Raw genomic sequence first — 121571 nt, 5'->3', positions numbered from 1 at the left:
CATCTATAAGAGCAAGATGAGGAAGTTTCTCCCTGTGTGCTCACCAACAATCTCTCATGCAAAATTAGTCATTCACTTCATGGTTGTTTGCGGGACATTCTTGTGCGCAAACTGGCTGCCGTGTTTGCCAATGAGTTCAAAGTCATAAATTTTCCTTTGAAGCACTTTGAGATGTTTCCTTAGTGTGATAAGGTGCTGTATCAAATGCAAGGGTTATTATAATTCAAACATTCAAATACTTCAGGTGTCTATCATTTTAATTAACATGATAAATGACAAACTTTTACGATCCTTAAAAAGATGTAATGGTATCCTCCAACACTGTCTCAGCTGGGGAAAATGTTTTTTAAGCAAATGTTTGCTCAACAAAAATTAAAAATAAATTAATTTTGTCCTTTATGTTTGCCATTGGTGGCTTTAATCATGTTTGTTTGTTGTTATTTGAAATGAACAAACTTATCTGAATTTAAACATCTGTCTATAAATTCACAATCACTACATCTGAAAATAATTCCCGATAAAGCAATTCAACACATTGTAACATGATAGGTACAATATCAAATGTAAGGATTATTTATTAAACAAATCAAAAATTGTCTGCTAACCTTCCCCCCAAACAACAAATGCCCCAGTCCTCTGCAGTTCTAACAAAAGTTTCTCTTATATATTTTTCAACATTAGTGGTTTTAAATATAATTCATTAAAAAAACATGAACTCAAGGACATCTTATCTTTCAGAGAGTCAATCGTATATAAATTCAACAAGATAAAGGAATCTGTTGTGACTTGGAACTACAATACTTCTAATACTTCTTTCTACAATTAAAAGGTTATTGCTGTCTACCCACTTGATAGCAGTCACAAAATGAACATGAAGTTAACAATGGAACAAGAAGTCTTGTGTGAGTTCTATATCCCTTGGTGAATATATCTTTGTGTGAAGAGAGTGGAAATCGAGTTATGACAAACCAGGGAATTGTACTACTATGGAAATTGAGAGTTTTTTTTTACAAAACAGCCCCAGGCAGTGATTTTCGGGATCCTCCTTTCCCACCAATTAAAATCCACTTCTGTAGCTGGAGCAAGAAACAGTAAGTACCTGTGTACAAAGTAAAGAGGTTTCCACTGGCAGAGGTGGGTGAGGAATTTGTGTGTGATTGTTGATCATTCACTGAAGGTTTGCAGTTAATGAGCCAGCCCTCTGTGGCGGTGTTGGTAGTCTGGTTCCTGAGCCGGCAGGTCCATAGTATTCCAGGGCACTGCTGAAGACAGCACAGTCAGCCTGAATCATCGGCAGGACCTGGAAGGGCAGACCAGTTACTCAGGTCAGGGAGTCATCCCACTCAGGTCCTGTTAACCCTACAAGCCAAAGTCCTAGCTGGAGAAACAACGGGAAAGCTTGTGGGACAGCAATATCAATGGCAAGCTATGCGGTTTTAGCTGGTTAGACTCCAGCAGTACTCCAATACACACTCTGAGGTCCCCAAGCTTTGTTTCTTGCCAACCTGCGCCTAATACTTTCCAGCATTACTTAAGCAGTATGCATCTCCCTGGGAAGAGAGTGCACAATCCATTCCAACAATCTATCTCTGGGATTTCCATGTTTTGGTGGGATGCATGGAAATCTCAGCTTGGTTTCGATACTCTTAAGCATGATGATGGGTTTCCACATGTGTCAGACACCCAGCTGACCCAAAAAATTGTAAAGCTATCTAATGCAAAGATTATTATGTTCTTAATGTGTGTATGTAACAATCGTGATATTATTTTCTGAGGAACTTTGACTTGGAATCATCAGGATTTGGAATCACATTGTCTAAGCTGACACTCCAATGCAGTGCTAAGGGTGTGTTGCATTGTCAGAGGTGCTGTCCTTCAGATAAGATGTTAAACCAAGTTCCAATCTGCCTGTTCAAAGTGGACGTTAAAGATTCCCGTGGCATTATTTGAAAAAAGAGTTTCTCCCGGTGTCCAGGCCAACAATCCACCAAATAAAAAACTTGGTTAATCATCGCATGGCTATTTATGGGACAACCCACGAAAGACACAGTCAATTCACTTTACAGTATATCCTGTGAAGCGTTTTGAGACGTCTCAGTGACGTGATAAGGCGCTATGTCACCTGCAAGGATTATTATTGTTTGTCTGGAGAGAGAATAGGTTGCTTTTACATCTCTCACTAAAGCTATATGCTAAGTGCATGTAATTATAGTCAAGGTAACTCGGATGAGATTTTAAAGGGTCATCTTCCTGCTGGTACCAGCTGCAGTAGCTGGGAGGAACTAGACTTGTGGATGTTTGTTAGCCCCACAGCATAAGGCTGTCTTTAGAATCCTTAGTTCAAAAAGCAACAATATTTAAATCAGCAGTGGAAATAAGGAGATCATTGCTGGAAGCAATAACAATGTGAAAAGAGATAGAACACGAGAACACAAGAGATATAGATAGTCTGAAAGCTGTTGAACACAGATAAAGTTTAAGGAGCCCACGAGAGATAACAAAGGAAGACAGTAAGAGGGAGAAAGAGCCCAGGGAAGAATAGTTAAATGCAGAAAGAATTCATACAGACAGAAGAAAGGGAGAAATGAGGAAGTAATACTCAGAAAGAGAGGGACTGAAACAAATTCCTGCAAACCAAGGACTAAGATTGAAATTATCGCCAGGATACAGTGATGCAACATGTTCCAGTGCATTGTGGTACATTACTGTCGTGCATAGGTCTGGGTCTGGATTGACTACATGGGAGGTTTCTAATTCTCATCTGACCTGCCAGGGAAATGTAAACTGAAAGCAAGGCCCTTCGTCACAAAGAGGGAAAAATGCACATCGTACTAATAACCCTTGCATTTCATATAGCACCTATAACGATTAGTTAGCACCTATCAAAAAGTTTCGTAGGAAATTTCGGTTAATTGCCAGCAATGCAGCATTGCATTGGAGTGTCAGACTATAAACTCAAAGTCCCAACATGGGGCTTGAACCTACAGCCTTCTGACCCAGAGGCAAGAGTGCTACCAACTGAGCCAGGCTGACACCTAGTGTCCAGTTAGAGTGTAACAGTGACAACCCCCATGAGCAGGTTTCCTGACCACTTTCTCAGGAGAAGAATCCAAGATGAAAAATAGCATTTGCATTTTTATGGCGTGAGGCTTGGGTGACAAGAGTGTACAATACATTATCTACAGAATGAAGAGACAAGCTTTCTTTCACTCTCAGGGCACCTTATGGGAACCTGAAGAAGTAAGTAAAAATAAGTCAATGAGAATGTCGCAGAGGTTAAAGAGATGGCGAAGCATAAATAATAAATGGAGATGAAAGGAACAGAAATAATACTAGAGAGAGGAGAGCAAAGTGTTAAAGACAACAACAACTTCAAAGCGAACAAGACAAAAGGCAGATTTATGAGAATATTCGTTTTATTTCTAAAGAGTAAAAAATATTCAGCGCTTGGATATTTTGGGTACCAACATGGCAAATCTATTGTCACTGAATGTATTGCAAACCCTCAACTGTCCAGCACTTTAGGATGTTCTCTTGAAGTGAAAGGCACTATAGAAATACAATTAGTGATTGTTATTTTTATATAACATAGAAAATGTTAGGAATGTGAGATTCAAGTATTTTTTAATCAAAGGTAGTGAATATGAATTATCTTAAATGTTCTGTTATGCAATTAATAAATTATACTTTTACACAACCTGGGTTTTGGTCTATTTTAGTAATATGATGGATGAGGTTGTGCTGAAAAACAAATCATTTCAAACTAGAGAAGCTGCTAACTAACCAGGCTCAGTTTCATGGCATTTTGGCCAAGATTTACTCTGAATCCAAACAAGAAAATACAGAACACATTGGAGAGGATGATTTCTACAAGGTGAGGGTAAGTCCACAGCACAGAGTGAAAATGAGAGAGCAAATTTGACCAACATTTGGGATCAGTGACAGGAAATGAAATACAGAAACATGTACAAAGGAAGGATCCAGCCCACTGCATAATTCAGCTGATATAGAGGATAGTTCCTGTCTGTTATTCAGGTCCCCCAAATAACCCAATTTCCAGGATTGGGTTTTCAGCTCTCCCACTGAGGGCCTCATTACAAACCCTCACAATCAGGGAATACTGACCATTCTTTTCACCAAAGCATTCAAACACAGATCCACTGCAATAAATAAACAGGCGAATACAATTGAAAATGCACAGTATCCCAATATATTATATGCAACTTGCTTTACTGTTTCTGATATATATTGGAGATGTACTACAAATAAAACAGGTTTTCATTTTGCTTCTATTTAATCAATAGGTGGGTTTATAAGATCCTAATTTTTCATATTTTTCTATTGCTGCCCCCAGCCCAAACATGAATTGGCTGTTTTATTTTATGCAAGTCAAAAACACCACTGCAACAATCCAAACGAACTGTCCATTATTTAATTGAGAATGGTAATGTTGTGGTTATATTGCGGATGGATCTTCAGAAGGAATGTTGTTAAGGTGCTGAATTGGTAAACAAATCAAGGTGCATAGTATTAATGGAAATTCTGTCAGTGAGTAGATCCAGCCCACAGTATAGAACTATGTAATTCTGCGCTGTATGTATCTGTAAGTCCCACTGTAATTTTCACTTTTAAGTTTCACCCACAAAATATACAATCAATTCATTTCACAGTACAGTATATTCTGTAAAGCACTTTGAGACGACTCAACAATATGACAAGGCACTATATGAAATGCAAGAAACCACTGTAAGCCCCACTCTATGTATTTTTGAGCCCCACTATATGAATCTACCTCACTGTGTGTATCTGTAAGCCCCACTGTATGTATATAACTCCCCACTATATGTATATAGAAGTCTCAGTGTATGTATCTAGAAGTCTCACTATATGTGTTTGCACGTCCCACTGTGTGTATCTGCAACTCCCTACAATATGAATATTTGTAAGTCCCATTGTATGTACCTGCAAATTAGCATGTGAAGTGAATTGTAGCATGGCACTTAGGTATCCACTAACTCAAGAAAGCACATTGGTTACGGAAATACATGGATCCAAACTTCAATATTCAAACATGGGTAGTTTTAAGTCTCTTGGAGAAACTTTGCACGTACCTAATTCAAGAACCTCACATTTGTCCAGTATTTCACAGACCATACAGCGGCAAACAGAATAAAAATTTTAAAAATATCCTTGCATTTGATAATAATAATAAATAATAATAATCCTTGCATGTGATATAGAGCCTTATCACATCTTTGAGACATCTCAAAGCGTTTCACAGAATATACTGTAAGGTGAATTCATTGTATATTTTGTGGGGGCTATATTTTGATATAGCACCTTATCAGGTCTTCGAGATGTCTGAAAGTGCTTCATAGAATATAGTGTAAAGTGAATTGACTGTATATTTTGTGGGCGAAACATAGCAGCCAATTCCGCATAACGGTTTTTCATTGCTTGTGGGACATTGCTGTGTGCAAATTGGCTGCCGTGTTTACCAACAAATACACAGTCATTACATTTTGCAGTAAAATCCTGTGAAACACTTTTGATAACATGATAAAGTGCTATATCAAATACAAGGATTATTATGAAGGTATGTGGGAAGTAGGCAGGCATTCTGGTCTATACCTGTTAAACATTCTCAGACACACACTCACACGAGTGTCAGAAATATGAAGAGGATAACGCTGAGATGGCTGGCAAACACAAACCTTTCAATTAGAAATGACTGTGCGAACTGGATGGGTGAGTGAAAAGGTAGACTATGGGCCCACGGCTTTACCTGACTTAACTTTATGCTGTTTCATGAACTCTCCTGAGACAGCTATGAGCTGTATAGATTTTGCTGTTACTTACTGACTCACCGACGTTTGTTTTTTATTTGTTTGCCTAGCTACAGCATTGACTTGATTCTTTGTCAGTGCTGGGAACACATCTCGACATGGCAATCACCTAAGTATCTCTAATTTTCAGTGTCTCAGCAGCTTTGGTGGTGGGGGTGGAGTGGGGGGAACCTGCTCATTTTAACCTGTTCTACTCTGCAGCTACTCCAGGGAAGTTGGAAAATCGAAGGGATTAGTCAAAACATCTAGATCCTATCTACATCCTAGTAGCCAGATGGCTAGTGTGATGTCTGTTGAGGATTAAGATCATGCCAATTGTTTGTCTCCAGCAAAGGCTTGTGCACGGTACATGGGAAAGCTTAAAAGGGTATAAAACAAAATGTAAATTATATGCAGCATAGCTCACCACCAAGAGCAATGATGTTATTGGTTATTGTATAATTTTTTCCCCCAAATTTTTCTCTTCAAAGAGGTTATTATGTGTTACCTTGCCCAAGTGGTTATTACTGGTGTGTGAGTCCTAACAGTGAGTCTGGAATGCCTATTCAATCATGGAGGAGCCTCAGAGCCAAGCCCGAAAGAGAAATATAAAACTGCAAAACAAGGATAGAAACCGAGAATCAGGTGAGTAATATACCAAGGGGAATGACTTCATTTCTTGTACCATGTTTCTCTTTAAAAACAGTCAATTTTACAAAGAGCTATGGTTAAACAGATTCACTTTGTAAAAGTTTCATTCTAATTAAGGTCTGCGGTGTATTGACGTTTTCAGCACAATAAGATCAGACCTTTTATACTAATCCTGATGAACGCTTGACATTTGGGCAGTGCCTTATAGATCATTGTCCTGCTTACACTGCAAGGGATAGTCTGGATAGTTTTGGTATTAAATCCACTTACCATGTATCTCCCTTTGAGGTCTGAGATCAAGGAAAAGGCTTTTAAAAGGTTCTTTATGCTATAATGTTTATCTTCATTTTTCCTTGTGGAGGACAAGGTTCGATTTGGATACAATAAATTGATAGGAATACTTCATTTTTAATGTTTGTGTTCAACTGCAACATTAAATTTATCAGATAATGCCTCAACATTATCTGGGGTCGGGGTGGCTCTGTTTCCATTAATCATTAATACTTCACTGCCAAATCTTCTTTAGAGGCCCAAAGAGACAAATGCCTAAGGAACTGTGAAGTTTACAACCAATTTTCCATACATATGTATAAAAAAATTGAGAAAATGTTTGTTTTATTCCAATATCAGATCCAGCTACAGCTGCATTCAGTCTAAGCCTTACAATACCTAATTTGCACTTTGCTAGATTAATGTGCAGATGAATCACTAACAGATCACAGTCTGAAAAGGTGAAAATTAACGTAAACCAAAGTTATACTCAAATTCGATTTGCCTTGATTATTCTACAGTTAGTAGAACAGAATTAAGCAGAAATTAACGTGCAAAATAATTACTTAATGGTTTTGTTACATTACATTTTAACTAAGTTGAGACTATAGTTATACCTGCAGGTTTAATATTCACCAATGAATTTTAGCTAGTTAAGGGCACAAAATCCCATGAAATCGACACAGATATATTACAATGGAACATCATTCTTGAATTGCATTTTTGGAGTAAGGTTTTGAAACCACACAAATGACAGTGTTTCAATTTTTCCTTCTCTTGAGGAGAAGACTTTTCATTGTCCACACGCCTCCATTGAGTTCTGGATTGGCCCTTGGATCATCTGGTGGATAATACACTGGGATTGCAGTTTTATTACACTGAGAGAGTTTCTTTTACAATTCTCTCACTATTTTGAGGAATCGGCTGGAAAGATTATATTGTTCTAAAAGATCTGAAGACACATTGAAAAGCCATAAGGCTTTTTTTTTATATGAATTCCACCACTTTCCTGGGTTTCCAGAAATGTTTGGTAAATTCTGTCACAGTCACTGTCCCTGGGTCTCCTGTTAAAAGTTTCCAGCTTCTTACTCTAATCGGAGTCTGGATTCCAGTGTCCCGGAGACAAATCCTTCCCTTTTCAAGCCCCGGGGGAAGTTTTTTGATAATAGATTAATAATAAAAATTATTTATTTTATGGACGAGAGCTTGCCTTGCCTTGACCAATGGCATCCCACATGTTGTAGCCATCAAGTTGGCTCCAGAGAGCCCTTAGCCAGTGATACCAGGGTAAGGCACCAATCAGTTGTGTATCAGAGCTTGGCTGATTTTCCTTTGTGTTTGAATGTGGACAAAGCTCAAACCTCTAATTCCACATTCCCAATATGCGCCCTTTCTTCTCCTGAAGGGTCAGTTACTGCTGTTGTTAAAGGGCTACCCACATTATCGGAGGAGTAGATCAACACAGTGTTGTAACAACCACGTGTCCGCAGAGCTGCAATTATATCCTTTACAGCATCATCCAAGCAGGTTACCATGGCTGCATATTTCCTCCTAGCGAGGTTGCTTAGTGAGTTGTATTTACTGATACATTCTTTAGGCATCTGAAGTGGGGTGTGAACAGCTTGAAAAGCCAGATAGATAAATATAGATTCTTTGGGATCATGGTTCGCTATTATCTGCCTGATTCTTTGGGTGTAGATGGAAGTGGAGTAGTTTCGACTGTCACTCCCAGGCCACCTTCTTTCAATCGTGAAGATCAAAACTGCAAACCTCCAATCCATTACAGTTGTGATATGTATAGTGATCCCAGTCAGGGAGCCGAAGAAAGAATTGATTTCCTTAGAAGATACGAAGACATTCTTTTTGGTGGAAGCCCAGGTGCCACATGTGAGTGCTGTAAGCAGCTTACAGCAGTTTCTGTGGAAGAGTGGCACAGACAGCCTAATGAACTGACGTGAGCCAATAATGGAGTTTTGAACTCTTGTATGAACCTGATAGCTGCAGACAGAACATACATAGGCTCAGACCAGTATATGACATGAACGTACCTGTGCAACCCTTCTCTTTATTTAATCCTCTCCAATTTTTTCTTTTCCTCTCCTGAGATCTGCTGGCCCCAGGCCCCAGGCCTGATCCACTTGACTAGTCTTAAAGTCTTTTTTATGCACAGTGAGTGTGACATCGCAGCTGAGCTCAAATCAGTTCTCACTTGTAATGAATGACCTCTTACTTTCCAGTAGGAGTGATGCAATTGTGGTCAAGAGCAGGAAACCGATCTGGTTCCCCTCGCCTCCACCCCCACTCCTTGTCCAGGGGTGCTGAAGATATTTGTACTTTTCCCATTACCACCTCCCCATTTTTCCCCTCTAAATTTCTCCCCTTTCCTCCAAGGCATTTTCCTCTCACTGGGGTGAACTTCAATGTGTGCTGGCCCCCCCCGCAAATGGCCAATACTTGCATGACTTATTAGCAAGCCATTTGATGATGGAGGTATGAGAGTTGTACAAAATTCTGCCCTTACTCAATGTATGCACATGAGGACCTTCCAGCAGTCATCTCTGGAGAGCAAATAAGAGCGTGAATCTTGATTGTTTTTTCCCTTCTTAACTCGGAGTTCATTTTACAGTCTCACTTATTGCTGGTTAATTGTCTACTTATCTAAGATCAACTAACTCGGTGCAAAGCAAGGTTTGGAAATGACCTTTGATGCATAGAGGGGTATTTTTATTTACTGGGCCATCAGTGGATCTGAGTACTTGTCTAGAATAATAGTAATAATAACCTTTACATTTGGTACAACGTCATTCACATTGGGAGGATGTCTCAAAGCGCTTCACAGGATTTACTGCAAAGTGTGGTGACCATGTATTTTATAGGCAAAAATGCGGCAGCTAATTTGTGCATAGCAATGTCTCACAAATTGCCATGAAGTGAATGAATAATTTTATTTGGGGATAAGAATTTCCTTGAATGAATGTGTTTACCATACAAATATAAATTTCTCCAAGCATAATACATTACACCTGCAAGATTTAGGTGCCTAGCCAATAATAAGTGCACATGTTTAAAATAGCAGACACATGGAAATTGACCCACAGCCTATGAGTTCAGGATATCAAATAAATGTGACGCTGAATTGCTCATAGGGATTGTTTGAACATCAGGATTAGGCTGGAGTTGCAGAACTCACTAGTATGTAATTTATACAGAATATATGAATGGATGTATTTTGATAACTTTCTACTAATTCTGTAGTTCTTACTGTTTCTGAGAACCCTACAGAATAACATTGACAATGGATTCCATTAGGATGTCGTTCTTGTCAGTCTTTTGCAAAACAATTTCTCATTAATTCCAAGAAGTTATACTAGTACTATATATAAAAACCTATTCAGGGAATAAGTAATGCTTTTAATTAAATTACAAAGTAGTAATTGAATAGATAGGTTCAGGGACCATCATAAATCTTGATGGTGAATCCAGAGCAGTGCCACAAGAAAATAGGCTATTATCTGTTTTAAGATCCGAGAAGGTATATTGAATCATGGACAGAACCCTACATTTAATATTTTACTGGCAATAATCCAGTGGTGGAGATTTTTTTGTAAGATAGTTCACTGACTAACACCTTAAAATGCTGGAATCATCAAATGTAAAGTATCATTGCTGAGTAGTCCAGTGATCCATCTACTTTGTTGAGCTCTCAATTGCATCTATGTTGCTGGGGGTGGAAGCTATGTGGAGCTCAATACACAATGGCATTCAGCTGCATGTCCTCTTCTGGAGGGGGGTAGGAGAGAGGAGGAAGAGACTGAATCAAATATATTCATGTTTTATAACATCTACTTATTAAACATAAATAATACTCTACGATAGTGGTTTATTCTCAATGATTTATTGGTGTGTCTTTCTCATCGTATGGCTCTCTCGCCTGCCTCTCTTTTTCTTCAGGTCTGTCCATCACTCATTCTCACACTTCTATTTAGCTTTCCAGACACTCCATTTCTAATGCATTTTTACAGAACAGGCTGTTGTGATAGAGTAATCCACTTATCCTGTAGATTATACTGTGTGCAGCAAAGACAGTCTCAACCATATGGCTTTATACTGACTGAGGAGGATACCATGCGTTGAATGAAAAATGTAAGCACTGATTCCCTGACTAGTTGAATTATAAATAAAACTTGACTATATTTTTAACATTTCTTAATTCTACAGATTCAGAACAATTATGTGTTTTGAATCACAAAGTTGAATGAAATACCCCAGTATCTATAATTTCTCACTTATTGGGAAGAGTGTTGTAAGTACTTCTAACTGGTGAAACAATTAATCTACTTGCATTAACAGCTTTATTAAAAGGTGATGTTTTAAAGCCTCCAACATTATTCGTATTCACAGAGGAGACTTTTTTTTAATTAGGAGCTCTCATACAAATCAGTGATTAGACAGTACAGTGTCTCTGTATGAATGGTTACACTGTTATTCAACTTGAGCACTGAAGAGGAAATAACCTATGTGATTTGTTTAGTATTATAAAGTCATATATTGGGAGGGAGGGGTGTCTTTAAATAAATAGAGGAGGAGTAAGTGAAACTCTAGTTTTGTCTTACCTACACGGCCCAGAAAGACCATTTGTTTCTTTTCTAGTGTAAAATGAGATCAGATTTCATGATCTTATTCATCAAACACTGGACCAACAGGTTTGCCATGTTAACCACAGCAACTCTAAAGCTATGTGTGTAAGCGTCTTCTGATTGTAACAATCATTATAGATAGTTATAGATAGTTAACATTGTTTTGCACTTTCTGAAGTGTGGTCCTTACCCTGTGGTCTGCACTGGGGGGGAATGGTTACATTAAAAAGGCCAAATGTGGTTGGTGGTAAGCTATTATAACATACATTATATTGGTCCCATAATTTACCAGCATCTAACCAATTGAAGATTAACCCTGAAGCAGAGACTTCACGATTGTTAATCCCCTTTTGTCATCGTGGAATGCACTGACAGCGGGAAGTGGAATCGAGAGGTTCTGTAGGTAATAAAATAGATTACAAGAAGGCACCAGTCAGTGATTAACAAAGTCCGGAACACTCCAAAAACATATTCTAGTTCTTACACAAATCTGCTTCATAGACTACAGTGTCATTTTTGCCCAGTTTAAAGTGATGTACTGTATAAACAGAGCATAAAACTAAGCGTTTAGATAACAATTTCACTAGTGTTTCTCTCTAGTTGTTTACAATGCCATCACTGTGCTCCAGTCTCCCAACTATTCATTATTCATTATCTTAAAACATTCTCCTTCCAGTAGTTTGTTAGAATTAATGAGGTCTCTACCCAACACTTTAACAATTCCATGCGGTTTAACCTGTGCTGATTCTCCCTTGGCGGCTGCTGTATATACTGTGTGAGTTTTGAAAACTTTGAATAGAACGTTTCTAAACAATGGAAAAACATTCAATGGAAGTTTCAGTTTGGCGTTACAATGCTCAGCAGATATATTTTACCAAATAGTGAATCAGACATTGAAAGGCACAATTCAGGATACATAGTGATAATAATAGGATACATAGTAATACATTTTCAACAAACTTTTTAGATATTTATTATTATTATTGCTTTATTATCTAAACCATAACACTTACCAGTCAGTCATCAAATGACTTCTTGACAAAGTGCAAGTAGGCTGAATGCAATATTTCTTCCGTTTAACTCTTTGGGTAGTCAGTCTGTCCAAAGTTGGGGTTGGGTTTGAGAATCATTGTAACCTTCGACCAGGATGAAGATGATGTGAGGCTCATTTCCATCCTCTTCTAAAGATAGTAGTACAAAGATTATTCTTTAAATAATTTTATTTTTCCAGAGTTTTGAACCGATTTTTTTAAAAAAAGTAAAACAATAAGGAACAAACTCCTAATTTGTACTGCATCAGTACCCTGGCTAAATTATCAAGAGCATTGTGAAAATAGTCCCACAATTTCTGCTCAATTTTCAAACACTAGGTCTGATCATTCATTTCATGGCTGTTTGTGGGACATTGCTTTGCACAAATTGGTTACCATGTTTTGCCCCAAATAAACAATCGTTCCACTTCACAGTAAATCTTGTGAAAGTCTTTGGGATGTCTTCCCGACATGAAAGGCGCTATATCATATGCAAGGAATATTATTATTATCCCATTGTAAGGACTTTCATGCTACCCATCTTCAGTACGTCCATGCTGTCCCATTGTAAGTACAACCTTTCTAACCTGCTGCTTGTAAAGCCAGGATAACATCTGTCTGCTCTAATGCTAGCTCCAACTTTCATATCATAAAGTATCTAGATATTACTGCTACTCTATACAATGATATTTATTTAGCTAACTCTTGGAAAAAATATGGCAAGTGACCAAATAAAATAATTGTGAACATGTTGTTTTTGGCCAGACATCGGGGCGGGAATAGCTCGAGGACACACAGATGGTTCAATGTTATGGCAGTGAGCAATGGGTTTGGAAAGAGTATCAAGCTGAGAAAAGAAAACAAAACTCTGCAGTAGTTATACACTTTACTGTTATACACTGGAAGCATCCACCTTTATAGCACACAAGTTAATATCTAAAAAAACCCTGCCCTCTTCCACTTACTGTGCACATTTCTGACTCAATATTTTCCCACTTCATAACCTGAGACATTTGCTTCTATTTCAAGCAAAAAAAAAGACTAGAAAATGGTTATCTTTTATCCTTATCCCAATCCACCCACATACATGAGTACTATGACTGGATAGAAATGTGTGTGTTAGGAATAAATGTAGACAGTTCAAATGTTCCTCTCAACTATCAATGATTCTTTGATATATTCTTTGTGCAAAATGGTTAGCCTTCAAGCTCTGGACATGTGCCCTGTAAATTCCATACAATCACGTAGCAAGTCTGTGAACATGAACAACAAGTGTAGGTAAGGGTTGTAGGTAAACCAATGTTCGCCTGCAAGCAGATGACCTTGGAGCACCAATTTGAAGAGTCTGAGTGTCTCATCTCTGAGTGTGCCTCTCTCCTTGTGTAGAAGTGCCTCACTCCCACTCATTAGCTCCTCTGATGACTTGGCTGAGACGGGGACTTACCATTTGGAGCAAAATGTGCTGTCAATTATTTTTCCACTAAATTTAAATAATCTTTCAACGGTAGTGCTGAGGGCACCGCTGATAATCTAGTGGTTAACATCACCACCTGTTCCAGTACTAAGCCTTGCAGACCAGCAGAAGCTTGAGGATTTCAGGTCTGTGCTGAATTAACAGATCTTAGCTGGGCAGCAGCTGAGATGCTAAAATTAGGCCTCAAATGCCTTGGGGTTTGGGAGGCTAGTTTCCTGCAAATAATCGCTATCCAGCAAGCCCTGCTGAGAAGAATGCATGGGTGTGTGTGCGTGAGTGTTTGCGTGTGGAATCTGAGTGGGGTTAGGATTGAGCTCTAGGCTCACACACTTGGACTAGATAATGGTTGATACATAGAACCATATCCCCAACAAGGTGTTAACGCCTTCAGAAGGACACAGGATGGGAGGAAACTGGTGGACAAAAATACTCAAAGTTAAAAGAGAGTTAGAATAAATTGCATTTCTTTGATTTTTACTTCACGACACATAGGATTCACAGACAGGAATGTGGGTGCTGTGATTTTGGGAGGATGTGAATTTAAGCTGTGCAAGTTTGGTGCAGGGAAAGGGTTAGCTGAACATTATTTTCTAGGCTGGTTGTGGTTAGGAGAGGCGGAGGAGTAAGAGGAGGTGGAGAAGGAGGGCGGCTTGCTGGCATTTGCCAAGATGATGTACACAATAATCTGTTAATAACTTGCTCTAGATCTGTCATGTTCCATCAGAGTTTTATTATAAATTGTGTGCTTTCTTCCAGATCAAATTATTCCTGCAAGTTTGCTCTGTGTTTCTTTAAAGCATTCCATATGAGGTTTCTTTAATATGTTAATGAAACATTTTACCCAGTGGCATTAATAAAGGTGCAGGTACTAGAGCTAACTGAATAGATATTAGTATTTTGTAGATAAATGGTTGTATTCAGACCAGGGGCTTGAATTTCTTTTACAATTAAATATTGCTTTTGCTTGAATTCTCCCCTCCCCAATTTCTCCCTTTCTCCCCTGAAGGCATTGGCTTACAATGGTATGCAATTCCACAGGTATCGGCTGTCTTCCGTGTGAGTGGAGGCATTAAGCAGAGCTAGGAAGCACTGGCAATATGCAGAGCAGTGGGTAGATGGATTAAGCTGTGAGCAGAGGTAGCGAGTAATGGCAGTGGCAGTGAGCACTGTCAGTGTTCAGAGACAGTGAGTAGTGAGCAGAGACAATCAGTGGTAAGCAAGGTCAGAAAACAGAGACAGTGAGCAGAGGCACTGAGCAGAGCTAAATTAAGACTCAGCCACTGACGGTGGCACAAAAATGTGGAGAAAGTGTCAGCATTTCTGAGTTAGTTAGATGGAGGGATGAGCACAGGAGTGGGGTTGGGAGAAAATCAGAAAGATTGAAAGAAATCCTCAAGCAGAGAAGAGGCTCCCAGTAAGTTAAGAGTGAGAATGTAGGAGGGATATTGGGGGATGCTGAGAGATTCAGGATTCACTTGGTCTTTTCTCGATATACATAGTCAGCTTTGAAATCATACACAGTCATTACACTTTACGGTATATCCTGCAAATCACTTTGAGATGTCCCCCTGACATGAAAGCTGCTGTATCAAATCTGAGGATTGTAAGATTACTATTCAGTGCTGGTGTTCCTTGTGTTCCTTATTGCAAACTGGGAGCTTTCTTTTCCCCCAAAGTTAAATAAAATAATATTTTTCATATACAATTGCTTATATTACAAGCTTTCAAATTCATCTTATCCTTTGAGAGTAACCAAAAGTAAAAGGACATAAATAGTCTGCTACAGAGACAAAAAAAACTCTTTGCAAAGCCCCATTTCAGATTTCTGTCAAAATATTTCAATCTCCGGTGTATGATGCTTTGGATTACAATCACATGTATTTCACAGTCACAAGCTGGGATGCTATTTTAATTGTTCGGTGCTTATATTAGATTCAGCCATCCAACAGTCATTGTTCAGAAGCACATTGATTGAGTCAACAAAGCAAGCACATGTCCCACATACACTATATATATAGCATCAGGATTTATGCTAATAAAGTCTTGCTGCAGTGTGCAGCTTTTTTTTTGCACAATGCATGAAAACATAGACATTTTGAGCTCCTGCTACATCCTTTGACGTTGATTGCTTTGCTGTGTTGGTCAGTTTGGTACAATGTAAATGATGCCACCTAGTGGAGAAAGTGTCAGTAATTCTATGTCATTGCTCTGTGAGTTATTATAACAAGCAGGATGTGGGCAGGAGTGTGTCAAATGGATCCTCGCCTTCAGTCCGCATCTACCTGTAATGATATCTTCCAATGGAGGAAAGGATGGTGCTTGTTTAAAGCTTGTCTCATTTTGTATTCGGAGCTCTCGGTTTCTTATTCACGTTACACTGGGAACAAATACTATTTTAATAATAATATTCCTTCCATCTTGATATAGCTCCTTATCACGTCGTCAAGACGCCTCAAAGCGCTTCGCAGGATACACTGTAAAATGTGGTGACTGTGTGTTTTGTTTGAAAATTTGGCATTTTCCCGCAAACCCTCTCCCCCAATATTGTGTTTGTTCCTCTATTTTCATCCCTTTCTCTGCTGCAAGGATTGGGAGGCTGCTCCTGGGCACATAGGGGTTTAGGCGGGTGTTAAAAAAAGAAGCTGTAAGAAAGATAATTCTAGCCTAACAGCCTGGCTCGTAGACCTTTAAGTAGGTGAGACCTACTTTTATAGTGCGGCCAATCACTGTGCACCATTGTTTCTAAAACTTGTAAGAATTTTTTTTTGTCAGTGTGAGATATCAGCAGGCAATATTTTTCATTCATGTAATTCTATGTCATTTCTCTCTTCAACCATTGGAAGCTGAGCGTTCTGCCACCATGCTGAATCGTGCAGCTCAGTGGTTAGAGCACTCGCCTTGCAAGTGAGAGACCTGGGTTTGATTCCCAGCAGCGCGAAATGTTGGGCAAGTTTCCTTATCTCCACAGGCCTCTGTTTACCTAACAGTAAGTAGGAACCCTGTTGTTTGGCGATTGGCAAATCGCTTTTCCGGGGGTAATAATTCCTTCAAAAAAAAAAATTGGTCACTTCAATCCACGACTGTTTGTGGGACACTACTGTGCACATTTCGCCCACAAAATATACAGTTGATTCACTTTACAGAATATCCTGTGAAGCGCTTTGAGACAGCTCGAAGACATGATAAGACGCTATATCAAATGCAAGGATTATTATTATGCCGCTAAAAGTTTTCTTCAAAACCTCTTTGCCTTGCTACCTCAACCTTGTTTTCAAAAATCAATCAAATGTAATACCTTGTTGACAGTATCTAAATTCCCAAATCTGTGCTAATCACTTGGAAAGTTCTTTTACATAAAAGGCACAATGTATATCAAGTTGTTGTTGACATTCTTGTTGGATAAACTGGTTCCAGAGGTTAACAAATATGCAGAACCGTAACTTACACTATCGATGAACAGCAAAATATGGCTCTCAAGTTGCTTTCAAATCTGCTCAAAAATGCTCATCATCATTCGCTTCCTCTTATGTTATGTAATCTGAAATTAAGAGCATCCTCAGGAGAAAAGACTAATAGTTTGAGAATCCATGAATAGTGTACGGTTATGCTGCATTTCGCCCACAAATATACACTCAATTCACTTTACAGCATATTCTGTGAAGCTTTTGAGACGTCCAGAAGACATGAAAAGCGCTAAATCAAATGCAAGAATTATTATTTATTATTAATATTATACAAATCAAATAATCATTTCCAGATATTGATTTTTAGAAGCATTGTGTAATATTTCCATTTGCAGGTTTACAGACATATTCATATTCCAGACACAATCATATTCCAGGCTTCAGTTCTGGGGGGAAAAAAACTTCCTTTAATACTCAGCAGTAACATTGCAATTGGCTTGAGTTCAGTGAGCGGAAAGCCAACAATATATTCATCTATGTGTTTGAGAGGGTACAATGCACACATGAGGGAGAAGGGAATAAAGACATAATAGAGTGGAGTGGGAAGTTTGTGCGAAGGATAACCACTGGCACGGAATATTTGAACCAAATAACATGTTTCCTTCTTTCTAAGTAACTAATTAATGCAATAAGAAGATTTGTTCAAAAGTCTGCTTACACTTGCAGGAAACATTTAAACTGTTTTCAGTCGCTGAGGTGAGTTGCAGAAGGTTCTTCTTAAAAGAGCAAAGCCCATCTCCCTGGTGGCTCAGCAGGTTAATCCAGTAGCTGGTTCCTCTTCCCCTCCGTCTGCAACTTTTGCCTACAAATACAGACTCAATAGTCGCTTCACAGTACAGCTTTTGCTTTGAGACATTTTGACGACGTGATAAGGCACTAAATGCAAGGATTATTATTAATACAGTCTGTTTTAAAATGTTGCATTTTCGCCCCCAATGTTGTTTGAAAGACATTGTAGAGCATACAGAGTTTACAACAAAACTTGGTGGGAATTTCAGATGACTTGTAATGAGCTGCAAGGTGGTGGAGGCTGCTGAAACAATATATTTGGCTGCCACACATTGCAGACTACCACAGAACTATTTTGAAAGATCAAAGAGAAAAAGAAACAAACAATACGCAGAAAGAAACAAAAAGAGTCAAATTTGACAAAATTCGAACCATCGAGCAGATCCGAACTAAAACTAAACTAAATCCGAACTAAAAATCCGAACTTTCAGAAAACCATATTTCAGGTCATATATGCATCAGGGCACGAAATGTAAAGTAGAGAGACAGTTTAATATCACATTTGGCTGGTTCTGTCTATTACACAAGGCACCACAGAATAGTTACACAAATAACATTTCTGTGAAGGTACAGTATCATACCAGTAAAGCAGATTATCCTCTTATGGAATGTCTTAAAATGTCAGATAGATGGGAGGTATCTAATTATTAAAGTAACAAACCAAACATTCACACTCATTGCACTCACCTTTTGATGTTGCAAACACCTGCAGGCAAAACCAGCACCATCCAAAGTAGGCGGAAGCAGGAGGTGGAGAAAAAGTCCAGGCTTAGTGTAAATGATAAACATTTGCAGTCCCTTGTTATGGAATATAGATAAACTGTGCATAAGATTTTTTTTATTAGGAGTCCATAGATTCGCTCAAGGAAAAGCAGCACTACTGCTGGGTAACAGATTTAAACATTGAAAAGTATTACTGGGCTAGATACTACAGATTTGTAGATGAAGTGGTTTTAGAGTTTCTACTTGCTTATCCTGTACACTTTCAACTGGTCTGTTGTAATAATAATAAAATGAGCACTGTGCTCATTTTAGAAGCACTGAACTAAAGTGTAAAGTGAATACGCAAAGGAAAGGAAAGATTAAACCTGTTAGCATTTAATTTATTCTTTTCTCCTGAGTTTTTCTACTCCTCTCCCAAGAGGATCATACATGTGACCTACACAAGTGCTCTTATTTGTGAGACAGTCAGATACCACTGCAATATTGACAATTATGCTACTTTACGTGTCATGTATGCTAAAATGACAGGAAATACAATAAACTTCCCTCCGCCCACATAGGTTGAGTCACTGCATTACTCCATTAGCAAATTCAGAATATAACTCAGCAACACAGATAACTGGTAGATTCAAGAGGGAAACAGTGCTAGGAACCAATTTGTGAAAAAAATTGTAACATAATACATGTAGTCTTTAGAACAATAGCTTAATCTTCCCACCAGAAACCTTCCCCCTGAAGTATTAGAGTCACGCAGCTGGCATCTACATCAAAAGCAATGACAGCAACATTATTAGTAACCAGAGCATGAAAAAGATAACATTCCCAACGAAAATAGGTATTGGTCCAATTTGAAGTACCGTTGGATACATGATTTCACAAAGCATGAACCTAAAATGTTAATCTATCAAATAATCTCACGGAAACAAAAGAAATGTCATCCTTATCCTTTTGAGCTCCAGTCACAAATTGATGGGACCAAATAAGGTCCATAACTAAATAATAATAATAATAATCCTTGCATTTGATATAGCGCTTTTAACATCTTCTAGATGTCTCAAAGCGCTTCACAGAATATACTCTAAAGTGAATTGACTGTCTATTTGTGGGCGAAACATGGTAGCCAATCGCAGACAGTAGTGACCCACAAACAGTCATGGTTTGAAGTGGCTAATTTTATTATTGTTTTTTTTCTTGAGGGATTATTATCTGGCATGTGGAGTAAGGAAACTTGCCCAAGGTTTCACCCTGCCAGGAATCAAACTCAGGTCTCTCGCTTGCGAGGCGAGTGCTCTAACCACTGAGCTGCAGGACTCCATAACATCACCTTAATGTATGTTGCATTTTACAGCCAGAATGCTACATTGCTCAAAAATGTTTTTTTTCCTCAAAGTTACATCATATGTGTTCTATAAATAGAATTCATGTCAGAGACTGACAACTGCTGTGATGAATTAGACAGCATAAATTAGGCAGGTGATGGTTTACTTTCTGTGGACCATTAGATTCTAATGTGTATCATTTATAAATATTAGTTCTTGGGTGAACTATATTTTATAATAATAATAATCCTTGCATTTGATATAGCGCTATTCACATCTTCTAGACGTCTCAAAGCGCTTCACAGAATATACTGTAAAGTCATTTGACTGTGTAGCAGCCAATTGCACACAGCAGTGTCCCACAAACTGTCATGGATTGAGTGACCAAATTATTATTAGTGTGACCTCAGGAGCAGTGTGATAACACTACTTTGATACCACTTTTTTGTGACATTATTTTCAGTCATCCCAAGGGATCAGCTCCATTACCAGGTGGCACTAATGTTGTTCTTCTGCAGTCACACAGAAGCCCACAGTTAAGCTGGCCCTCCAGCACATTGCTGGGGAAGCACTGCAATGTCAGAGATGTCGTCCTTTAGTTGAGATGTTAATAATAATTCTTGCATTTGATACAGCATCTTAACATATCTTCGAGATGTCTCAAAGCACTTTGTAGATTATACTGTAAAGTGAGTTGACTGTATATTTTTGTGGGCGAAACGCAACAGCCAATTGCGCACAGTAGTGTCCCACAAACATTCATACATTGAGTGACCATATTTTTTTAAAAAGAACAGATTATTACCCTCAGAAAAGTGATCTGCCAATCAACTAACAACCGGGTTCCTACTTACTGCTAGGTAAACAGAGATGTGTGGAGTAAGGAAACTTGCCCAATGTTTTGTCCTTCCTGGGAATTGAACCCAGGTCTTCTCGTTTGCGAAGCAACTGCTCTAACCACTGAGCTACAGAACTCCACAAACGGAGGTCTTGTTCAATTAAAAAAAGAGAAGCAGTTTCTCCCAGTGTCCTGCCAATAATCCTCCAGATAAAATCAGGGATTCACTTCAAGGTGGTTGTGGGACATTGCCATGCACAATTTGGTTATCGCCTACAATGCAGACAGCAACGACCCACAAACATCCATGACATGAATGAACAGTTTTATTTTGGAAATTGTTTTCCTGGATATCAGGAGAAACTGCCTTCTCTTTTCAAATACTGCCACATTTGAACAGGCAGAAAGAACCTCGGTTTTACATCTCATCTTCCGTACAGCACGGAAACAGGCCGTTCAGCCATACCAGTGTTTATACTCTCCATGAAATTCCTACCATACTCTTCTATTGCCTGTCCCTCATGTTAAGGTCTAGATTCTTCTTGAATGTATCAACATTATTTCTCATTTGGCCTTTTATAGCATCGTGTCTGAAAGAACTCCATAATTTGTTACTGTCATGTCTATATTTGTAGAAAAGCCAGTGTAAGGCTGAGATTCCAAACTTATCTCAATATTTATTAAATCACTGACTTCATACATATGACCTCCACAAGTGCTGTTATATGTGAGCCATATAACAGCACTCAAGCACTCAACATATAGCAGCACCCTGTTTGTGCCTGTACTCTGTGTGAGCCCCAATTGAACCACAGGAGTGGCAGAAAAAGATTTGTCACAAATCATAGAATCATAGAAAGTTATAACACCAGGCCATTCAGACCATCACTTCTGCCTCTTTCACCATCTGCTCTAATCCCATTTTCCTGCTTATTTCCCCCATACCTTTTCATATTCTTTTTGAAACATTCAGTTAAGTCACACAATTTGGCACTGGATGAACCTCATGGTTGTTCCTTGTTGTCCACTTCCTTCCCAAGATATTCAAATGTCTCATTATCATATTATAAATCTTTGGATGGAATCCCAGAAATGAACATCATGACCTGACTATTCAAATTCATGAAGAGTAATGAGCTGTGTATATGCAACCTTAGAATAGTAGGCCAAGCTTTGCCAGCTTTTGGGATCTTATCATGGGCCATTACAATAATTCGGACGTAAAGTGGACAGAAATTACATCCACAATCGAGGGGTAGAAATACAAGCAGCGAGGTAATCAGTGTGTTTCCTAACACAATAGGGTCAAAACTATGGCATTTTCTAACAGATTGCTTGATAAGGTCTCTGAGTCTTCGTCCACTAACTGGAGTTAATAATAATAATAAACCTTGCATTTAGTATAAAGCCTTATCATGTCTGAAGGATGTCTCTGAGTACTTCAAAGGATTTACTGTGAAATGGAGTGACTTTGTAACTGTAGGCAAATGTGGCAGCACAATTGAGCACAGCAATATCCCACAAATAACCATGAAAAGAATTATCAATTTTATTCAGGGGATTGTTGGCCAAGTCAATGGGACACTGCTGTGCCCAATTGGCTGCCGCATTTTACCCACAAAATAGTCAATTCACTTTACAGCATATTCTGTGAAGCGCTTTGAGACGTCTAGAAGACGGGAAAAGCGCGATATAACAATCCTTGCATTTGATATAGCGCTTTTATATATATATATATAATATATATTTTATATTACAGCAATATCCCGACGTGAAAAGCGCTATATCAAATGCAAGGATTATTATTATTATTATTATTATTATTATTAATGGCAAGCCTCTGGTGTTTTAGGCTGGTTGGACTCCCAGCAGTTACCCTCAGCGCACGGTCTGGGGATTCTCCTCCCGCCCCCCCGACATCCAAGCCGCCCTGGGGAAGCGCTCGGGGACGCCGGCCCTCGTGAGGGGCGCTGTGTAAATGCAAATTGTCGTCGTCGTCTCCGGGATTGCCGTGTGTAGGTGGGAGGCGCGGAAACGTCCGCTTGGTTTGGATGCTGCTGAGCCTGGTGATGTCTCCTGCCCCCCCACCCCCCACACTCTCTCTCTCTCTCTCCATGTGTCTCAGTCTGACACGTGCTCTCCCCCCCACTCCTCTCCCCCCACTCTCTCTCTCTCTCTCTGTCTGACACGTGCTCTCCCCCCCCACTCCCCTCCCCCCCACTCTCTCTCTCTCTCTCTCTCTCAGTCTGACACGTGCTCTCCCCCCCACTCCTCTCCCCCCACACTCTCTCTCTCTGTGTCTGTCTGACATGTGCTCTCCCCCCCACTCCCCTCCCCCCACTCCTCTCTCTCTTCTGACACGTGCTCTCCCCCCACTCCCTCCCCCCACTCTCTCTCTCTCTGTCTGACATGTGCTCTCCCCCCACTCCCCTCCCCCCACTCCCCCTCTCTGTATCTGTCTGACACGTGCTCTCCCCCCCACTCCTCTCCCCCCACTCTCTCTCTCTCTGTCTGACACGTGCTCTCCCCCCCACTCCCCTCCCCCCACACTCTCTCTCTCTCTCTGTGTGTCTCAGTCTGACACGTGCTCTCCCCCCCACTCCCCTCCCCCCACTCCCCCTCTCTGTATCTGTCTGACACGTGCTCTCCCCCCACTCCTCTCCTCTCCCCCCACTCTCTCTCTCTCTGTCTGACACGTGCTCTCCCCCCCACTCCCCTCCCCCCACACTCTCTCTCTCTCTCTGTGTGTCTCAGTCTGACACGTGCTCTCCCCCTCCCCCATTCCCCTCCCCCCCCTCTCCCTCTCTCTCTCTGACACGTGCTCTCCCCCTCCCCCCCACTCCCCCACCACCATCTTTTTTTGTGTGTGTGTGTGTGTGCGCGCGCCGGTCGCCGTGACGCAGTCACGGGCGCGCCGCGCAGGCGCAGGGGCCGCGAGCGCGAGCGCCGAGCGATCGACAAGATGGAGGAGGCGCGGGTGGTTCCGAGCGACATCTACCCGCAGGTTTACAGCTTCCTCCTGGAGAACAAGCTGCAGAAAGCGGCCAAGGAGTTCCTCAAGCAAACCAGCGTGGTGAGGGGAGGGGAGGGGAGCGGCGCGGGGGAAACCCGGGGGCCTGAAGCGTGTGTGAGAGAGGGAGAGAGGGAGAGAGACACACACACGTGTGGGCCGCGGCCACAGAGTGGTCTCCGCGCCCCGCGTGTGGCCTCACTCCCCTCCCCCCCTCCCCCCGCGGGGACCGCGTGGAGCTGCTTTTGTAAAACACCCGCCACTCCGCTGCTCGTTGCCGAAAGCCGCCCCTCGCCGCCGCGTGAAGGGCGCTGCATTGTACTTGTTATATGTATTATATATGTTTTATATATAGATAGATAGACAGATATGTGCGTGTGTGTGCGTGTGTGTGTATATGGTTTAGCGTCGCCTGCAACAAAACCGTCACTTTCTCAGCAAATTCCTTTATCAGTACATTTCTTTTGTCAGTAAATTCCTGATTCGAGAAGGTCTTCCGGGGGGCGAGAGGCGCATTAGGTGCCCAATATTATTTTACGTCTCTCTCTCTCTCTCTCTCCCTCCCTCTCTCTCTCTCTCTCCCCCCCCTCTCTCTCTCTCTCTCTCTGGGTTGTGTTTGAATTATGTAGCCACCATTTCCGTATAAACGGTGTAAAACTGTAGAAGATCTACTTCTATATATGTGTTTGTGAACACGTGCTTTTTGGTCCAGGCCCAGGTGGCCTTCTGTGCAGCAACTTCCTATGGTACGAAAAAGTTTCTGGTTCCACCCTCGTGCATTTCGACCGCGCAGACTGGAGATTTTCATGTGGGGTTTACAGGTTTCAGTCGTCAAGAATGTCTCTGTAATGCTCTTTGAAATGCTATGGTATTTTTGCACGTTTGGTATTTCTATCATATATAAATTGATGGGAAAAATAAATTCTGAGAGATCTATGAGATAAAGTGGCAATCGTAAGCAGCTTATTGTCTATTAAATAATCTGACTTCTGTGATTTTGATTTTTTAAAATTACTGCTGCAAGTAAATTTACAATGTGTGGTGAACAATTTAATTGCCTAGAAGTCTGATTAGTTTTAAATATTTTACAATGGTGACTAACTTCAATAGTTTAATTATTGCTTATATTTTTTCCCTACTTCCCACCAGTTGCCTACTGCATAAATACCTATATAATGTTACAATGCTTCAATGAATCTCTTCACTGTGATTGAGTATTGATCACAGTATTTGAGGGCAAAGGGAGTGGGGTGGGAGGATGGTGATCGAAGGCATGGTCAAAGAGGAAGGTCTTGAGATGGACCTTGAAGGAGGCAAGGGATGGAGCAAGGCAAAGGAATTCAGGGATGGAGTTCCAGACGGTGGGGGCAGAAAGACTGGAAGGTCAGACTGAAGATGCTGGGGCAGGCAAAATCGGGTCACAGCAGGCCAGGGCCTGCCGAGCGGAGAGAGCAGGCATTGGTAAGGTTTTTGTAGGTAGCAGAGCTAGGGAGGAGCAAGACCGTGGGGAGCTTTAAAAGTGAGGATGAAGATTTTAAACTCAATCCTCTGGAGATTTTGGAGCCAATGAAGCCAGGCAAGGATGGGGGTGATCGACTCACAGAACTTTGAGCAGGAGATGCCATGAGCTGCATAGTTCTAAATAACCTGCAGCTTGTGGAGGGAATAGTTGAGAAGTCAGGTGAGCAGGGATTAAGCCTGAACATGAAACCATGGATGAGGGGAAAGGCAGTAACGGAGGTAAGGGAAGGCAGAACTGGTCATGGCACAGATGTGTAAATGTCATGAAGTATTAGCCACTTCTATTTAAAACAACTTTGCATTAACTTAAAATACAAACATACTAGTTTGTAATTCTACTGTACTAGATTAATTTATCTGAACTGTTGATTTAGTCAGTTGGATACCACAATAGGAGCTCAGTAAGTTGCTGAGGCGATGAATGTTAGCAGACAACTAGTCTCGTGTCTAGTTTGTTCATTAAATCTTTTCAGGTGTTCAACTGCGTCGTTTGTGAATATGGCAGTCATCTGTACTGAGATGTTAAGTTAGATATCTTGAAATTTAATATCTGTTTACATAAGATTAACTACTTTGTTTTATCTCTTTGTGTGTCAAGATGTTTTTACATCAGAGACTTGGTGATGAGATCAATTCACTATAGAGTTGAGCTATTAATTCAGAGTGGCAAGGAAATCTGCTTAAATTGGCAATATCCTTACAACTTTAATAATAAACTTTGCATTTTAAATAGCACTTTTCACGTCTTCTAGACATCTCAAAGTGCTTCACAAAATATACTGTAAAGTAGATTGACTGCATATTTTGTGGGGGGAAACATAGCAGCCAATTGCGCACAGCAGAGTCCCACAAACAGTCGTGGATTGAAGTGACCAATTTATTATTGATTTTTTTTCTTCAAGGATTATTATCAGGCTTGTGGAGTAAGGAAACTTGTCCCAAAGTTACACCCTGCCAGGAATCGAACCCGGGTCTCTCGCTTGCAAAGCAAGTGCTCTAACCACTGAACTTTGAAAATGCTAGTGGCAACTCCATTGCTCATTTTAGGCCTCTTTTCTATTTTCCTTTCTCTCCTCTCCCCACCCAATTATTTTGTTTACCCTCCTAAAATAATGCTTTGACACATGCACAATTCAAATAGGTATTTTGAAGGTGGAAGGTGGAAATTTTGGTGTTTCCAATACAACCTCATATACATGACTGCTTCAGCTGATGTCTAGTATAAGTTTGATTGTAATAGCAAATGCACTAAAGCGAGTTACTGAGGCAAAATCAGGAATAACATGGGATTTCTGGTCTGGAAATGAGAATTATAGTGATTTATTACCTAAGTGATTTAGTTTCCATAAAAATGACCATCCTAGATTTTCTTTTAGTAAATGTTGATTTTGGCAAAGACTTCCATTACTTACGAATTCAGTAATTGTACTTCACAGAATTTTTTTTAAAAATTTGAATTTAAAATGTTCATTAAGTGAAACCTTTCTTGTTTCTTTTTGCAGAAAGCCCCAGATCCTAAATCACCATCTCTTGTGGATTTCTATGATTTTTGGGTGAAGTAAGTTGTAAATTATAGATTCTGTATGGTTGCATCATTTAATTTATTATAACAAACGCAGAACACAATCTCTTTTTCTCTTGTGGGGTGCAGATCTACAGCAATTGGGTACCTCCAGTAACCCAAGTGGTCACTGTTCATATGTGTCTGAGCCTTGACAGGCTTCTTGACTGTAGGGGGAGTCACAGTAGAGGGGCCTGCCCTCTATCCAATTGTCACTCACGAGTAGAGGGTACTATAGAGGAACCGGGAACAGAACCCTGATTTCTCCTCCCCCTAACCCTGGGAAGACTGGGGCCAAGTTAGCCTCCACAGGCAGCCCTGGCTGACCCCAGCACAGATCAGGATTTGATTCAGCGAGCTCCTGCTTCATAAGCTGCACCATGAGGGGTGCCCCAATATGTATAGTGTTAACAGGAATATTCAGTTGTAAAGTTAGCAACAACGTTTAAAGCAGATTTTGTCTTTGAATTATCACAGATCACCTGAAGCATCAAATAAAAGGAAACAAGAGCTCAATGGTCCGCCTGCAAAAAAAGTGAAGAAAGAGGAGTCGTCCAGTAGCTCTGACAGCTCTGATGAAGAAGAGACACCAAAGAAACCTGGTATGTAAATGGTCTTTTCTGAAACTAAATAATATTGCGATCTTTAAAGTTTGTGATTTTTCTAAAGTGAATTCAGGTATTTGCTTTGACATTTACTTTGCAGTTGGTGGGGTATGGTGTATTTCAGTTGCGAGGAGGAAAGAGAAGCAGATGAGTTAGGACCAGCTATCGTGCCTCATTTTAATGCATTTGGTATTTAAAGTGAAGAAACTGAAGGCGAAAATGATGGAATAAAAACCTACAAATGCTAAAATGGCAGTGGGGGAGACAGGGAGCAGACTAAATACACACAATGGATTGATCGGTTTAAAAGAGAAAGATGAGTGTAAGTTGTAATGGTGGGGTGTGGGGTTGGTCTACACCTTTGGCACTATCTTTCTCTGAGATGCTGATAGTTTTATCAATTGCACTAAACTATGTGAGATGATTCCAAAATTGCTTCTTCCATCGTGTGCTGTCACTGCTCGTGAACAGAGTTCCATTGTGGCTGATGGCTGATCAACATTTATTAATTTTTCAGTGAGCAAGCCGGCATGTACTCCTAAAGTCACTAAAGCCGTGACTAAGAAAATTGCTGTAAAGAAGAAAAGCAGCAGCGATGACTCAAGTTCTTCGGATTTTGAAGAAGAGAAGAAACCTCCACAGGTAATTTTACAACTAGAACATCAAATTTGAAACCTATGTGTCTGGATTAATAGATTCTGAATCTTCTGTACTGTCAGTACATCTTGATCACTCACTTTTGATTCATTAAACAGTAAAGCTTCCAGTAAATCCTGTAGTCCTGTAGCTCAGTGGTTAGAGCACTCGCTTTGCAAGCAAGACGCCTGGGTTCAATTCCAGGCAGGGTGAAACCTTGGGCAAGTTTCCTTACTCCACACGCCTAATAATAATCCCTCCAAAACAATAATAAATTGGTCATTTTCAATCTACGACTGTTTGTCGGACATTCCTGTGCGCAATTGGCTGCCGCGTTCGCCCACAAATATATACATTCAATTCACTTTACAGTGTGTTCTGTGAAGCGCTTTGGGACGTCCTCCCGACGTGAAAAGGGCTATATCAAATGCAAGGATTATTATTATTATTATCATGTTTTTCTTAACTTGAACATTTTTGTACACCTTGTAACTTTTTTTGAGGTAAGCAAAGATTTGGCGCAGAGAACTATAGAATTTGCCAGATGGACTGAAGTGATTCTTAACCACAGTATCAAACCTTTTTTTTACCTTTCCTGTAGAAGAACAAAGGTGCAAAAACACCGGTTTCTGCAAAAACACCGGTTTCTGCAAAAACACCGGTTTCTGCAAAATCGACGGTTTCTGCAAAATCGACGGTTTCTGCAAAATCGACGGTTTCTGCAAAATCGACGGTTTCTGCAAAATCAACGGTTTCTGCAAAAACAACGGTTTCTGCAACAAAACCACTTCCAGTCACCAAGCCAGCTGTGCGAAAGAAGGATGAGAGTTCCAGTAGTGAAGATTCAGACAGCTCTGAGGATGAGAAGCCAGCTCCAAAAGTTGCTGCAAAAGCTACTGTAAAATCAGGTAAAAAACAAATCGTTGGAGAGGTAGGGGGATACTTCCAGGACACTGGTCAGTTCTAGCTGTAAATATCTCAGGAAGATTTCACAAAACAATTTGCATTATATAGCACCTTTCATCTCAAGAGGATGTAACAAAGTACTTAATGGTGCTGGATGGGCACCTGAGTTGAGTTTCAAGCGATGGAAGTGGGGAGGGGTCAGACATGCCTTGAAAGTAGGGAGCGAGGTTGCAGGAAGTCACAGAGATAGGGTGAGGTGAAATTGAATTCCCCTGATGTTGCTTGGAATGTTCTTGGCCGTTCTTCACGTGAGTGCAGTTATTTATACGAGTGTACGGTGTAGGTGTGTGAGTGCATTTTTGTGTCAGTTCTACATCGGTTGCTGTGTGAATGCTGTAACTTCAGTGTAACATTTTAAGGTCATACAGCTGTATCAAATGGGACAGACAATCATGTGACTTGTGTTACATGAATTTGAGGTTTATGTGAATATTTGATGACTGCCTCGTTGTGTTAACAGTTGCGAATAAATGAAGATTATTTTAGCTTATAGGTGGTATAATAACAATCTTATTAGTGTCTTACAATATTTTAGTCCAATTCCTATTTATTTATTTGCTCAGTTCCTCCAAAAGCTGCCACTCAAAAGAAGAAAGAGAGCAGCAGTGATGATTCCAGCGATGACTCCAGTGATTCAGACTCTGCAAAGAAGCCGCCTGTCCAGGTGAACAGTGCTGGTCTTGTTCAGCAGTATGGTATTGCTGTTCCTTCCCTGCACTTATTTGATTTTGGATTAAATGTTATTGTTGACATTTTGGATTGTAAGGCACAAACTGGAAGTCTGCCAGAATATGATTTCAGCACAGTCCCAGTCACTACTGAGTTAATCTCAGTTGGACATACCAGTAGGTGTGCTACAATGGGACTCAGAACTCTGGGCTACAGAGGGAAGAAAGTGTGCAGCTCCTGCTCCTAATTGCTATCAAGTGATTCCAACCCCCGACTCAAAAGTGCAAATGTGTGGTCTTTGGGTGATGAGAATATTGGATTCAGCGTTGTCTCTTTCCTCACCCCAACCCATTGCCAAGTGTTGATAGCTGCTGTCTGGCTCACTGAATCACCCTCACAGAATTGCCATTAATGAATAGAATTCCTACATGATTTTTTAAACAAAATATGGCTTTTAGGTGCTTAAAAACTAATGTATGTAAAGCTTAAGGTTGTCCACAGAATACATGCTGCATTCTAAAAGTAAGCCAACCTCATCTTAAATGGGATTTAAGATTCCAAAAGTACAAGTAAGTTTGATACAAGTGATTATTTAAAAAATCTGGAGTGTCTTCCCAACATGAAAGGCACTATATAAATGTTAAATAATTTCTCTGTTCTATAGAAACTAACTCTTGGTAAAGCTCCAACTGCACAATCCCTGGCTGCTGGAAAAGCTGTGACTCCAGCCAAAGCAAAAGCAGCAGTGGCCAGTAAGAAAGAAAGTTCAAGCAGCGAAGAGTCCGAGAGTTCAGAAGATGAGAAACCTGCTCCGAAAAGCAAATCAAAATCAGGTGAGGACCAACCTTCCAGGGCTACTGTCAGTTTAAGATTAGAACATAGACTGCTTGAAATGTCTGGGGCGTACTAACAAGAGTTGGTGGTGTAAATTGGCTTCTGTTTGTAGGTGTGAAACTGCACTTAAATCTGCAGAATGTAACGGTCTAAATAGAGTACAGAAATCCTCATCTGGTGTTGCTGCAGACACTGCATATTGCAAAAGTTTGGGCTGGAATGCCAGCCAAATCAGTGCCCGAGGGGGTGAAATTTGTACCATGTCTTCTCAACACACTAATACATCCAGGTGTTTCTCATTTTTGAACTTTGAATGTTGATGGTGTGTGTTAGTGTTTGAAAATAACCTGAAGATACCTGGTGTCTCTGCCCTGTCAGGTGCTTACAGTGCAGTACCTCCTCCCACGCAAGTGAAGAAAAAAGCAGCAGCAGCAGTCACAGTCAAGAAACCAGTAGCAGCTGCTGCTAAGAAGGAAAGCAGTGATTCGTCAGACAGCAGTTCAGACAGCAGTGATGATGAGGAGCCCAAGAAACCTGCCGGTGGGTGGTTAGATGAGTACAGCTTTACAGAATGACAGATTTAATGGTATCTGAGGTGTTGTGAAAGTAAGTACTTAATGGTAAATCCGTGATGCTTGTTGCTAGCCATCGTGCTGTAACTTAATTTTTAAATTATTACCTTTAGATGATAATAATAGTCCTTGCACTTGATACCATGCCTGATCATGTCTTCGAGACGTCTCAAAGCGCTTCACAGAAAATACTGTAAAGTGAATTGACTATTTGTGGGTGAATATTTTGTAGGTGCTAAGGAACTTCAGTGACTTGAGGTTTTCTGTCATACTATATAACTGCTGTTGTCTGTGGGGTTCCAGCTATCTTGACTATACTGTTTTTGTTTTCTGCAGTAAAAGTTGCACCAGTGAAACCTGCCAGTAAACCACCCACAAAACATGCCGCAGCTGCTCAGAATGCAGCAGGCAAGAAAGCCGATTCCAGCTCAGACAGCGAGTCAGGTGAGCGAGAAAGAAATTACTGTTCCAACGGGAAATTTAATGAGGGGAAATTTGTGCACTTAATACACTTCTGTTCAGTTGGGTCCAATTGGGTTGAGACGATTACCCCTTGAGGTTCCTTTTTCTTCCACACCACTTTACGCCCCCTCCCCCCCCAAAAAAACAAAGCCCCATCAAAATTAAATTCACAACAGCGAAGGCACAGAATGACAAACAACAACAACAACGGGATTAAATTTGTATAGCACTTTTCACATCGGGAGGATGTCCCAAGGAGCTGGACAGAGTACAGCATTTCAGACCCAAGCTGGGGTCGGGGGGAGGGAAGGGGGGTGGCCGATGGCATGGTCGAAGAGGAAAGTTTGAGGCGGGACTTGAAGGAGGCAGCGAGGCGGAGTGACTGGAGGATGGAATTCAGGAGGTTGGGGGCAGAGTGGCTTAAGGCTCTCCCGCCAATGGTGGGGCGGGGCCAGAGCTGGCTGAGCGGAGAGAATGGACGGGTTGGTAGGGGTAGGAGGTTGCATGTATGGAGGGCTTTGTATGTGAAGACCAGGATCTTAAACTGGATCCTCTGAAGGATAGGGAGCCAATGGAGTTGGGCGAGAGTGGGGGAGATGGGGTCATGGAGTTTGGTGCAGGAGAGGACATGGTGATTTTCTAGCCTGCAACTGGGCAACTTCATGTCTGCAAGTAATAAAGTAAGAGTGAGTGACTACAGCTTTACAAAACGCACAACATTGCAATGCTTCTCATCAGCTGACTTTACAGTATTCGCCATCCAGGACCATGAGAAACCTGATCGAATGTGCAGTTTATTTAACTAACTTAAAGTAATTTTACTTTGGACTTGCTTTTTAGGCTGCAGTTTAGGAGCTTTCCTTATGAGTTTGTTGTTAAAGCAATGGGAGCACTGAGCCTTGCAGATGAGAAGTTCATGGGTTGAATTCCTGTGCTGAATTAAGTGAACTCAGCCAAGCAGCAGTTTAAAAAGTAGAATGATTTAAGTTTACCTTGGTTCACCAGAATCTCCTTTTTATTTCTCTAAGTATTAGTTATTCACTATGCTTGAATCTTCTCAGCTGTGCTACAAGATAAGTGATGTTTCTTACCTGGTGTATATTGAAAACATCCACAAACTCAATTAGAGTACTTTTCAGTACTATTGCCAAAACATTGTGTAATATATAAAGGTTAATATAAATACAGAATGAATAAAGGTTGTATCAAGCAAACTTATTTTTTTGTATAGATTCCAGCTCTGAAGAGGAACAGCCTGCAAAGCCAGCAGTAAAATCAGTTAAATCCGTTCCAAAGGAGGAGTCCAGTTCATCTGATAGCTCAGGTAATGATTGAATGTAGTGTTTCCTATCAACCCTATAAAGTTCATAATAATAATATATAGCGTTTTGCATTTGATATAGCGCTTTTCACGTCGGGAGGACGTCCCAAAGCGCTTCACAGAACACACTGTAAAGTGAATTGACTGTATATTTGTGGGCGAACGCGGCAGCCAATTGCGCACAGCAATGTCCCACAAACAGTCGTAGATTGAAAATGACCAATTTTTATTATTGTTTTTGGTTTTTGGAGGGATTATTATTAGGCGTGTGGAGTAAGGAAACTTGCCTAAGGTTTCGCCCTGACCTGCCTGGAATTGAACTCAGGTCTCTCACTTGCAAAGCGAGTGCTCTAACCACTGAGCGACAGGACTCCACCTTAAACCAGCTTAAACCAGAGTGTTTATTATCTCTTGTGTTATTTAATGGTGTCTTTAACATTTATAGACTCTGAAAGCCCTAAAGAGAAAAAGGCAGCGATTGTGGCAAAACGAGTGGCTAAAGCTGCAGTGAAAGGAAAGAAAGCAGAGAGCAGCTCTGACTCTGATAGTTCCAGTGAGTCTGATGAAAAGACTAAGCCTTCTCCAGCTGTTAAACCACGTAAAGCAGCTACTACTGCACCTGCAAAACCAGCCGCAAAGCCAGGTGCTTCAGCAGCCAAAGCCAAGGCTGCTGCTGAAGAGAGCAGCTCAGATTCTGATAGCTCAAGCAGCGAGGAAGAGGCAAAGCCCACAGCAAAAGTGGTGAAACCAACTACTCCGGCCGCCAAAGCAAAATCTCTGGCCGTGGCCGCCAAAGCAAAATCTCAGGCCGCGGCCGCCAAAGCAAAATCTCCTGCCGTGGCCACCAAAGCTGCAGTAGCAAAACAAGCCGAAACTAGCAGTTCTGAAGATTCTTCAAGCGATGAAGAGCCCAAAGCAAAAACGACGGCCACCCGAATGAAAAAAGCAGCCACTCCAGCGAAGAAGGCCGCCACTCAATTAGGCGCAAAGCCTGCCACACAGAAAAGGGAAAGCAGCAGCTCAGACAGCTCGGACTCAGAAGAGGAGAAGCCAAAAGCAAAAGTAGGCACGACGAAAACAAAAGTAGGCGCGCCAAATGGTGTGAAAGCGTCTGCGAAAAAAGCAAAGGAGAGCAGTTCTGAAGACAGCTCCTCTGAGGAGGATGAGAAAAAAGCCACGCCAGCTGTAAACGGTGAGCTCTGCTGCATGTCGTGTCTCTGTCTCCAGAGTTAACGGCGGTTGTGCTTTTTGGTGTAGAAGTACTTGTTGACCCTTGTACCTAAATGGATGCAGCAGTTTTGGTCTGGGGACATGGTCTGATCTGCATCCCCCTACATGAGATGCCTTATTGGAGCACAGTCCACTTAAAATGTCGGTGTCCTGTGGACATGTACCTACCAGAAGTGGTCATCCCATTGTGGAACTGGTGATGACCCAAAAGCAGGACCAGCAGGCATTTTTTCACAGATGTTTTAGCACAAGATTTAATTTTGAATAGCATCCTCCTGTACTGTAGAATTCTGATTCTAGTATTCATACCTTCAGTTTGTACATCTTTATTTGTATAATTTAGTTGTACAATTGTTGTATGATTGTACCTATTTGTAATAACACTATCAAAGTTTACTATCAAATGTGGAAGTAGATTGTCTTTATAGCTAAATATCATCGTGACCCCATTATTTCAAATGATGTTCATCAACATCCTGCCAGCCCTCTAGTTCAGATTCAACTTTGCAATGTCTGACATGTGGTGTTTAACTCCAGGAACTGTGAATACCAAGAGGAAACAAGAAAGCTCCTCTTCGTCAGAAACTGAGGATGAAAAAGTTTGCTCAACACCAGCCAATCAGAATCTGGAACCAAAAACCCCAAACACATTTCCACAAGTTAAAAAGGTGGGACTGCTGAAAACCATTATTGAGTCATTATTGCTTGACAGTGTTAGAATTCTAGTTGTATCAGATTTTGAAGAACGGTAGTTTGAGCTATGAATGTTAAGATAATGCACAAACTTAATTCGCAAAACCTTTAATTCCTTAGATTTAAGCCATGAATAACTAAACTGTAATGTTTGATTCCTTTGCAGAAAAATAAATCAGCCAAGGTGACAACTGAATCCAAGGTAGTATTACTTTGATTATTAAATTCTCTCTTACTTCTTCTATTCAGAATTTGCATTTTGTTAATTTAGTGCTTAATATCTATAAAGCATGAAAAGGGCAAGGCAGGAGCAAACAACCTAATTTGTGCTAGATTTCTTACAAGTTCTGCTGCCACTTTAGTAAACTTGGGGTGGCAGGGGAGACTGCAGACAAGGATATTCTGAAGTTCAGATTGCAACATCAGGAAACTAGTCACTATCTCATAGACAGACTTTTGCTGTGCATTCCCAGCAGGGCCACAGGAACGTAAACATTAAATAACAGTGAGTGTTAGTATTCAAATGAAGATTTTAATTTTAGCTATTGCCCTTTCATGTAGAGTGTAGCTTTCTTATTGTCCTCTTTTTCCCTTGTGTATAAAGACCCCTCAACCTAATACTCCTTTCCGTAGAGTAAGAGAAGATGAAATTGAAATTGACCCGCGCCTTTCAAATAACTCATTTTCTGCAAAGGTAAGATTGAATTAAGTAATTCTCTCCATTTCAAAGCTGCTTTTGTTTTTATTGCCAATTGCCCAGCAAAGTCTTGTGTGAATTATTCTTCAATCTGTTGCACTTGTTTAAAATATTTTTAAGCAGGGTGACCTGAAATACACTGGGGGAGAAAGCTATAGACTGATGGGTGGTTTCATACTGTGATTGGTGGAATATTAAATAGCCTTTAATACAATGAGTTGTGTTTATTTCAACTGTTATTTAAAAAGTACCTCCCAAATCATTGGTGTGTCGTAGTTCTCGATGCTGAGCTATGAAAAACTTGGTGGTTGTGTACAGTTAGTTCATTGCCTCAGCTGGACAGGTAAAGCATGGATGAACCTGGACTTTGAACTTGAAATTTGATCTGACAAAGTGTTCCACTGAGTCTTAATTTCTGACGTGCAGTAACGTGTTTATATTTGATGTCTTTAGAGAACATATTAGAGCTGAGTTAATAAAATGCAATGCTTCTGACTTACTGTTAGTAAGCTAGTTCTGAAAGAGAACTAGCTCCAATTTTCATTGTGAGTAAAAGCATTGATGTTTTGTTATAGAAAGGAGCGCAAGGAGACTGGGGCGAAAAGGCCAATAACACCCTAAAGTTCACAAAAGGAAAATCCTTCAGACATGAAAAGACCAAGAAAAAGCGAGGCAGCTACTGTGGTGGCCAGATTGACATGGCTGTGAATTCAGTCAAATTTGACAGTGATTAAATAATTTCCATGCAATACTTAATTTAAGATAACATGTTTGGACTATGTAGTTTCAGTATTGTGCCCTTTTTTAAAAAAAGTAAATGGTTTAATCTTTTGAAACTGATTTGTTTCAGACGAAGCTTCAAAATCCTAATTTTAAACTGTTCTATTTTTTTGTTGAACTTTGTGCTTTCTGTATGAACAACTGGATTCAGCATTAATTTCAGAATATGGTATTTTAAACTGACTGTAGTTCCGTGTGAGTATTGGAATGATAATGTTTTGTTCAAATCGTTCATATAACAAGAAAATTATGGAAACTTTGTAAGTAACACCAGGTGTTGACATTCAATAAACCATGTCTTAAGCTAAAGTATTTTCAACTCTGTTGTTTACCTTGTGTGGTGATGATGATGATCCTTGCATTTGATACAGCGCCTTATCACATTGTGTGTGTGCACACATGAGCACACGTGAAACGTGGCAGCCAGTTGCACAGGGCAGTGTTCCACAAACCATGGCAGGGAGTGATTGTTATTGGGATGTGCACAAGGTACATTTCAGATACACTCCATCCTGTGTGCACCATCACAACTTAAACTAGTTAATTAAACTTGGAATTAAAGACTTGCCTTCAATTAGAACACATCCAGTCTCATCTGCCCATATAGCCTCCACTGGCTTCCCATCCCCGAGAGGATCGAATTCAAGATCCTCATCCTCACCTACAAGGCCATTCACGGCCTTGCTCCCTCCTACCTCTCTGACCTACTATCCCCCTACTTACCTGCACATACCCTCCGTTCCTCTGGCTCCGGTCTGCTCCACATCCCCCGCCCCAACCGCCCTACCATCGGTGGCCGGGCTTTCAGCCCCTAGGCTCTGGAACTCTAGCACCTTGGGACGTCCTCCCGACACGAAAGGCACTCTATAAATGAAATGTTGTAGTCAAGTATTCCATCAAAATATAGTATTTAGTTGAATCAAGGGCCTTTCCTGCTTCTGGTGAGCAGTTGAACTTGATAGCTATTAGTATATTATATGAGCCTCACTTGACGATGAAGCTAACATTTATCAGTTGACACATGAAACGTTCAACCTATACAATGTAGTTTCAACCAGAGTAAACCCAACACAAGTGTGAGGGTTACCTGCCATTGTTCCTCGCCAGTCCAGCATCCACTGTTTTAACTGGAACTCTAAATTCTCCCTTAATCGTACTTGTGCTTTTTTGTTATGTTGTGAATTCCAGTGGTTTACTTTCCCTCTCCCGTCCCGCACTCCCCCCACCAAAAAGTTGTAAAACGTTGTATTCTGTACACACTATTTGAAAATAGAAGGGGATTCCTCCCAGTGTACTGGCCAAAATACTGCTGCCCCTTCCTCCCCCCAAACACATGTCAGATCAAAAGGAATATTCATTTTGTGACTGTTTCAAAAATCGCAAAACATCCTTGAACCATCCATCAAGTAGACATGGGACTTTTTGTCTAATCTATTTTTCTAAAAATACAATTTCTGAAGGTTATCCTATTAGATCAGTTTCTACTGTTTTTTTACGTCTTGCGCAATAGCTGAAAACCAGACAATAACTAGAGCTTTACCAAAGATGGCAGCCATGAGATTTTACATGCCATCAGTCACCCCCTCCCTTCTCCCCCTTGACCCCAGCTCGAGTCTGAAATGCTGTACACTGTCCAGCACCTTGGGACGTCCTCCTGACGTGAAAGGCGCAATACAAATGTAATCTTGTTGTTGTTCGAGGACTTGCTTTGTGGACCGCATTCCATCGCCTGTGGACCGGCATCGCAGCATCCCTTGAACTGCACTGCAGCAGCTCGGAACCGTACCCCAGGACCCACAGCACTGTATCCCAGGTGAGTTGCCTCAGGAGAGGGAGACGATTGGGCAGGGAAAATGTTGAAAAAGTTTTTTCTGTCTTATTCCTCCTGTTCCAAATTACTTTAGTTATATTATAAAATTACTCCAAACATATAGTTCTTAGCCCAACTTCTAAAGTGAGACAAGTCCATCCTGACATTCCATAAGTCAGTCCATAATTATTTAATCATGCATACAGCCCCTCTAGGTGAGTTCCTAAACATTGCACCACTTTACACAGTTACTTTGGGAAATTGCTGCACCCAAATTGGCTGCTATGTTTGTTTGAAAGCGGACAGTCAACAAGATTACTAAATTCCACCTTACAGTATATCCTGTTAAGCGCTTTGGGATATCCTCCCAATGTGAAAAGTGCTACCTCAACTGTAAGGAATTATTATATATATTAGTGGCCAAGTACTCCAGTTTACACAGTCCTTCAACACCTCTATTGGGCACTCATATAAAAGGTTGGAGACCCCAGTTCCTCCCCACCGCAGACACAGGAGCCACTGTGGGTGGGACTGTTTTGCCGATGAGAATCTTACAGGTTCAGTCTCGCTGATCTCAGCTTTAGCCTAGCCCCTATTTGATGAAAGAATGAAACCGCAGGTTCAGTTGAAAACCAGTAGGACAGGTTTCCCTTCAGATGTGAAGAATCCGAAGATGCCAAAATTATTAATGAAGCTCCAGTGGGTGATTTGCTGAGATACAGGTTCATTGTTACTCAGCTAAGTGCTTGAAAGTAACCCAGAAACGTCTGCTGTAAAAGGGGTGGGGCCAACTGATCCTAAAGTTATGCTGGAATGTCCTTTGATAGTGTTTTTCCGGTATCAAAGGGCATTGGATTGGTTGTAACCTGGAGTTTAGGGCAGTCCAATCAGATAGGAAATGAGGTGTTACTCTAAGTACACACCCTCATGTTTAACAGGGCACAAGGTAGTACTGTAACCTGTGAGCACTTCAGATTCAACCAGCAACGACCAACTCACCTTCCCAACCTTCAGGTACGACCTTCACTGTAAGAAAGACAAAGAGTGGGAGTTAGCTTGTGTTGAGCTGATGTTCTTTCTTTTGGGTTTTAACTGTGTAGCGAAAGAGAAATGAAGTGCTAAGAAGTCAGAAATGGTGATTAGAAATGTTTGCAATTCAGTTAGTGTTTGCTAAACCAGTTGCTCTTGGTTCCCTGGGTGCTGCAGGCAGGGCCTCTAGAGAGTTGGTTTACTGATTAAGTGTTGCTTATAATCAGCCACCTGGTGCATGAAACAAAGCAGCTTTCCTTTCAGGTGAGTCGTGAGGTGCAAGTGAGCTTATTGAGAAAGCAAAAACTACGCTGTTTCGAATCGTATTCAATTTCTTGCTTAAATTCAGCCAGTGCAGCAAAATAATGTAAACTTTACATTCACTGTGGCAGGCTGAGGTATTGCTCAAGCAGAACTACTTGTGATACTGTACCGCCTGGTTTTGGTGATTCTATGAATATATAAAGCAGGGCTGAATAGGACCACTTACTAAACAAGTTACTGCACAGCAAATTGATCTTTAACTTCTATGTTTGAACTTCTATGAAAACGTAATATAGCAAAGGTGTATGTATAATTTAATAAATATCTTGAATTAAGGCCTTTATAATATCAACCACTTTTATAATTTTATACACTTCTATTAAGTCCCCTCTTAAATGTTTCTTCTCTAGTGGAAAAAATGGCCTAACCTATCTAGTCTATCCTGATAGCAATAACATGCCAGCCCTGGTATTAGCCTCGCACACCTACTCTTTCCATTGCTGCTACATCCTTCTTACAGTGTGGAGAACAAAACTAGACACAAAACTCCAAATGTGGTTCTGCATAAATTCCACATCTGACTTTCGGTTACTTCAATGTGAATGAGTTGAGCAAAGGAAACGTTTCTGCCCCAAACTTAAATTGGAAAAATATATTAAATCTAAGAACACATAGATCTCTGGAGGAGAGAATCAGACTTGTCCCTGGCACTGTTACAGTTCAAAGCTTGCCAGGACTCACAGGTGAAGAATAGTCAGTCATATTATTGAGGCAAGGTTCAGAACATATGGAACTGTACTTCAGCACGAGTTGATTTGCTATTTGCTATTTGCAAGGGCTGGAGAGAAATTGGGGAGTACAATTCATTGTTGTGCTGACAGCTACAGTATTTGCATTTACGCTACTGTGAGGAGGAGAAAGCAAACAAATACTGAATCTTTGAATGCAGAGCCTGTGAACTTTAGGAAAACGTTCATTCAAATTCATTCAAATGTTCATGTTCATTCTGTTCTTAAATAGCATTCCATGCCCTCTAGAATGACAAACACCATCCCCCACTCACCAAGGCTGCACTTTAACCTAATCTAATGCAGGAAGGCTAATACGCTGTTGATAAATTGAGTTTATTTTAAAGTTGGCCTATTTGCTGTGCAGTGAAAGGTGAAGTTCATTGACAGGAAGGGCGAATTTGAAGCTCCTAAAACTTATTGGGGCCTTTTGAAAGTCACCCTCATTATTTCATTATACTCTGCTATCACTAAATAGTTCACAAGAGATTCAGAATTTAATAACTCACATCAGCACTTGCATTTTGTTGGGTATTTTGTGACATTGAATCGCTATGCAAAACTATAGGAGGGTGTCTCAAAGTGCTTCACGGGTTAGATCTAATATTCTTCCTCTTACATGTAAGCGAGACCTGGGTTCGATTCCTGGCAGGGTGAAACCTTGGCAAGTTTCCTTACTCCACACGCCTGATAATAATCCCTCAAGAAAATAAAACAATAATAAATAGGTCCCTTCAAACCACGACTGTTTGTGGGACACTGCTGTGCGCAATTGGCTGCCGCATTTCGCCCACAAATATACAGCCAATTCACTTTACAGTATATTCTGTGAAGCGCTTTGAGACATCTAGAAGACGTGAAAAGCACTATATCAAATGCAAGGAGTATTATTATATTGTAAAGTTTGGTGACAGTCTGTTTTGCCGATGAACGCGGCAGCCATTTAGTGTACAGCAATGACTCATGAACAACCATTTGGGGGATTGTTGGCTAGGACACCGGGGGAAACTCTGTTCTCTTTTGGAATAATGCCATGAGGTCTTTAACATCCGCCTGAACAGGTAGATGGGACCTCAATTTAATGCAGGGTAGCAACAATGTAGCACACACTGACTCAGGTGAGAGGGCTACTAACTGAGCCTGGCTGACATTCTTGTTCCTTTTTTTAAAATACATTAATATTATTTACACCAGTGGAATTTAATGGTTATTCCTGCAACCAAATAACAAACAGACAGCACAGTGCATCAACCTCTGAAACATGTTATTCAGTCTTCAAAGCCAGATTAGATTCATCAACTAGATAATTGGCTATTGTGAGAACTGTTTAACATAGTATGATTTATTGAATGAATGCATAGTGCAATGGAGATCTGTATTCAAATGAATTACTAAAAATGTTCTATGGAACCTAGAACGGAAAAGGTTACTACTTTGATGGCAACTGAGAGTTGTGCTGGATGATAATAATAATAATCCTTGCATTTGATATAGCGCCTTGTCACATCTTCAAGATGTCTCAAAGTGCTTCACAGAATATATTGTAAAGTGAATTCACAACATATTTTATGGGCGAAAAGTGGCAGCCAATTGCGTATAGCAGTGTCCCCACAAACAGTCGTGGATTGAGTGACCAATTTATTAATATTATTTTTTTTGAAGGAATTATTACCCCTGGAAAAGCGATCCGCCAATCGACTAACAACTGGGTTCCTACTTACTGCTAGTTAAACAGAGGCGTGTGGAGTAAGGAAACTTGACCAACATTTCGTCCTGCTAGGAATTGGACCCAGGTCTCTCATGCTTGCAAGGCGAGTGCTCTAACCACTGAGCTACAATGGACATTTAATGATGATGGGATTGGGCTCAGCACTGTTACTCCTTGTGGTCAAGTAATCAGCTCAAACTAACCGTAAAGACCAATACACGCCAGCATTACACGAAGAACAACCACTTGGAAATGGTACTGGAGGGTAACTGGGGCGTTCAAACCATACACCCAGAAGATGGAAAGGGGAGAGTACTTGGACACTTTAATTAATTGTCCAGAATTTGTTTTTCAAAGGAAAATTGACGTTAAAATGTTTTACTGACGCATTCTATCTAACTGCAAGAATACTATCGAGAATGTCATTTGCTCGTTTGTTTCTTTTCAGAAATGAATCCATTATTCTTTGCCCTTCTACTCTTCACGTTGACTTTTGCCACCTTGAAATTTTCCATGGCTGCTAAAATGATGGTAATCCCCCCAAACATGTTTGAAAGCCATTTGTTCATATTTAAAACCCTGGCAAAGGCATTGCATGAACAGGGGCATGAGATGGTTATTGTGGTGTCAATTGGCAGAAAAATTGAGGAGTCACCATACTACAGAATTCAGCAGTACCCAGGACTATTTACCACACAAAGTGCGGATGACTTTCTTCAGGAGAAAATGAGGAATATCTTCGCGGGGAAGTTAACTTCGCTGGAACTCTTCACCATTTTGGACAGATACACTGCTAACTGTGACATCATGGTGAGAAATCAAGACTTGGCACATAGGCTGAAAGAAGAACAGTTTGATTTGTTGCTGGTTGACCCGAATGAAATGTGTGGCTTTGTCTACGCTCAAATCCTGGGTGTGAAGCACATCATGTTCTCCACTGGACTCTGGTTTCCAGCTGAGCTTGGGGCACCTTCGTCGCTCTCTTACGTTCCAGAGTTTAACTCCCTGATGACGGATCGGATGAATCTACTGGAGCGTGCTTGGAATGCTTTGATTTACACTGTCAGCAGAATAGGCACCAAATATGTTATCCTTCCCAAGTATGACGCGATTTTGAAGAAACATAGTAAAAACTCCAAATCCATGATGGAGCTAATCCAGGACACCAGCATGTTTCTTCTTGGTACTGATGTAGCTCTTGAGTTTCCGAGACCCAGTCTGCCCAACATCGCGTTTGTGGGAGGAGTCCTCACAAAAGCTGCAAATCCATTGCCGGAAGTAAGTTTTGTTTTTAATAGATGAACCTCCAAATAGCGAATAGAAAGCAAATGTAGAGTTACCAACAAATGTTGTTCAGTGCCACTTAAAACTTCATTCACTTCATGGCTACTTGTGGGCACGTTTCTGTACACAAATTAGCTGTTGCGTTTGCGTACAAACACATAGTCACTACACTCCACAGAAAATCCTGTGAAGCTCTTTGAGATGTTTTGACAATGAGATAAGGTGCTATATCAATTGCAAGGATTATTATTAAAAACATGTATTACCCAAGAGTGTCAGTAAGGAACAGAACTAAAAACTTTATAATATTAGAAAAGAGAATTGTGGTCCCTCTGGCCAATCTCAAAGAGGAAAATAATAAAAATACAAACTACACTATCCTATCGCACAAACCCCCCACTCAAAGTCTCCATCAAATAGTTCTATCTAATTCCCTTTGATTTTGCCTGCACAGTCTGCCTTCAATGTGCGGAGGCAGTCTATTGCACATAGCCACCACTTTCTGTGTAACATAATTAAATCTTGGCTGTCTGTTCACTTTTTCTTCTTCTGAGCTTGAATCTGGGGCCACTTGTTCCAGATTTTTGGACAATATTAAGCATGTTATTAGGATTCAGTTTATAGTTTTTAGTTTTGTTCCTTGTAAACGTCAATTAGATCACCTCTTTTTAAGTTGTGTACATTGTCCGCCACTGTAGTCCCTTCTCGTGGGTAGGTTGTTCTTATCTGAGGTAGGGAAGCCGAGTAAGATACACTTCTGTGTGAAGATGATTAAACAAAGCTTACACCTGAACCAAGGTTACACCATTTACTAATGATTCCAATAGCTTTACAACACTTTGTCATTTTAATGACTCATTGATTATTTATTTCACATGCTTCGTTGTGCAATAATTTAAAATGTGAGCAAATGTCTATCAACCTATCTATTAATTCCCAATCAAGGCCTTTATAATTTTGCATTTTTGCAATTTTCACGGTTACACCGAATTATATGGACTATTACAGGGTGGAAACGGGATGTACGGACCAATTAGTCAATGCTGGTGTTTATATTACACATGAGCCTTAACAGCTCCTAAACTCCTCTATTTCCTTCTCCCTGATTTATGCATCAAGTTTCCTCTTAAATACATTACTGCTTTCTTCTTCAACACCAGGTTCTGGCAGTGATTTCCACATTCTCACTTCCCTCTGTGTGAAGATGTTCCTCCTAAACTCCCTTTTTTAGCTATGCCTTAGTGACAACATTATTAGTATATAATAATAATATTACATAAACGTCTGTTTGTGGGACATTGCCATTTGCAATTAGGCTGCCGTGTTTCGCCCACAAAATATACAATCAATTCACTTCACAATATATTGTGTGAAGCACTTTGAGATATCTCGATGGCGTGAAAAGGAGCTAAATCAAATGCAAGGATTATTATTATTAGATTTCTGTAGCTGGTTCTGAGCAGCTAGTTTGCTGGTTCTACACTGTTCCTGAACAGAGAGCTTGGAGCAAATCTTTCTGACACTCACAGTTGTATAGAGATTCAAGTATTTCAGAGTGGCCCCCTTTCTATACAGCAGGTAAATTACAAATCACAGAAATATATTTCCGTGTTTTTGCTTTTAATTTGAATCAAATGATTGTTATTTATATCAGTTCAGTGACTCACTGGTGAGGTAAGTAGCGGTGGGTGGGAAGGTAACACAAATTCAAGGTACTACCCAGTTCACCTCTGCGGAGAGATGAGAAGCAATTTACAGAACTATGAAAATTTACCAGAACTCCATGCTCATTAAAGTGAAACCAAACTTAACAGTGATTCTCTACTAGTTTAATTATAAGACAACCATCCTCAATACTATAAATAGAATGTACTATATAGGGCAGGGAAGTATTGCAATTTCTTTTTAACTTTCCCTGTGATGTTAAGCCTTTTTCGCATGTGGTTAAAATGTACTGTCCTTAAAAGCATGACTCCATTTGTCTGGAAATCTTAAGAGAGCAATCTGGCAAAGATTCAATTTGTGCTTTGGTACGTGTGCAGATCTTTGTTCATGCAGAAAATGAGTAAGTAAAAGGAAGCTATTGTTTTATCTTGTCTTCCTCTCTGGACGTATACACTGTAAAATCAGTATGATCAGAAATTAAAGCCTAGTTGTTTGTTTGTGGTTGGAGGTTGCAGCCAGCTGCTTGATGTGAGACCTGTTGATATCTAGATGTCATCAAGCTGACTGTAGAGCAAGCGCAGATGCTGTAATCCTCTCGAGAGATGGTAATTGGCAAGACTTGGCTGTGCAGAATAATTCCCTTTGAAGAAGCCTCCCATGTCCTCAATGACTCTGGCTGTATATTCAGTGCAGGTTAGATTTCTGACGGACAAGTATCCTTTTTCTTAGCTTGTTTTGGCAATTTTTTGCAAAACAAAGCTGGAAAAGTATATAGTTTATTTTTAGTCAATCTCACTGGGTGGGGTATTTATCCAGTGAGCAAACCTGACTGGATACTGGCATGATAGGTAAAGGTATGAGTTTATTGTGACATTCACAGGAAAAATGTATGCCCAGGATTTGATAGAGTATTTGTACTGTAGTTCACAGTATCACTTTTTTAATAATGTAAAACATTATTAGTTGTGTCTATGGTTTGGCGTTGTGTGTATGGTCTGTTAGAGAAAAAGGCTCTATCTGAAGTTCTAGGGGGCTGTGAGCAACAGAGACCTTCAGCACATTTGAAACTAAATATATGACTGAATGGTCTCCTAGACATCCTCTGCTGACAAGTCTATGTGTATTTCACTGGCAGGCCAGCAGGAGCCTAATCCTGGTCATCTATTGAGATGAATGCATTAATTTTCCTGTTGGATGATAGATACATCGGTTGACTTGAGGAAAGGGAGGGTTCCTGTATTCAATCCCTAACCAAACTATCTTGTTACCATGCCTGCGCAGCACTTGATATACTATTTGTACTGTATCTCACAGTATCATATGGCAATTTAAAAAAATGGGCCCTTTGCATATACGTAATGTCTTGGCCTCTCCTGTGGAGTTTGCTCCTTTGCCGGTTTTGCTTACCTCCAGACATGGAAATTTTAGGTGAGGCAAGGCCACTGGTGCTTTATAGAATCAAGTAACAACATTTTGTGCATGTAAGTCTGTATGTAAGGACACCAATATTATTTGCCTGTTTGTTTTGAAGGATCTGGCTACCTGGGTGGAAAGTGCCCACAGTGGTGTGGCGGTGATATCCTTTGGTGCTGGAGTTAAACATCTTTCGGATGATTTAGCAGAAAAGCTAGCGGCAGCTTTTGCTCGCCTGCCTCAGAAAGTCCTTTGGAGGTAAGTATTCAGCCATTTTACTCAAACAAACTAAATTAAAATTCTGACTATCAAGTGTAAATGTGTCAATGTTGAAGGAAGAAATGTGTTGCCAAAGCAGCACAATGTGCACTAAGGAAGATAGCTCCATCCTGCTGTGAGGAGGACATTACCAGTGGTGTTGGGTTTTGGACATCAGTTGTCCATCCCCCCCTGTTGAACACTGGTAGACACGCAGCATGGGAACCCTTGGAAAGAAAAAAAATGATCCTAAAAAATTAATTGGACCCAGACACACACCTTGTGTTTTCCATGATGCTTTCGTTACTGTTTTACCTCCTCAAAGTTCAAAGCACTCATGTAATTTGGAGAGTAGGTGGTAATCATTAACTACATCAGTGAGAGATACTGCTTAGTTACATTCCCAATCTCAGCTGGGCCATCAGATGCCTCACCCAAAGTGAAGAGCCCAACTATATGCTACCAAATTAAGGCATCTCACACTAGGTAAATATTGTGAGAACTTTTAAAAGTAAGTACTTGTAAGTAGTTTACAAATCTACATTCAGTGCTGCCTCCCACAATTTCTTTCTATGTTCAATACATAGATTACATTGCATGTTGAACAACATCTTTTCTGTAATAGATGAAATAAGAAGAATGGCACCAAGGCTCCTGGCTGACATCAAACGTTTTCTTTTTATCCTTTCAACTCCCAGATATTTTGGAAAAAAACCAAGGTGCTTGGGAAACAACACAAAACTGATGGAGTGGATACCACAGAATGATTTATTAGGTATGTACCAACAACTTTGTAACCTTGATCCTGGATACATTCTTTCCTTTGGTAAATAATTATCAGCCAAATAAATGATCATACAGCGAGGAGATAAGACACACCACCTAAAATGCAGCATTATTTTGACAAAATTTAGGCTGAATTGCAAACAGCAGGGAATGATACCAAGTGAATTACAATACTGTTAAACTAAGGTATTTGGGTATTATTGTTAACAGTTATAAGTAATCTGTCAGATCAGTAATCTGACATGTTTTCACCTCCTGATTTCTACTTATGTCTTAATCATTACCTTCCCTCACTATGGCCACTGTATATGTAGCTCTGTGAACCAGTGACTGAAAGGTATCAATTTAAACTAATTAGCAAAGGGGGAGATGAGGAGGATTGTTGTTACACAAAACATTGTTTGGCTGTGGAATGCATTGCTAGGTGTGGTGATTGAGGTAGAATTAGTTTTCAAGAAGAAACTTAATAGATATCTACAAGAGAGTAATTTATATGGAAATGGGGAAAAGACAGACAAATAGGACTGATTACATTGTTCTTTCAATGAACCAACAAAGACATGATGGGTTGAATGGCCTTCTTCCCTGCTGTAAATTTCTATGGTTCTGGGTATTCTATCTGGGTACGCGGATGACACCCAACTCTACCTCTCTGCCTCCACCCTTGACTCCAGGACCACTGCTGTGCTGACAGAATGTCTGTCAGATATCAAGTCCTGGATGAGAGCTAACTTTCTTCAGTTGAACGTCAACAAGACCGAGGCTCTCCTGATTTGCTCCTGTCAGCGCCTCCTCACCTCAGGTGCTGATAGCATCACCATCCATGGTTGCACACTCCACCTTACTAAGCCAGTCCGGAACCTTGGAGTCTTGTTTGACTTTCAACTATCCTTTCTACCCCACATCTGCACCGTGACCTGCTCCGCCTTTCCCCACCTCCGCAACGTTGCCCGTCTCCGACACTGTCTCACACCTCAGGCCGCCAAAACCCTCATATATGCTTTCATTACATCGAGGCTCGACTATGCAAACTTATTGCTTGTTAGCTTCCCCAACTCCTCTCTCCACAGGCTGCAGATCATTCAGAACTCTGCAGCTTGTGTCCCCTCCTGCACTAGGATCCGCGACCCTATCACCCCCATCCTTATCCAACTCCACTGGCTTTCCATCACACAGAGAATACAGTTCAAGATCCTGGTCCTCACCTTCAAAGCCCTCCATGATCTTGCTCCCCCCTACATCTCCGACCTCCTAAATCCCTACCATCCTGTTCGCTCCCTCCGTTCAGCGGGCTCCGGCCTGCTTCACATCCCCCGCCTTGTTCGCCCCATTATTGGCGAGCGGGCCTTCCGCCACTCTGTACCCACCCTCTGGAACTCCATCCCGCAGTCCCTCCATCTCATCCCCTTCCTTGCCACCTTCAAGACCCACCTCTTCAACCATGCTTTCGATCTCCCTGTATGCCCGCCTGACCTCCACCCTGACCGCCCCAGCTCTGGTCCATAACTCTGTCTGTCCAGCGCCTTGGGACATCCTCCCGATGTGAAAGACGCTATACAAATGTAATTTTGTTGTTGTTGATGTACTAGACAGTCAATTTGTGCATGTGAGAGAGAGGAAGATTTTGATGAGTCAAATAGTTTTTTGTTTAATACTTTGTTACTAATAATCATTTGAGCCAATAGATTATATACATACTGTGTATATATCTGTGTATGTGTATATATCTATATACCAGTTTATTATATATACCTTATTAATAAGGTATGTGTGTATGTGTGTGTTTGTATATATATATATTTATGATATATACCTTATAACCTTCCCGATCAGATTATTTCAAATGGATTATTCAATCAGTGGATAGAATGAAATTACAATATATTTAGCGATTGTACTCTGTGTATTTTCAGTTTTTAATTTGTATTATCAGTTTAGCTCCCTCTATCTCAAGCAGGTTTATATTATTATTATGATTTTAGAATATGCTCTGGAGGGAAACTTTTGTTTTATTGCATTTAATTTTAAACCCGATGATTTATGCACTGTGGAATGCACTGCTTAGAGGACTTCATTTATTAGAGGATATAATCTATCATTTATTAGAGGATATAATCTATCAATCCTAAAATATGTTGTACATTAAATTTCCTTATTACGCATTGTAAAGGAAAAACATTTCAGGCACCAATTGGCTGATAATGCAGAGCTGAGCTTCCTCTCTGAAAACATTCCCTTTATTTAAGATGCAAACAGTGCAGAGTCTCTGGGCAATTAACAGTGCCTGTGAAAATGAATATTGCTATTAACGGCTGCGCAATGTTATAACTGATGTGCTTTACATATGGTAACAATTTGTTAAATGGGCAGGCTGTCCCAATTAACACAGGCTGTCCCGATTAGTGCTCATTAAATAAAATGAACAATTGTGTGTGGCCCACCTGCTGATTTGAGGCTGATGTGTGCACTTGTGTAAACTTGATCATTCAGCTCAATGTGTTGAATTGTTTTAGGTCACCCAAATGTAAAGGCATTTTTCAGCCATGGTGGGCTGAATGGCATCTTTGAATCCATTTATCACGGTGTCCCAGTGGTAGGCATTCCATTCTTTGGTGACCACTATGACATTATGACCAGAGTCCATGCGAAAGGAATGGGGATTTTTCTGTCTTGGAACAGCATGACAGAAGAGGATATTTACCAAGCCATGGTCAGAGTGACCACACATTCAAGGTAGGGCATGGACATTCGGCTTTCTATACGTTTGTACCACTGCGCTCAGTTTCATGGAACACAAATTCTTTATTTGCTTCTGTCCCTTAATCAGGGCTATAAGTCTGTAATTTGTGGACATGTTTTATAGTAACCAAAACACTTTAATTTTGGAGAAAGATACTTAATGATCCAGTNGGGGGGTGACAGCACCTTCACTGAGGTTCTGTGCAAACAGACAAATGTACCTATAATATGAAGAGATAGACAATATATAAATAAAAATAAGCATTGCATTTGATATAGCACCTTATCATGTCATTGAGACGTCTCAAAGTGCTTCACAGAATATATTGTAAAGTGAATTGAATGTATATTTTTGTGGGTCGAACATGGCAGCCAATTGTGCACAGCAGTGTCCCACAAATAGTCGTGGATTGAGTGACTAAATAATAATTATTATTTTTGATAGGATTATTATATAGCAACATGAGGGGTAGGGATGTTAATATTGATCTCTGGAGATTCACTAGATTAGTTTGGATGGTCCTTCAGCCCATTTGTTCTTTCCAGAATGCCCCACCTTACCATCTTCTTAGCACAGTATTAAACAATTTTTTTTAATGAATTCAGCTCCCTGGCTACAACCACCCTTCCTGGTGGCCTGCTCCAGTCATTAATTATCTTCTGGGTAAAGAAGTACTGTACTTCCTGGTGTCTGCCCTTTAGAATTCTAAACCTATGTCCTCTTCTCTTTCTTGGTACATCTGAAAATATTATTCCTTTTGTTCCTACATAATGAGTAGGAGTTGAGGTTCGTCAGCCATTAACAATTAAACACACTTGTACTATAAGATGCAAATACTCTTCTACGATATACGTGAAACGTTAAAGGAAGGAATAAAATAAGAATTATAACCATGTAGTCTGTATTTGTCACCAGGTACAAGAAACAGGCTTTGCATTTATCCAAACTGCACCGGGACCAACCGCTTCACCCTGTGAACCGCACCATTTACTGGATAGAGTATGTGCTCCGACACCACGGAGCGAATCATCTACGTCCTGCTCTGTATGACATTTCCTTCTATCAGTATTATCTGCTCGATGTGCTTGCTCTGGTCACACTTGGGGTAGCTTTAACTTGTTACTGTTCTTTAAAACTGGTAAGAAAGTTAAAGAGAAACATTTTACCACGTAAGGCTAAAAGCAGTCACAGTCGGAATGGTTTCAAAAATGGGAAGTTAGTATCAACCAACAAAAAACAGAAATAATGTATGGAATTGCACACAAACTGGTATTCAAATTAGTATTTTACAAGTACTGTAAAGAAAGAAACACTCTTAATGTTCATCTTGAACATTCACTGAGGTTCCAATATCCCACATATTCTTCTTTCTAGTTAGTTGTTGACTATTGCGTCCACCCAGCCCATTGTTAGTTACATCTCCATGTGTTTTTGTGAACTGTAAAAGTGAGAAACACAATATTATAGGAAAAACATACTTGGATTCCACATGTATTTATAAGGCAACTGAGAAACTCTAGACATTTTTGTTCTTCCCCCATTTATATATAGTCTTAAAATGAATAATGTGCTGCTACAGAAATTTGATACTCATTTTGCAAGGTAAACTCATTCAGCCTCTATGTAAATCAGCACTGATCAGCACATGGTAGTAATATATTTTGAATCGCTTTTGCTGTTATTACAACTATTGACATGATTATTGATCTCAGATTCATTGGAGCACCAGTGCTACAGCTGAAACAGCCATGTTAGCAAAGTTTAAAAAAAAATGTAAACCTGTTTCTATTACTTGAAATGCCTGGTTAAAGATTTGGTAGCCTTTGTCTAAAAGTATCTAATGTGAGTTTTTGAGCCTGATTGTTGGATCACTGATGTGAATGAATGTATGTAAATATTTTTATATAAAATTTGCCTTTAGTTTCCATTGTGTCTCTGATCCAATTACTGGTTCTAAAGCTGAGAAATATCTATTCACCTGACATGTAGGTGTAATTTTTCTCTTTGAGCGAGAGGAAATTGTACTTTTATGTGAGAGTTAAACAATGTATTGTTTAACTTGGAATTTAAGTGCCAAAATTGCAAGAATGACACCAACTACAGTATTTGGATGTGGATAAGTTGAACATGAATTATGGTTGCGTGGAATGCTAAGAATCAGCTCACACCTGAATAGAAGACTTGGGCAATGTAGTGAAATCCATTGTCACTAAACCATCATAACTCAGCAGCAATAGACTAGGCAGGAAGAGAAATGACTGAAACTGGGGAGGTGAAACTAATTGTTCTCTGTCAATGGGAAAAGTAAAGTAGGGCAGAAGTGTAGAGTTAGCCGAATGCAGCTGTATAGTATTAAAGAGCACTGCAGTTTTCCTCAGAGCTCTCTGTATCTATGAATTCTCATTGTGTATGTTGCAGAAAACAGTAATCAGAATGCAAAATACCCACAAGTTGTTTTTCAAAGATTGCCTTTATTTGCAGAAAAATACTCATACTGTAGTTACATGACAAGCATTTCCCAATTCACCCTTTAACACCCGTCTTCTTCTCTGTGACGTTTCTTGCAGCCAACTGTGGGCCAAAACCAAAATAAATGAAAATGTGTACATGCACGTTCCCAAAACGGTAACAATGCTGAATTATTTACTTGTCTATAGTGGAAATTTCAAATAACAATTTAAAATTCTAAATACAGCATTTGCTGCAGTAAAATAATCTAAAAGGTCCCCATTCAGCTGTTTAGTCTGCCCAGATCTTATCAGCAATAAATTACAATAGAACTCGTTAAGTCCATTTACCCACAATGAAACCATCAACCTCCACTGATCATCCTTAATAACTAACAGAGCACTTAAATGTATAAATATAATTTTAATGGGCAGTCTTGACTTTGGGAAATTTTTGACCATGTTTTCAAGCAACGCTTTTGACATTAAAACTTACTTTGACTGATGGAATTGTCATTAAATATATCCTTTTATCAGTTTCTTGTTGTATTTCCGTGGCACCCCTATATTGCATAACATCCTCTTTTAGAAAGTGCCCAGGTATACTCTGTATATCCAAACAAGCTCCAACAAACTCCACACACTTCTGTAGAATTCAAACATATCGCAAACTTCCATCAATCTAGTCAGTCAAAGAAAATTCAGTTGCTCAAGGCAAACCGTGCTCTTCCTGCTACGTGACTAATGGGATATGAAATTCACTATTGTCGAATATTAGAGGTCTTTTGGGTGGATCTGGATCCTTGTCAGCTTTGTGAAGTAGTTTGAAAAGGCCTGTTCCAATGTTCATAGGTATCCCCATGATGATGCACTCTGACACACCTTTAGAGACAAAGAGATGAATCTGTTACATAAAAAATATCCCTATAGGATTGAAATACTTCACAGCTTGGCTCACAAATATCACACCAGTTCCAATGGAAATTCATAGAACAAAGTTAGGATAAGTTTCAAGAATAGTACAATTGCACTCTATTTACCAACAATGAACCAATCAACCTCCACTGATAATCCTAGGAGAGCTAAAGTACACGCTGACATGGAGCCCTTGCAAAGGTTACGCAACAATTTTACAGCAACCAACATCTATCAACCAAGTATATACTCTGTTATCAGCATGAGGAGCAATTGCATTATGCACCCAATAAACTATCTGCTGATCTGATCAGACTTACCACAGACCGAGTCCTTTTGTCCAAAGTATGCTGCATCAAAGAGATGATCTGCAGTTTTCTCGAATGAGGCCAACATGAGAACACTTTCTTTCATTTTCGCCAAACCAAATCGGGTTATTCCCAACACTTCACCCTGCGGAGAAAAAGATCATACAATGAGAAGATTCCCCCCCTCATACTTGACAGAGAATGTTAAATATTAAGAACCTTAAATGGTGCATTCTTGAAAGGCTAAACAACATGCTTTTGGATGTTTTTTGGAGGTAGGATAATATCTCAAAGCATTTTAGCCACATGAATGAGGAAGTTAAGCATCTGCTTGAAACTGCTTTCAATGCTGTTATGAGCAATATGATTTGTGGGAAGTGGAGGGTGGTGGATAAAACAAGAATAGGCCACATGACTTTAGATGAATTTTATGCACTACATACTGATTGTATTCACCCTCCAAATGTGTGGCAACCTGCTCATGGGTTTAATCTGCGCAACATTTATTTGTAACAGATAGCTCGGACTGCTAAAGTACACACTGAGATGGATCCCTCTCAAAGGTTATGCAACAATTTTACAGATCTGAGAGCAGGCAGCTTACATCTATCAACCAAGGCAGGGATTCAAATCCATCACCTGGTTCATGGTCACTGCAAGGGTTTTACAGCCACTTTTTAACAAATCATTTGAGGTGAATGTTCACTGTTATGGACAATTGGTTTGTTATAACTGATTCTAACCTTGTAGGTCATCAGGTCTGATAAAAGCATAACATGTCTTCGGTCAATGCTCATGCCGTGGTTAACCATTGTGTACTGGATCTCATTGATGATGGTAGATCGAGCAGCTTCAATCCCCAATGTCTTTTCTACCTGTGGATAATTTCACAAACAAGTCATTAACACTAACTCATACTGATCAGGAGTTGATGTTTTATTCGGCCAACAAAAGGAAGTGTATGTCAATAAGACAGCGATATTTCAAAATGGAAAAAAAACAGGTACAAGAAAAAACATCTTATTCTATAAACTATTCACAACAAGAGCAGCTAACAATATCATCAAGCTGTAGGTTCCCACCCCTCATAGCATTAATGTTGAAAACTATTTAAAATTGCACATTAATGATGAAATCATTATATTTCATTCGTGAGAAAGTGGGGCAAGGTTTAATACATTATTATCTTAGCAAACTCTCTGCTGTTCAGTTGATACAATTGGAAGGCTATTTTGTTTCAATGCTGTAAAACATGTTTCACATCACATTCTCAGATCATTTTGATGCATCTTTCCTTAAGATTAAGGGAAAGTCCTCATAGGAACAAACATTTTTCTTGGTAACTTTTTCTTGATGCCCTGAGTTATTTCATGGAACAACGGGATATAAGTGTATTCCTGCAGTTCCTAGTTTATCGAACAATTTAGACACTGATTTGAGACCAGGTCCTTTCCCACTGGAAAGTAAATGGTGCTCAAGGAATGTTATCACTCAATCATCTTGTGGTAGTGAATTAAAGCAGCATTACCACAAGCTTCTATGAAGGGCATCATCTGCCTTCTCCTTAGGTATGTATGTGGAGTCCTGTAGCTCAGTGGTTAGAGCACTCGCTTTGCAAGTGAGAGACCTGAGTTCAATTCCAGGCAGAGGGCGAAACCTTGGGCAAGTTTCCTTACTGCACACAGAGCCTAATAATAATCTCTCCAAAACCAAAAACAAGAATTGGTCATTTTCAATCTACGACTGTTTGTGGGACATTGCTGTGCGCAATTGGCTGCTGCGTTCGCTCACAAATATACAGTCAATTCACTTTACAGTGTATTCTGTGAAGCGCTTTGGGACGTCCTCCTGACGTGAAAAGCGCTATATCAAATGCAAGGATTATTATTATTATTATATCAAATGCAAGGATTATTATTATTATGTGAGGGTAGAGGAAAAGAGTGGAGGAAAAAAGGAAGAAAAAGAGGACATATTTACAACATTTTAGACAGACAAGGGAAAAGCTGTTACCTCGTAAGTATTGTTTGAGGTTGTGCGTATTCCCTTCACGCCATGAGTTGCCATAACAGCACGCAAATTGTCACCTTCCACCAACAACTTGTATTTCTGCTTTCCACCTTGAGTGTCAATATGAATAACTGCTCTCGACACTTCTGGGATTCCTTGAACAACAATCTGAAAGATTTGACTCCGTTATACATATCGAAGCTAGGCTGACAGTGAAAAATATTTAGAGACAGACTGGGGGAGGGGGAAAGAGACCTGGAGAAGCTAGCCTATGTACAAACAGTCATTGTACATTATAAATCTCTTTCATTACTAAATTACAAAGAATAATCTGAGCTTGATCCAGAATATGTGAATTTCCTCTCTACTCCCGTAACCCTCATTGTATTTTATTTGCACAGTGTCATCCTGACAATTCAGTATTAAAGCTGCTCAAATATCAGAAGTTTTATTACTTTAATACTAAATTTAACTATGTCCTATGTAACTAAAACAACTTCAAGACAATTTTAAATGCATATTAATTAATTTGTCTCCAATCATTGATTCTCTTCCTTAACCATTCTATTTGTATCATTGTAACTTTGCTTTGATTTAAATTCTAATCAACTTTATTCTATCTTTACCTCACAGTCTATTTTGGAGATGGAATTCTCATTGGGCAAATTGGCTTCTGTATATGCTGAAAACCAGTTGCAAAGGGTAGTTTCTAAGCTGATCAAGACCCAGAAATCTAAAGATCAAAGAGATTGCTTAAATCATAATCACAAACATCTCTTTAATATGATTTGATACACCAAGTAGGAAGTTTGGTTATCTGTGGTTCTGGAGCTCTAATTGTACACATAAAAGACATATGGAAAGATGAAAAAAGACCCTCTCTCCCAATAGTTAAAACATGCAAATCTTTTTTTACTTACTTAGAAAAGTTTTTTTCCCCACTTTCTTAGAAAAACTAATTTAAAACTCTATTGAACCAATTTTTCCACCTGAAGGTGAAAGTGGTTCTGATTACACTGTAGTTAGATTAAATGCCTTCAAAGAGCTGTCTGCTGGCAAAACATATTGGAGTGCCAATCCATTATGACCAAGTAGCAACAGCAAATTGGCTTGTAACACGTATCAGAGGGCAATTTCCTGCTTATAGCTGGACAATTTGGAAGATGTGATGAGCAAAGTCTATATACTTTCCAAAATGGACATCGACTTATAAAATATTTTAATTCAGTTCGTGGTAAAGGTATGCTGCTTGGGGAAGGATAAAATACACAATAACACTAACATGCTAACAAAAATTGATATCAGGCATTCAGATACAGTATTTTCAGATTTAAGAAGGCTATTATTCAGATTTCCATCTAAAGCACTTTGTTGCAAATAGGAAACACAAAGTCTGTTAATGGAAAAACTCAGCCCTTTGAATTTCTTCAAGGATCCCCTACCTTAGGCAAGTCCTCTTTTAGATACTGGAGAACATAATACATTGAACTTTTACTGTTCTCTCGAGGTGTGACGCATACAACTGCTTCACCATGAACTGCAACATCTCCTGGCTTCACTCGTAGTTTTGATGTACAGATGGAGTATCTCACAGTCTCTGCATTTACCTAGAAATCAGAAAAGCATCAAAATACGAATTGGGGGGGAATTTTGGTGGGAAAAGACTAACACAAAACAATTGCTGACAGTTCACAACAACTAATTTTGAGATCAAGGTCTCAATAACCCAATCTTCAAGAGACTATTCACAACAGTCATTTTCAAACACAAAAAGAACCTTTATGGGATTGGGAGGGAAATCAAGATAACACATCTGATAGGATCTTCATTCTTTGAATCAAAGACTTCTTTCACTTAAGACTTGATCCAAGTCAATTCATGGCTTACCTCCAATCTTAGAAGTCTAATTCTTTCCAAGGAAAGCTTGATGAGAATGAAGCAGTCATCAGGCAGAAAAACTTCTTCAACATACTCTGAAATCTGAATCATATGGAAAAAATTCAATAGAAAAACAGCTTGCTTCAGTTATACAAATCAACTACATTGTTTATAATTTGCCTGCTGTCCCAATATTGATAAATATACAAAGCAATTATGTAAGTTGGGGGGGTGTTACATGTTTTTTTGATTCAGGACATAAAAGAGGAGTATTATGTTGTTTTTTTGACACAGGATGTAAGGGGGGGAGGTACGTGTTTTTTTGACTTGGAACGGAAGGGGGAGGTGTTACGTGTTATTTGATTCAAGACATAAGGGTGGAGGTGTTACGTTTTTTTTTGACTCAGGATGCAAGTGGAGGTTTTTAACGCGTTTTTTTGACTCAGGATGTAAGTGGGGCGTGTTATGTCCTTTTTTTGACTCAGGACAAAAGCAGGGGGTATTACGTGTTTTTTTGACTCAGGACGTAAGGGGGGGGGGGTGTTACGTGTTATTTTATGCAGGACATAAGGTGGGTGGGAGGGGGGGGGTGTTACGTGTTTTTTTGACTGAGAGCGAAAGAGGGGGGTATTACGTGTCAGGCATAAGGGGAAGGTGTTTGTGCTTTTTTGGCTCCTGACCTAAGGAGGTGGTGGGGTTGGCTCGGGATGTAAGGGGAGATGGTTCCGTTTTTTTGACTCAGGACATAAGTGGGGGGTGTTTTTTCGGCTTGGGACATAAGGGGTGGGTGTGCTACGTGGTTTGTGTTTTTTGAGTCAGGATGCAAGGGGGGATGTGGTGTTACGAGTTTTCTAGCCCCCTTTCCTCCCACTCCCACCGTTATGTGCCGAGTCAAAAAAACTCGTAACTCACCCCTACCTTACACCCGCTAAATCTGCAAATCTTCCTACAATTTGGGGCAAATATTTCCACATTTTTCTATTGGCCCAGGGCATGACTCAGTCAGTGGATGGACAGGTAAATCAGGATTTAATCAGAGCATTTTGCATTTTATGCAGAAAACAAAGTGAAATACCTCTCCAAGGAGGGTCTTTTCGATCCTTCCCTTTACCAGTCGGGCAAAGTCAGCATCATCATCTTGATCAAGATGTGCTGTAATTATTGGGGTGCTGCAAGCAAAGGGCATAATGAACACGTCAGTTACAGTGTTGGTCAACTCTTAAGGGTTCCAAACTTACTCCAGCACTCTCACTCCTTGATGCATGATGATGCATGATAAAAGCTGTGTAGCCAGACTTGTCTTGTTGGTCCTTTCCTACCCTCGCAAAGCTGAATGGTGTTTTGTTAGGATGAAAGGTACCGATTTAGTAGAAAACAGATAAAAGAAATAGAAATCTCTGCTCTATGCTCTTCTAGGAAGCAAGGGTTTTTTCTTCCTGGAGATGTGTAAGGTAATGACAGCTTTGAAGAATGTTTCGGTGCTTTTCCATAATTTGGGGAATAAAACAAGGGTGCAATTAGTTCCAAAGAAACACTTACTGCAATCAGATATGAGCAACAAAAGCCTAAGTTGGTTCACAGAAACAAATATTGTGATGACCACCACTCTTCTCTATCCCACACATTTTCACCTCATCTCATGTCTTCTTGGTAGGACCAAAAATAGCATCCAAAAATAGGAAAGCTCAAGTTGATAACTCGGATAGATTTTCCCCCAAACCATACCTGAATACATTAAAAGCAAAAGACACAAGCAGAAATGTAACTATATTTAGAAATTTTACCTTATAGATTTTGATGCATTAATAATTTCTTTTATCCTGGGTACACCAAGAGTAATGTTCATGGAGGCTACACCAGCAAAGTGGAACGTCTTCAAGGTCATCTGTGTGCCTGGTTCTCCTATACTCTGTGCACACAAAGCACCAACAGCAGAACCTGGCTCCATCTGGGCTCTGAATAAAGTGACACAAAATGCAGGAGATCAGCAAAACCACAAGATGACTGGACACTTAAGGTTTAGCTTATTTTTTCCTCCCGTTTCAACCAGGTCAGTCATTTGCAAGCACGCTGGGGTGGAAATGCAAAACCTGGAAATTTGCTGCGCACTGTGACCCCGTGTCAAACATGCATCTCTTCCACATCTATACAAAGCAAGTGTGATCATTACAGAAAGAATGGACCGCTGAAGGTTGATAATTACAGAATAAATACTGGAATTTGTTTACGTCAAGTGGGGAAAGTTTCATCCCACGCATTTTAATCTCACCTCATATATTTGTCTCTGCAGGTCTCGAGAAACTTTTCCACTTGGGTAGGAGTTATTCGATCCAGCTGATATAGCACTCGGGGCTACGGAAATAATTTGAAATTAATTAATGTTACCAAGTCCATTTATAATAACGGAATCCATTATGGAAATAGAGGATGATACATTGATCTCATTTTGTTAATGTCGAAAATAAACAACCTAATTTGAATGGAAGAAAAACACCCACTTCTAGAGGTGGTTAGATCATAAGGATCAAGCCTACCTAGGTGTACAAAAGCACTATAATGATATACTATAATAAAAATAAATGTATTAAATCGGTACCTCAGTAGTCCCATTGTCATTAATACCATATTTGTCTCTCATCTTCTTGATCTTTTCTGAAACAGCTTTCACAAAATTTCTGATTGCCTAAGGAAAATACAACAGTCAGATTCAGTATTGCTAACCTTTTCTGTATTAAATCAAATGATTAAGAAGTGATGCATTACTGAAATATATAAAACCATCACTCTCAAGATTTTGAATGCCTCAAATCAATTGCTTGGAAATTTATATTGATATTAACGCCAAAAGGATCTGCAGAAAATTGTGACGTTGTCTTCAACCACAGCATACAGTAACAAGACAAGATGGGTTCCCTCAGAATCTTTTCGTACTACAGTGAGCTTTGCATCAGTGCAATGTTTACTGCAGTCATTCTCATCTAAAAGTTTTTTTTTAAATCTACTTCTCTGTTATGCTTTGCTGCGGAAATGCACTTTGAACGGAGAGACTGTCCATGGTACTGTGTTTCCTGGTTGGTGCCAGCAATTCGATGGTATACAGAAAGGAATCTGCAAATTCTCTAGTGATCTGAGGGGAGTCGCAAGTAAATTTGCCAAAACTACTCTTAATTCATGCAACATAGCTCTTCATAGTTTCAACTATTTCTTTAGATAAAATAAACATTTATAGCAGCAGGTATATCAACATTGCTACAACAGTTTGAGGCAAACTTTCTATACAACACAGTGAAGTATTAAAGATACTTACACAGTCAAGTATCAAAGATACTTCACCATATCAACAACTCTTTAATAGCGTATTCAATGGATAGATTTTGAGGGTTAAGTTGGCAAGTACTTTTCAAGTCAGATTTAAAAGAATCCAGCATGCTAAGCCAATCTAACGAAAACTATAGATACAACTCTTCACACACTCGGTACTTCCATAGCAACATGCAAAAATAGAATTGGAGTTAGTTTTTAGAGGGATCTGCTTTCATAAACCATGCTCTACAACCCTTCTCTGAATCTGGGAAACACTGCAGTATAATGATGCGATTTGTGTCAAAGGCAGAACTGTGCATTGAAAACAGACATGTTCGCAACGTGACATCAGCACAATAAAGCAACAAAATGCTGTTTTCCCTTTCAGAGACTACAGTTAAAGAACACTAAATAAAATTTACAGTATGCCATAATGCACTTGGATTCTTAGGAGATATAAAAAAGGTTTAAAAAAAACTTCAAGAAAAGTAATTGTGAAGATTAGTGTTAGTGAGACAGTGCCACTCACTAACACTAAATATCACTCATATCAATTATGGCAGAATCAAAGAGAGTTAACAGTGCAAGTGGAGACTATTCAGCCCACGGTTTCTCTACTGATGCTACCTCCTCCAATGGAACGTACTGACCAAACCCTCTGCTTAGTCTCCTTACTTTAATATTTTTTCTCCTCAAATATTTAGCCAATTCCATCTTAAATGTGATTACTGACTTGCCTTCAACAGCATTTACATTAACAGCTATTTGTGATGAAAGCATTCCATATTCTAAAAATTCTTGGAAAAGAAATGCTTTCTTTCGTGTTAAAGTCCCAGCAAGAGAGAGAACGCCCTTCCACAGCCTTCTAGACTTGACAGCAGCAAAATAAACACTATCATCCATGCTATATTTTCATTTTGAAGTTGCAGATGATAGACAGTGAACAACAAACATACTCTACTCAAATCCAAGCCTTTGTTAACTAGTCATTTTTACATAAGGTATCACTTAACATTGTGAGTTACACAATTATTCAGAACAAAATAAAATTCCTAAATACTTCTACTTCTCTAACCATTTTCGCTTCTATATGTGACCTTCTTCAAAGCCAAAAAGCAATACGTCAATCAATCTAAGACAAATATTGTAATGCTTCCATCAATATCAAAGAGCATTTTACACATTCTGTTTTTTGACACCCAATTATCCAAACAGTTTCACCCAATCCAACATATCTCTCTCTTGTGGACAAAACGCAAAATACTGCAGATGCTGGAAATCTGAAACAAAAGCAGAAGTCGCTAGGAACACTCAGCAGGTCAGGCAGCATCTATGAAGAAAGGAAAGTGAGTCAACGTTCCGGGTCCGCGACCCTTCGTCAGAACTCCACAGGAGGGTTTCAGCTATAATTGCACAGCGTAATATTACCAATTCCTCAATATTATCTCCTGTGGAGCTTGGCTTCAAGTTATGTGAACTGATCAGTCATCTCTGGTGCAATCTGTATAATTAAACCTATAGTCCCTTTTTCTTTATGGAGAGAAGACATGACTAATGATCCTTCATTATGAAGTACTTTGCAATTCGTTTAAAAAAAGTGTCAGACCAAGACATTAACATGCAGTAAATAGTCAGTTTAGTGCCCCAATAGGGCAATCAAACAGCCCACACAGAACTTATCTATTGTTCCAATGTCCAAACACAGTTAACACAACTAATTTGAGTTAATATTTGCTCATTTCAGCTATAATTGCACAGCGTAATACTATCAATTCCTCAATATTATAATGAATCCTTTTTTCGACAGTTGTTAACTTGTTTTTTGGTCTGCAAGCAAATCTGCTTCATACGAAATTCTTAGGCATTCAATTTGGATTTGCAACATTACAGATGTATGTATGCCCAACACCAGAATAGGACAATAAACCTCTTGGTGTGTGACAACAAGAATGTCTGCCTGAATAACTACATATTGTGATCTGAAAGTTCTACCAAAATAGTGCGTGGTTAATAGAAAAATCAGCCACTGCATTAATAATGAGCACGCCTCTCTCCACAGGACAGAAATGCCCAACAGCCAATCTACACAAAGACCAAATGATTGGTAGCCATTACCTCACTGAAGTTCTCACAGCCTGTCCCAGTTAAAGTCTTCAGAGTTGGATTAAAGAAAGAGTGAATGAAAGCAAGAATGAGAAAGAATGGAAAAGTAAAGGAAAAATAAAGACCTCATTGTAATCTAAAACATAACGCGTGCCTTGATCTAAGATGGTAACTGGTGACATTGGGAATTCTACTGTTTAGCTGACCTGCAGGTACTCATCTTGGCAGCATAGAAAATCGTTTCTCTTCATCATGGCCTCGGCACTTAAAACCAAATCACTTTTACTCAGAGCTGGCTCCTTGCGGCATGGGAAAATGGCCTAGCAGAGAATAACAAAGGCAGCATATAAATTTTTGTATTTAAAAAAATAGCAAATAACACTTTTCCTGGGACAAAGGCATGCAGATTCAGACATATCCTATACAAATAGCGTACCTGGAGATTGCTAAACAATTATAATCACAGAATGCTGATAGCACAGTGCTGACATTTCCTCCTTCGCTGGAGCTAGTTACTAGGATAACAAGCTAGTTCTTTTGCTTCTCTCCCTCCTCGCCATGCTCAACATTTCTCCAAATGTTTCTCCAATTCCCTTTTGAATGCTGTTATTGACTCATCCTGAATTTCCATGTGTAAGGCATTATTTATTCAAATAACCCTCTGTATATATAAAACAAATCTAACCTGCCCGTTTTCTTCTGGTCTCAGTAGAAATTGTTTCTCCATTTTCTCCAATATTCATAATTTTGAAAACATCTTAAAAGATTTCCTCTAACTTTCTCTGTTCTAGTTAATATAATCCTAATTTGTCAAGTCTCATAACTGTAACATTCCTGTAATACCCAATACGAAAATGATCAACTAAAGATAATGATCATCGCAATGCATACAGAGCAAGTATTATTTAAGTACCATTAAGCGATGTGGCTTTCCAGAATTTTAGTCTGAAGGAGTCATCAATTCTGAGCTACCTTCAGGAAATTATTGCTATATATGGGCATGGATCCACACACAATCTGCTGCCAAGATATTCCATTTTTTCTAAAATAAAGTTGCAGATTCACTTATCAACTAAGCATTCTTGTGCTTTTAAGGAACTGTAAGGATGGGAGAACAGAGTCATTCACAATAAAACAGTAAAATTTTAAACACCTTCATCCGAAAAGCACATGCAAATGAGGAAAAATTGAGGGAGAGCAGATCTGTACAAGATTCTTCACAATTGAGCTTGTTGCCTAAGGGAACTGAAAGTATGCAGCACTTTATCACAACTTTAAGAAGAAATTCACATACTCGGATGTTATCCAGAACCCGCTTAAATTCTAAAGGTTCATCTTTGCCTTCCATGGCTGCTGGATCTAAGCCATCTCCCCCATAGATAAACTGGATGATGTCACCAGTTGAGCTGCGGACAGTTAAATCATATTGTGTACACAGATCCTCCAGCGATTTTACTAGACGTCTCTGGAAAAAGACAGAAGAAACAAAATTATCTCCAGAACACACTGCTGGCTGAGCAAGTGTGTTCTAAATGTTAAAGATTAATTTCCAAGCCCCGGGGTGCTAAATGTCCACAGACAGAATTTTTTTTTTTAACAATCCAAAAGGAGAAAGACTGCGTGAGAGGATCCAGATAGCTAGACGTAGACCTTAACCTTACAGGATCATGGTCCAAAACCAAAGACAACAGAAATCACAAGCTAAAGTATGACATTCGGTTTGCAAAACAGAAAACTGTTGTATCTATGAGCAGACGTTCACGTTATATTTTTATATACTGTAATCTTTAAGCATTTCTAGACCATATCTGGAAAATACATATTAAAATTGCAAACCATCCAATAGATTTAAGGAAAGTATACAACAAAAACAAAATTAAATTTGTATAGAGCCTTTCACGTTGGGAGGACGTCCCAAGATCCTGGACAGTCAGTGTTTTAGCACCTCCGACACATACCAATGCATCCTAGCTAGATCAACCTTTTAATAGCTAAAAACCTTCAGTCACAGTGTATATCTACACAACACAGACAAACAGAGACTGTGTGTTTATAAAGCTATTGAAGATATATCAGCAATCCAATAGAGAATCTGTTCATTTGTGAAAGGCTGAAGAACCTAGAGCTCAAGACTACAGGCTGTTTTTTCAAGCAGTGCAACCCCACGTCTCAGACCGCCGGGTGAGGGGGAAAGAATGACATTCTAGTTTTCAATTAATATATACAACTTTCCTAGCTTTATAGACGGCCATTATTCTGACCTAGCAACATCTTCTTTGTTCAACAGACTAATAATAATTATCCTTGCATTTGATATAGTTCCTTATCGTGTTGTTGAGATGTCTCAAAGCGCTTCACAGTATATATTGTAAAGTGGATTGACTGTGTATTTACAATTTATAAATTCAGAGAAGAAAGGCTACGAGTGTATCTGATCCTTGCTGCTGGCGACCCTGGAGCACTGGAGTATCAAGCAATGGCGAGAAGGAGACGATGCAAACAACAAAAAGTCTTCTCTACAATTCTGGATGGCAGCCAAGAGGCAACAGTCTGCTGAATTTCCCAATCAGTAGTATTATATGATTCAACCAGAAATGACTTTCTTGCGTAGCAGAGGTCATTTGGCTATTAGGGAGAGAGGGGGGAAGAGAGATAAAGAAGAAAAGAAAGAGAGGAAAAGAGAAAAAGATAGAAAGAAGCAAAGAAAGGAAGAAAGAGACAGTCAGTCAGTAAAGTGAGTAAGTAAAGGTAATTGCAGCAAACTAAGCCAGATTGTGTAGATGAAGGCACGGTCACCCAAGCTAAATTCAACAGAGACCCAGGAGTGCTTATCACCATGTCCAGGGTTTTATTGCAATTAAGATACCTTGGCATAAAAATACCACCAATGAATATGGAACAGCTGTTTCTAAAATGATGACTATAAAGGAAGATAGCATTGCTAAATCCTCTGATGCCACCTGCTGGGCTTTTCTTCATGCCCTACATGGAAGTGATCAAACTGAATAGACAATCGTGAAATTTGACCTGCAGGAATAAATCAATACTTCCAATATCACCTATTGATTGCTAGGTTTAAAACTTGTGGGAAATTCCACCATTACCTGCATGTATCCAGTTTCTGCTGTCTTTACAGCTGTATCGACCAAGCCCTCACGACCAGCCATGGTGTGAAAGATGAACTCAGTTGGAGTCAACCCAGAATAGAAACTGTCTGCGACAAAGCCCTTTGCTGCTGGGAGCTGCACAGAAGAAAATGAAAACAATTCAAGTTGGAACTTGCCAATTAACTTACAGAGCCAAACAATCAAATAATTTTCAACTTTGTTTAAGTTCTTTCAATGATTTGGCTGCTCACCTTGGAATGTTTTTTGAAATGGGGTAAAGATCTGTTCTCAAAACCATCAGGAACCCGGGATCCACTGATGGCCTGCTGTCCTACACAGGCAATCATCTGGGAGATGTTGATAAAGGAACCTGGCCAATGATTGGATTAGTGGGTTGGGAGTGACTAAAGAGGAAGCAATAGCACTTATTCTCAGTAACATTAAGTGGATATTAAAATAACTACAAATATACAAATGTTGTACAAATGTCCTGCACTGTCAGCCCTGAGGAAAGGCAAAATACTTTCCAACACGAAAAGGAGTAGGGAAGCAGACAAGTTTCACAATGCTTCACTCTCCAACTGCAGTTCATCAATAACAGAGACCCAAGAACATCCTCGTACCAGAGAATGTCACTGAAAAGAGTGAAAGGGCAGTTTTATGAATACCTATCCATGTATCTTTGCTGAACAACTTTATGAAAACCTATCCATGTACTAATATTTGAAACTACTCCCCCCCCCCATTACCTTTTGACCCACAGAGGGCCATCGTGAGAGGGCTGTTGCTCTTGTCCAGTTCCCTGAGGCACGCGCTGCCAGCATGGTCTCTAATTACAGATAGCTCTTTAAGGATCAAGGCCTGAAAGCAGTAAGAGCACCACATCAAACCTACACAAATTCCTTAATCTCCATGCAGACATATTTAGCTTTATTCAATTTACTGAAAGCGCCATAGTATTAAAAGCTAACAAAGGATGGAAGAATCTTTTTCAACCTAGAACTTATGATCACCGAAAGATTTGTTTTCCAGGGCAGCAAATACATTGTTTCAAAACATTTTTTGCAGTGCCAAAAACAGTCAGTCTGTCTTAAAACAAGAGGGACAAAACATTTAGCTTTAGGAGAAAGAAAAGGACAAGCATGGGTAGTAAGTTGGTATAAAACAGACAATATGATGATAATTATAAGAAATGCAAGTACATGATTTATTTGCCTTGAAACGGATAAACCAGCCCTTACCTCCAGTGTTTCCTCTGCTGTACATCCAGGCTGTTGCTGGAGTTTACCAGTTTTGAGTGCTTCAATGTATTCATCACACTTTTTATAGCCAGCATCCAATAGTTCTTGTTTGGCCTTCAGCAATCCCTGGCCTGGCGTTACGTCACCAATCCCAATGGAGAATCCTCGATTGGCTAGTTTTGATACATGGACAATTAAATCTTATAATAAGTCAACATAAAATGAACACCAATAGCCATTACTGTAAAAGCTCATCTTCTGGACATCTCAGCAATAGGGAAAAAAGGGCCAGGCTATTGATAGTGAGTTTCTACTGTACTATTTTATATAGAAAGTGATGCTTTGATATAACTTTCAATAGCGCAATGCAATATTTGATTGAAATATTATTAATTTAGACAAAAGCAGTTCATGACACAGTGGCTACTTGCTAATACATACAGAGGTAGACAGGAGCCAGTCGAGCCAGGCGTGACATTGCATCTGCAGCCGCCATCTGCCCCCAGTCTCTCAACAGGATATAGAAGATGTTGTTCTTGGAGCCGGAGCCCAGTGTTCCTTTATCCAAGCACCCACACATCAGCTCACTGTTCTGGATTACAACAACTGTAAGATGATAGAAATAATTTATTTGTGTGTGGGGGGGCTGGCGGGGTGTCATCAGTAAGTGCTGCTCGGTATACAAATGTACACTCTCAGTGCATTCTCTCATCTAAAACTTACACTAAAAAGTTCAACCCTGTTCCAGTCATTCATTTTAACTACTTTCTCCATCCGAGCATATAAAAAGAAATATTCTACATACCATGGAATTTCTACTCAAGACAAAATGAGATATGAAAATCTAAATACACATCAGTAAAATGTCATATTGATCATCTGTTAGAATTTCCTCCTTTATTTACTCATTAAGAAAATATCCATTTTTTTTTGCAGCTCCTACTTTTCCCGTGTGGAGGGATGACACAATGTGGAATTATCTGCCATTATAGAACACTGGTATGAAAATTCAGCGTACATGTACGGACATTTAGAAAAATGCAGAATGAGAATCTGTATTTTCAATGAAAAAATATCAAAAAGAATACTTTTCCTTCAGCAACATTTTTTTTCTATAGCTCGAGAAGTTTCAAGTCTTAAAACTTGCCTTTGTGTAGCTTGTTACCTGTCAAGCTTACACAAGACGGGCATTATATGGTCATGAGACTGCAAAAGGATTGCTGTTTTCCAATTAAAAAATGTCATTGTGTTCCAACATTTCAAACATTACTTTCAAGTAAGGGTATTACTTACAGGAGTCATTGTGGCACAGATCCTCTCCTTTCCCACAGTACTGCTTTCCCTTTGTGCGAAGGTTTGCATTAATAGGACACTCTTTGTTGGGTTTGAGAATGACGCTAAAAATCTGCTTTCCTGTCCACAGTGTGACAGGCTTTTAAAAAATACAGAGAAATTTCTGAGATTACTTTGTACATATCACTGCAGCACGGAAAATCAATTTGAAAGATCAGTCAATAAATATGAACAACTCAGTCCAAATCTGAAGACGTTTTAGAAATGACAACTATACATAATAAAATTTAAAGAATCAGGTTTGATCCCAAAATGATGCGAAAAGTACCAGATTCACATAATCCCCAAAAGGGGATGAATAACACAGTGAAACCACAAGTATGAATGAATTGTGTAGGACCATCTTAAGTGTGAGCAACCTCTTGAATAGTAAAGCATTCTGGTTCATCCAATAAGTATAATATCTACAATGATTAAAGGCATTTGTTCCAGCCCTACAAAGTGTGTGAGAGCACCGTTCTTACCTTTAAGATTGCAGGATGTGGAAGAGTAATTTTGAGTCTCTCATCTTCTCCTGAAAGAATGGACGCAACAATCTGACAAGTCTTTGCTCTGTCAAAGAAAGTGTCTTTCAGGGTAAGCAGATAGGCACCTGTGCAAAGAAAAACAAATATATCCAGTGAATGACATAACTTCCTAACAGAGAGACACATGGTTTTGTGGTAGATCTAATATAAAAATAGTCTACACTTTGCCTCTTGAATTTGAACGTGCTCACAGTAGAAAGTTCAAAATATTTTTCTCTTCAAACACATTCAAGTACAAGCACGTGTTCAAACTCAATCAAAGACCCACATGACCTTTGTGCACAGAATCTTCACGATTCCAGCAAATAATGTTTTCAAAGTTCAAATGTTAGTAGAAAGTGCTAATGTCTGCCTCACCTGTGAGAAAGTCCTGGATAGCAGCTATTAAGGGCTCCCCATTTCTAGGGGTTACCAAGTTGGCTTTTGTCTACAAAGGAAAAGGACAAAATGTATTAATTAAACAGCCATTTTAATATTAATTTATTTTGTATGTTCCCACTGTTCACCAGAATTCAGAGTTATTTTATCTCCCATTTCTTGAAGCGTCGGATTCCAAGTACTTATAAATGTTTAATTCTTCAAAATCGCTTTACAGATTCTAACATCTCATCAAATATAGGAAAATGGCATGGGAGCAAAAAGCTTACAAATTACCATTACACCAGGTACAATTATTAAACTGCTAACAATATTTCAATTGATTTTTTACACTACAAGTGAAGATGTGCTAACGTAGGCAAACAGCACTCACCCCCATCAGAACAAGTGCTTCAGCCTTGGCCTCCTCAGTTTGAGGAAGGTGAAGATTCATTTCATCACCATCAAAATCTGCATTGTATGGGGTGCAAACACATTCATTGAACCTGAATGTTCGGTGAGGTTTTACTTTGGCCTAAAATTTAATTAAAACAAACACAATCAAAGAGGTTCAAGTGGAATTCCTGATTTCCTCTCCCGCCCATCTCTATACTAGGCTTCTTTACAGTGTGTGGTCCCAATCAGCTGAACTGAATCTGGAGTCGGATGGAATTGTTCAGATGAGTATTCAGATTAGGACTGAGATAAGGAATATCAAGTCAGTTAGACCAATGCAATACAACAAACAAACAAACACACATTGCTGAAGTTATATTTAAATCACGTATATATTTCAATTAGGAAATTCTTAAATATGTTATTAAGCAACCAATTCAATGTTGCTGTCTGATGGATTTGAAAGACTACGTTCATCAGCTGGGACATATTGATAGTCAAAAGCAGGTAGAGAGTAAATTGATTTATTGCATTAAAGTCTGATGCAAAGTTTTCTCGATATATATTTTTATATATTGTATAATATAAAGTTTTATGCAATTCAAGCACCAGTTCTGGCCAGACTCCACTGGCTCCCCATCACCGAACGGATTGACTTCAAGATACTCACACTCCTGTTCAAATCCATTCACTCCCTGGTACCTCCCTACATCCTCAACCTCCTCACTCTCCAATCTGCCACCCGGTGCCTCCACTCTACTGGCATTGGCCTCCTGCTTGTCCTTCGCCCCCTCCGCTCCACCATTGAAGGTCGTGCTTTCAGCCACTACGTCCCGAAACTCTGTCACACTCTCCCTCAATCCCACCACGTTGCCCTCTCTTTCCCCTTTTTCAAGTCCCGCCTGAAAACCTTCCTTTTCTGCCGTGCTCACGGTCACCCAAACCCCACCATCGCACCCGCGCAGCTTGGAGTCAGGCTCCGCCACTGTTAAGCGCTCTGAGACACTACCCTGCATGGAGGGCGCTATATAAGTGTAAGTTGTTGTTTATGGAACACTTACTATATGTGCCATGATACTCAGTTTGTGTAAGGATGGCTGTCTGTTGAACAATACTATATCTCCATCAATCAGGTGCCGCTCCACAATGTCGCCATACTTCAGTTCCTGAGCCATCTTTTCCCTATTTCCGTATCTTAGAAACCTTAATTTTCAATAGGCAAAGAAATCAGTGCATGAATGTAAAAAATTACAACAAAGTAAACTACATACACACGTTCTCTTTTGAGAGTATTCTGCTACCAACTGTCTGCTGCATTTTGCCCACACTTTCTAGACACAAAGTCAATCCACTTTATAATATATTCTGTGAAGTGCTTTGAGATGTCTCAATGACGTGGTAAGGCGCTAAATTGAATTCAAGCATTATTATTATCATTATTACCAGGCCTCTTGTTAATGTTACTCTAAAAGTCGGTTAACTCTCATTCCTATTTCGCATCCTGTTGTAAAACATTGAACAGGGTTCTCTTGACGACAATGGAGAAGGATGTCTTGTTTATTACACCTGAGAATCCATTCCTTAGCACTCTGTGGTTGACCTGCATTGCACCATTGTTCCACTTTTCCTTCACAGAACTAAAGCTGAATAGAAAGTCAAAAGTACCCATTTCAACACTTGGCTCTAATCTCACCGGATGTATTTTGTGCCACAAATGAGTTAACAGTGATTCTTATTTTGAATAGGAAAGAAAGAAAATAGAGAAACGTCCATCTATTAAACAAAACTCAAATGGAATCAGGTACCTCTTCAGGTTTGTGTGTCGCTGTTGGATGAAATTGGCTCCTGGGTGCACTTCAGGCCCATTACGGACAAGTTTGCGCATAAAATCCAGGTTGGCTTTGGTAACCTGTGGCAATAATATTTAAGTAAATTCAGAGACAGGCACTTTCTAATAAAGTAATGGATGTCCTTAAAATGTAACTCACCCTCTCTGGGTATGTAAGGATCTTTCCCACATGGACCGGAACTGCAACTTCATCAATCCGTAGATTGGGGTCAGGAGAGATGACAGTTCTGCTGGAAAAGTCTACTCTTTTTCCAGACAGGTTTCCTCGAAATCGACCTATTAAAAAAAGGCTGCTTATAAAATTATGCATGCTTTTACAAAGCGCCCATAAGATGCATTTATTTTTTGCTTGTACTCAATGAACACCTTTTTGCAAAGATGGGAGAGAAGAACCAATGCAAGAGTTAGCAAGAAATTAGAAGTTTTTAAACTTCTGCTGCTGAGCAAGTAAAGTAAGTATCCAGAAAATTCACAAACTGATTGAAGTTCGATCCTCATAGACAAGACCAGTAATTTGAAAGATTCATTGCTAATTTCAGCTGCAAAGAAAATTTCTGAAAACCTGGACGGGTCTATTAAGATAGTCAAATCCCCACACAAAAAAATAAAAAAATAAACTATATAAAAAAACTGTTTTAAATTAAAAAAAAGGTTTTTAATCAAATAGGCTAACATAGAACAGTCAATCAAAAATTGTCCAAGAAACCTTAAAATTAAGTGGGCAGAAATTTACTCTGAAAGATGGAGCCTTTAAGAGGTTAATTGAACTTAACTATTAATTATAAATCCCTAATTGTCCACTGCCTTGTGATGTTCTTCGGACATGAAAGGCGCTACACAAATATAATTTGCCATAGTTGTAATTTCTACATGACTCACCCTGTTTTCCCTTTAACCTCTGTACAAAGCCCCTGGTCCACTTCTTGGGTGCCATGTTGAGAGGAATGCCAGAAAGCTCACTGTTGATGTAAAGTGCGCACTGTAATTGCAGGAAGTCCCAGTCCTCCATGATCATTTGAGTCTTTGCCCCAGACATTCTATGCTGAGAAAAAAAGGTTAATAATACAATTCTAAAACTCAAAACTGCTGACAGTCTTTGAAGGTATTTAATGTTTAAATAAGCCAATTATTTTTTAAAAAAAACGCTTCTCTTTATCCTTTCAAATTTTCTTTTGTATAGCTGAATCAAGATAAATTAATGTGACTGAATTTCATTTAGCAAACCACATCAAGTGGTTAAAATCAAGTACTTAAAAAAATTCAACACTCAAATCTTAAACACATTATCATTATTTGGGAACGTGAGTAACAATTTATTAGACTAGTAATACTGGTACTCTCTGCAGTGCCCATTTCATCTATACATAATACCAATTACCATACATGACATTGAAATAACACACAACATAGAAAGCGGCTTCAGAGAACGTAGCCCAACCTTTTTAATGACATCATTCAGGAAGATTATTTCAGTCAGTTTCATGGTCAGATCATCTTCGTTGGTCCCAGACTTTAGGTCGCTGACTACTGAAGGTCTGATACAGAGAGGAGGAACTAATAACCGCGTAAGGATCAGATCTGCAGGTTTCCCTGCGTCAAGGTTCATCAGAAGTAGGGGGACATCTTCCGAAGGAATTCTTTTAAATATGTTCAACACTATCAGAGGACTGAGATTTTCCTGAAAGAGAAATGGGTGACACTTTGTGTGAGACTTCAGTACTTTGCAATCAAAATTATTCTTAACAATGCATACTCAATAGAACAGACTACACCAGGCTTCCAAAACATATGTTAAGAGGGTGCTGATTCAAATAGGCACAAGATGAAAGATTCAAGTGCGCAACAGACACACAAAGAAACTGAAAACCATAAAATAAAATGTAAGCTTCATTATTGTTTATGAAATGTCAAATTAAGTTAATAATGGAAAACTTGTTAATTTCTAAGAAGTGATGACAGGGTCCATTATTAAGATTAGAATAATAAAACAGTTTAAAATTCTCTTGCATTCAGTTACACGACATGCCGGTTGGCAATGAACACTTTTGTTTTACTAAGTTCAAGGGCAGATTGGTTGCTAGGCTCCTCACAGGCTCTGTTTGAGCCACTGGCATTATTCAGTGAAAACAACAACTTGCACTTATATAGTACCCTCCATGCAGGGTAGTGTCTCAGAGCGCTTGTTGTTGAAAGCAAATGAAAGAAGTAAATAAGTCGACTCTGTTGAGAAAATGGGGATTGTATACTGAAGTATTGAATACGACCCTAACCTGGGCTCTTCCAAGCAATGCCTCCACTTCCTTGTTGTGTTCTATTGCTATATCAAAAGACTGCAGAAAATCTGACACCACAGGGTCCATCACTTTCTTATTCGTCTTGTATTTTTCATGAATAATCTTCAGCAAGCCACATTTTTTCACAGGACCTGTTGGAAATAAATGTGCCAACATTTTAAAACAGGTGACAAATCTCAGCTACAGGAGAAAGAACGTGAATTTTAATCGCACCTTATGTTGAAACATGTCAAAGCACTTCACAAGTAATTATTGCCGTGCAGTTTCTTCACAGAAAGCTCCTTCTTTCCCCAGTGAAGAACTCCTCCACATCGTTCATTCCATCTCCCTCCTCCCCCTATTTCTACGATCTCACCGACCTGGCCGTTCCCTTTGCAGAGCAAGCACCAGCTTGCTTTATGTTCCCCCCACCCACCTGCCCCACCATGGGCATTTTGCCCCGCTCTCTGGAGTTCCATTCCTGGAGTCCCTCTAACTGCCTTCCTACCCTCTTGCAAGCACATCAAGACCTAACTGTTTGACCACGCTTTCGCTCATCTTTTCCCCTCCCCATCCCACTTCTTTTGGCTCCGTCCCGCAGATGACAGCGTCAAGATGTTTCTCCAACATGAAAAATATGCTGTGTAAATGCTGTTTTGTGCCTGAAAGGGGAACATGAAATACTGCTTATGTGGCATGCGGATCTTTCTCAAATAAGGAATCCAGCCTAGGGCAGTAAAAAGGTTGGACCTCCCTGGTCTAGACTATGAATTGAAGTCCCAACATTTGGCTTTAACCTACAAGCTTCTGACCCGAGGTGAGAGGACAACTAACTGACACAGTGTGAGTTTCATCATTAGTCAATCACAGTTTCAGACTAGACAGGAATATTTTAATTCAGTTCTGGCATTGCAAATACTCATTTTCTGGGAATGTTCTATTTAAGATTCAATGCTTTATAACAATTAGACCATTTTTCTTGCAATAACAGAAGCAATAGTTTTAGATTTCCTACCATTAAATGTTCCACAGAACAGACAGATGGTTCGTTTCCTACATTTCTCAGAGATTTTCTTTTTCAGGCTTCGTTTCTGAAGGTAGGTTAAGCCAGGCCTTTTCAAAGCATCAAAAAACTGCTTCTTTTCCTCCTGGGACAACATGATGTGGGAACACGTTTTACAGATCATCTGGGGAAAAGGAACATTAGAATAAGAACACACAGTGAGATACAGGAGCAGTAATACATTTTGCAAGATTAGCAAACTTCAGGATACTAGTTGGGTAGTGTTGTTCACATTAATTTAGCATGGTTTCAAATTAAAATTGTTGGAATACCTATTAAAAGTGATAACTTTATGTGGCTTGATTACCCTGCATTCAGAGAAAGAATGTTTGGAAAGTTCTTAAAACTCCTCATTTTAATCAGCTTATTTTTAAACTGAAACTTTTGCTGGCATCAAAGTCTTGCTTGACTCTTCATGGCTAAGTATTAAGGAATATCATTTTTCACATGTGTTGGTGGCTTCCATAACTTGCTCCTCTTTACCTGTAAGATTCCAATAATGGCTTTAAAATAGCCAACATGGAAACAAGGCAGCTCCAAATCAATGTAACCATAATGTCCAATGCAGTCAGCCAGATTCTTCCCACATGTTTCACATGGACGATCTTTCTCACTGGTTCCCTGTTTGAACCAAAAGCAACAAAGTTCATCTTCAAAACAAAACTTAAAACTGTTTATTTATAAGCCATTAAATTGCAAAAATGTATTGGATTGTTTGCAGATTTTACAAAAATGATCTAACGTATATACAATATTTAGATGTTTGGGTAGAGCACAAAACAGAGATTGATCGCCTTGTTCCCTCAATGAAATCTTGATTATCCCGGTCATCCCTGGAAAAGCAGATAATAATAGTCTCCCTGATTCAGTGCTTGACTCTACATTAAGACCGAATTCCAAGTTAGACAGAACAAAAAGAATCTTGTTCCTAGCACAAACTTTACATGTTCTCCTAAAATATTGCATCACAGTGTTACCAGATTAAGCCGTATAGTTTGACTCTGTTGGCAAACTGCATTAATAAACAAAAATGATTAGTCAGTTGTTTTACCAAACAATAAGATAGCAAAGAATAAAGCTAGCAAGTATATAGAGTTATCCTATGTACAAGCAGCCATTTATTACGATGAGATTTTTTTGGGACTATGAACTTACCATGCGATGGTCCAATACACCAAAGGATAAAGGGGTATGACTATTATCCTGACTGTAGAGGTTCTTGCTTACTACTTGGATGTGTGCTTGCTGCCTCATCTGCTCTGCAGACTTCATCCCAAAACAGATGTGGCTTCTATAAGAAGAAACAAAACAGTGTGGCAGATTAGTTTGTCTGAAAAGTTGATAGCAGGCGTTAAAAAAAATAATGTGTTACAAGATCTACATGCCCTCAAGAAGTGTAAGCTAGAATTATATTTAAAAATGCTAGCATTATAATATTCTACTTGTTTGCTTGAAGGACATCAAAAACTTCATTAATAAGACTGTTTTCTTAGTTGATCTTGGTTAGATTCATAAGGCAAATATTAGTATTCCATTTTTTTTACACATCATTATTTGAACTGATTTAGTCACAATTCCAGATACTGTTTTTTATATCATTTGAACCTCTAGCAGATCTTAGATATGTTTTGGAAGCCTTGCACAAGAGTTCAGTGCAATGAACACAGGTTATTGTTTGGAATAGTCACTGGATGACCTGATCATACTCTTTTCTCCCCCACCTTTCTACTCAGCACTATTTGTCCTCTAGGATTCCACTATTTATTGCTGATCATTGGTAGCTTTTGTTGGCAGGCTATTTTACCATAGGGAGTAGAGGCAACATTAATAATGAAGCTTGATCCTCTCTTTACCTGACATTGACCTTCCATCAAAGGGCAGTGAATAATGATGAGGCGGTTGGAAACCCCTGTCTTAATTTCTCCTCTCTAACTTAGCAGAGTTGTGGCCAAATGTTAGTACCCCAATTGCTGCCCTGAATGAGATCCGCTAACCCAGGACACACAATTATTCAAACCAGCCTCACTCTCACCAGACAAACATAAAGGTATTGTGAAATGATGCATTTGGGTAAAATATTTTTAAGCTTGAACAGAACGGACGGACAATATATATGGAATACATATAAGCGCTCTGGGACGATGCCTGGTGTGGAGGGTGCTATATAAAGTGCAACTTGTTGTTGCTACATATTCACATTCAGATTGCACTACCAATTTGGCAACAGTTTCCTATGAATGATAAATATCCCAATCTCAATAGAAACAAAAATAAATTGCTGAATTGTTACAAAAACAAAAATATCAAACAGACTGTGATACTATCAAAACAATCTCCTTCTTAACAAGGAGCCATCTTAAAGCAAGGATGTTTTTCAGTTGTCAAATTAGTGAGAAAGCTGGATTATAAACAATGTGAACGTGTAGCCGAGCTGCGGGCAAGAAGATGGTGGCAATGCTCTCAGGCATTTAATGTTGGGACGTATTGCCCACCAGGAGGCTCACATGGAGTTCCTGGTACCTACCATCCACCGAGTGAGAACTCAAGCCCACCCTTGTTGGATGTCGTATGATCAACTCATGACCATCCTCCTTGGGGGGGAGGGGGGGGGGGGGTGAGGCCGTGGAGGTAAGCGGGTTCTCTTTAGAACTGAATTGGCTGCAAGGTGACATGCTTGGCAGTGGAATATCAGAATCGAGCCAGCCCTCTGTGGCGATCTTGGTAGTCCGGTTCCCGAACCAGGCGGGTCCGTAGCATTCTTGGCACCGCTCATGACAGTACAGTGGCAAGACCTGATTGGGCAGACCAGTCACTGGGAGTAGGGAATCATCTCACTCAGCTCCTGTTAACCCTCTAAGCCAAAGCCCCAACAGGTAAGCTGGTTCTAGCTGGACAAGCAGCAGGAAAGCTTGCCAGACAGTAATACGAATGGCAAGCTATGTGGTTTTGGTTGGTTAGACTCCAGCAGTTACCCCAACACACACTCCGGTGTCCATACTCCTTGGCTCTTGCCAACCTGCGCCTGATACTTTCCGGAATTAGGTAAGTGGGATGTGTCCCTCCAGGGAGAGAGAGGGCATTCCATTCCAACAGTCTATCTCTGGGATCTCCATGTGGAGGTGGGATGTGTGGTGAATTCTCAAGTTTGGTTTGGATACGGTTAGCGTGGAGATCCCATGGCCTTCCACATGCGTCAAAAACAGATCAATGCCATATTAAACAAGATGTCAATGAATCACTGCACCGCACCCCCCCACCACCACCCCCCCACCCATCATCAGATACCCTGCCCCATCCCCCCTCCCCAGCCCCTCCACACCCCCTCACCCCATCCCTACCCCAGCCCCCCCAGCCCCTCCACCACCCCATCACCCCCCACCCCCCCCAGCCCCCTCCCCACCCCAGCCCTCCAGTCCCCCCACCCCCTCCCCTCCCCCCATCCCCACCCACATCCCCCCCCTCCCCTACACCAGCCACCCCTCCCAGTCTCTCCCACAAGCCTCCCCATCCCCCACCCATCCTCAGCCCCTCCCCAATCCCCAGCCCCTCCCTCTCCCCCCACCACTATCCCCCACTCCCAGGATTACAGCGTTTCCCGAACTTACATTTTTTTGGCCACATCCGTCTCCCTGAACTGCTCCTTCACCATCTTCGCGGCTGTGAGTCTTCGGTGTGTTCGTAGCAGCTCCGATCCCCGACCTCCCGGTCCCCCCCACCCCCACCCTCCCCGCCTGACCCCGGCCTCCGCTCCCCTCCCGCCTGACCCCGGCCTCCCGCTCCTCCCCCCCCCCGCCTGACCCCGGCCTCCCGCTCCCCCGCCTGACCCGGGCCTCCCGCTCCCCCCTCCCCGCCTGACCCCGGCCTCCCGCTCCCCCCCTGACCCCGGCCTCCCGCCCTCCCGGCCTCCCCTGACCCCGGTATCCCGCTCCCCCCTCCCCGCCTGACCCCGGTCTCCCGGCCTCTACGCCACCCGCCCCTGGCCGGGCCTCTCCTGTCCTCCTCTCCCTGGCCACGCGTTGTCGCTCCCCCTCCGGCCACAGCGCCACCTGCCGGCCCTCGGCTGCGGTGCCGAGGCTGAGCGTCCCCCACACTCTGCACAGTGGCTGCTGTCGGCTCTGATCTGAACCCCACACTGTGATTTCCCGCCATCTGTTCAAATCACCGGTTCCGCTCCCAGGGTTCGCCCAAACGCCATACTTCGTGCCAAAGCCGAGAGGGAAGTCGCGTTGAGTTGCGCGAAGTAGCTAACGATGCAATGATGACCAAATAATAATCCTCGTGTTTGGTGTCCGCCTTTCGCGTCAGAGACGCGCGTCTCGAAGATGTCACTGTGAAGTGGAGTGACTGTGTGTTTTGCGGGTAAACCCCAGAAATAACATGCAGCGACAACTGGCACTTGTGTGGCGCAGGGAAGCGTCTCAGAGCGCTTAGACTCCACCTTATATATAAACGTATACGGTGCATTTAAACGTGCAAACACGTCTCTTGTGTCTCATCGCTACGTGAAAGCCCACACGTCCAGCCGTGCAAGCTGCACTGGTGCTGAGTAACAGACAACACCTCATAATTTGTAGGAGCACCGAAAGAGCACTGCTGATTTACTCAGACCCACACAGCGCTAAATCTCATGGTCTGTAACTGCTGTTGAGAAGCAGTCTAAAGAATGTGGTTAGACTCCAGCAGTACCCCCAATGCACATTGTGGGGGTCCCCAAGCCTTAGCTCTTGCTACCTGCACCTAATACTCTCCGGAATTAGGTGAACAAGGCACATTTTTCCAGGGAGTGAGTGTGCATTTAATTCCAGATATGGAAATGTCCATTTATAGGTAGCATACAAGGAACTCTTAGTTTGGGTTGATATGCTTCAGCATAGTGAAGGGTTTCTCCATTTATCAATCGCCCAGTTGATCACAAAAATGCCACTCCTCCTTACCCAATCGCTTTAGCAGCGAACCGGGTGTCAATCTGTCAAATGTTCCCCATCTGTAACCTGGATCCTTACAGTGTGAAGCTTATTGACCAAATCAGTGATGAGCAGTTAAAGAGCTTGACATACAGTGGCAATTACAGGCACTGTGAAAAAACTGTTCCTCTTGCAACTACTTCACATTCACATGGATTGGAGTGGTTGGGGGGAATAGTATATGCAGTACTGTTGCTGCAACTTTGAGCAATGGAACCAGTAGAAATGCCAGCAGCTTGATCGAGCAGCAGCAATATTTAGACGCCACCTTTGCAGATGGAAAAAAAACCTTCATTACATTAATTGAAAGCACCTTTCACAAACTCAGAAGAATGCCTACCATTTGTTTAATGATTCAGTACAGTTAATTATCATTACTCCTCAAGTAATAAGAAATACATAGTAGATATGAAGTTAATCGTCTAACAACAGTATATTTTGTGCGGACGTAGACACAGAGTGAAGCTTAGCATCTATATAAAATATACTTTCATTTCCTGTCAGCATTAGCGCAGTTCAATGTCATGGGAACGTAGACCAGTATTAGTGAGGTCCCATAAAAGCTGCTTTCAGTCTTCTGTGTTACTTCTGCCAGCTTCATTTGACAGCATGGTTAAGGTCAGGTTCAGTCCGCAGGGCGATAGGTTTAGAGTAAAAAATTTTTTATATTGATAAAAAAATGAAAGGTTTAAATGATGCCAAAAGATGTATGTGGGGAACAAAGGATACATCTAAACGTGGTAATACTTAGGGAAAATGTCTATCTTCCAGCATCAGCCTTATTCTGCATTTTTATTTGAAAATAACACTGCACTGCAGAGAATGGAAATAGCTCTTCTGTGGATGGTGAAACTTAACCTAACTGGGTAGTGTAGTACTGCATAAAAATTTCCAAGAGAGAAACAGAAGGAAAATATAAAGCCAGACACAAAGCAAATATTTTACACATTTTGTTCCTGCAACTCAATAAGTGAGTAAAGAACCAATTTGCTAGATTCCTTTTTTTAAAAATTGATTTTTAAAATATGGAGTTGCTCAGGAGTGTATCAATATTATGTTCAGAATATGTATGAAAGCTAAGAACATTTAAGACTGTATGCTTCCAATAAGAATAGTAAAACAAGCCTATTATGTCAGGACAACCCAAGGCGCTTCACAAGGTATACTGTAAAGTTCAGTAACCATGTTTTGTGGGCAAATGCTGCAGCCAAAATGCATACAGCAGTCCCACAAACACCCATCAAGTGAATGGCCAATCTTATTTAGGGGATTGTTGGCTAGGACACCGGGAGAACTCCCTTCTCTTTTAAAAGTGCAATGGGATCTTTAATGTCCACCTGAACAGACAGGCACGACCTCAGTTTAACATCTCATCTGAAGGATGGCATCTCCGACAATGCAACACACCCCTAATTGGAGTGTCAGCTTTGACTATGAGTTCCAAGAACCAACATGGGATTTGAACCCACAGCCTCCGATTCAGAAGCGAGAGAGCTACCAAATGAAGAAGGCTGACACAAGACTGCAGGGACCATTTTAGCTAAAGGCAAAGTAGGCAGCTGCCTAGGGCAGCAGAATTCTGGGAGAAGCAATTTCTTTTAATGCTCCACTTGTGAAATTGAGATGGGCAGCTCTACAGCAAGTGCTGCATGCTACTGTCAGCTGCGGTCTGTAGGTGCTTTAAGCTAAATTTATCTCTCCTTAAGTTAAAGCTAAAGCTATTGAACTTCTATGGAGGTAGGAGGGTGGGTACACTGAAGTTTTGCCAAGGGGAGCAGATTGTCTTGAGTGGCTTTTGCACAACTGTGAAGTGTAAAGTCTTTGTATTTTGTAGGTAAATACAGCAGCCAATTTGTGCACAGCAATGCTCCACAACCAGCCATGAAGTGAAAAGAAAGTGGACAGACAAATATAGAGATAAATAAGTAAGAAATAGTTTAGGTTTTAAAATTTTATAGCAAACTTGAGATCAAACAGTACAATAATATAGAGGTTTTGTAAGTTTTATTTTTATTCTTTGAACAATTTTAGTACAATACCCTTATTCTTCTTCCTTCATAAGCTCTCACCTCATAAGCAGGAGTTTGAGGCTGTAAACGATTGCTACACCTCTACAATGCATTCAGCCACCAATAAACCTGCCAGATATGGAGTCAGATGGCCTAAGATACCTCATATTCACTACCAGTTGTGCAACATGGCAACTGCCAGGCACCTAATCCGCTCCTTTTCCGATTGCTTCAGATAAAACCCAGCAGAATAAGGGTCACTCATGGGATTCTTTGGTCAGGAAGTCGAATCTTAAATGCACTCTAGTAAAGAAATATTGTAATTGGCACCTAAATCTATGCTATCGCTGCGGGTGAGCATTGAAAGGATATTCCTGATGTGAGCACAACCCCATTCTGAAACCAGCAACCCAATGAAGACTTATTTTAAAATAAAATCTTTCAGATTCATTTCCACGTTTGCATTGGAATGTAAAAGAAATTCTGCAAACATTTCTTTTTCATTGAATGCGAACAACGTCACAGGTTATATTGGATCTCTTCACAAGACAAAGTGGCCACAAACAATTTTACTGTAACGGTGTCATTTGCTTTGAAAACCAAGCAAACATCAGCCTCTTGCTCATCGGACTTTCAGCTCCCCTAAATTGAGCATTTTGCCATTTGGCATCTAAGCTACTGAATCATCTGCATACGTTTGCTTTACGCTGGGTAGATTTTTTTTAATACTCAGAAATACCAATGCAATATTATTGGGTGGAGAGATGAAACTTTTTCTTTGGCAGGCAAAAAGGCAAAAAGGAAAAATATCTGATTAAAAACAATGAATTGCAATAGGCAGATAAACAGAATTACATTTACAAGCAGATACAAAACTGATAAAAGAACACAAAATGCTTTGATGGAACAAGCTGTTCTTGCAAAGGCGTTTTGGACTCTCCGTCTCCTTAGTCATTGCCCCCGCACAGCTGCAGCAGGAGCTTCTTGTAATCTCCGGAGGTGTCACCCTGGCAACAAAGGCACAAAAAGATTATTAACCACAAGGTACATCAGTTTGGTTCTCCACAGGCTGCACAGTTAAAGCACTAATGCAGGCAACCCCCCCTGTGCCCTCCCCGCAAAAAAGAATATACACCAACATTTACGACACAATAAGTCATCGGGAAGCTTGGGATTACAAGACAAGCTTCGGCGCGTGGGTGCAATTTTACATTTGGAAGTTTTTTTGGGGAAAAAAAACACAGGCACGAAGATGCACAACATTTATTGCTACCTTTAAAAACAGATTAAGACATTAGCAAGTAAAACCATTGCCTGATGCAAACTGAGCAGTAGACCAGAAAGATCCAAGATTTTGAAGAAACAACCATATCATATTGGAAGGTGAGAAGTAGTTCTAATCACAACGTTGGGGATGGGGCGGGGGAGGTTGACGAAACGGGTGGACTCGGACCTAATTTCTCTGCCCCGGCATGTTGCTGAGCTCCCAATTTCAGGTGCTCTACTGGAGACAATTGCCAGAAAGCTGCCTCAAATCTCTTAGTGTGGCTACCCCAAAGGGGCTTTGGTGAAGGTTCGTGAAAAGGGGTTGGAGGAGAAATAAGAGTTAACTTCGGTAACAAAAATAGTTCCAGCAAACAGAAGATTGTGAGACATGGTGTGGGGGAGACATGGTTGAATTGCTCTGGACTTTTCACCCAGCCATACATCAGACAGCGCTGCAGTGCGATAGTTACCGAGATGAAGGTGTACAGTGACTTCCCGTAAAGCTTCTTGAATTCAGCTCTGATATCCAGCATGTCAACCTCACAGCGAGACACCATGATTCTAACCAAAGTTCTGTCATCCGTGCCCATACCCTAGAGAGGAAAGAAAGCTTTACATTTGAGTAGGTCCTTTAATAAAAACTTTTAACCTTTCTTTCCCATTATCTTCAACAAATACTTGAGCTCATTTTCCAAACCCTACTCCGATTTCTTTTCTTAGCTGTGCTTTGTCCTTTTGCAAGCTACTATTACCGGGCTTCTTCTAAAAGGCACAATGGTATGTCCTTAGCCTCGAAGACGCTGAATGCTTGTGTTATAGTTGCATAATTAATCCAGAACAGACGGTTCTTTCCTGCAATATTTCATGCACAATTAATGCCTTGTTTATACACAATACAAATTAAATTTATATAGTATCCCAAGGCCCTTACAAGTCCAGGCTTGGCACCTGAGTAGGGTTGGCAATCAAGTGGGTGGTGAAGGGAAAGATCCTTGTAGATGCAGACTAAAAAATACATTTTTGCATAAAGGCACAGCAGTTTTCCACTCCTTGTGTGCCCATACATCGTAGCTGAAAGGAACTGAATCAGTGTCTCTAGGACTTTTCTGAATCCCTGACTGTTCAGCACCTTGAGAAGTCTTCCCGAGGTGAAAGGTGCTTTACAAATGTTGTTGAGGTGAGCACCACTAAGGATGATATTATTGACTTATAGCGTCAAGGAATTTTCAGTTTCAAAGGAGTTTACTGTATTCACAGAGGTGCAGTACAATGGGTCAGTGCTCATCACAGGGATAAAAATATATACATTTTATAAAAATAACCAAATTATATGCTTCTTTGTAAAAAATAATCTGTTTTAACATTTTATGGTTCTTTCACAGTTTAGTTACTGTATTTTAAAGGTTGACATTTTAAATCCCTGGCACATTAACATGCAGTGCATACAGACAAAGTAAAGTCTCTGCACTATGTCCTAATAGCAATCGTTCTTTTTTTGAAACAGAATAGATGTGAAGAAAAAGGCTTTCGGCCTCTCTGCCCCCACTCTCTGGAACTCCATCCCAGAGTTTCTCTGACTCCCTCCCTCCCTCACCTCATTCAAGGTCTGTCTCAAGACCTACCTCTTTCACCGCATCTTTGGTCATTGTTCCCCTCCCCATCCTCAGCTTGGATACCAAGCCAGGATTAGGATGTCCTCCTGACATAAAAGCCACTATGTAAATGTATATTGTATTTCAGTCTCGGATGGGGTTCAAGCTTGGATCAGATACTTACTGGTCACACCCCACATCTGACCAAAAAGAGTAACAGAACACACTGCACCAAGTCAGCTTTTACCTTCATGGACTTGTAGAGTCTCTCAGCAAAGAAGGCAGGAGTATTCCGGAGACATTTCACTGTGAATAGAACATATCATATTATTTGTTGCCAGCAAACAAATTATGCACAGGACATTCACAAATGGTTCCTTTTTAACCAATACAAGAAGAGACTTGTATGTGAGGGGTGTCTCATATGGAATTAATGCTGATCTTATGGACCATTTATAAACAGTAATGGAATATATAACAAGAGATTGAGTTTAACACTGGGAAGAAGTGAAGAATTGTCAAACACATCAAAACACTTCACGAATGATTTTGCACACAGTTGAGGAGAACAAAATGGTTAAACTGAACTGGTGCTCAAGGGCAGATAGATATAAAGATGGAGCACAACACCATGGAATAGTAGAACATGGGTAAATATATATATATGATATGTATATATCTTGTGTATATATACATATATCTCCGCCAATTCAGTTCACAATCATCTCAAACAACTGAATAGAAATGTTTCACTTAACCTTATATCCAAACCGGATTTAAATTACAAGTATCAACAATTCTAGTTTTCCTGCAGATGCCAGGACAAAATGTGAAAGGAAATACTACATCCTTCCCATTCAGATTTCAATAATCAAACAGGATCCCAGCGATACAATTTCAAATTCTCCAAGTTTGGCTCCCTGCTGAAAAATACTTTATCATGTACAACACATGTGGATTATGTTGATAATTATCAGTGTCACCCCCAGCTGAATATGTCCTTCTCAAGAAATAATCACACCACATGGCATCTCACAGTACATCTTCACATCCGCCGTCCCACCTTCGGTAGATAAATTTTCAGCCACTTTGTGCTCACCAATTATATTCTCTTCCTATACAACTCTCTGCCCTGCACAATCGCTTTCTTCTATCAAAACCTTGACTGCAACTTTAAGCTAGCCTGCTTGGAAAAGACAAAAACCTTAAATGGCAATGATGTACATTATAAAAAGACCCATTGAAGACTGCATCTTATTTATTAAAATCTGAAGAGCCGGCCTGGATTATTTGACTGGCTTCCAAGACAGTCATTTCCTTCCAATCATATTTTGGAGAAATTTACATGTCCTCTCTTGTTCAGTGCTAATAGGGAGCTTGTGGTTTTATTTTTTTTACTGGCAATCTAGTGCTCAATCAAACTAGTCACGGATCCTAATTCACCCCATAGGATGATGCAGTCTGGTGACAAATAATGCTTATGGAGCCCCTCGTTCTTCCACGAGAAGGAAAAAGAAATATTCCCTTCTGTTCTGGTTTACAGTGTCTTCTCTTTAATGACTAATTAAGTGAAGTCACTTCCCATCGCCATCTTTTTTTAAATCATATAAAATTGCAAGTGTTGTAAAAATTGGGATTTCATTTTTGTGTGTTATTTTACCTAAAACTGGTTGCCTGCATTCTGTGTTTTCAAAGTTCAAGAACACATGTGCATGGTGGCAGCTATTTGCTGATATATGGACACAGATTGGAAAAACGGACACACGATTCACTTCAAATGCTCATCCCAACCGAGATCTGCTAACGTTGCATAGAACAGGAAACAAGCCTGGGATCTCATTTGTCTGAACAACCGATTACAGTTCAAAATCAAGATCACTCCAGCTAGAAGCAAATCCAGTCTCAAGCCACTAGATGGAGCTGGGGACTAGCAATTCACCCATCGGCTCGTGGGATTCAGACTTTAAAAAAATTGCTAAAAAAACATATTCCTGGAGTTTTCCAAATTTTCTCCAGATCGGGGTAAATAATATAAAAACCCTATTATTTTGAACAACGAGTGGCTGACTCCTGGGTGGTAAAGATTATCCTGGAGAGGATGTCTGCCCGCTCCACACGCATGATGTACTCATGTGTACGTGTGCAGGGTAACAGGTGGCGACCGTATGACCCATGTGATGTGCTGCATGTTCCATTGTTTCTTTTGGGTGAGGGGATGGTTGTCTACCAATGAGCCATCTAGTCAATCTGAGCACAGGGACTGGTCACAAGTGCACACTGATGAGCAGAGCCTTCTGCAGGCCTGGGGTACAGAAAGCTCAATGCTATGAGCTTACTTTCATCCATTTAAAACTGGCCAAGTTGAGGGGAAACAGACACATTATGTTCCAATGCACAGAGATGGAGGACACTGACAACTCTGAGTTTCTTCCGTGAATAGCTGAGCCAGCCAGAGCATAAGATTCCAGGTCCAGTTTCAGTCTCTGGTCTACGCTGAGTTTACAAAAGACATCATCATTTCCATCAATCTGAACCTGTAAAATCATTTTGCCTCAGAATTTAAGAATGTGAGAGTGAAAGGGAGCTCTTTACAAAACTTCTCTGGCCCTGGGGAAAAAGCAGGCAGGTTATCACTCCCGATTGCTAACTTGCTGCCCCTGCTGGGAGTAGACATATGTGGACAAGCTCAGACTTAGCTGTGCTGCCACAGTGATGGGATTGCCAGCTAAGCATCACATAAGAGGTACAGTGGGTGGTCTGACAACTGTGCCACAGCAGCAGGAGAAAACATAATTCCAGGAAAGCAGAAAAGTAGTAAGAGGGGTAAAGAAATACTGTATATGAAAAAGATTTTTTTTTTAAAAAACTACAAACACAGATTTCAAAATCTAGCCACAGGTTAACTAAGGACATGTTCTGTTAAAAACATTTGATGGAGATAATTAAATTCAGACGTGGAATGACAATTCATGAGTCGCATCATAATAATAATAATCCTTGAATTTGATATAGCGCTTTTCACGTCTTCTCGACATCTCAAAGCGCTTCACAGAATAGACTGTAAAGTGAATTGACTGTATATTTGTGGGCGAAACGCGGCAGCCAATTGCGCACAGCAGTGTCCCACAAACAGTCGTGGATTGAAAATGACCAATTTATTATTGTTTTGTTTTGCAGGGATTATTATTATTATTGTGGTGGAGCAGCACACTGGATAACCATGCGGCTCTGAGCAGATAAACTGGAGTACACCATGAATCCACTTCAAACAATAAATCAAAAGGGTTGAAAACCACACTAGGCACACCTACTGGAATATTAAAGGGCTACTGTTTCATGGAAAAGCATTTGAACATAGGAACAGGCAGAGCCCGTTCAGCCCTTTGAGCCTGTTCTGCAATTTAATTAAATTCCAATTTCCCGCTTTCTCCCCATATCCCTTAATACTCCGACCTACCAAAAATCTATCAATCTCTTTCTTGACTGTGTGGATGGATCCAGCATCCATGGCCTTTCGGGGGAGAGAATTCCAGATTTCTACCACCCTTTGAGTGAAAAAATGCTTCTTGATTTCACTCTTAAATGGCCAGGTTCAAATTTTTAACACTACACCCTCTTGTTCTGGATTCCCCCAGCAGAGGAAATAGCTTCTCCATATCTATCCTATCAAATCCCTTTATCATTTTAAATACCTGAATCAAATCACCCCTCAACCTTCTAAACTCAAGGGAATACAATCCAAGTTTACGCAGTCTTTCCTTGTAAGTTGTCCCATTTTAGATCTAGTAACATTCTGGTGAGCCTGTGCTGCACCCCTTCTGGGCCAATATATCTTTCCTGAGGTGTGGTACCAAAACTGAACGCAGTCTCCAGATGGGGTCTGACTAACGCTATATGCAGCTGAAGCATCATTTCGTCCCCTTTGTTTTGAAGATGGACAGGGAGATGAATGCCACCTGCAAGTGAAGCCAACGGCTGATCATGTACTTTTCCATGAAGACAATATGCCTTTTAAAGTTGCCAGGCACACAGACACAAAATAAACACACAAGCGACGACAATTAGAAAGACAACTGTACCCAACTCTACCGGATCACGACTGAAAATCCAGACAGCATCAGAAAAGGAAACACGAGGAAACACCATTACCCGGGGTCTACACATGACATGCCAACATATTTCTGTCAGCTTTCTGTATACATCCATCTGTGGCCCTCCCTTGGTCTCTCTCTCTCTCTTTCTCACACACACATTCATATTCTAAAATTATGTCAAATGGATCAATTTTGATTTTAAAGAAGACTTCAGTCGCAAGTAAAAATCAAATACTCTTCCTGGGCTCCAGCTCATGAGATTCCTGCAAAGACTGAGATTCAATCAAAATTACACAAGTGAGAGCATTCAATAGGAACACTCCTCAAAGTATGAGAAACGTTAAGAAGCATATCTCACCCACTGCCACCATGCCCCTCTCCAGGTTTCCAGACATCTCACGGCAGATGCTTTTCTCAATGTCATGTTTACAGATCTGACGATACTCCTCAAACACTGAAACAGAAATGAGAACATTTACTCACAGCTAAAAAGAAATTATATGCTCACGGTTTATGAAGCGCAATTAACTGTCTAAAGACTGGTACTGGCTGGATTTCCAGAGAAGAGGTCTCAATCAATCATTTGCCCTCCTTCTGGGTGTCTCCTCAAGGCTACTTCCTCAAGCCATCAGGCAGGCAGGTAAGCCATTGGCAAGTTCTACCAGTGCTAGGCTTGAACTGTCTGCTGAGAGTTGTGCAGGAGTCACAGTTTAATAAATCAATAGGTAGTGCTGCTGATCGGGCTCTCCCTTCATGCTTTTCAGCCCCATTGGCTTTGCCAAGCAAAGTCCAGGATTCAAAATGAAGGTTGCGCAAATAAGCTTCAGGATATACAGCTGACATTTCCACAACAGAAACAGGGGAAAAAAAATTCTCCTGAAAATAGCAACTTGTACTGGGGTAAGTTTCCACAAGTGCCAGCAGTTCTCACAGCATCATTGCCCAAGTGACCATTCTTCATATGAACTGCGAGTGTCTGTGTGTTATGTAACTTTGGAAGTCACCAGATTGAGCTAATTACTGTTCTCTCTCGGCTTCCAAATCAAAATCCAAATTGGGAATTTTCCACAATTGTGTTTTGTATTTTAAGTTCAGTGAAACTCCAACTTTAGCAGCGATTTCACAGCAGCAATGAACAACATTGTCAGGTTGCTTTACCTGCTTTCAGGTGAGGTCTACTCCTGGCACACAGGATGGCATTAAAGCGAGATTCGTCTGTTCCCATGCGGCCCTCTCCAGCGGTGTACAAATCCTGAGTGTTAGCAAAGAAAATACAAGTCAGTCATGTTCAGAGAGAAAAAGTCGATCACTGAATGCCGAGACTTGCTTCATTTAAAAGTCCTATTATCTTAAAAAGATCTATCGATCTTGAATATTCGAATTTAAATGGGAGTATGCAAATGTGGGGTTGTGGGGGAATTCAAAATGTTTTCAACTTGTTTTCTTGTGTGAGACAGAGGGACAGAACAGCTGCGTATTAAGCTCATCACGATAACGTCACACGCAAATAGTAAAAGTACATGCCTCAGTGCTATTTTCGTCATTGCGTTCTGTGCTTGCAAACAAAGCAAGACTTTGTCAAACCACTTCTTCCCAAACATTGCGTGTCTCAGCTGAACTATTTCATATCCGTAATAAAAGATACATGGAGTAAAATTCCACCTGGCTTTATGTGTGCCCTATTAACTTAGTATTTTCTGGTGTCTAGAATCTGGCAAATTGTTGAATTTCAGCCTCAAATTTAAAGCTGTTTTTCTTAAAAGACCTTAAAGAAAAATGGTTTCAAAATTAAGTTTGGATTTAAGAATTTGCCGAATTCTAGATGCTATGACATGTTACTTTAATGGGCGTTAAATTCTACCATTAGCCAGGAGGAATTTTCTAAAATAAAGTTAGGTGAAAATAAGCAAGTATATCCGAATATGTGCGTGTCAGGTTTCAGGCATTGCATGGAAAGCTCTGGCTGCACACACAATGGGAGTAACTAGGGAGTGTCTGACTGCAGGTCTCTGAGGCAACTTAATTAACAAGACTTCCTGCGTATCACGCCACTCTGTAACAGACTGCTCTTTGGATTAACTTTTTGATTCCTCCATTTCAGATTCTTTTATTTACAGTACAGATTGCTCTCAAGTATCAAACAAAAATAGTTATTATTACAAAGCTCATAAATTATTCTCAAATGCAGCATTGCAACGAGACAGATTTAAAGCAGATCTGAAGTTGCTAAGCACTATGCTGCCAATTAACAGTATGTCACTTGGCAGGGTTTCAAGTGGTTCCACCCTATCAGTGATTCGAAAGCATCTTTACTGCAGCACCATAAGGTTTCATTTCAAAACAGCTTCTCTTAAGCAAGGCCATCCACGATCAGGCCTTAACTTTACAGTATATTCTGTGAAGCTCTTTGAGATCTCTCAAAGATGTGATAATGCGCTATATCAAACGCAAGGATTATTATTAACTTTTATCTTGGGACACCAGCTGCTTAAAGGTGTTACCAAGAGTCTCAAAAAGTTCTTGCTTTAAGCTCAGCGTGCAAACTTGCACAATCATTTTGCTACATAGTAAGACAAAGGAAAGCAAGTACACAATGGCAGCTTATTTTTTTTACTAACCTGTGCATCCTTTTTAACAAGAGTTATATCCACATTTTGGCTTTCATCTCGGTTACCCTAAAGAAATAAAACAATTTACAACCACGACTTATTTGTCCACATGACGTCCATTTCTCTAGTGCCCTATCCCTACTCTTCCCAGGTTTAATAACACTTGTCCATCAGACCACCTCAGAAGATCATAGGATAAAGTAAGCATATTAAAGGATATGGAGAAAAGGCAGAGAATTAGAATTACAGGCTCAAAGTTCATGGACATAATGACTCAACAGGCGAATAATCCTCGGTGGGAGTGAATAATCCAGTTAGGATAATGTAGCAAGATAAGGATGAAGGGGACAATCTGGCCCTTCCCAGGCCCCTCATAAACACCTTCAAGAGCCTGGTTCAGACAGATAAGAAGGTCATTTGAATGTACTGCTCTGTTCCTCTACTGGTTTAAAGCGCCCAGTGGAGCGCCGAGCCATACCCTCTAGAAGGTTTTAGGTTCAATTCCCAGAGTGTGCTGAATTAGCTAATCTCAGGCGGGGTAAACAAGGGTAGAAAGAGGAATGTCAACTATGATTCCCAGATACAATTACCATCCAGTGACTCCCAGCGCTGATGCTGAAGTGTGGGCGGTTAGGTAAGATCAGACTCAGGATTGATGCTCCCCATAATCATACAACCTCCTGACCCTCAATGTTCAGACTTATACATAAAGGATAGCTCATTGGGAAAGCACTAAGCGCTGCTGGTGCTAACCATACTCGGCATAAGAGCCAATTTCAACCACAACAAGTTCTGAGCGAGGTGTACACGAGCACAAGGACTCTAGATACAATTGGATTGAACCAATTAGCTTCAGCACACTTCACTATTACTGTACTTGTGTAAGGGAGACAAGCAGCCTCTCAAAGTGGCCTGACGTGTCGCTCTTGATATCTTCCTCCAATGTCTTCTTGAACTCTGCAAACCAAAGGACCTGATAAGTGTCACATCACATAACCACTTACATACGGTATTCCAGACATATATAGTTAGCCACAATGCTTCATGCAGACACAATCAGCTGGATCCCAGTATTGATCACTATCCAGATACAGACATCGTGAGATGCAGGGAGAAGATGGGGTTGGGTTCAGCTATGACCACCTCTACAGTAGGGTGAGGCCCTACTGAAACTCTCTGTCTCGACTCAAATATGAATGAGTCACATAAGACAAGGTTTCCACTGTACCACAAGACTATTCACCATGTTCAATAGAGGATGGAATAAACAACAGCAAAATTACATTTGTATAGGGCCTTTCACATCGGGAGGATGTCCCAAGGTGCTGGACAGTCAGAGTTTTGGACCCGAGCTGGGAGTCGGGATTGGGGAGGGTGGAGGACAGTAGGGTGATCGATAGCACAGGCAAAGAGGAAGATCTTGAGATAGGTCTTGAAGGAGACAAGGGGTGAGGCGGAGGGACTGCGGGATAGAGTTCCAGAGGGTGGGGGCACAGTGGGGCAAGCGAGGTGGGGGACGTGAAGCAGGCTGGAGCCCACTGAGTGGAGGAAGCAAGCAGGATTGTGAGGCGTTAGGAGGTCACAGAGGTAGGGGGGAGCAAGACCATGCAGGGCTTAAAGGTGAGGACCAAGATCTTGAACTGTATCCTCTGTGTAATGGGAAGCCAGTGGAGTGGGTGAGGATGGGGATGATAGGGTCATGGAGCCTGGTGCAGGAGAGGATATGGGCTGCAGAGTTCTGGTTGATCTGCAGCCTATGGAAGGAGGAGTTGGTGAAGCCGACAAGCCAGTAGTTTGCAAAGTCAAGCCTCGATGTAATGAAAGCCTGTATGAGGGTTTCGGCAGCCTGCGGTGTGAGACAGTGGTGGAGTCGGGTGATGTTGTGGAGGTGGGGAAAGGCAGAGTGGGTCATGGCACAGATGTGGGTTAGAAAGGATAGTTGAGGGTCAAACAAGACGCCAAGATTCCAGACTGGCTTAGTAAGGTGGAGTGTGCAACCATGGATGGTGATGCTATCAGCGCCTGATGTGAGGAGTCGCTGATGGGAGCCAATCAGGAGAGCCTCGGTCTTGTTGACATTCAACTGAAGAAAATTAGCTCTCATCCAGGACTTGATGTCTGACAGACATTCTATCAGGACAGCAGTGGTCCTGGAGTCAAGGGTGGAGGCAAAGAGGCACAGTTGGGTGTCATCTGCATACATATGGAAGTTGACCCCATGTCTGTGGATGATGTCACCAAGGGGGAGCATATAGGTATTGAAGAGGAGGGGACCAAGGACAGAGCCCTGAGGAACGCTGCATGAGATGGTGCGGGGGCTAGAGGAGAAACAGTTTGTGGAGGTGAAGTTGAGGCTATGTGAGAGGTATGATTTGAACTAGTCAGGGAAAGAGCCGTGAAGGTTGAGCTGAGAGAAGAGACAGTGGATGAGGTTAGAGTAGTCGACGGTATCGAAGGCATCAGAGAGGTCAAGGAGAACGAGGAGGCAGAGGGAGCTCTGGTCACAGATGAACAGAACGTCATCTGTCACTTTGACCAGGGCTGTTTCTGTGCTGTGAGCGCCACAGAAACCCGATTGGAGGGATTGGCGGGAGAGGAAGGAGCAAAGCTGGGAAGCAACAACTCATTCCAGCACCTTGGAGAGGAAAGGGAGGTTGGAGATGGGGCAGTAGTTTGAGAGCAGAGAGAGGTCCAGGGAGGGTTTCTTAAGTACAGGAGTGATGACAGCCATTTTTAATGCAGTGGGAACAGTACCAGTGGACAGATGTCTGTGAGTAAAGGGCCAAGGAGGTGGAGCTGGGAGGTAAGGAGAGGGATTGGGATGGGATCGAAGGAGCAGATGGTCAGTTTCATGCAGGTTAGAGTGGTGTTGAGAGACAGGTTCGAAGGTGTGGAACGAGGTATGGGTAGGGTATGGGGTGGGAGGGGGTGACAGGGAGGGAGCAGACGGATGTCCAGCATCTCCTCGCAGTTGGCATTGGAAACCTTTGCTCACAACATAATCTAATCTGATCACCGGATGAATATCCGACCTATAAGGTTTGGCACCAAAGTGACGAGACTGGAAGACCATTATGGTCCCATCTCTTTGGCCCTAAATAGGTCACAGCCTAAAAATAAAATTAGTTTTCTAAACCTCTGATCAGGAGCCTCTTTGTGATCACAAATTCAGCTGCTGACGATATAGTTTCACTTGGAGATCAGGAAGTGGAAGTGAACAAGACATCGCTGTTGTCATTGGAAACAGTCTGGTTTTAGCGATTGAGCAAACACGAGTGGGAGGACAGCAGACTGTTTCGCTGAAGACAGTTTGTGTACACACATCAATGTGTGCATTGGAAGCCAGTTACACAGATGCCACTCAATGGATTTCTGTACCATCATTGAAAGTATTCCAAAGTAAGTATATCTAAAAGAATGCAACCCCCAGCTGAAGCTCAATGGTATTACTGAAGCACTGGATTACAGTGGTCAGAGAATCCATCAGGAAACCAGAGTTTCAAACCTCTTCATGTAAACAAAATTGATTCCTCAAAGGTTCATGTATTACGGAGTAGTCAGGCAGGAAGGAGGAAATAACCTCAGACTCCCATACCACATACGGTACATATTAAAAATGGTTTGTTCCCTCTCCAATTTCCTCCCTTCCTCTTCTGAGTTCAAGTTCACTTGGGTGGGGGGGGGGGAAGATAAGAGAATTTTACAGCCAAGCTCTATGCAATATCAACCGTTGTCCATACTTCCCAGGACTGATTCATCAGATCGTATATCTGAAAGTATAGCAACATTTTTTATTTCCTAACCTAGGGTAACTCTACCTCCACCCCACCACTCAGTATACACCAGGGACTTCCTAACCAAGAAAGGTTTAACAGCAAGAGAGGCTGCTGTACAAACTTTGCCACTTTGCTTTTATACTGAATTTGTCACAAATCTGATAAATGCAAATACAGCAAACTGCCTGTGCTAATGCTGTCCCTCTAAAATAAGCTTATCTGAAGAAATGTGAGTGAATGCTAACCACCCCTGCAGAAAAATAGGGATAGTCTGAAACCTTGCCAGAAAATACAGGTGGACACTACCAATCTATAGGAACATCGGCGAGATAAGAGAGGTTAGTCTGGAAATGGGGAAGTATTTCACCTGCTTTGTATATCCGGTTGATCTCATGGATTTCTGCATTGGAACGGGATGCAAGGATCTCAATGAGACACTGTTCATCAGTGCCAGCACCCTGCAGGAAACACAAAAAAAAGTAACACACCAGCAATTCCTGGGTTTTTTTCAGAAAAAATACTTTATAGAGATAAGAGGAAACTTGTTAAGAGATTTTAAATTGGTCAAACTGTTATATGTGGAGCCTAGGCCCTCTGTCAGAATTTCTTGGTCTGGGACTTCTCAATTTAACATGGCTTTTCTCCAGTGAAACTGGAGACGTACAGAGCCAGTTCGGAGATCTAAACTATGATCGTTTTTCTATCAGCTAGAGATACAAAGATATGAAGGAGGGATAGATCAATGACGGGTACTGACACCAAGTCCATCAATAAATCTAAAACCAGCACAAAATCAAACTCATGGGAAATGGAGAGAGAAAGACAGAGAAAAATGCTTAGAAACCCAAAATGTGCATAAAAAACGTACTATTATCCTGAAGAATTTTTTATACATTGTCGAAAATATTTTAAAGTCAGGTGTGACTGACATTACCAGTTACTTCCTTTAGAAACTAGCTATGCATGGAACTGGAAGCACTAAATCTATCCCTTTGGCTGTGGTCATAAAATGTTCAGAGGGTTTCCAGTCAATCAAACATAGGTCTAACTTATTCCACAGGAACATGAGCAACTCCAGAAGTAAAGCAGATTTACAGTCCCTGCAGTAGATCTGTGTTTTGATGCCAGCACTCAGCCCATTACTCACCTTTATTGCATCTTTCAATTCAGTTGCATCATAAAGTAGTGATGGCTTAATCAGGGACAGAACGGCTTTCTCAAAGTTACCCGATAGTTCAGACTTCAGCTCTTTCACCAAGTCCTGTGGCAGGAAGAAAGAATCACACGATTGGTTCCGATGAAAGAGGGCCCTTTGGCCCATTAAATCTCACCCATCCACAATTAAAAAAAAACAAATCCCAAATATTCAGCAACAAATATGGTGGTGACTGCAACAGATTTTTATGATATAATGATACAGCAACTGTATACCATACTGACACTATAATCACTCCAAGCCAAGCAATAGAAGCAAGACTTAATTTCTTAGGGCTTTATCAGGTGACCAAATCTTTCTCCTTTGCCTGTTGTTGTAGAAGCAGAAAACGGGTAAAGAAATGAGCAGCCTTGCCTTCAGATTGCCACACATTTAAGAATTTCCCCAGGAATCTGAGTGTCGACCCATCCAATAACACAAAGTAGGTCAGGACAACCCATGGGAACTCTGCTTCAACGAGAGTCCGCCCACAAAATACACAATCATACCATTTTACAGTAAATACTGCAAAGCACTTTGAGAGGTCTTCCTGATGTGAGAGGTACTCTACCAAATGTAATTATTATTTTTGTGTCAGACTGGACATGCTACAAGTCAGCATGATGTTCTTCCTGTGTTCTTGGTAAATAATCCTGTTAAAAGTGTTGCATATTGTAGCCCAGCACATCAGCTGTTTAGCGTAAAAAGATTTGTTGTTCATAAGGGATATGGTTTGCTTGCGCCAATTGTGTGCATTGTTTAAATCTAAGGAAAGTTCCCAATTGTAACAGACCCTTAAATGGGAGGTTAACCCATGGAAGCGCCTCATGAGATCATCCTGACGAGAAAGGGATTGATTATAAATGTAAATTGTTATTTTTTTTAAATGGATGTTGTCAATTAAAAGAGAATTGATAATCACTTGAATAAAGGGGAAAGAAGGCAAGGAAAGAGGATTGAGGCAGATAACTCCATGGAGGAGCTTCCAGGTATGACTGTATCTCTGCTAGAATGCAACGCTCACCTTTCCATAAGCTGTTTTGAAGGACAACGTAATCTGCTGTCTTTGCTTATTTGATCGATTTGCAAGAACATCAGTGATAGCTTGCTCATCGGTACCTATACATAGGAGAGAGACACACACAGATCAGAACAATTACTTTAATATTTTACGAGACTCAATTTCAAGGGACAGGAGGATCAAATCAATCAGAAATAACCTGACAATTCCACAGATCCTACATTACAGAACTGGCTTTGCTTCAAGTCAAAACAGCAACTGAAATAATAACATCCCTGAAAATATAGCTAACCAATCTGCATTCTGTAATAAAATGTCACTGCAATATTGTGAGATCTGTGGGGTATTATTCACAACAACTACATTCAACCCAAGACCATAATTCTGTCTTAAGTATCTTGAGTACCTTTCACTATTTATACTGAAGGAACTCAAAATCGAAGAAGATAAATCTAAATCTGCAATTAAAGAGGAAAAGCAGACGACAAGTTGTATGCAAATGCTTGCAAGTGTTGGGATTATGACTTTATTTGGTTTATTTTGAAATGTTATAAAACACACAGACTGCTCTCCTGATAGCTCAGTGCAAGAGATTGCCTGAAGTGAAACTGAACCACGACACCCGTAGGTATCTACACCCATGCTGTGAGCTAGTTATCTACACGGGCACTGCTAAAATTGGCCTCAGCAACATCAGGCTGGGCCAGGAAAGGAAAGTTACTAAGTGTATTACATTTCGGATCCTATCCAATGACTGGAAATGCACAACTGCAGGTGTTGGACGGGAACAAGAATAGGCTCGCCTGCAATGCCCGCAGCAGAACAGTCTTACAAAACAGTATAATTATGGTTTATAATTGTGCAAACAGGACCCACAGACCATTCAACCCGTGTTCATTTGAAATGTCACCAGCTGTGAACAGGGCAAGTGCTTTTACATTACATCCCAATGTAAAGAAACACATGCAGTGATAAATCCAATTTTGGAGAAGTTAGATCTGCTAATATTTGAGATTTTTTAAAAAGTTTTTTTAAAGTTCGTCATTATTTTTGTTGCATCACACCCTAGAAAGAATGAAGTAGCAAAACTTACTGTGAATTTGTTTTAATTGCCTTATCTGTATGTGCTCTTGCAATATGTTGCAGCTTTTGTGTATTGGACCTTGAAATTTAGTTTGGGGACCGATGCAAAGATAGTATTAGGGTTCTCAGTTATCTGCTTGGAAATGTCCCAGTAGTGAATTGTTTTTCAGGGCTCTTATGTTCCCAAATGACTCCAGAAGAATGAGATGCCACCCCATCATGTTTCCTTATGCATCTCCACTATAGTTCACAGATGGGCCGAGGAACAGACAAGACAGACAGCAGTGAAAAAACCCGTCACCCCCTCCCCTCCCACTCAATCCACTAATTAAGTTAAATTCACTCACCAAAACCCTTCATAGCTTTCCTCAGGGCTTCAGCATCTCTCAGCGCATCAAATCCTGCAGCCTCCCTCACACTGCCTCTGTTCACAGGCTGAACAACAGAAAATATTAAAGATCTTGGGTCTGTCGGGCATGGAGTTCAAAGCACAAGAAACTTACCTCTTCACCAGACCTTTACATTTACCCAGAATATCATTAACTTCATGTGATATTCAAAAGAACCTCGGTTTGTTCAATCAACACTGTGTTGAACTTGGAACCCATTTTGTGAATTAATTCAGTTTCCTTTATTAATTTGCATTTTCCTCCCAATGCATTTGAATGGGAGGCCTATAAAGATTTTGAATGGGCACGATGTAAAGCTTTGTGGGTATAGTGGTATTCGAGCAGCTGTCAATCAGTTATTTCTGTAACCAACATACAGTCACATAGACTGTTACAACACAGAAACAGGCCATTTACCCAAACTAGTCTGTGACGGTGTTTATACTTTACATGTTCAAATGCCCTCTCCCATATCCCTCTATACCCTTGTCTCTCTTTCATGTATACATCGACAAATAACTAAAACCAAACCATGCCACAAATAACAACAGATAGTAACGCAAGTTAATTCATTTTCTCTCATACATCAGTGCCTTCCTGCCAGCCACCATTCACTCCCACCACTGAGAGGTAGGTATTCAGACAATTATATCTTAGAATCATACAGCACAGAAGGAGGACATTCAGCCCATCGGGTCTATGCCAGCTCGTTTAAAAGAGGTATCCAAATCGATCCCACTCTCCCGCTCTCTTCCCACAGCCCTGCAAACTTGTCCTCCCCAATGATGTGAAATGATGATGACACTGAGTGCTGATGTCTCCACAGCATGTTGCTGATTAAAGCACTAAATCTCAAACTTGCCCAGTCATTACTTTGTCTTACCATCAATCATGAACACACATTATTACAGCATAAGGATGTGCAACTCCAGTTTGGTGCATGAGATCTTCTGTTGATCAAAGCTACTAACCAGGCCAGGACCTTTGTGATCAGCAAGGCAGCCACAGACACTCCCATTTCTGACACAACTTGTGGGGTTTTAAAATGAAATATTGTATTGAGAAACACAGACCCTAAAGATGAAAACCCTGCCCAGCATTTGTGAACCACGGCTTGTATATGTGTAAGGAATGCAAAAACTGAAAGAGAAACAGAAGTGCTATGTTTATACAAATACAAAAGTGCCCACAGCACTAATTATGCAGAGGCATCAAAATGTCATGTTCGTTGTTGACTGCTTTAAATATAGGCAACAAATGGGTCAACAAACAATGCTCTAGTTCACATGTAGTCGAAGGATTAATTGACTAGGTCGGTTAATTCTGGAATATCTTGACATCTGCGGCACAGCTTCACTTGTCACAAACCCAAGCCAGAAACAACAAACTAATCCTGATTATGAATTCACTGAGCTGATTCCACCACACAGCTCACACTGCATGCTCATTCAATTTTGTTCAAATTTTGCATAGCGTTAATAAGTTCACAATCATACTGTTCACCTGTAATCACAGCCAGTAGCTTTCTGTACTCGAGATTAAAGGGAGCCTTTCTGTAGAATTCTTGTGATAACATGTTCGTTCATAGCACAAGATTTACAGTCAATTAATTGAAGTTGCAGAGAGTTTGCCAATTTTATAGAGACTCTGATTCTTTGAGTATTAGACTACAACAGGAAACGGATCAGAATGCAGACTCTTGAGCTTAGATTAACATTCCATTGTTCACTGAACAATATCTTTGGAAACAGACCCGATTAATTATTTTTTAAAAAAAACTTTTTAATTGCCTTGCCAATTTTGTCTCCTTCCTCTGTAAACTTCTTTGTTTTTACTTATTCTGATTGCAAGCTTTTGAACATTTCAACAAGAATCATAGATAAGCTCATTAGATGCCATCAATCAACATCCAGTTTTTTTACTGGAATCCCCCACAATCCATGCAGAGGAACAGCATTATACACAGTGAATTCAGCAATAAGATGAAATGATGCTTTTAAAAAAAAAATTGGCCCCAAAACCAAAGTCGCACATAGGAACACCACAGGAAGCCAAGATATAGTAGTACAACAGGGAACCAAATGGCAAATTGCGCTACAATAACAAGCAATATCAACTCATCACCCTGCGTTTTCCAATAAAAGTAATGTCCAGCAATGGGGAATGTGGAGCAAAAAGAAAAGAGAGAAAGCCAGGAAGAAGCAGTTCTGAACTGATCTAATACCTGCACACATTATTGTTTTCCCCCCTTACCGCCCCCAACCCAAAAAAATTCTCTCCTAAAAGTCAAGTGGCTCATCTTCTGTCGCAACAGGGATAAGCTCTGAAGGCATTTGTTGAATGCAGTTTTGATGATTTGAACTATGAATTCAGAGATCCTGCCCCCACCCCACTCGCTAACCACCCAAATGAAATGAAAATCAAATTGAAGACAAGGATTTTAGGCCAATGGAATCCAAATCCATTTCAGCTGCAAATTCAATGTTCCTTGCACACAAACACCCTTCAATAATGTGCAGCAGAACATTCTCTCCTGGATTAGGGGGTTTGAAAATTACAAGGTTTATTTAGATTGAACTTTGATTCTCACACAGACTGCTCACCTCCATGCCTTTCACTCTGGGTGGCACTGTGGTGAACCAGTGTTATGCTATTGTCTAAAGGGTAGAGAATCCCTTCCACCACAAAACCTAACTCCAGAAACTCATTGCTATGGGCTTCCCACCTGTCAATTTGATGAGAAAAAATGGAACTAGCATGGATTTGCTTTACTGATACGCCCATAGGAATAAATCAGGGCATCCTCTTCAATGGGGCATTCCCTCAGCACGTCACAAACCACACTCTCATGCAGTTACCTGAAAAATCTCAGAAAGCATGTCACTAAAGCTCTCTTCAAATCCTGTGCCAACTTGGTCATAATATTCTGAGCCAACTTGGTCATAATATTCTGAGTCAACCTGGGCATAAAACATCCAAAGAAATTTTTTTAACAGGCCAAAATGAATGCTTCCCACACTCAAACCTCCGCTGTTCATGTAGCATGTTAGTGATTTACAGTACAATATTTAGCAATGATCCTCATTAAGCAAATCACTACGATAGTCTCTCTCCTTGTTATTTCACGTAGTTTGTAGGTAGCAAGTCAGTTCATTTACAGTTTAGTGCATTGAGAAAGAAAGATAGGTGCGAAGTATTTTTTGAAAAGTTGGACGATAATAGTTGTTGTAAGGTCACAGATTAATCAATAATCAAATCATATTATTGAGCAATAATATATTTTCCCTTTAATGCTTCAAAGACTTAAAAAGCAGTGACTTTATCCCTCTCTACAATCACGGTAGGAGGAACAAATAGACAGAGCAAATCTCAGTTCTGAGACACAGGTTTTTTTCTGAACCTACACACCAGCCAGTGATTACCGTCATCATGTTGACACAAGACAATTCCCGCACACATGTGCGCAAATGCTTGCTCCCCTAATTGTTTACCACCCAACAGTCCCCAAACCTACACTACCCAACAGCTTCCAAACTTCCAAACCCATCTATGCACCAAACCCATCTTTCTGCTCAATTAGTTGTGATGTGTGTGGATCATTTCTGGAGTCTAAGTCTATTAGTTGCTGTTTATATGTAAACTATTTTTGACATTTTACTTTTGAGCAGTAAGTAGTTGACGCATATTTGCTAAAAGATTACTCTAATTCGTACATCGAGCTATCTTCCTTACCTTTGATGGAACTTGGGAACGGGTAACAGTTGAGCCCGTGTTTGTTGGGTAACTTGGAGAAGGGCCTGATGAGTAAGATTGAGTGGGGCCTGTTGGGTAACCTTGAGCGGGACCCGATGAGTAACCTTGCGTGGGGCCGGATGGGTAACCTTGAGCGGGACCCGATTGGTAACCTTGAGCGGGACCCGATGGGTAACCTTGAGCGGAACCCGATGGGTAACCTTGAGTGGGGCCCGATGGGTAACCTTGAGTGGGGCCCGATGGGTAACCTTGAGGGGGCCCTGATGGGTAACCTTGAGGGGGCCCTGATGGGTAACCTTGAGGGGGCCCTGATGGGTAACCTTGAGGGGGGCCTGATGGGTAACCTGGGGTTGAGCCAGGGTAGCCTTGATGGTTTGCAGGTACACCAGGCTGACTTCCTGGAGCTTGTGGATAAGTCCCATATGGAGGTGCCCCAAATCCTCCAGGAGGGTACATGCCGGGAAATGAGTTAGTCAAGTCGTGAACCTGCATCAATGACAGAATATAAACATCAACATTCAGGCTATTTGATTTGATGAAAGAGTATTTTGATTTTCTTGTACTTTAAAAATTTAACAGAGTTAATCGAAAAAATAATTAGATACGTTTAAATTTCTCACATTTATAACTGTACATTTGATTATGCGGCTGTTCTAAATCACAAGAGGTTTAGATGGAAAAAAAAAGCTATTTTGCTCATTTGTTTTTATCCTTTCAAAACACCAATCTACCTTCCTGCCCCCTAACCCCAGTTACAACATCAAGTTGTTCTTAAACACCACCACCACCAAATTGCATTTATATAGCGCATTTCACCTCGGGAGGACATCCCAAGGTGCTGAACGGATCCAGAGTCAGAGCTTCAACCAACCCGATCACTCATTCCAACTACTCTGCAAAAATAAATATTTTCTGGTAACTGGCCTAATATTGCCCTTCACAAAGTAAACATGATCTCCCTCGGCTCTGTGGTCTACTCCACTTGCCCCACGCTGCCCACCCCATCATCAGCAGTTGGACCTTTAGCATTTCTGTGCCACCTTTCGAACTGCAACCCACAGTCCCTTCACCTCACTTCCTTGCCTCCTTCAAGGCCCATCTCAAGACCATTCCCTTAGACGGCACCTTTGGTCACACTCCTACCCCCACTATCCCTGCTCTCCACCCCTCCTGATCCCAACTCCCAGCTCAGGGGCACATTCTTGACTGTCTAGCACTTTGGACATCCTGACAACGTGAAAGGCGCTATACAAATGTAATTTATTCTTGTTGAACTGCTGCCTTGCTATATCTGAAAGTATGTTTCTGGTTTATTTTCTCTATCTGTTTAAGCATCTAGACGTTGCGCATTGTTTCCAGGGTAGGACTTTCAATAAGGCTTGTGCAGATAAGCTTTTTTTTTAAAAAAACAAAAGAATCAACGTAGAACCAATCTTGCCACTTCCTACTCCTGACCCAAGGTAGCAGGCGGGTGACCCATTTCACAGACACATTCGGAGACAGGTGAGAAAAAAAGAGTTGACTTGTCCTATACTCCCTTACTCCTGCTGAAAGAAGTATCCAATCAGCCAACTCACTGAGTGTACAGAACCAAAGGACCCCAAATAATATTCACTAAAGCTGCACACTCTTGCAAGGAAGAAGATTGGAACTGATGCATTGGTTTATCAGGGTCACAAAATGTTGCTGTTACTGTAGCTTTAAAAGGTATTTGTTCAGCCACTATCAGAATTCCAGCAAGAGACACCCCACAAGTTAGCTTCACAGCGGCTGCTTACCATTCCTGTTATCAAATTGGGGTTAAACTGTTGATGTGCATTTGCAAAGGCTTCCAATCCAAGGGTTTGAGGGATTGCAGGATTTCCTGTAGGATAGCCACCCCAGGCATTGCCACCTGAAAATGAGCAAAAAGCAAAAAAAAAATTCTTGGATCCAGAGAAAACTTGTACAGGTACTGAAAGATTAAAAAAAAATACAAAATGCCAACATGGCAGAATTCTAAATATGCATCCCAGTTTGAGAATAAAACCCAAATCTTTAATTCCGATAAAGAAACAAATGCAAACTCAACAATGAAGGGCACCTCTCAATTTGATTTGTCTGTTGGTACAATCAGTGTGTGTATCAGATCATTAAATGAAAAGCATTAAGTAAAATAGTCACAGTACCTGGGGCTTGAGGGTATCCTCCTGGTGCTGAGGGGTAGCCGGGGTAGCTCATGTTTTTTTAAAATCTGAAAGAGAACAAAAATACCCTTTGTAATTAATACAAATCTGCTCTAAGATGCAGTGATATTCAGCAACCAGAAGAAACCAAAACTTGAAAGAACCAGATGAAAACATCTCAGAGGACTATTACGTGTGAGGAAACGATTAGATAGGAGGCTCTGGTGGCCCACCTTTTTGGTCAGACAACCAAATACATTTTTCTTTATTGAATTCTTCTTCCTTTATGCCTACACTGTGGGTATCGTAGCTCGGTAGCTACTGCAAACAAGGTATTGATTTGGTGTAGACTGGCCTGGTGCGAGTGTCCAGTGGGCCATTTCTTGCCATCTCAATCGACCAGTTGGAGACCCCCCTACTCTAGATAAGTCACTCAACAGCACAGGGTCAGCATTAGGTCAGATATACTGAAAACCACAAGCGACCCTCGATATATGTAAATATAGCACACTCTTATACACACAAACACATGTACACATGTATATATTATATATGCGTACGGTCGCATGCACATATATGGACGTACACGTGCCCACACAGGGGTAATTTCACGCTTGATATGGTTGGAAAACATTTGACATTCACAAAAGAGTTACTGTAGCTTTCTTTGATAATTCAGAATCAATGTCAGGCTGGTGACCAGGACCCTGAATATTCCAGTGTGAACTGGAATAGAGTTTAAAAATTCAAAGCCCCAAGGCTTACCTTATACCCAGAGAAACTGGAACATTGCCAGAATTAACCTTATTGCAGCCTTTGCACCAGGTAGTTTTGCACCAAACTAACATATAACAAAGGGACTTCTGGTAAACAAGCAATGAATGGACTGCTGCCATAACAATTTTATGCTAAATACAATGCATTGGAAATTCATGTGGTTGTCAATTGAGTCAGAGACCAGATGACACGGGTTAACAGGAAACACAAGACATCAGCATGAACAAACAAGAATATCAAAATATCAAAAATGCCACAGAATAAGAAAAACACCATTTAGGCGATCAAAGCCTTCCGCAGACAACAAAAATGTCTACGTCATTCACGGGGGACAGGAGGGGACATTTCGGCATCAATAATCCCTAATGCCCAAAAGATAATTAAGCAAAAGAACTTCAGGAAATTAATCAATCCTCACTGTTCAAATAAAAACAGATCCGCTCTGCAGTCTTCATAGCTCAGCCTCATACTTAGCGTTGTGCATTCATCTACCTCTCCAACAATTCAATGTCCTTGTGAAGGAAACTCCTTCAAAGGTGTCAGCAATCCAAATCTGTCCTCACCGAGCAATAGAAATTTGGAGTAAACATCAACTTTTAATTAGTTACGTTTGAGATGAAGTCTAGCATTGACCTAGCTTTTGCTTTACTGTGAACCTGCAAACCCCCAGGAAAGGATCAAATGCTCTCCCTTCCGCACCTAGTCCAACAAACGCCGCTTCATTGTGCACACATTTGCAGCTTCTTGTTATAATATGCATTAATTTACATGAATCTGCTTACCACAAGCAATTACTCACAGCAACTGATGAAAACACATGACATTAGAATTGAGGGTGCTTTCATTTTTTAAAAGATTTGTACAATAAGGTTACGTTAGCATTTTATTATTCTCTGAGCACTAAGTGCGTTTCTCTCCAGGCCTGAATCTGTTACTTGCTCCCCTCCCTCATACAGCTGTAAGCCCTGCTATGCTTGGAGTCAGTCAGTCAATCATTAATACAAAACAGATGCAACTGAGTTTAATGTTCTGTCCAGTCTCAAGGGATACTAACAATGAATATGAAATGCTCAGATCAACCAACATTCAGCCTATCAGCAATGCAGTCAGATGAACTGAAAAGCAACTCAAACTGTGCCAAAATGAATGTAAGCAGTTTAGAGATCATGGAGCTGATAAGCTCTCTTTTTCCTGCATTACGTTTCCAAGACACGTTTGCTCCCAGCAAATATTCCTTGGCAGCAAGAAACCAAAAACATTTTGGTTTTCCACATTAAAGAAACTGGCTTTTAGTAACAATATTTTGTTAATACACACACACACACAGTGATACACAGCAAAGGTAAAGAAAGAAACCAGTTCAAATGAAATTTTCAGTAATAATAATAATAATCCTTGTATTTGATATAGCGCCTTATCACAAAGTTGAGAGGTCTGAAAGTAAAGTAGATTTCAAACCTGGGTCCTCTCACAAAGTAGATCCGCAAAATGCCAAATCTGAACTTTCACATCTGGAAACTGTTTAACTTCTGCCTTTCCTCTGACTTCCTGGGTCTGTCATGTGCTCATCACTACTTCAGTACGAGTCAGCAGGGAGTTCCTCCCAGTGTCATGGCTGACAATCGTCTGCTATATTAGTCTCATTATTATTATTATTACTACTCGTGATCAGTACATGTAATCCTCAGCACCTCTTTATTGTTCCTTTCACTAAACGTATCTTCTATAATGATCAGCTGTTGCTAAATTAATGGATTACTCACGCACTCATTAAAAATATATTTTCACCCCCCCCTCCCCCCATTATCTCCAAGTGCCAGTTAGTCTCACACACGAGAAAGGATTATCGGTGCAAAGCCTTCAGTAAGTTGTGTGCCTGCACCTAGGACTCAATGCTTCACAATGCTTATGTGCTAAAAACTCTTCCTGTTCATACTAGAGAGGGGGAGATCAGTTCAGAAACAATGGTTTAAAGTTAAAACAGAAATGTAGCAATGGCCAATTCCAGTGCTACAGCTGTATTATGTTTGGAGTTTGTGGTCAAATCATGAAGGAATGCAGGGTTAGTGAGATCTTCTCAGCGAAGCGCTCAGTGAGGCCCCTTTGCACTGGGATCCAAAAGGGAATATGTTGTCACAATGCTGCAGACAGTCTGCACTGTACATTTCTCAAGTGCCAACTATAGGCACAAGCTTCCCTCAGTACCAGTATTGCAGCATTGAGTATACAGTATTAATACATCAGTTCTACAATCCCACCTGCTACTGAGCAAGCACTAATTCCACAGGAGGAAACATAAGCTATTTTTAATCTTAAAAGAAAAAGTCTAGTTTACTGTTAAAAACAGATAATTTGTTTAAGCTTAGAAAGTAAGCCTTGTAAAGTCTCTCACATAGTCATATAGACATCCAGCCCCTGCGATTACTTAGCAGGAGTTAGTTTGCCAACTGAATGCGGAATTGTCCAACATTTCCACTTCCATCAATGACTCAATCTGTTAAGAGTTTCCACTCGTTGCGGAGTTGTGTGGAATGGAATGGAAAATTGTTCAGCAATTTTGGCATCAATTACAGTGGTTCATTTTTGCTTAGTTTNAAAAAAAGTGATCCTTTTAATCAGCTCAAGACGCTCAGTTAATGCAGTGAACTTAATGCATGAGTTTCATTTATTGCAACATCTGAAAGGAGACGAGAGAAGTGTAGCCCCAGTTTTCTACACATGTTCAGTCTGAAATCTGTCAAATTAGTTTGGAGATAGATAATTTCCTTAGTAAACAGCTTGCAAACGATTTTCACAGCAGCCTGGGAACAATTCTCCCAGGCTGCAGTGAAAAAGAAAGTTCCAAGGTCATATTTATATTCTGGAGTAACTGACAATGGGCTAGATATGTAAATTGCACTAACTGTATGTGCCGTTTCAATGTCAACCCAATAATTTAATACTCCAAGTTACGCAGATCATGATCCGGGGATCTCATTCTCTGTCCACACAGGAAGTAATCCAAATAATACATCAGTTTTGCAATTGGTGAGTGAGCTTTCAGGCATTTTGTCCATGCTCTTTGGAACTCGCTTTCAAAATCCCTCCTCCCGGCTTCCAAAACTCATCTAAAAACCTTTTTGACCGTGTTTGACCCTAACCTTAACCCATTTCTCTCTCCTCCTCCACTTTCTATCCACTTCTATTTCTCACCTCTTCCCTGTAAATCACTTTGAAATGTTCTACAGTATTTGAAAGGGGTTATATAAGGACAGTTTGTTGCTGCTGAGCAGCTAGATTCAGTATCTGAATTGTGCAACACCCAGAAGATTAAGAGGAAATTAAGGGCTGTTGCAAATAAACCAACCCTCTTCCCCACAATGTAAAGGGTGACCAAAAAGTCATGATGCCATTACAATGTCTAATCAGTCTTAAAGAAATTATGATTTTTGGGGGATAATACGGTATATATGACTTTTTAGTCACCCTCTATATTCAAGGAGTAAAACAGCAAATTGCATAAACTAAGGGAGAATTTTCAGTTAAATTCAGTGAACTTTCTGCATTTTTTTCTCGCCCTTCCACCCTATGGTGGGTCAGATTCACTTCCAACCCAGTTAAGCTAAACCTAGCACTAGGGCAGAAGTCTGGGGCTTTCCTGACCCACGTGTCTCACTATTTATAGGATAACGTCGCTAAAACGAACACAAGCTGGACGCAATAAAAGCCATTGGTGGGTGAGCTTTCAAACACTTTGTACATAATCTCTGGCGCTCCCTTCCAAAATCTGTCCTCCTTGCTCCCTCCTACTTTCAAAACCCATCCAAACTGTGAAGCAATAGATTCATTTCAAACAATCATTTGTATAAATTAAAGAAAAAGGCAGCAAAAACTTATGATGAACTGAGCTATTATTATAGAACTATATATATATGGGCTAATCTGGTACTGAACACAAACAGTTTCTTTCATCACCAAGAAGTCCCAAAACTCTGTATAAACTGTACAATACAGAGGATCAATAGAAACTAATTCAATAATATCGATCATTATTGTTCTTTTTTCCCTTTTCAATGCTGATTTTTTGAACTTGGAAGTCACAAAACAGAGACAAATAACAATTGTATTAATTTATCCACATTCGTACAAAAGCATGTGCTTCAGATATCTGTCATTGAGTCAGAGTCATGAGAAAAGCCTTTCTCCATAGATGCTGCCTGACCTGCTGAGTTTTCCCAGCTCTCTCTGTTTTTGTTTCAGATTCCAGCATCTGCAGTATTTTGTGTTTTGTTCATGAGAAAAGCCTATGTTTTTAGCTTCTCTTCCTTGCCCACCTTGACCACACACCATGTAGTCTCAAAGTTTTCAGCCATGTTTAAATTCTATTTTTCTCCTCAGTTCCTTGCCTTCTTTCTTGAATTGTCGAGTCCTACCCGCTTATGTTGATATTGCAGGGACCGAGCAAAACAAGTTTTATAGACAGAAGATAAGAGGGTAGCACTCCAATAAGATTTTAAAAAATGGATTAACTGCAAAGCAAAAAACAAATGTTAATATTTATCTTTTTCATCTAGTCCAGGCAAGTCTAGTCATGTAGTCCTCCTGACGTGAAAGGCGCTATACAAATGTCATCTTGTTGTTGTAGTACTGCTTAGAATGGTGCTAGTTTTCTAGCATAAAAATTACCCCTCGCCCAGGAAAAACAGTGTATTAAATGTTGGATTTGAGTATGACAGAGCGGACATGTGTTTATACTTCTTGTGCTGAATACAATGACAGGAGTAAAATGAAAATACAATGTCACAGTGCCCTCGGTTAGAGCATTTTTTCTCGCCTCCATTGTTTCTTAATGAAAGCGTGGGTAGGTTTTTGGTAGTAAATGACTTAATGCCTGCCTGGGGAGTCTGACTCTTATATGCACAGCTGTAGTTTCACGTTTTCAACAGAGGAACAATATTAACCGCAGACTTTGTTCAATTGCTACGCACACAAATAACCCCCAAAACAATGCATAACAATGGGAAGGAAGAAAAGAATAAAAAAGAGATAAGGATATTCAGGGATGGTGTCAATGTGCATCATTTTATTGGTGTAAAGGTCACCAATATTTCTGGATCTGTCTCAGTGAACAAGTTTTACAAAGCAGTCAAAGAAACAAACTTGAAACAAAAAGCCCCATACTGCACTCATAAACAAGGAAAAACAACAAAAAACAACTTGCATTTATAAAACACATCACCCTGCAGGGGAGCATCTCAGAGCACTTCACAGTGGCAGAGCCTGATGCCGAGCCAGGGGTGGGTGGAAGGGGGGCCGTGAAAATAAACACGGTCGAAGAGGAAGATGGGCAAGGAAGGGGCAAGGCGGAGGGATTGAAGGGGAGTGTTCTGAAAGCAGTTCTGATAGTGGCTGAAAGCACAGTCGCTGATAGTGGAATGGAGGGCACGAAGGACAAGACGCATCAACAAGGGCAATAAGCTTGTATTGATTTGGAGTTTATGGATATTCATTGGCCGTTCACCATGAATAGGCTTCCTATTTTCACCAAAGTAGGAAAACTACGAACAGAGTCATGTATGTGGCTTTGAGACACAGTTACTGGCTATCACAGCCAGCCGTCTCTGAAAATAGTCCAGCACTTGCAGCCTTATTGTGGGATTATCTATCTATCTATATATATGACGGCTATAACCATGCATCAGTTCAAAACACTCAAAGGTGTGTATGGACTTTGTGAATGAAAATAAGACTTGTGATGCCACTGCAAAGTCATACTTTCCAGGACTCACCCTTTCCCACAAATAACAACAATCGTGCAAGAGCTTTGACATCAGGGAGGGTGGAGAGATGTTGAATCACTTAAAGGTTGGGATCAGGAAGTGAAACAGATTCCCGTAGAGTTATGGTTAATGGTTAGTGAAAGCTTAGGCAAGTTTCCGTACTGCACATGGCCGCTTACCTAGCAGCAAGTAGGAACCCAGTTGTTAAGCGATTGGCAGATCACTTTCCAGGGTTAATAATCCCTCCAAAATCGACAAACAGTTGTGGTCACCTAATCCACAACTGGTGGGGACACTGTGGTGCACAATCAACTGCCAGGTATCTCCCACAAAATACACAGTCAATCTACTTTACAATTATTGTGTGAAGTGGTTTGAGATGTTTCAACAATGTAATACTGCGCTATATCAAATGCAAGGATTATTATTATTACTATGATTATGGCTATCTCATTGCTCATTTTCCCAATACCCAATTCAAGATCACATCATTTTAAAATTTAAGGACGGACAAAAATGGTGCAACATTATTTAATCTACTTTGCCTTTAATTAATCTTCATTCGCAAGCCTGTGGAAAGTCAGCTTCCAAATTAAGACTACTGTATTCACAATTCTCTGTGATCTTCCATTTTAATAATAATAATCTTAGCATCTGATATAGTGCTTTTCACGTACAGTATATACTCTAAAGTGAATTGACTGTATATTTGGGGGCAAAACGCGGCATCCAATTGCACACAGCAGTGTCCTACAAACAGTCATGGATTGAAGTGACCAATTTTATTATTTTTTTCTTGAGGGATTATCAGACGTGTGGAGTAACGAAGCTTGCCCAAGGTTTCGCTCTACCAGGAATCAATCCCAAGTCTCTCGCTTGCAAGGCGAGTGGTCTAACCACGAAGCTACAGACTTCTCCACAAAATGACTACAGGAAAGTCAGGAGGTTTCTGAACCATTACACAAAATTATACTGCACAGAAATAGGCCATTTGGCCCAACTAGCCCATGATGGTTTTGTAAGTTCTCACCCTTTTTTGGTTGAACCAGAGCTTCTACAGTGAATCACAGCTTCCGCATTCTTACCACTCTGTGCAAAGAAGTCCCACCTAAACTCTCCTTTAGACCTGCTAAAGTCAAATTTATACTCCTTTACAAACAATATTTTTTCATCTACTCCAGGCAAGTCTAGTCATGTAGTACTGCTTGGAATGGTGCTAGTTTTCTAGCATAAAAATTACCCCTCGCCGAGGAAAAACAGTGTATTAAATGTTGGATTTGAGTATGACAGAGCGGACATGTGTTTATACTTCTCGTGCTGAATACAATGACACGAGTAGAGTGAAAATACAATGTCACAGTGCCCTCGGCAAGAGCATTTTTTCTCGCCTCCATTATTTCTCAAAGAAAGCGGGGTAGGTTTTTGGTAGTAAATGACTTCATGCCTGCCTGGGGAGTCTGACTCTTATATGCACAGCTGTAGTTTCATGTTTTCAACAGAGTTACAATATCAACCGCACACTTTGTTCAATTGCTATGCACACAAATAACACCCACAACAATGAGTAACAATGGGAAGGAAAAAAAGAATAAAAAAGAGATAGGGATATTCAGGGTGGTACCAATGTGCATCATTTTATTGGTGTAAAGGTCACCAATATTTCTGGATCTGTCTCAGTGAACAAGTTTTACAAAGCAGTCAAAGAAGCAAACTAAACAAAAAGCCCCATACTGCACTCATAAACAAGGAAAAACAACAAAAACAACTTGCATTTATAAAACACATCACCCTGCAGGGGAGCATCTCAGAGCACTTCACAGTGGCAGAGCCTGATGCTGAGCCAATGGTGGGTTGAAGGGGGGGGGCGTGAAAATAAACACGGTCGAAGAGGAGGATGGGCAAGGAAGGGGCAAGGCGGAGGGATTGTAGGGGAGTGTTCCAGAGATGCGGGTGTAGTGGCTGAAAGCACAGTCGCTGATAGTGGAACGGAGGGCACAAAGGACAAGACGCATCAACAAGGGCAATAAGCTTGTATTGATTTGGAGTGTATGGATATTCATTGGCCGTTCACCATGAATAGGCTTCCTGTTTTCACCAAGGTGTCACAATCAACAAGAGACTGCATTGTGACACAAAACATTTCACGGTGACATCTGTAATCCACGCTAATAAGGGTTTGCACTTAAAAAATAATATTTAAATCGTTTTACCTCCTTACCTAATATTTTCAGATACCAGGCTGTGGGATACAATATAGGTTTCCATTGCTGTAGCACAGCTCATTCACAGCTATGAATGCAGTGAGTTATCAAACCAGCCTGCTAATGGGTTATACAATTGCACATGGTTCTAGTAATCAACTTACTATGCTATATCTACCGTGGGAATATCACCAACAAGCTCAATGTAAGGGGCCACTGTGGGCCCATGAGGCAGGCGTAAGAGTTTCAATCAGATAAACCATTGTTTTTCATTCCTGCGTAACAAGACACCTTAACAGTTTTGTGTCGTCAGTGTGGTGAGCAAAACAGAAACCACCAGGAATAATCCTGAAATGGATTGAAATTCTGATGCCTTATTTAGCTGGACATTTGCTAGGATGCCTTGACCATGATGATGCTTTTGTGAAAACTGGAGCATAAACTGTGAAACAAGAAATAGGACTGAGAGAAGGGACTTCCTTCCGGATATTTAGTCACTTCACTTTCTTACACACAATCTGTTAGAACAAAAATAGGATGCTTAAGACTTTTTTTCCCCCCCTCAACATCCTTTGAACTTGCACATGCTTTAAAGAGCGTCACTCGAATTGGCGATCGACAATTAGTTTTTTTGGGGGAAAAAAATTCAAATATGTGTTACAGTTTGCAACTCATGTTGCAAAAAACTGTGCAGCGATTGAAATACTGGATTACTACTTGGCCTTGAACTAGTTCCAGCCGGTTTGGCACACAAGAACCATTCTTGCCAGGTCCTTAACTGGCACTTATTAAACAGGATGCATAAAATGTACAGCACATTCAATGGTAACGCAACAAATTGTGGATTGCTAACTAACAGCCCTCAGGTTAGGATTATTGATAAAATATTAGAAGGGGGCATACAAAATGTACACAGTCCGTCTCAAGCATCAACACACCCAGAATATATTGTGCGTACAATAATAATCCTTGCATTTGATATAGCGTCTTATCACGTCGTTGAGACGTCTCAAAGCGCTTGCTTCACTGAATGCACGGTGTATTGTAAAGTGGATTGACTGTGTATTTTGTGGGCGAATGCAGCACATGCAAACCACTGTCTGCTTGTGAAAACCCTTTTTTGTTAAAACTAAAGAAAGCGGGGCAGGGGTCCGGCCAACTCTCACAGGGGTCCGGCCAGCTCTCACAGGGGTCCGGCCAGCTCTCACGGGGGCCCGGCCAGCTCTCACGGGGGCCCGGCCAGCTCTCACCGGGGTCCGGCCAGCTCTCACGGGGGTCCGGCCAGCTCTCACGGGGGTCCGGCCAGCTCTCACGGGGGCCCGGCCAGCTCTCACAGGGGCCCGGCCAGCTCTCACGGGGGTCCGGCCAGCTCTCACGGGGGTCCGGCCAGCTCTCACGGGGGTCCGGCCAGCTCTCACGGGGGTCCGGCCAGCTCTCACGGGGGTCCGGCCAGCTCTCACGGGGGTCCGGCCAGCTCTCACGGGGGTCCGGCCAGCTCTCACGGGGGTCCGGCCAGCTCTCACGGGGGTCCGGCCAGCTCTCACGGGGGTCCGGCCAGCTCTCACGGGGGTCCGGCCAGCTCTCACGGGGGTCCGGCCAGCTCTCACGGGGGTCCGGCCAGCTCTCACAGGGGCAGAGCCTTTGCTGTGTGGAGACACAGGGTGTTTTTGCAGCCTGGTGTGTCCCAGCCCTTCAGCTCTGAGCTGAGCACTAACACCTCCACAGCCACAGACCCAAGTAAGACAGACAAGTGGGTGACTGCATTTGTTTTTCTCGAGCTAGTGAGGAAGTCAGGGATTGCACATTGCACAGTGCAGCTCTAGCACTCCCCCCCCCCCTCCCCCACCCCCACAACACAGGGAGCTACGTCTTTCCTGCGCTCTTAAGATTATCTCAACACCAAAAAGCCTTAAAGGGCTAAAAGCAAAGATAAAGACATTGCAACACAATGCTGCCTCCTTCCTCCTTCCTCCTCTTCTAATAAAAGATAATAATACATTCCGACCCACCAACCACCCGATCGCGAAAGCCCCAAAACCCTGGCGACCAGAAGACGAGGCTGAGAGGCACGAACATGGGACGAGATTCGGCCCATTTCCTGCTCTGGTAACTTCGCTGTTGGTTACATTCTCCCACAGAGACACTGTCACAAACCCGGGGATACAAGCAGCCCCGGACTGGGCTGAGGGGCTGAGGTGGGGCTGAGGGGCTGAGGCTGAGGGGCTGAGCTGAGGGGCTGAGGGGCTGAGGCTGAGGGGCTGAGGTGAGGCTGAGGGGCTGAGGCGCTGAGCTGAGGCTGAGGGGCTGAGGCGCTGAGGCTGAGGGGCTAAGGCTGAGGGGCTGAGGCTGAGGGGCTGAGGCGCTGAGGCTGAGAGGCTGAGGCTGAGGGGCTGAGGCTGAGGGGCTGAGGCGCTGAGGCTGAGGCGCTGAGGCTGAGGGGCTGAGGCGCTGAGGCTGAGGGGCTGAGGGGCTAAGGGGCTGAGGCTGAGGGGCTGAGGCGCTGAGGCTGAGAGGCTGAGGCTGAGGGGCTGAGGGGCTAAGGCTGAGGGGCTGAGGGGCTGAGGCTGAGGGGCTGAGGGGCTGAGGCTGAGGGGCTGAGAGGCTGAGGGCTGAGGGGCTGAGAGGCTGAGGGGCTGAGGCTGAGAGGCTGAGGGCTGAGGCTGAGGGCTGAGGGGCTGAGGCTGAGGGGCTGAGGGCTGAGAGGCTGAGGGGCTGAGGCTGAGGGGCTGAGGGGCTGAAGGGGCTGAGAGGGTGAGGGGCTGAGGCTGAGAGGCTGAGGGGCTGAGGGCTGAGGGCTGAGGGCTGAGAGGCTGAGGGGCTGAGGGGCTGAGGGGCTGAGGGGCTGAGAGGCTGAGGGGCTGAGAGGCTGAGGGGCTGAGGCTGAGGGGCTGAGGCTGAGGCTGTTTCAATGCAATTCTTTCCACCCGATCGCGATGCAAAACCTAAACCACGTTAATAAGATCCCCGAAAAAACCCAAACTCTCTCTCGAGTGTGGGCCCAACACCCCCCACCCCCCCCCACCCCCCACACACACACACCCCAAAAAAAAAGTAAGGGGGAGAAAAGCGAACCCCGATGACATTTGAGACACAAATCAAACCCTCCCCCCGAAAAAACAAACACATAACAGGAGAACAGCTCGACTCCCCTCTCCTACCTGTGCTGCCCACTTGCTCTCGCAATCGTCTCAGTCCTGGTTTCTGTTTCTGGCGCAATAATTTATATAAAGGGGGAGAGAGGGGGAGAAAACACGAGCAATTTCCTTCCTTAGTGCCTCCTCGGGGAGTGAGTTGAAGGTGACCGACTGACTGGGTGGGTGGGTGGGTGGGTGGGAGGGTGACTGGGTGGGTGGCGGGAGGGTGACTGGGTGGGTGGGAGGGTGGGCGGGAGGGTGACTGGGTGGGTGGGAGGTGGGTGGGTGGGTGGGAGGGTGACTGGGTGGGTGGGCGGGAGGGTGACTGGGTGGGAGGGAGGGTGACTGGGTGGGTGGGAGGGTGACTGAGTGGGTGGGTGGGAGGCTGACTGGGTGGGTGGGTGACTGGGTGGGTGGGTGACTGAGTGGGTGGGAGGGTGACTGGGTGGGTGACTGAGTGGGTGGGAGGGTGACTGGGTGGGTGAGGGGGTAAGTAATTGGGTGCAAGTCCTGGTTGAAACCAAATGAAATTGATGTGAAATGGACGCGGCGCCGCCCACCGCGAACGTCAAACTCACCAAAGTAGGAAAACTCCGAACAGAGAGAGTCATGTGTGTGGCTCTGAGCCACAGCCACTGCTTATCACAGCCAAACCGTCTCCGAAAATAGTCCAGGACTTGCAGCCTCAGCGTGGGATTGTCTGTCTGTCTGTCTGTCTGATGGCTATATCCATACAGCAGCTCAAAACACTCAAAGGTGGGTATGGACTTTGTGAATGAAAATAAGACTTGTGATGCCACTGCAAAGTCATACTTTCCAGGACTCACCCTTTTCCCACCAATAACAACAATTGTGCAAGAGCTTTGACATCAGGGAGAGCTGCTCAATCACTTAAAGGTTGGGAACGGGAAGTGAAACAGATTCGCGGAGAGCATTGGTTAGCCGCGCACCTTGGAGCGAAAGCTTAGGCAAGTTTCCTTACTGCACGTGGCTGTTTACGTAGCAGTAAGTAGGATCCCGGTCGTTAAGCGATTGGCAGATTGCTTTCCAGGATTAATAATCCCTCCAACATCCACAAACAGTTGTTTGACATTCTGAACATCTGTGATCAGGGCTCCCCTCTGCCTCCTTGTCCTTCTCGACCTCTCTGCCGCCTTCAACACTGTCGACCACTCCATCCTCATACACCGCCTCTCCTCCTTACTTAATCTTTGCAGACCTGCTCTTGCCTGGTTGGATTCCTATCTTTCTCACCATCTCCACTTTATTCCCTCTAACTGTTTCTCCTCCAGTCCACGCACTGTCATGTGTGGCGTCCCCCAGGGCTCTGTCCTTGGCCCTCTCTCTTTAATATCTACATGCTCCCCCTTGGTGACATCGTCTGCAGACATGGGGTCAATTTCCACATGTATGCGGATGACACCCAACTCTATCTTTCTGTCTCCACCCTCAACTCCAGGACCACTGCTGTCCTGATAGACTGTCTGTCTCCATTGTCTCCCTCTCCTTCAGAGGGTCCAGTTCAAAATCCTGGTCCTCACCTACGAAGCCCTCAATGGTCTCGCCTCACACTATCTTTGTGACCTCCTAACCCCCTAACAACCCGCCCGCTCTGTTGTAAGTTCTCACCCTTCTTTGGTTGAACCACAGCTTCTACAGTGAATCACAGCTTCCACATTCTTACCACTCTGTGCAAAGAAGTCCCACCTCAACTCTCCTTTAGATCTGCTACTGGCTAAGTCAAATTTATATTCCTTCTTTTGAACTCACCATCTTATTAACGTCCACCTTATTGAATCCTTTCATAATCTTAAACATCGCTTTCAGCTTTCTTCTCAATCATTTTATTGTCGGAAAGCAAAGTTCCAATCTGCCCAATCGTTCTTGATTGTTTTACAACTTTCTAAAGCTTCTCTATCAAGCAGATGGAAAATTAAAAAAAATTTAAGTGAGTTGCTCAATAAACAGCCATGTTCGCTGACAATCAGTGGCCAGCACGTTATTTGTGTGCAATCATAAAGATGTGTAGACCTGGTCTTGTCCCTATCGAACACATGTGCGCTTAACTTTTGTTGTTGCTCCACATTTAGGAAATGTCACATAGATGTTTGGACTGGCTTTCCCTCTGTAATGTTGGACTAACAGGATAAACCTTGGTTTCTTCTGCCCAAGTGCAGTAATGCTTAAATCAATATTTCCCAGCACTTCTGAGCTCAGAATCCCACACCCACTGTATAAATATTAGCACATTACACATCAGGAGAGGTTCAACAAAATAATCTTTGGAAGCCTCTTACTGAACTGAATGGAATGTACAAGTCACCAGCAGATGATCTTAAACCTCATACAGTTAAGTGTTCTGCTGAGTTAACTTTCAACCTCTGTAACACAAGTATTTGGAGAGCTTCTTTGACATATGCAAGACAATTATTGGAAATATTGCAAGTGCTAAATAATATCATTGAACAATGATTTAATAATGTAGTACTGCAGTGGGGTTTTCATGTGTGTCAGTGCCTTGGACGTTCTCCCAAAGTGAAAGGTGCAATATAATGTAATTTGTTGTTGTTGTGGCAAAACATTCAGCTAAATGTCAACTCGTTCACCCTCCCCAATAAACAGGTATTTTATAAACATTTTTCATTGAAGTCACTCCCCTCTTTAAATTTAGACTATTTTTGCCACCTGCTCTTCCGTCACCACTCTGCTGCACCCTTGGGAGGTATTTGTATGGAAACATATGCAGTGCATCTTGCAGATTACTATAGTTTACTTGCTTTTCAGTGATAGCACAGGTCATATCCTCACTAGACTTTGTAATTTATAATAATTTGATCACTCATTCCACAACCGTTTGTGCTGAGCACAATTGGCTGCTGCGTTTCACCCGCAAGATAGTCAATCCGCTTTACAGTATGTATTTTGTGAAGCGCTTTGAGACGTCTCAATGACGTACTAGGGCACAATATCAAATGCAAAGATTATTATTATTCACTGGGTCCACAAACTTATTCTGAGGCTTCAGTATATTTTAGTATTTTTGCAGTGTTAATTATATTGTAGTCAATAAAACATCAGTTCCTGTCAAGTGACACTATTACAATCCTGGTCTCATGTCAGAGTGTTGCAAAATGCTCCAATTCCCACTATCACAACAAGAGCTGCACTTACACGTGGCAGCATACATTTAGGTAATATTCTCGTCATTGGGAATGGAACACAAAAATTGTAGGCATTGCAAAGTGAAGCTTTGAAAGGCACGCCTTCCCCAAAATAGTTTAATCAATGACTGGGAGTGTGTTCAAAGCTGTGCATTCTTTCAGAGTTTGCTCATAATTATGCCCCACCTTCCTCAGTCAGTGAGGAGAAAAGCAGCCAGGGTTCCTGGCTATCAAACAACCCCGATTGGAATGGGCGTCTGTGGTGCCTGAATATTCTGTCAAAGCTCATTGCCAAGGTAGGGTATAGGATGGCGACCTGTGCCTTTCAAAACTGTTAACACAGCAAGTGGAGAAAGGAGTCAACCCACTGCAGGAGAACGGGGGAGAAAATAAAGTTGTTCAGGCTCAAATCTGGGCAATTATAATAGGTGCAATACATTGTCTGCAAATATATACTATTCGACTGCACCTAATTTGAGTCCTCTTTGTGCAAATATTAAACCAGCTGGTTCAATTAGCACATGCAAACTAGATTGCATATTTGTGTCACTCTGCAAGCCATTTATTCAATATGAGCCAGAGTTAGATCATTATGCTTAGAAGCCAGTGTGATCAGTGAAGAACGTGTATTTTTATAGTGCATTTTAAGGTCAAATTAGCTCATAAGTTATCATTGTCAATGGACATTGACCATTCTTATAGATAAACATGGCAGCTACATTGAGCGCAGCAAGGTTCCCTAAAAAATTATGACCAATTAATAAATAACACTTGCACTTGGAATAGCATCTCATCATGACATCAAAATGTATCAAGGTGCTTCACAAGAGCAAATTGATCTTATGGTAAAGTGTATGACTGAGTAATTGAAGGCTAATCACTAATTTGGAAGACTTGGCCACAGCACAAGGCAAAGTGCCCTTCTCTTTGCAAATTAAATCTTTAACAAAAAGACAGCACCAATGATAAATGCAGGGCTGGCCTTGTACCAGGATGGAGTGTCATACCAGCCTGCTAGCAAATATCCCAATGTGGAGCGTGAATCTAAAACACAAAGGCAAGAGTGCAAACAACAGATCCAGGTAGATACAGGAGAATGACTCAATCACAAGCAGGTGACAGGAATCAGACTTGGTTCCGTATGTCAATAAAGATAAGCACAATCTTGCC

At 41.1% G+C, this 121571-nt stretch overlaps 5 protein-coding genes across 9 annotated transcripts; 2 read left to right on the top strand and 3 right to left on the bottom strand.

Moving 5' to 3' along the window:
- Positions 1-7507: 7507 nt before the first annotated feature.
- si:dkey-174i8.1 (arylsulfatase I) lies at positions 7508-12500 on the bottom strand (the record flags this gene model as incomplete). The annotated part of the gene is given in 9 exon segments (XM_042336829.1): positions 7508-7777; positions 7779-7944; positions 7946-7996; positions 7998-8051; positions 8053-8179; positions 8182-8473; positions 8475-8680; positions 8683-8744; positions 12397-12500. Coding segments are annotated over 9 exon segments (1332 nt in total), but the record flags the coding sequence as incomplete, so codon positions are not given.
- Positions 12501-23928: 11428 nt separating this feature from the next.
- nolc1 (nucleolar and coiled-body phosphoprotein 1) lies at positions 23929-36890 on the top strand. Its single transcript, XM_007898201.2, has 15 exons — positions 23929-24094; positions 27055-27110; positions 27591-27715; positions 28236-28360; positions 28956-29262; positions 29884-29984; positions 30654-30822; positions 31202-31363; positions 31732-31839; positions 33089-33181; positions 33624-34370; positions 34946-35076; positions 35268-35303; positions 35706-35795; positions 36374-36890. The coding sequence occupies exons 1-15, from the start codon at positions 23984-23986 to the stop codon at positions 36530-36532; spliced, it is 2520 nt and encodes an 839-aa protein (XP_007896392.2). The 5' UTR covers positions 23929-23983; the 3' UTR covers positions 36533-36890.
- A 2452-nt stretch (positions 36891-39342) lies between these two features.
- Positions 39343-52946, top strand: LOC103181594 (2-hydroxyacylsphingosine 1-beta-galactosyltransferase). The gene is made up of 6 exons (XM_007898204.2): positions 39343-39402; positions 42626-43455; positions 46658-46797; positions 47496-47572; positions 50097-50316; positions 51239-52946. Exons 2-6 carry the CDS (start codon positions 42628-42630, stop codon positions 51567-51569), a joined length of 1596 nt encoding a protein of 531 aa, XP_007896395.1. The 5' UTR covers positions 39343-39402; positions 42626-42627; the 3' UTR covers positions 51570-52946.
- On the bottom strand, positions 52775-79184 carry polr3a (polymerase (RNA) III (DNA directed) polypeptide A). Of its 2 annotated transcripts, XM_042336627.1 has the most exons (32): positions 79059-79184; positions 76609-76744; positions 75937-76074; positions 75406-75577; positions 74388-74542; positions 73556-73795; positions 72997-73159; positions 72257-72393; positions 72074-72177; positions 71330-71471; positions 70267-70407; positions 69873-69942; positions 69453-69580; positions 68929-69067; positions 68077-68241; positions 67636-67808; positions 67144-67255; positions 66646-66764; positions 66392-66529; positions 64582-64752; positions 63494-63607; positions 63300-63335; positions 60478-60564; positions 60151-60233; positions 59666-59836; positions 58957-59050; positions 57891-57983; positions 57446-57610; positions 56007-56171; positions 54737-54868; positions 54006-54138; positions 52775-53652 (listed from the first exon to the last, which is right to left on the bottom strand). In XM_042336627.1, the coding sequence occupies exons 1-32, from the start codon at positions 79100-79102 to the stop codon at positions 53504-53506; spliced, it is 4209 nt and encodes a 1402-aa protein (XP_042192561.1). In that variant the 5' UTR covers positions 79103-79184; the 3' UTR covers positions 52775-53503. The 2 variants fall into 2 exon arrangements, with proteins under 2 accessions (XP_042192561.1, XP_042192562.1); XM_042336628.1 differs by lacking the exon at positions 63300-63335.
- A 3220-nt stretch (positions 79185-82404) lies between these two features.
- LOC103181598 (annexin A11) lies at positions 82405-117430 on the bottom strand. Of its 4 annotated transcripts, none has more exons than XM_007898214.2 (16): positions 117265-117430; positions 105373-105437; positions 104983-105098; positions 103184-103690; positions 102310-102411; positions 99410-99497; positions 97983-98077; positions 96911-97024; positions 96131-96221; positions 92865-92944; positions 91997-92053; positions 90537-90630; positions 89737-89832; positions 85532-85590; positions 84163-84285; positions 82405-83433 (listed from the first exon to the last, which is right to left on the bottom strand). In XM_007898214.2, the coding sequence occupies exons 2-16, from the start codon at positions 105422-105424 to the stop codon at positions 83374-83376; spliced, it is 1734 nt and encodes a 577-aa protein (XP_007896405.1). In that variant the 5' UTR covers positions 105425-105437; positions 117265-117430; the 3' UTR covers positions 82405-83373. The 4 variants fall into 4 exon arrangements, with proteins under 4 accessions (XP_007896405.1, XP_007896415.1, XP_007896420.1 ...); XM_007898224.2 differs by lacking the exon at positions 117265-117430 and adding an exon at positions 107605-107702; XM_007898229.2 differs by lacking the exon at positions 102310-102411.
- Positions 117431-121571: the final 4141 nt, after the last annotated feature.

This window comes from Callorhinchus milii, unplaced genomic scaffold, assembly GCF_018977255.1.
Source record: "Callorhinchus milii isolate IMCB2004 unplaced genomic scaffold, IMCB_Cmil_1.0 Scaffold7, whole genome shotgun sequence".
Classification (NCBI taxonomy): Eukaryota; Metazoa; Chordata; class Chondrichthyes; order Chimaeriformes; family Callorhinchidae; genus Callorhinchus; species Callorhinchus milii.
Note: the sequence above shows the minus strand (reverse complement) of the source record. Positions and strands in the feature narration are given on the sequence as shown.

Bases quoted from the DNA above. Each gene is read 5' to 3' on its own strand.
- nolc1 (XM_007898201.2), top strand. From the start codon at position 23,984: ATGGAGGAGGCGCGGGTGGTTCCGAGCGACATCTACCCGCAGGTTTAC. The intron at 24,095-27,054 runs GTGAGGGGAGGG...TTCTTTTTGCAG, and splicing joins TCCTCAAGCAAACCAGCGTG to AAAGCCCCAGATCCTAAATC. The intron at 31,840-33,088 runs GTGAGCGAGAAA...TTTTTTGTATAG, and splicing joins CAGCTCAGACAGCGAGTCAG to ATTCCAGCTCTGAAGAGGAA.
- LOC103181594 (XM_007898204.2), top strand. From the start codon at position 42,628: ATGAATCCATTATTCTTTGCCCTTCTACTCTTCACGTTGACTTTTGCC. The intron at 47,573-50,096 runs GTATGTACCAAC...GAATTGTTTTAG, and splicing joins ACCACAGAATGATTTATTAG to GTCACCCAAATGTAAAGGCA. The intron at 50,317-51,238 runs GTAGGGCATGGA...ATTTGTCACCAG, and splicing joins AGAGTGACCACACATTCAAG to GTACAAGAAACAGGCTTTGC.
- polr3a (XM_042336627.1), bottom strand. From the start codon at position 79,102: ATGGTGAAGGAGCAGTTCAGGGAGACGGATGTGGCCAAAAAAAT. The intron at 73,796-74,387 runs GTTAGGGTCGTA...TTTCTCTTTCAG, and splicing joins CATTGCTTGGAAGAGCCCAG to GAAAATCTCAGTCCTCTGAT. The intron at 68,242-68,928 runs GTAAGTAATACC...ATCATCTTACAG, and splicing joins TCTGTGCCACAATGACTCCT to TTGTTGTAATCCAGAACAGT.
- LOC103181598 (XM_007898214.2), bottom strand. From the start codon at position 105,424: ATGAGCTACCCCGGCTACCCCTCAGCACCAGGAGGATACCCTCAAGCC. The intron at 98,078-99,409 runs GTGAGTGAATTT...TCCTATGTATAG, and splicing joins GAAAGCTATGAAGGGTTTTG to GTACCGATGAGCAAGCTATC. The intron at 85,591-89,736 runs GTGAGATATGCT...TTCTATTCACAG, and splicing joins GAGGGGCATGGTGGCAGTGG to TGAAATGTCTCCGGAATACT.